We start from the raw sequence: 130,074 nt of genomic DNA, 5'->3' as shown, positions 1-130,074 counted from the left end.
ACTGGAGTGGGTTGCCATTTCCTTCTCCAATGCAGGAAAGTGAAAAGTGAAAGTGAAGTCGCTCAAGTCATGTCCCACCCTCAGCGACCTCATGGACTGCAGCCTACCAGGCTCCTCCATCCATGGGATTTTCCAGGCAGGAGTACTGGAGTGGGGTGCCATTGCCTTCTGTCTGACAAATGAACTAAGTGCTGTAGAAGCACAGAGGAGGGAGCAGTCCATTTCCCAGGGGCCGGGCTAAAGGCTTCACAGTAGAGGTGATATTTGTGCTAAAAAGCGGATGTTACTATGTAGATTAAGGCAGGGAAGGACATTCAAGGCAGAGGAATTGCAGGGGAGGGGGGCGGCGTTCAGCATGGCTAAAATACAGGGTTTTGGTTTTCAAATACCATGTGACACAGAATCACCTGAAGATCTTGCAAAAACTGTAGATTCTTGTGTCCTATCACCTGAGATTCTAAGCTTATGTGGGGAAGAGGTATTTGCTTTTGTCACAGGCATTCGATGGTGGGTGATCCTTAGATTACACTTTGAGAAGCACTTGTAAAGAAATATGGGCTAGAATGAAAGGAAATTATAGTGTGGCCAAAAGGGTCAAATTATGAAGGCTGTCTCTATATATCCCTAAGAAAGAGTTTGGCTTTTATCCTGGAGGAGGCAGGCAAAGGAAGCTGAAAATAGGGGATAATATAACCAGCTTGTGATTTTTAGGATAATAACCCTGGTGTGGAGGGTAGCCTGGAAGGAAGCAACCCAAACCAGGTTAGGATCCACTGAGATCTACTCCCCTTTATGTACAAGGTCCAGAAAAGCTAAGAAAATGTGTCCTAAGGCACATAGCCTGATTGTGGCAGGTTTGAGGCTAGCACATAGTTGTCAGATTCCTTCTCTGTCTCATTCTACCACCCCACAGTGCCTTCTTATTTGTTAAAGTACTGCCTTTTCAAAATAAACTTTAACAGACTATTTTTTAAAAGAAGTTTTAGGTTAATAGCAAAGTCCTGTGGAAGGGGTGGAGATTTCCTGCATACCTCTTACCCCCACAAATGTGCAGCTTCCCCCTAGTCAAAATTCCTCACCAGGGTGATTCATTTGTTAGAGTCAGTGAATCTATATTGGCACATCATTATCACCTCACATCCATCATTTATCTTAGGGTTCACTTGTAAGTGTCATACATCCTGTGGGTTTTGACAAATGTGTAATGAGATGTATCCACCATTATAGTATCATACGGTAGAGAGTCACTGTCCTAAAAATCCTTTGTGCTCTGTCTATTCATTCTTCCTTCTCCCCCAAACCCCCAGAATCCACTGATCTTTTTACTGTCTCTGTGGTTTTGCTTTTTCCAGAGTGTCATATAGTTGGAATCATACTGTATGTAGCCTTCTTAGATTGGCTTCTTTAACTTAGTAATATATACTTAAGGTTCCTCCATGTCTTTTCATGGGCTTACAGCTCATTTTCTCTTTTTTTCTTTCTGCACATACCATAATGTATCTATCCATTCACTTATGGAAGGACTCCTGGTTGCTTCTTCCAAGTTTTGGCAATTACGAGCAATGCTGTTATAAATATTCATGTGCAGGCTTTTATGTGGACACAGGTTTTCAGCTCATTTGGTTAAATATCAAGAAGTGAAATTGCTGGATGGTATGGGAAGAGTCTGTTTAGTTTTGTAAGAAACTGCCAAACTATCTTCCAAAGTGGCCATACCATTTTGCATTCCCACCAGCAATAAATGAGAGTTCCTATTTCTCTACATCCTTGCCAGCTTTTGGTGTTAGTGTTTTGGATTTTGGTCATTCTTATAGGTGTGTAATGATATCTCATTGTTTATTTTTTATTTTTTTAATATAAATTTATTTATTTTAATTGGAGGTTAATTACTTTACAATATTGTATTGGTTTTGCCATACATCAACATGAATCAGCCACAGGTATACACATGTTCCCCATCCTGAACCCCCCTCCCTCCTCCCTTCCGGTACCATCTGGCTGGTGCACCAGCCCCAAGCATCATATATGAAACGAATCACCAGTCCAGGTTAGATGCGTGATATTTTGTATTTTTAATTTGAGTATAATCGCTTTACAACGTTGTGTTAGTTTCTGCCATACAACAGAGTAAATCAGCCATAAGTATACATATATCCCTTCCCTTTTGAACTTCCCTCCCCGGATCCCACCTCTCTAGGTCATCATAGAGCACTGAGTGAGTATTATACAGCAGCTCCCCACTAGCTATCATTGCTTATTTTTAAGACTACTACACCAGTCAGATACTCTACTCCTTTCCAAATAGATGAACGAAAAGGAAGCCACTTTTTTTCACAGTGGTATAATTTCTCGTACAAGAAAGATAATTTCTTGTAGGGTGTGTATATATTGGAAATTGACTTTCAGCTCAGTTTAAATGTTATTCCTTCTGAGAAACCTTCCATTGATTTCCTCTCCACTAATCCAAATCACTTTCATCATTGTAATTCCTTAGATCATGAATTTATAACTATACATTATATATATATGTGATTAATTAATAATATCTATATCTCCCATTAGTCTGTAAACTCCACAGTTTCATTTACTGCTGTGTTCTCAGTGCTGAGTACAGTTATATATACTCAGCAAGTATTTGTTAAATAAATTGATCTGTATCCAAAGACCTGATAAAATGTCTAAAGCATAGCAAAGGTTTGCAAATGCTGTGGGATTTAAATGAAATGAAACTAAATTTGGAATTACTAGATAATGGTGGGTGATAGGTTGTTTAAGAGATAATAGGGGTGCCTGGGGAGATGCATGTCACCTTTTAAACTGATTATCTGTTCATTTATTCATTCAACAAATATCTACGCCTCATGGAGCTTATAGTTTACAAAGGGAGACATCATAAAAAGATAAATGAGTAATATATAGTATATTAGATGGCAGTAAAAGGTTTATAGAAAAATAAATTGGGGGAGAGATATGGGGAATATAGGAGTGGGGTTGCACACTAAGAAAGCCAAATTGGATTGAAGTCTATAGGTTGAGAGAAGAAGCCGATCTAAGGTTAAAGCAAATGTAAGACCCCTCAGGTGAGACTGTGCCTAGAATCTAATGTGATAATTCAAGCAAGAACTAATGGTGGCTTTGATGAGAGTAGTAGCAGTGGAGGCTGTGAAAAGTGGTTGAAATCCCTATATGTTGGAGAAGAGTGAATAATGACTTGCTAAGGGATAGCATTTGGGCTTTAAAAGAGAAAGAGAGCAGAGGTTGGTTTTAACTCCAAGGCCTGGGCCACGAGAAGGGCAGTATTGTCATAGAAGTGGAGAAGACTGGAAGGTACAAGGCTTTTTTAGCAGGGGTGGGGGGCAATAATTTTGTACATGTTAAGTTTGAAGAGCCAGTTAGACTTTTGGAGAGATGTGGTTTAGGCAGTGAGACATTGAAGTGTGTTCAGGGGGTATATGGGCTGGAGATGTATATTTGGAAATCATCAGTATGTGTAGATGGTACTTAAAGCTGTGATAATGAATGAGATCACTAAGGGAGTAAGCGTCAATAGATGAGGTTCAAGAACTGAACCTGGGCAGTCCTTCATAAAACAGTTGTCTAAAAAAGAACAATATTCTGGTGATAGAAAAAGAGTGAAGGAGGCAAGGAGGTAAATTATTTTCAACATAAAATTTGAAGAAACAGAGTTTGAAGCTAATGAGATCTTTAGCCAAATTGCCAAAGCTTTAATGATTGTTGCCTTTAAGTAGCCATATCATGAGCAGATAGTTCAAATTCAAGAATTTGACTTGCTATTTTTATTTTTGGTGTAGTATTCCTATCTTATCATAGTCATGGATAAATACAGTATCCCCCCCAGGTAACCAGTATGATGAATAGAGCATTTTGATTGAACACTTAAGGGCTGCTGCTGCTGCTAAGTCGCTTCAGCCGTGTCCGACTCTGTGTGACCCCATGGACTGCAGCCTACCAGGCTTCTCCGTCCATGGGATTGTCCAGGCAAGAATACTGGAGTGGGTTGCCATTGCCTTCTCCACACTTAAGGGCTAACCCATTTCTATAGTGAAATAGGCTACAGTGAGGGCACCTCAGTGAGTCAGAGTCTGCCTCTGGCCATATCACATTTGAAGGGGATTATTTCACATGCCTGAAGAACTCAATGTTTCACAAAAATATTCACCATAGAATTCTTATAAGTAGCGGCTCCCCATTGTATTTTTGAATTGCAACTTTTGATTGGAAAAAAAACTTACAAGGGTATGTCAGATGTAAACTAGATCCACCCAGGGTCTTTTGAAGGTAGACTGAGAAGGAAATCTTTGGAGTCAATGAGTACAAGGAAACCGTCTTTAAAGAGACTAAGGACCTCAGTTGAAATCTTGTATGTCAAGGAACAAAACAAGACTAAACTCTGTACTGTCTGCTTAATTTATCTATAAACCTAAACTGTTCTAAAAAATAAAGCCTATTAATTTTTAAATGCTGTTAATGAAAGGGCAACACAAAGATGACCAGGCACCACTGGTTCAGAAGAGAAATAATTATTTTCCCAGGTAAAAAGTCCAACATATCAAAAAGAGATGATGACAAGAGTTGGCAAGGATATGAAGAAGTCAGAACTTTTATAAATTGCTAGAGAGGTTGTAAAATGGTGCAGCTCTCTTTGGAAAACACTTGGATGAGTCCTCTATAAAGCTAAACATAGAATTGCCATCAGTTCAATTCAGTTCCACTCAGTTGCTCAGTCTTGTCCGACTCTTTGTGACCCCATGGACTGCAGCACACCAGGCCTCCCTGTCCATCACCAACTCCTGGAGTTTACTCAAACTCATATCCATTGAGTTGGTGATGCCATCCAACCATTTCGTCCTCTGTCATTCCCTTCTCCTCCCAGCATCAGGGTCTTTTCAAACGAGTCAGTTCTTTGCATCAGGTGGCCAAAGAAGGAGTTTCAGCTTCAGCATTAGTCCTTCCAATGACTATTCAGGACTGATTTCCTTTAGGATGGACTGGTTGGATCTGGCAGTGTAGTCCAAGGGACTCTCAAGAGTCTTCTCCAACACCAAACTTCAAAAGCATCAATTCTTTGGTGCTCAGCTTTCTTTATAGTCCAACTCTCACATGCATACTTGACCACTGGAAAAACCATAGCCTTGACTGGACGAACCTTTGTTGGCAAAGTAATGACTCTGCTTTTTAATATGCTGTTTAGGTTGGGCATAACTTTTCTTCCAAGGAGCAAGCATCTTTTAATTTCATGGCTGCAGTCACCATTTGCAGTGATTTTGGGGCCCCCCAAAATAAAGTCAGCCACTGTTTCTACTGTTTCCCCATCTATTTGCCATGAAGTGATGTGACCAGATGCCATGATCTTCATTTTCTGAATGTTGAGTTTTAACCCAACTTTTTCACTCTCCTCTTTCACTTTCATCAAGAGGCTCTTTAGTTCTTCTTCGCTTTCTGTCATAAGGGTGGTGTCATCTCCATATCTACGATTATTGATATTTCCCCCAGCAATCTTGATTCCAGCTTGTGCTTCATCCAGCCCAGCATTCATCATGATGTACTCTGCATATAATTTAAATAAGCAGGGTGACAATATACAGCCTTGATATACTCCTTTTCCTATTTGGAACCAGTCTGTTGTTCCATGTCCAGTTCTAACTGTTTGAGTCTCTGTCTTCAATTCCTCCTACATACATACTAAAAGGAATTGAAGACAGAGATTCAAACAGACACTTGTACACCAGTGTTCTTTGCAGCATTATTCACAATAATTAAAAGATAGAAACAACCCAGGTGTCCATTGACAGATGGATGAATAAACAAATGTGCATCCATACAGTGGAATATTATTCAGCCATAAAGAGTATGAAGTGCTGACACATTACTGCAACATGGATGAACCTCAAAAAGAGACTAAATGCAGGAAGTCAGACTCAAAAGGCCACATTTATATATTTCCAGTTAAATGTTCAGGATAGGCAAATCTATAAAGACAGAAAGTCTTTCTTTATGGAAAGTATTGATAAAGTAATGACTGCCTAGGGGTAGGGGGAAAGAGGGAGGCACTGCTTAATGGGTATAAGGTTTTGTTTGGGGATGAAAATATTCTGAATTAGATTATGGTGATGGTTGTACAATGCTGTAGATGTACTAAGAAACATTGAATTGTATGTTTTAAACAGGTGATATTTATAGTATGTAGATTATATCTCAGTAAAACTCTTAAAAAAATCCAGCTTGTGGTTTATCTTGATTAGGATGACCAGTGAAGGGTTTCAGTGAAGCTGCTTGGTAACAAACTACAGACTGATTTCATGTTAACTCCAGATGACCACACGGATATTTTCTTTTGGAATAAGCAAATCTATGATGTTACCAGTAATGTGAAGCTTCAAACAACTGAAATTTATGATCAGGCAACCTCAAGTTTGAGGGGATAAAATGATGATCAAAATCTGCAGGGTTTAAGATGAACAAATTTTCAACTTCTCCCCCCTGTTTTTTTGAGAAGGTAGAGCGTGAGACAACTCAGATAATAATAGTAATAGCTAACTCTTACAGCTTTTATTATATGCCAGACACTGTTTTAAGTGTATTATGTTTATAAAACTGTTTACAACCTTTCAGTCACCCTATAAGATAGGTACTATTCTTATTTTTCAGGTGAGAAACTCAGGCACAGAAAGGTAAAATAGTTTGATCCTAGAAAATGGCAGAGCTGGGATTCTAACCTTGGCGGTCTGGGTCATGAGCCCATGCTTATGGTACCATGCTAGAGGTGTACTGACTCAGCCTTATCCAGGGTCACTTAAAGTTTATGGCAAGTGAGCAGCAAAGAATACAGATTTCATTCCGTGTCTTTATAGCACCTCTGGAGAGAGAAGTAGTTGTTGTGGTTGGTCACTCTTGGACACTTGACTGTAATACTAGATTTTAAAATCTTTCTAGGCGACCTGGGACTGCAAATATATCATTTTCTTCTTATTATCTGCTTTCTACTTTATTTTTCTTCATCTTTCCTTTGTTGACCTTTCTTCTCCATGACCTGCTTCATCACTAACCCACTCTTCTTCCCCCGTCCAAGTGAGGAATACACACAGGGGTGTGTTGTGGTTTGTATGTTATACTATTGATTGAAGAACTTGGAGTTATTGATACAGATGTATGTCACGAGTTTCAAATTTAACAATTTGGACGTGACTAGACTTCTCGCCCTCTCTTCTCCCATGCAAAGAAGTATGCTGTTAGGCTTGTAAACAAACTTATGGGAGGAGTGATAAAACTTCTAAGAACCTGCTTATCAATACTTCTTCTCTCAGTTCAGTTCATTCAGGCACTCAGTCATGTCCGAATCTTTGCGACCCCATGAATTGCAGCATGCCAGGCCTCCCTGTCCATCACCAGCTCCCAGAGTTCACTCAAACTCATGTCCATCAAGTCGGTGATGCCATGCAGCCATCTCATCCTCTGTCGTCCCCTTCTCCTCCTGCCCCCAATCCCTCCCAGCATCAGTCTTTTCCAATGAGTCAACTCTTCGCATGAGATGGCCAGAGTACTGGCATTCCAGCTTTAGCACCATTCCTTCCAAAGAACACCCAGGACTGATCTCCTTTAGAATAGACTGGTTGGATCTCCTTGCAGTCCAAGGGACTCTCAAGAGTCTTCTCCAACACCACAGTTCAAAAGCATCAATTCTTCGGTGCTCAGCTTTCTTCACAGTCCAACTCTCACATCCATACATGACCACTGGAAAAACCATTTCCTTGACTAGACGGACCTTTGTTGGCAAAGTAATGTCTGTGCTTTTGAATATGCTATCTAGCTTGGTCATAATTTTCCTTCCAAGGAGTAAGCATCTTTTAATTTCTGGCTGCAATCACCATCTGCAGTGATTTTGGAGCCCCCAAAAATAAAGTCTGACACTGCTTCCACTGTTTCCCCATCTATTTACCATGAAGTGATGGGACCAGGTGCCATGATCTTCGTTTTCTGAATGTTGAGCTTTAAGCCAGTTTTTTCACTCTCTACTTTCACTTTCATCAAGAGGCTTTTGAGTTCCTCTTCACTTTCTGCCATAAGGGTGGTGTCATCTCCATATCTGAGGTTATTGATATTTCTCCTGGCAATCTTGATTCCAGCTTGTGCTTCTTCCAGTCCACCGTTTCTCATGATGTACTCTATATATAAGTTAAATAAGTAGGGTGACAATATACAGCCTTGACGTACTCCTTTTCCTATTTGGAACCAGTCTGTTGTTCCATGTCCAGTTCTAACTGTTACTTCCTGACCTGCATATAGGTTTCTCAAGAGGCAGGTCAGGTGGTCTGGTATTCCCATCTCTTGAAGAATTTCCCACAGTTTATTGTGATCCACACAGTCAAAGGCTTTGGCATAGTCAATAAAGCAGAAATAGATGTTTTTTTTCTGGAACTCTATTGCTTTTTCCATGATCCAGCGCATGTTGGCAATTTGATCTCTGGTTCCTCTGCCTTTTCTAAAACCAGCTTGAACATCTGGAAGTTCATGGTTCATGTACTGCTGAAGCCTGGCTTGGAGAATTTTGAGCATTACTTTACTAGCGTGTGAGTGCAATTGTGTGGTAGTTGGAGCATTCTTTGGCATTGCCTTTCTTTGGGATTGGAATGAAAACTGACCTTTTCCAGTCCTGTGGCCACTGCTGAGTTTTCCAAATTTGCTGGCATATTGAGTGCAGCACTTTCACAGCATCATCTTTCAGGATTTGAAATAGCTCCACTGGAATTCCATCACCTCCACTTGGCTTTGTAGTGATGCTTTCTAAGGCCCACTTGACTTCACATTCCAGGATGTCTGGCTCTAGGTGAATGATCACACCATCTTGATTATCTTGGTTGTGAAGATCTTTTTTGTCCAGTTCTTCTGTGTATTCTTGCCACTTCTTGTTAATATCTTCTGCTTCTGTTAGTCTATACCATTTCTGTCCTTTATTGAGCCCATCTTTGCATGAAATGTTCCCTTGATATCTTTAATTTTCTTGAAGAGATCTCTAGTCTTTCCCATTCCATAGTTTTCCTCTATTTCTTTGCATTGATCACTGAAGAAGGCTTTCTTATCTCTCCTTGCTATTCTTTGGAACTCTGCATTCAGCTGCTTATATCTTTCCTTTTTTCCTTTGCTTTTCGCTTCTCTTCTTTTCACAGCTATTTGTAAGGCCTCCCCAGAGAGCCATTTTGCTTTTTTGCATTTCTTTTCCAAGGGGATGGTCTTGATCCCTGTCTCCTGTACAATGTCACGAACCTCTGTCCATAGTTCATCAGGCAGTCTATCTATCAGATCTAGTCCCTTAAATCTATTTCTCACTTCCACTGTATAATCATAAGGGATTTGATTTAGGTCATACCTTTATGATCTAGTGGTTTTCCCCACTTCAATTTCAATCTGAATTTGGCAATCAGTAGTTCATGATCTGAGCCACAGTCAGCTCGCAGTCTTGTTTTTGCTGACTGTATAGAGCTTCCCCATCTTTGGCTGCAAAGAATATAATCAATCTGATTTGGCTATTGACCATCTGGTGATGTCCATGTGTAGAGTCTTCTCTTGCGTTGTTGGAAGAGGGTGTTTGCTATGACCAGTGGGTTCTCTTGGCAAAACTCTATTAGTCTTTGCCCTGCTTCATTCCATATGCCAAGGCCAAATTTGCCTGTTACTCTATCCACTAATATTTTCGTTAGCCTAGCACAATCAAAATATTGCATGTAAGTCAGAGTGATACAGTTGCTTTTTAAAAATACCATCATATCTTCTCAGTGAGAATAGCTACTCTCATTAATCTTAATTCCTGAGGTTTCAGTAAAGGGTATTTCTTCTCTCTATTCAGTGTCTCAGCATCAGAATTCAGTTGCATTTGGGGCTGTGCCTAACTCATTATAAGCACTCTTCATACATCCTTGGCTCTCCCATTTATTTAGTAAATAAAAAAAACAATTTAACACATCATTGCATAAGATTTCTAGGGGACCTGATAATTTTAAGGTGTTAGTTGGAATTTTGGATTATGAGCCCATTTTCCACATTTGAAATAACCTCATAGCCTTCAGCTCTAATTTCTTGGTTCAATTTTCTTAACCATTTAAACCACCTCTGAGATGACATCAGTTTGCTTTTCCATAGGATGTGTTTTAGTATTTGTATAATGGCTCAGTGGGAAAATCTGCAAATTTTTTGAATCATAAAAGCACATTTGTAAGACAGCATGGCATTTTATTGGGCCAGTGACTGTTATCTCAGCATGTTCATCATCTTTTAAAAAATTAATTTTACTGATTTTTTTTTGGCTGCACCACGTAGCATGCAGCATCTTAGCTCCCCAACCGGGGATTGAATCCACCCTCTGCAGTCTAAGTACGGAGTCTTAACCACTGGACCACCAGGGAAGTCCCCATCCTTTTAGTGCTGTAATGTTAACACAATCAAGACAGAACTGGAACCAATATGGATTTATTATAGTAAATGGGAAATATAATTCAATCATGAAACTATTGGGTAACATACACCAGATAAAAGCAAACCTAAAAAAATAGAGACCCCCCCCCCCGCCATCCCCCAGGTTCTTGGTGTGATTTTAGTCCCTCTGGTGCTTTGGAGCAAATGAATCCTGCTCGCCCCATTGTGTGGAAGGCATTAGAAAGAAACAGGCACTGCTTTGTGCATTAAAACAGACTCTGAGACCCTTAGCAGCTGCATCAGTCATTTCTAGGACTCTTCATGAGAGGGCTCTTTGAGCTCAATGGCGGCTTATGGTCCCAACAGCTTGGAAATCCAGTGAACATACAGCTGCCTAGTTGCCTGTGAAGCCCTCCCACAGTTCAGCCTGCCACAGTGGATCTGTTTGGTGGAACACATCTTTCCCGGTCAGCCAGGCTGCGAGACTATGGCTTCGAGGCTTCAGCTCCATCAGGAGCTGACTCCCGGCTGCATGTGATCGTATTTTCTTATTCTCATGCCTACTTAGCATTTCATGGTATTGCATAAAGCAACTCCCTCAGAAGATTTTAAGAGTGAAAACACACTGAAATTAGTATCTATATCACATGGCGCTATATCAAGGATGCCTTTGTCCTGTGAGGGGGGTTGTTAAACTGCTGTGTCTCATTAGTCCAGATTTCTGGATTTGCAGATTAACCCTGTGGCAGAACATACCGACAGGTTTTCTTTTGTAAACACAAAATAACTGATGAGCCCTCTTGGTATGGATTATGCTTTCAGGAAGCCATGCACATTCATTTCTTTGAGATATTCATATCAGTGTGACCTGTTCATTTATGGCTCACTTTTGACTTCTTGTAGCAAATATCCTAGGGAAACATTTTGTTGTTGTAGTTGTTTACTTGCTAAGTCATGTCAGACTCTGTGATGCCATGTACTGTAGCCTACCAGGCTCCTCTGTTTATGTGATTTCCCAGCCAAGAATACTAGAGTGGGTTGCCATTTCCTTTCCCAGGGGATCTTGACCCAGGGATTGAACGCACGTCTCCTGCATTGGCAGGCGGATTCTTTACCACTGAGGCATCTGGTAAGCCCCCAGGGAAACATTACCCTCCAAGAAATGCCAGCAAAAGTGTGAATCAAAATTCTCATAAGTGTTTAATGCTCCTTGACCTAGTAATACTACTTCGGAGAATTTTATCCTGAGGGATTAAACAGACATGTCAAAGATTTATGGCTGTATGCGTGCTCAGTCATTCAGTTGTGTCCAACTCTTTGCAACCACATGGACTGTAGCCACCAGGTTCCTCCGTTTATGGGATTATCCTGGGAAGAATACTGGAGTGGGTAGCCATTATCTCCTCCAGGGGATCTTCACAACCTAGTGACTGAACCCACATCTCCTATGTCTCCTGCATTGGCAGGTGGATTCCTTACCACTGAGCCACCTGGGAAGCCTGACAAGGATTTATACTCAAGGGTGTTTGAAGTGGTATTATAACAGTGAGAAATTGGAAATAACAAGTGTACAACTATAGAAAAATGGTTAAAATATCATATACTCATGTTGAAAAACATGCAACCTTTACAACTCGTGTTTTTGAAGAAAGTTTAATGACATAGGAAAATAGCACAATATAATATTAAGTGAAGAAAACAGATAAAGGAAAGTAACAGTGAATATCTCTGGATGGTATAATTATAGGTACCTTTATAATTTTCTATATTTTTAAAAACTTCTAAAATGAATAAAAATTATAATCAGAAAAGAGTAATGACCATCATGTATGCATGAATATATCTCTAAAAGAAATCCAGGAAATCTGGGGTAGTTTTAGCACCTAGCTCTCAATAAACATTCATGGGGTGTGTAGACAGATGAATGAATAAATGGCAGTTGACACTTATAGGTACCATCACTGAGTTTATATGATTGCAAGAAGTAACAAATGAAGATTTATTAATTAAAAGGAGAAGAATTTCAGACCAGTCAGCACACTGAAGGATGACATAGAAGGTACTGAAGGAATCACAAAATGAGTGGCTGATGGCAGCTAAGGTGTGGGGCCGGTTGCTGTTCTTGTCGCCCAGCTGTCAGCACCATCTTTCTTCTCGTTCTATGCATCCTCGAAGTATCTCTCGAGCCTGCTGTTTTCACTGGTCTCTGTTCACTTTGGCCAGTGACTGAGCAAGTACAGATGAAATCAAAGTCACAAGTTCATTTCCCGTGTGAACCTGCAAACACTTCATCATACAGGGCGACAGTATCCCAAGGCCAAGTCTGGCTAGCCAGCTCTCAGAGATGGCTATTGGTCATGTGGACAAGCAGGGGGGTGGTGATGGATCATGGAAACCTGCCTCTAACTTTTGTGAGACAACTCAAAATGCCCGTGTCCAGAGGGCTGTGTGTTCTGTTCTTAAGGGTTGTCGTCTGAAACAGAGGTGTGCTATGCATAACATTAGCTACCCAAGGAATTAGTATAAAACGTAGCCATGTCACAGTATTTTTTAAAACAGATTCATAGTAAGCTGTTCATGGAAATGATTGATGAGCCCAATTGATCTACATTCTGTCCTACAAGGTATTAATATCTTTTGGCTATTTTGATCAAATTGCTGAACAGGATCTGGCTTCTCTGCAAGTGCATCGGGAGACAACATTGGATGCGTGAATGAAATCTAAATATTTCCACACCAGTGCATTCCCTTATCTGTACAGGAACCTGCATCAAAGAAAGCCATTAGACTAGTACAGAGCTTTCTGTATCTCTGCTCTTGGTGGCTTATCAAACACAGGATTCTTGATTGCGGTTACTCTTAAACCCAAGTATATGGTAACAGTACCCTGTTTATATCTCCTCTGTCTTGATCCTGCTAAGGTATTAAATTTATGTTTGTCTTTTCCAGCCTGAGTCACCTCTCATCACTCATTTTTCAAAACCTTTATTCAGGGATTGAGAAATTCGTGGTTTGGAGCCTGATAGTCCTTGTCCTAGAGGTCACAATGCCAGCAAACATGACTGATTCCCTTGAATCATTAGCTGGATATTTTATTCCTCAGGATTTTTAAGGAAGAGGAAGAGAATATTTTCTGAGCACTAACAGTGTGCTGTGGTTTACTAGGCATTTTCACATACAGTGTCTGAATTAATCCTCACTAATAACCAAATAGGTATAATTACCCCCAATGTTACAAATGAGAAAGCTGTGGCTTTGAGAACTTAAACGACTGAATCATAATTTGATTACTGGTCAGTTGGATTTCAAAACCTGTGATTTTCCCATTGGACACACTGACTCCCAAGAATAGCAGGAATTTTTTAGGCTGAACCTCATAGCACAACAATCAGCTGGGCTCCACTCAGCTCCTGCCTTTCTCCTGTAACTAAACTCCATTCCACTTTGCTTGTATTACCTTGGCAAAATCAGGCCTTTGCAGCAAGGCCATAAAATTAAGCTTTGAACCACTAATAAGGAGACCATTGATTTGAGCCTGCTTTCGATTTTGCTCTCAAACCCAGTTACTCTTTGTGTTTTACCTCATTCCCAGTAACTCATAACCCAGTCCAAGCTGGCGTAACTGGTACTTGCTGGGTGCTCAGCCTTTCAAGGCATATTGGACTCCATCATCCACTTGAGAGCCAGAAAGTTCTTCAGTTGTAGGAACATAAAGGTTACTATGGCAAAGGCAAGCACGGCCCTCCTCTAGGTCAGAGTAGCAAGCAGAACAACTTGCAAAATGATCTACCAGAGGAGTCTTGATGTGACCGCTAACTTCAGAACAACTGAGGAGAGCAAGCTGGGGGTTAATTTAAGACTGAAGGGGAATGAAAACCCAAGTGCGAAGCATCCTTCTGAGAGGCCAATTCCATCCAGGTTCTGAGCATCATAGTTTGAGATTGGAATGAAAATTGTCAGAGGCCTCTTAGAGTTAGGCATTACACATTAGGTTCAGATGTATCCCCAAGTCATCATTTTTAGAGATATCGAGGGGTTAACCTTCCAAGGTTGTTTGGCATCAAGTCCCAGACAAATCAATCTGTACTGTTTTGGTTTCTTCCTTTCCCATTTTTGTTGTCCACTTGGCAGCTTTCTAGAGAAATAATCTAGTTTAGAGCCTTAGGCGGCAAACTTCCGAGGAATGTATTGTGGAGACTAGGAGGTTGGATAAAGGGTTATAGGAAACTCAACATGGCTCAACATGGCTCCTAGATTTCTTCCCCACTATGCTCTTATAGTTTCTGCTGCCAGGGTTGCCCAGAGGGACCCTGAGCATAATTCCCAGTTGCCAACTGTCATTTTCTGTACCCACAAGAGAGCAGGATGAGGCTAGTCTCCTGGGCCATTTTGGAGGCATCCTCTTATGCAACCGAATTTCTTAGGGAAATGCAAATTTGGGAGTAAATGGCAGAAGGTCAAGCTTTGAGGAGCAAAGTGGGCCCAGTGTGGAGAGCTTGGCAGTGCCATGTTTTTGTACCTGCCCCTTTCTTCCCTTTAAGTGTCTTGGAATCTGTGGTTCAGCATCATCACCAGCAAGAAGCTACAAGTGACATAAGAGGCCAACTGAGGGGAAGGGGCACCACAGAGTTAAGAAGGTGGTGGGCTGGGTGGGTAGGGGGTTAACAGCAGAAATAATCACAAGACTGGCTATTTGTCAAAGAAACACTCTTTTGAACACCATGAAGCATGGGAAAAGACCAGCTTTAGTATCTATTTCAGGTTCCTACATTTATACAACCTCACTACATAAAATGTCTGATTATATCAGGGAGGGCAAGACTCCTCATTTTATCAAAGCAATCACTATAGTAAGCAGTTACAAAGAACAGAACCTCATTTTTCTAATACTGTGCTGTCTAATCTGATAGCCACTGTCCATGTGTAGCTCTTCAGCATTTGGAACATGGCTAGTTTGAATTGAGATGTTCTGTAAAGGTAAGATACACAGTAGACTTCAAAGATTTAGCATGAAAAAAAGTATGATATTTTATATTGATTACAGGTTGAAATAATAAGTTTGAGGTATATTGAGGCAAATGAAACATTAATTTTGTCTGTTTCTATTTTTACCTTTTTAACATGACTACAAGAACATTTAAAATTACATAGGTGGCTTGCAATAGATTTCTATTAGACAATGCTGTTTTAGTGCATTCAAAAATAAGATTTGAGTTTAAGCATCTTTCCAGTAGTACACTTGTTGCTTTAAGTAAGTATACCTGTATAGGAGAAACACACTCATTGCAAAAGAAGGGCAGGGAGGAATGGAGATTTGCAAATGGGGAAGCTGATTATAGAGGGTGAGGGGGTGCAGGGGTACAGGGGGTGGTCAGTTGCCAGAAGCAAGTGCTCTCTTTCCCCTATAGCTCTATCTGATCTCCTAGTTGGGGCTCTGCGAAGCCAGGGAGAGGCACTTTGAAACTGGTCTGCCTTTACCATCTTAGCCTTCAAGCTCTGAGTGGGACATGGTGGTGATGTAACGCACACTTTCCCTGCGCCCCTCTGGACCCCCATCCCTGGCCGAGAGAAGAAGAAGGCATGCGGCGAGCCACTTCTTCATAGCCAGGGCCATCTGGGAGAACTGTTGCCGCACCTCCTTCTGCCAATAGGCATAGATGAGTGGGTTGAGCAGGGAGTTGCCCACACCAAGCAGCCACAGGTACTGCTCCAGCACCAGGTAGAGGTGGCACTCCTGGCAGGCCACCTGCACAATGCTCGTGATAAGGAATGGGGACCAGGACAGAGTGAAGCTGCCAATGAGAATGGCCACCGTGCGCACAGCTTTGAAGTCACTGGGGGTCCGTGGGGGCCGGTGAGCCCTGGCCAGGGCTCCCACATGCTCCGTGTTGCGGATCTGCTGGCTGTGCGTGGAGGCAATCTTGAGTATGTCACAGTAGAAAAAGACAAAGAGCAGTAGGGCTGGAAAGAAGCCGACGCAGGAGAGGGTCAGCACGAAGCGCGGGTGAAACACAGCGAAGAAGCTGCAGGACCCCTTGTAGGTGGTCTGCTGGAATCCATGGATCCCGAGGGGAAGGAAGCCAATGAGGTTAGACACCAACCACAGCCCGGCAAGGCAGGCCCCGACCATGAACCCATTCATGATTTGGAAATAGCGGAGGGGCTGCTTGATGGCAAGATACCTGTCAAAGGCAATCAGCATGACCGTGAGGACAGAGGCGGCTGCAGAAGAAGTGACAAATGCCATCCGAAGTCTGCACAGCGTCTTCTCCGTGGGCCGAGCCGGGCTGGAGAGCTGGTCTGTGACTAGGCCAGAGATGGCCAGGCCAAGCAAGGCATCAGCCACAGCCAGATTCAAGGTGAAACAGAGACTGATGCTATCATTCTTGAGGATCAACGACAGTACCGCCATGGCCACGAGGGCATTAGCAACAATAATGAGGGAGGCCAGGACAGCAAGGATCACTCCAAATGAGACAGATGATTCCATGTCTTGAAGTGGCAGGATTTCCACTTACCAGGGGATACTGGCCCTTTAGCTCAAATTCTCACGGGCTGGGTGAGATGGAGCTGTGTGTTCAGAGCTGGCAGTCCAGGCTGGCGGCTGGCTGTCTTTGGGATCCTGCTGGTCATGGAGAATCACTCCCTCTCTGGTTTTCAGTCCTCAGCCTCTTGCCTCTCCAGTGATCTGAAGGCAGCAACCCCAGCGCAGATGTATCCCTCGGCCCTGAGCTAGTCCCTCCTCCAACAACCAAGTTACTAGACAACTCCCAAGTACCTGCCTCCTGTTGTCTCGCCAGGCTTTCTCCCTTCACTAATGTTTCAAGGACTTTGTTTGGAGAGACCAGGGCATTCATCAGGTCTCCTGTCTCCCAGAGGATATAATTGACTCTAATCATACATTTTTTCCTCCATAACTTGATCTTAAATGTCCACTTCTTTTCTTCCTAAAACTCAAATACTAGCTTGACAACTAATCTCAGCTGAATTAAGCATTTTCTGGATAACGAATTCTCAGTTACTATTATGACTGCTTTTAATCAAGCAAGATGACCATAATCCATTGAAGTGGGAAGTGGGGCAGGCAAGCTATTTTAGGGTCCAGCATACTTTCAGGAGAGTTATACACATGTTGGTGGTTTCTTATCTTTCATTTCCTAACACCTCAGATTCTAATTCTTTCAAATAGGGTGTGCTGGTCCCCTATTTCTTGTCCCTCAAAGCTTGATTAGTTGGTGATTCAGAAAGGCCAGAGAAGCAAAAGAGAATTGTTACTAGCTGTCATTCAGTTTAGAAGAGAGCCTGCTCCCTATTGAAAGCTGCTGTCTGTTGGGTATACTCATTGAAAAAATTTCTGCCTTATGTTGGACCCTGTCTCTGGTCAAGAGTTGTGGCTGCCAGCCTTGTACTTTCTTCTTTTTGGCTGCGCCAAGTGGCATGTGGGATCTTAAGTTCCCTGACTAGGGATTGAACCTGTGCCCCCTTCAGTGGAAGTGTGGAGTCCTAACCATGAGACTGCCAGGAAAGTGCCTGCCTTGTACTTTCTTGATCCTGTGACCTTGCCTTTCTTTTTAAAGAATTTTATTTTATTGAAGTATAGCTGATTTACAATGTTGTGTTAATTTCTGCTGTAGAGCAAATTGATTCATTTTACATATATATATACACATTCTTTTTCATGTTCTTTTCCATTATGGTTTATCATAGGATGTTGAATCTAGTTCCCTGTGCTATACAGTAGGACCCTGTTGTTTATCCATCCTACATATAATAGTTTGCACTTACTAATCCCAAACTCCCAATCCCTCCCTCCTCTTCCCCCCTCCCTGTTAGCAACCACAAGTATGTTTTCTGTGTCTGTGAGTCTGTTTCTGTTTCTGGCTCATTTGTGTCATATTTTAGATTCCACATATAAGGGATATCATATGATATTTGTATGTCTCTTTCTGACTTACTTCACTTGGTATGATAATCTTTAGGTCCGTCTATGTTGCTGCAAATGGCACAGTTTCATTCCATTTTATGGCTGAATAATATTCCATTGTCTATATATGCCACATCTTCTTTATCCATTCATCTGCTGATGGGCATTTAGGTTGTTTCCATGTCTTGGCTATTGTAAATAGTGCTGCGATGAACATTGGGGTCCATGTATCTTTTTGAATTATAGTTTTCTCTAGATATATGCCCAGAAGTGGGATTGCAGGATCACATTAGCCTTGTTTTTCTTGATCCTATTGACTTGAGCTATCTCTGGGACAGGAGGCGAGGTGAGCTGTACTCTGGAAAGTGTCTGCGCTAATGTTTGGTTGTGGAATTTTCCATTTTCCAGTGATAGAGTTAGACCAAAGGACAGCAGTGTTGCTGAGGTAGGTGAGATGGGGCCAGGGAGAGTGGCTGTGTAGCTCATTCTTATTTTAGATTGTATATCCATTTACTCAGGTACATTAGAACTAACCTTTTGCATGCTACTCTCATCTTGGATACCAAGAAGAGAGGGGTGGGGAGAAGAGTGATTAGAAGCTTATTTACTCAATTCGGGTCAGAGCACAAATGGGAAAGGTTAGTGTTTTAAGTGAGAGCATGGAAAGCAGGGTGCAGAGTTGGAAGCAAATATTATATTCCAGGATGTTTTGACAGTCTGAGAGGGCCTTTGGCAGATGTCTCTCTTACAAGGATCAGAAAACCTGTGGGGTGGTATTCCGGTTGCCAACCTGAACAGTTCTTATTCTTTGGTACATCCATTGGGAGGCTGGTTTCAGTTGCTTAGCACTTGGTTTAATTTTATACCTGGATCTAAGGCATGCTTTTGTTTCCCCAGCCCCTTGACTCTATGTGTGGAGTCAAGATGGCTGTTTCAAGGCCATGCTAAAATTCAAGAGTGCATCAGAGTCCCCTGGAGGGCTGGTTAACACCCAGATTTTTGAGGCTCACTGCCAGAGTTTCGGATTCATTAGTTCTGAGGCGTTCCCAAGAATCTGCATTTCTAACAAGCTCCCAGGTGATGCTTATGCTCCTCTAATGAAATGCTCCAGGGAAATGGTTCTTAACTTTAACTGTGCAGTAGAAACATTTGTTGATTCCCAAAGTACTGACATTTGGGTCACACACCAAGGGATTCTTATGTCCTTAGTCTGAGATGTGACTTCTGCATCTGGAATTTTAAAAGATCCACAAGTGATTCTAATATGCAGCCAGGGGTGGGGACCACTGTCCAATGGCAAAAGCACAGGCTCTGAATTCAGGACACTTGGGGGCTACCCCTACATCAATTCCTGTGCTTTTGTGTGGACAAATGACTTCACTTCTCTGACTTAGCTTTGGCTTCCTCATGTGTGACATGGGGATAATAATACCTACATCTCAGTGTTGCGGGGATGATGAAAACGAGATTATGATGGATATGAAAAGGCTTTTTAAAAGATTGTATTTATTTATGGCTGCAATGGAGAAGGCAATGGCACCCCACTCCAGTACTCTTGCCTGGAAAATCCCATGGATGGAGGAGCGTGGTAGGCTGCAGTCCATGGGGTCGCTAGAGTCGGACACGACTGAGCGACTTCACTTTCACTTTTCACTTTCATGCACTGGAGAAGGAAATGGCAACCCACTCCAGTGTTCTTGCCTGGAGAATCCTAGGGACGGGAAGCCTGGTGGGCTGCCATCTATGGGATCGCACAGAGTCGGACATGACTGAAGCGACTTAGCAGCAGCAGCAGCATGGCTGCAATGGGTCTTTGTTGCTCCACGAGGGCTTTCTCTAGTAGGGATGAGCAGGGGGCTACTCTTCATTGTGATGTGCAGGCTTCTCATTGCAGTGGCTTCTCTTGTTGTGGAACATAGGCTCTAGGGCATGTGGACTTCAGTAGTTGTGACACATGGCCTTAATTGCCCTGCTGCATGTGGGATCTTCCTGGAGCAAGGATCGAACCTATGACTCCTGCATTAGCAGGAGGATTCTTAACCACTGGACCACCAGGGAAGTCCATGGAAAGGCTTTCGTTGAGTTTACATTCTTATTGAGGAGAAGGAAAATGACATGAATATCCATCCAATGTTGATAAATACAATGAAGGAAAAGGGCTTCCCTGGTGGCTCAGATGGTAAAGAATCTGCCTGCAATGTGGGACACCTGGGTTTGATCACAATGTGGGAGACCTGAGTTCGATCCCTGGGTTGGGAATATCTCCTGGAGGAGGGCATGGCAACCCACTCCAATAGTCTTTCCTGGAGAATCCCCATGGACAGAGGAGCCTAGCGGGCTCCAGTCCATGGGGTAACAAAGAGTCAGACACGACCGAGCAACTAAGCACAGCACATGGAGGAAAAATAAAGCAGCTGCTGCTGCTGGGTGGCTTCAGTCATGTCCGACTCTGTGTGACCCCATAGAGGGCAGCCCACCAGGCTCCTCCGTCCCTGGGATTCTCCAGGCAAGAACACTGGAGTGGGTTGCCATTTCCTTCTCCAATGCATGAAAGGGAGAAGTGAAAGTGAAGTCGCTCAGTCGTGTCCGACTCTTAGGAACCCCATGGACTGCAGCCCACTAGGCTCCTCTGTCCATGGGATTTTCCAGGCAAGAATACTGGAGTGGGGTGCCATTGCCTTCTCCAAAAGCAGCTAATTGTGTCCAACTCTTTGTGACTCCATGGACTGTAGCCTTCCAGCTTCCTCTGTCCATGGCATTCTCCAGGCAAGAACACTGGAGTGGGTTGCCATTTCCTTCAATGCATGAAAGTGAAAAGTGAAAGTGAAGTCATTCAGTCGTGTCCGACTCTTAGCAACCCCATGGACTGCAGCCCACCAGGCTCCTCCGTCCATGGGATTTTCCAGGCAAGAATACTGGAGTGGGGTGCCATTGCCTTCTCCAAAAGCAGCTAATTGTGTCCAACTCTTTGTGACTCCATGGACTGCAGCCCACCAGGCTCCTCTGTCCATGGCATTCTCCAGGCAAGAATACTGGAGTGGGTTGCCATTTCCTACTCAAGAGAATATTCCCCACTCAGGGATCTAACCCGGGTCTCCTGCATTACAGTCAGATTCTTTATTGTTTGAGCCACTAGGGAAGCCTTGTCTTCTAGTCTCTTGTGCATCAAAGGTTGAAACAGATCAGGAACATTGGTATGACCTGACAACTTTGTAAAAATGCAAATCTTTTGCCTTTGGTAGTTCTTCTGCTGGTTCCTCTGCTTGAGATGCTCTTGCCCATTCCCTATCTTCCATCTACAAGGTGACTACCTTCAAGGTCCAGTTCAACTGTTACCTGCCTTTCTGTAGTACACAACAATCTGCTTTCCATCCCCAGCTTCCTCTGACCCCAAGCAGTCAGAATGAATTGATGCCTTATATAGTTCCAATAGCATTTCACTCATGTCTTCACTGCAACACTCATCCTTTTGTATATTTATTCACATATGTATGTGTCTGGCAACACTGTGAGATGGAATCATGTAGTTTTGTTCACTGTAGTATCCCCCGCATCTAGACCAGTACCTTAACACTAACAAACACAGGATATGATTTATGTTGGTGTTAGACGTGTTCTTATTTTTTTTTTTAGTGTAAAAAGATACCAGCATGGAATATCATCTCCTTTGCTATCACCCTGAGGCAAACCACCATCATCTCTTGCCTGAATTATTGTGGAGCTTCCCAACTTGTCTTCCTGCTTCTATCCTAGGCATTTCCATGCATCCTCCCCACCCCTGACTTCCCCACCCTTGGCCACCTCCAGTCTGCGGCCAAGGTGATCCTGCTAAAATGTAAGTCAGACTAATATCCTTTGGTGTCTTCTCACCTCACATTGAGTAAAATCCAAAGTTGCCACCCAATATGTTCATACCTGATCTGCTCCCCTGACCCCCATTTATCCTGTGCATAGAGGCTAAAGATACAGACTTTGGAGCCACACTATCCTGGTTCCCCCATTTATCAGTTATGTGACCTAGGGCAAGTGACTTGACCTCTCTGTGCCTCAGTTTCCTCATCAGCAAAATGGGGACAATAGTATCTCCTTCATAGGGTTGCTGTGAGAAGTAAATGAATTAATATGTATAAAGTACCTATAAAAGTGTCTAGCATGTGGTGGGTACTAAATCAGATTTTGTTAAATAAACAAAAATCTGTCATCCCCTTGCCTGCTCCTCTCCAGCCAGTCTGGCATGCTTGTTTCTAAAACACACTCCTGTCTCAGGACCTTTGCACATACTGTTCCTGCTGCCTACAGCACTCTTCTCCCAGATATCTCCAAGTGTTGCTCCTCATCTTCTTGTAGATCTCTGCCTTCATGTCATTTACTGGGGAAGGGGCTTCTTTGACTGACACCGTTTATAAAATAGCAACACTCTCCTGCTCTCTGTCACCAATGCTGCTTTATTTTTCCTGCATAGTATTTATCAAGATTGGATGTATTTTCATGTAATTTTCCTTCTTCTCAATAAGAGTGTAAACTCCATAAGGACAGGAATTCCACTTCCTTTGATTGCTGTTATATCTCCAGCACTTATACCAGTGTCTAGCATATAATAGTTGCTCAATAAATATTTGTTGAATGGGTGAATAAAAGACAAAAGCCAAGAAAATTAAGTTCATGCTCTTTCTGCCAAGGTAACATGGCAATGAAAATGTGATAAAGAAAAGATACCTGGGTAAAGGTAAGAAAATTATAATGGCGTAGAAAGGGACAAAGGGAAAATAAAAGCCTCTTTCCCTTTACCCTCATGTGTTTCCATAAAGGTAACCATAGCTGTATTTTCAGTTTCATTAACCAATAATTGTATTGTGCACTTGCTATGTGTTTGAAGTTTGAGGTACTGAGAGCTTAAAGATGCAGTCTTTACCTTCTAGGACCTCACAGTCTTTCTAGGGGGAGAACATAAAAGAACTGTGTAGTTCTGTGAAGAACTGCAGAGTTCAGAAGTGGGGGCCATCACTGCAGGCTGGTAAGGTCAGGAAAAGTTTCCTGAATGAGAAATGCCTTGATTGGAGTTTGGAGCTTGGGCAGGTTTCAGTCAGAGAGAGGTGAGTGGCCCAGGGATATATGGATGTCTCAGAAGAGGTATCTAGGTTGGATAATGAAAGGGGCCCTTGAGATAACAGATAGAAGTGGAGCCTGGCTGAAACTGAGGCTTCATGGGGCGGGGGAGCAGTTGGAGAAAAGACTGAAGAATAGGGGCTGGGGCAGCTATAAGAGTACTGAAAGAGCTAGGAGGCATGTGATGATGACTCAGAACATCACTGACAGTAGACAGGATGTGTTTGACCGACACTGAAGTGGCGCAGTTATTAGGAATTGGTGTTTGGATAGATATCTTTGGGTAAATAGGAATAGGGAAATACAAGCATGACATCCCTGTTTTTGAACATGGGCAACAAGGAAAATGGTGATAACATTCCCTGAAACAGAGAAGTCAGGAGGGAAAGTGTATGTGGATGTAGTGTGGTGTTCAGAAGTGGAGAGATGAATTTGACTAGCCATATTGTTGAGCCTTTCCTTGAATGTGGGGACTGCCGTCAATTTCCTTAGCACTACCCACTGAACCTAGAAATGAGCTCTGCATTCAATGGGTGCTAAATGAATGTTACTGGTGAAGAAAGGAGTAGAAGCTGGGAGAGCTGAAAACCTTCCCAGTTTGCCTGGGACATCTCCACGGATATACTTCCAATTGGTAGGAATTGGTAGGTAAGATGATGCCTAGAGATTTCCATAAGTCTGAGTGGAAAGGGGATGAGAATCCAGAGGACCTTCTGAATTTAATGTCTGACAGGAGGACCAGAGTTTGCCATCCCAGGTATCTATTATTTGGTTGATCTTACTCCCCTCTTTTGCTTCAGCTTCCTTTTGAACTCTGATGACCAAGGCCTAGGTATTGCTCCAATTCTCTAATTTCATAGTTGATGGAAGAATTCAGCCAGATAATACTGCAAGCTAGTTTACCACTTTGCAGTGACTACTTCAACCCTACAACTAGGCAACCTAAGGTTTCTAGGAGCAGATAAAACCCCTATGCAATCTGTCACTGTTTAGTTTTCATTGCCAATGTGATTCTACCAAGTTAATGAATAGCTGGGTTGGAGTGGGGGAAGGAAAGAGACACAGAATGAATGAAGAGAAACTGTCATTTATGGGCAGATTCTGTTCTGCTTCTTAGCAAGACATTGGGTACATGGTGAACCATTGAGGGTACAGTTGTCATCATCACCGTCATCATCAAAGTACTTTTACGAAGTGCCTAGTTTCAGGGGTCCTGAGCTAGGGCTACACAGAGAACTACACAGCTCCGGAATTTCACTTTTAGACCATGCATGGTCTCAGACCAGATACTGATGTGAACATGTGCAAGATGGATTAAATCCTCAATATGGTTTATTCGCACACTATTATGTCACCACCTCTTCTATAGGTTCCTGATTATTTCTGGAGTGAAATCTATAAAGCAGATATATCCTGTATGCTCAATGATATTATCAGCTCTTTGAAGGCAAAGAACCCAACCTTACAATTCTGTCTACAGACTTTCTGTACAAAACATATATAGATGCTCAGTATGGATTCATAAATCAACCAGACGGTAGACAGAGTACCTTTCAAACCATTAATATTTAACTCCTTTGAACCTCAGTTTCTTCTATAAAATGGAGAGAGTAATTGTATCACAGACATCACAGGGCTGTTGTGAGGATAGAAAGCCAATGCATATGAATTGATTAGCACACAATTTAGTATTGTCTGCTCAACTGTTAGCTATTAATTTAACAATACGAATTTCTACCTCCCGTAGGAGACTGTGGAAAAGGGGTAGCAGCTTTTCACACAAGTCTGGGTATGCAATTCAGCTTACGGCGGTATACTTGTCAGTTGCCTATGCATTGGGATTTGAGAGAGAGAGAAAAAAAATTCACCCTTTCAGATATCTTCTTTACTTTTCTGCCGTCACTCTTGAACAAGGATGCTTTCTTGGGGGTGCGCGTGTGAGTTACTGACTGGGAGTGAAGGATGGAGGCGGAATTTGGGAGCGAAGGCTACGACTTAAGTCGCCGTATCAGGCACTTTTTCAGTCTTAATTCAGCAAACATTTGTAGCTAAGCTAATCAATGCCAGGTGTCGTCCAGGAGCTAGGAGTCCTGAACAGACCAGGCTCGCACCCTTGCCCAGTTTTTCGGAGGAACGTACAAATGGACCAGAGAAAAACTCTCTGATTAAAGAGCGAGCAGCGCCGAAGGAGGAAAGCCGCTGCTAGCTCTAGTGCTCAGGCGCTACGCCCCCGGCGCGCCAGTGCTCTTCCGGCGTGGCGCAAGCTCCGCGGCAAGCAATGGGCGCGAGGCGCCGGGACCGCGCATGCGTCTTGCGGCTTCTCCGGGAAGTTGCTTCCTAGGTTCTGAGCCTGAACCCGCGGAGATGAAGTAAGGCCTTAACTGTCCTCTAAGGAGGGGTCGGGGGAACTGGGGCCCGGGGCCAACCCACCCGGGCTGAGGTGGTAGAGCATCTGCGGGGCTGACGGGCGGGAGAGGCGGGGAGTCTAGAAAATTAGTCTCTCGGTTTTGTTCTGTTGTACCTCAGGCCAGGGCGCGCTTACATGCCCGCTTTTCCTTCCGGTTTAGCCCTTTAACTAAAGTGAAGCTGATTAATGAGCTGAATGAGCGTGAGGTCGAACTGGGGGTGGCGGAGAAGGTGTCTTGGCACAACGAGTACAAGGACAGCGCTTGGATCTTCCTGGGTGAGGCCCACGTTTTCCTCTCGTAGGGCTCCTCCTTCCCTCCTGCCCTGCTTCCTAACATTTCAGCGTTCCCGCCTTACATTCCTCCCGACATTCACCACCCACATTTATTCCCTTCCGCTCTCTCTGTAAATACGTTTTCCTTGTCTGTTTTCTTCCCATTTCTAATTTGCTCTCTCTGCCAAGTCAGTGCTCATAATAGGTACTGCCGGCCGTTCACTGTGCTGAGAATCGTGCCACTTGGTTTCTCAGATACCGTTACTACCATCCCCCTGTCCCTCCCCATTTATACAACTAAAGAAACAGGTGCAGAGAAGTTAATGACTTCAGGTCACATAGCTTAGGAAGTGGAACAGCCAGAACTATGGCACTCTAGAACTCATGGTCTTAGCCCCTATCTCATATTACTGCCAACTCCCTCCCCTCCTCATTCTCCTTCCCTCAGAGTTTATTTTCCTCATCTAATTATCTCCTGCCTTCTATCCGTGGCCATATCACCATCTCTATATTCACTTTGTGTCATATGCGGTAATTTGACAGTTTATTCAAAGAGGTTATTGCACCAGACATTGTGTTAAGCATTTTATTTCCATTTATTTAACTATTACAACAATTCTGTGAAGTTAGAACTGTAATATCCCCATTCTATTGATGAGGAAGGAAACATTTGCAGGGAAAATTATTTCCTATGAAATGCTTAACAATTGACTTTATAATCCTTAGTCCTTGTGAGATGGGGTTAATATTTGCATATTTAAACTGATTTTGGACCTTAGCTGTGAATTTGCAGATAGAGAGCACATGAGTTCAAGATATGTTTTTGGAAGCCAAGTTTTGTGCTGGAAACTATCTGCTTTGTCCAGAAGATTTTGGGTGTGAGGGGGGTTAGTTTGGTTAGGGATGACCCCAGATTTTCCACTCAAAGTTAATCACTCCTTTTTCTGTATTACTGCTGCATTTTCTGTGTGCTTCTGTCATTGCATTAGACTAGGTTCTTTGAGGGAAGGCCCTGTTGCTTATTCTGATTTGCATCCCAGTGCCTGGCCTAGTGCATGCATGGTACATTGTAGACACTTGGTAAGTGTTTGCTGAACTGAAATGTGTTTCTCTTTTTGAGGGGGACTTCCTTATGAACTGACTGAAGGGGACATCATTTGTGTGTTCTCACAGTAAGTCACCTTTTTTTCCTTCTTTTTAGTAAGTCACTTTTTTATTTCTTACCTTCTGGGTCAGCAGAGTAGTTTGCTTCCGTAATGCATTTTCAGTTCAGTTCAGTCACTCAGTCATGTCCGACTCTTTGCAACCCCATGAATCGCAGCACGCCAGGCCTCCCTGACCATCACCAACTCCCGGAGTTCACTCAGACTCACGTCTATCGAGTCAGTGATGCCATCCAGCCATCTCATCCTCTGTCGTCCCCTTCTCCTCCTGCCCCCAATCCCTCCCAGCATCAAGAGTCTTTTCCAATGAGTCAACTCTTCGCGTGAGGTGGCCAAAGTACTGGAGTTTCAGCTTTAGCATCATTCCTTCCAAAGAAATCCCAGGGCTGATCTCCTTCAGAATGGACTGGTTGGATCTCCTTGCAGTCCAAGGGACTCTCAAGAGTCTTCTCCAACACCACACTTCAAAAGCATCAATTCTTCGGCGCTCAGCCTTCTTCACAGTCCAACTCTCACATCCTTACATGACCACAGGAAAAACCATAGCCTTGACTAGACAGACCTTTGTTGGCAGAGTAATGTCTCTGCTTTTGAATATGCTCTCTAGGTTGGTCATAACTTTCCTTCCAAGGAGTAAGCGTCTTTTAATTTCATGGCTGCAGTCACCATCCGCAGTGATTTTGGAGCCCAAAAAAATAAAGTCTGACACTGTTTCCACTGTTTCCCCATCTGTTTCCCTTGAAGTGATGGGACCGGATGCCATGATCTTCGTTTTCTGAATGTTGAGCTTTAAGCCAACTTTTTCACTCTCCACTTTCACTTTCATCAAGAGGCTTTTGAGTTGCTCTTCACTTTCTGCCGTAAGGGTGGTGTCATCTCCATATCTGAGGTTATTGATATTTCTCCCGGCAATCTTGATTCCAGCTTGTGTTTCTTCCAGTCCAGTGTTTCTCATAATGTACTCTGCATAGAAGTTAAATAAGCAGGATGACGATATACAGCCTTGACGTACTCCTTTTCCTATTTGGAACCAGTCTGTTGTTCCATGTCCAGTTCTAACTGATGCTTCCTGACCTGCATACAGATTTCTGAAGAGGCAGGTCAGGTGGTCTGGTATTCCCATCTCTTTCAGAATTGTCCACAGTTTATTGTGATCCACACAGTCAAAGGCTTTGGCATAGTCAATAAAGCAGAAATAGTTGTTTTTCTGGAACTCTCTTGCTTTTTCCATGATCCAGCGGATGCTGGCAATTTGATCTCTGGTTCCTCTGCCTTTTCTAAAACCAGCTTGAACATCAGGAAGTTGTAATGCATTTTATGGCATCACAAAAGCCCATTTATTTTAACTCTAGACTGACTGGCCTCCCTGCATCGGGGGGCCTGAAGCTTCTGTTCTGGTCTAGATCAGTCCCAGGACATGGTTCTGTAACTCTCCAATGTGCCAAATCCAAGAAGTTGGTTGATATAGGAGCCTGTCTTGGAGATTCTGGTCTATTTTTATTGTCTTTTCACTGAAGCCTACACTGGAACAGACTGGAACTCCTAGGAAGGTACTCTGTTGGCCCATCTCCTTGGGCTCTTATAAACTGTGGGTAACTCATGATGGGGCCATTCTGGGCCCACACCTGTGTGGCACTGTAGGATTAGGGCAAAGCACAGAGGAACTGGGAAAAAAGCAAAAGGTTTAGGCAGTAGTTTTTATCGTTGTTGTTGTTTCTAGTTGAGTGTAAGGTTAGTGAGCAGAGCCCGTCTCTTTAACTGGAGACTGAGAATCACAGGCTGATGAGGGATAAGAATGAATAGGAGAATCTTATATTCTTCATTCTGCTACGGGATGATAGCAGCAGCACTAGGTGGGAGAGAGTCTTGGCAGCTCACATTAGTAGTGGCAGCTGGTAGGAGAGGGGTTGGGTACAACCGCAAAGCTACACAGAGTAGTTAGTCCATAGGTGCCAGAAGGCCTTGGCAGCTCAGAGCAGCAGAGAGCCATGACCCCTGGACTGTGGAGTCCTCAGGCAGAGAACCATGATAAAAGAGGTTGGGTAAGCAGACAGTGGCTGGCACACCCTGGCAGAGGCATTGCCATGGCAGGGAATGGTTGGACCATCCAGTGGGCAGAGGTCCCTGGCTGATTGGTTGGGCCATATATAGGACAGAAGGCCGTGGGAAAGAAATTGGGCAAGAAAAAGGCCATGGTAGAGGGCCCTGGCAGGGCCTGAGGCTGCTTTTTCCAACTCTTGGGTATTGGGAAGTTCACAGTAGGTACAGCCTATAACTTCCATGCCTTTGTGGTAGCTCTGCCTAGTCCAGTCTTCCACCTGGGAGCTGTTTTTGTCTTATTTGCATTGAGTGATGATCACTGGTGTGTGTGTTTAGTCCAGTTCTCTGTTTTGGCTCCACACATTGCTCTCCATGATGATTGCCTGTGTCACTGACAACAGTGGCTTTCAAAAAATATTTTGTTTTCTGATTATCAGAGTAATGTATAGTTGTTGTAGAACACTTGGGAAAAAGAAAAAAGTACGAAGAATAAAATAAGAATGTACTTTAAGAAAAAAATGTTAACATCTTTGTGTATTTATTGTCTTCTTTTCAATGTTGGGCATTATTTCCAATATTTTGCTGTTATGAATTATACTGCAGTGTACATTGTGATATATACATCTTTGTATGCCTCCCTGATGGTTTCCTTCATGAAATTAATTTATAAACATTGTCAAATTACTCTCTGAAAAGGTTGTCAGTTTTCACTCTGACTGGAATGCTCATTTTCCTGAATCCTAATCAGTAATGGTTATTTTAAGAAAATATTGCCATATGACTTTTCATTATTATTTTACTTTGCCTTTATTTCATCATCCGGGAGGTAGAACATCTCTTCGTAGATTTATAGGCCCTTATTCTTTTTCTTTGTAAATTTTCTATTAAGATCATTTGCCTATTTTTTCCCTGTTAGTGTGTTCCTCATTTTCTTACTGATTTTACAAGAGTCCTTCATGTATTAAGGATATTAACTTATTGTTTTTAACACTTTATCATGTATTGTATTGCTGTGGACTTATTTTTTTAATTTGATGTGTTATACTACATTGCCATTATTATTATTTCTTGATGCTCAAACTGTCCCAGTTTGGTCTGTAGTTATCCTGTCAAGCCAGCTCCTGTATTCTTTTTTCTTTTACTTTTTATTTTGAAATACTTGAAATAATTTCTGGGTTAAAACAGGAAAGTTATGAAATAGAATGAAGAATACCTATATCCCCTTTACTCAAGAGTCCCCAGATGTTAGCATTTTATCACATTTGCTTTATTATTTCTCTCCACCTATATGCATATTATTTTTTTTTTCTGAACCATTTGGGGGTCAATTGCAGACATGATGCACATTTACCCCTAAATTCTTCGGTGTGTATTTCCCAAAATACCGGGACATTTAACTTCAGGATAGTGATCAAATTCAGGAAATCAACACTGTTACACTGTTATCTAATCTATAGACTTTATTTGACTTCCAGTTGTCCTGATAATGTCCTTTATAGCAAAAGGAAAAAAAATGGCTTTCTAGCCTTAATCTGTGATGTAAATGGCAGACGTTTTCTCCTAGTTTGTCATTTGACTTTGTTTATTGTGATTTTTTTTCTTTGCAAAATTATTATTTTTAAATTTTTATGTGGTCATTTATTCATATGTTTAAATGATCTTATGGTAACATTGACTTTTTAGGGGATGTACAGTCCTATGAGATTTTTTTTTTTTTGATACTTGAATAGATTTGTGTAATCACCCTTACAATTAGGATGAAGGACAATTCCATCATCCCCCAGACTCCCTCATGCTGCCCCTGTATAGTCTGTCCTCTAATTGCTGGAGAAGGCAATGGCACCCCACTCCAGTACTTTTGCCTGGAAAATCCCATGGACGGAGGAGCCTGGTAGGCTGCAGTCCATGGGGTTGCTGAGAGTCAGACACGACTGAGCGACTTCACTTTCACTTTTCACTTTCATGCATTGGAGAAGGAAATGGCAACCCACTCCAGTGTTCTTGCCTGGAGAATCCCAGGGACGGGGGAGCCTGGTGGGCTGCCGTCTATGGGGTCGCACAGAGTCGGACACGACTGAAGCAACTAAGCAGCAGCAGCAGCAGTGATCAAATTTATCAGTTTTTTAAGCTTCTGGATTTGAGTCATAATTAGAAAGTATTTCTCCCCACCCATCCATGTTCTCTTCTAATACTTGTATAGTTTCAGTTTTATGCATTGAAATCTCTGATCCATTTAGAGTTATTCTGATGTATAGTGTGAGATATGGACCCAATTTCATATTTTTTCAAATGGCTATCTAGTTGTCCCAACAGCATTTATTTAAAACTCTATATTTTCCCCCAGCAAATTGGAGTGTCACCCTTATACAGAAGTATTAACTTGGGAGGTGATTTTGATATCTTTATAATGTTGAGTCATCTTCTGCAAGAAAAAGAGGTGTCTTTATTGAAAACTGTGTTTGTGTCTTTCAGTAGTTTTTAAGAGTTTTCTTTGCATAGACCTTGTACATTGCTTGTTGTTACATTTATTTTTAAGTATTTTATCTTTTTGCTGTTGCTGTTACAAATGGGGCTCCTCTTTCCTTATATTTATTATTATTGTTTGTAAGAGGGTGGTTTATTTTTGTTGTCTTTATATCTTGTTATCCTACAGATTTGTTATATAGTTTGTTTTTATCATTGTTTATCATTGCTTCTCTTGGGTTTTCTATATATATCATCATATATAATCTTCATACAGAGATAGCTTTACTTTTTTAATTAATTTTTAAAATTAGAGTATAGTTGATTTACAGTGTTGTATTTGTTTCTGCTGTGCAGCAAAATGAGTCAGTTATACATACACATATATTTATTCTTTTTTTATATCTGTTTTCTCCTGTCTAATCACATGGGCCAATACCTACAATATTAAGTAGTGTTAAATAGCTGAATACCATAGTTGAATCATTTCTAGTGTTTTCTTTTAAGTAAGATTCTAGATTTTGGGCTGAGGTATATGTATGTGATCATGTTATGACATTTCCATCAGTTACTATTGTATTTTTATGACTGTAGTTTTAAATTTATGAAGCTTTAACTTTTCTGGAATTAATTTTTATATAATGAGTAAGGTAGAATTTTTTCTATTTTCTTTTTCATTAAATTATGTCTTTATTAACTTCCACCTACCTTCCTTAGATTTACTCTCCCCCACTCCCCTGTGGCTTGTGAGATCTTAGTTCCCTGACCAGGGTTTGAACCTGGACCCTGGCAGTGAAAGCACCAAGTCCTGACCACTGTGACTGCCGGGGAATTCCCCTTTCCTTTTTAACAATAAAATTCTTTAATGTTACAGATTTTCCTGAGTGTGTGTGGTTTTAGCCACATCCTGTAAGTTTTGGTGGGCTTCCCTAGTAGCTCAGACGGTAAAGCATCTGCCTGCAATGCAGGAGGCCTGGGTTCGATTCCTGGTTCAGGAAGATCCCCTGGAGAAAGAAATGGCAACCCACTCCAGTATTCTTGCCTGGAGAATTCCATGGACAGAGGGGCCTGGCGGACTATAGTGCATGGGGTCGCAAAGAGTCGGACAAGACTGAGCGACTAACATACACTAAGTTTTGGTATATATTACCATTTTTGTTGTTTTCTAAATACTCTACCGTGATTTCTTTATTTTATTTCACTTTCTCTTTCATCCAGTAGTTAGCCTGGAGAATAGGTTTCAAGTTCTAGTTAGGGCATTTTTTGTTTTGAAATTATTGTTGCCAGCTGTTTCATATTTTGATTGGAGAACATGGTCTGTGCTGTTTTTGGAGATGATTGAGGTTTACTTTGAGATCTAGTCTGTAGTCAGTTTTAATATTTGTTTCATGGATTCTTGAGAAGAAACTCTGTACAATCGAATATATCTGTATATCTATTAGTCTGATGTTAATGTTTTTAACAATGTAATTGTTATATTATTAAGTATATGTTTATTTGTAGTTATATAATTTTATATTAATTCCTCTGACCTATTTTTCTCAATTTTATGTGTTGTGAACTCAAAGTGGTGTGTTAAAATCTCTAATAACTTTCACTCTTAGTTGCTCTTTGTATTTTTAATTAAAATTTTGGATGTGTTAATTTATGTATAAATTTCATGACTTATGTATTAGGACCTTTTTCTGTGTAAAAGAGCCCTCGTAGTCACATTTAAATGTTTTCTTTGGTTGGCCTTGAATTCATCTTTGATCTTACTACTACCACCCATTTTTTAAATTAGGTGTTCTTGATATATCTTTTTCTAACTTTTAATTTTTAACCTTTCTTTGTCATCTTGTTCTCAGTGTGTCTCCTGTACAGATTATATTATTTGAATTTTGTTTTGTCATCCAATCTGAAAGTTTTTACATTTTAAATCAATAGTGTCTTACTCTTTTATAAATTAAATAGATATGGGGAGATTGTTAACATTAATCTGGTACGGGACAAGAAGACTGGGAAATCCAAAGGATTCTGTTTCCTCTGCTATGAAGACCAGAGGAGCACAGTTCTGGCTGTTGACAATTTTAATGGGATCAAGGTGAGTATGCTTACTGAACAGAACTTTTCCATTGTGTAGGGTTTCAGTTTCATTTCCCAGCTGATGACTACAGGCTCAAGGGCAGTACTGGTCATCTGGGTTGCAGAGGTGTGGCGACATACTGACTGGGAAATGACCCCAGGAAATAATTCCGTTGGCTCATGACCCTGTCAACATGTGTTTCTTTTCCCCATCTCTTAGCAAGCTATGTCCTCAGGAGCATAGGTACCATGACCCCCCACTCCCCTTCATCTTGCACCCAACCAGGCGTCTGTTTTTCACCTTTTCTTCCTCACACTCCACTCTCATTTCTGCTGTATTGGAGAGCAAAGAGACTAGCAAACACTGCAGTTTCATGCTGTCCTGTATCAGGGAATTTGGGGTTCTATCATGGTTTCGTGGCTGAGGACCTAGCCATGTATGTCTCTCATATGTCTCCATTGACTTAGCAGTACTGGGCCCTGAAAATTCTCTAGTTAAAATCTCATGACAAAGTCTATGAAAGTAACTCATTCTGAAGTTTTCTGTCCTCTATTCTCTCTCCTCCACCCTTGTGAGACAGGGTGAGTGATGACATGAGAGTGAGACATGAAAAGGGAATGGGGCAACTCAGGGTTATCTATGCTCCACATGCTCCCTGTGCTCATTTAGGAAAAGCACTGCCATTGAATGAGCATTGTCACAGGTTGGAGGGGTGACTCTTGACTTGGAGAATTTGTCACTGATTGCACCAGCAGTGAAAGGAAGTCACCATAAAAGGTTACTTTATTCTACTTTTATGGTGGAATGGGATAGGTGAAAGTACTCAGGCTTAGGGGTAAGAGTAAAAACTTGCTCTTGAATGGAACAGTAAAAGCCAGACATTTCACATTTCTGATGGCATTGCCTATAGAATAAGTCTGTATCTGCCCAAATGTTTTTGTTTTAAGTGAGGGTTTAATTTTTTGTTGTTCACCTGGAGAGTTGTGATTCGCAGTGATAGTATCAGCATGAGCCAGTGGTTCCAGTATGGTGGGGGTGGAGCAAGGAGTGAGGGCTTAAGAGAAAAGAAAGTAGTCCTTTCTAGATTCCTTACCTCCTCCCAGCTGTTGTTCGCTTTGGCCTTATCCATTTGTGTTGAGAAAGCAGCTGTAGCATTGAGCTGAATTTTAGGAATTCCCTTTAGCTTCCAGACTTTTTCACAGTGTGTTTCACCGTAAATTAATGTTACAGATGGAAGGTAATTCATGTTTGTGCATCTAAACTCTTGCAGTTTTCCATGCTGCTTATGCTTTGGGGCAGTACTTCCCAGGCTCTTTTCACTTCATGGCACACTTATAACGTGGAGATACTTATATAGAACTCTGATAAACTGATGAGGCTCCCAGGATCTCCAGCTGCCCCAGGCTCTACCTGACTGCCCCCAGGGTTGAGTGAATGTGTAGGGATGTGTGCTGTGACACATCACTTGAGCAGGTCTGCTTTTGAGATTTTCTGAGAAACAGAATTAGCAAGAGGATAATGGGAATGGTTCAAACCATGGATTTCTGCAGCTGGGTTCAAATAGATAGAAGGCTGTGTTTGGTAGCAAGTAGTTAGCTATCTGCTAAAGCAGTGCCTGTCTGTCCTAGATCAAAGGAAGAACTATCCGAGTGGATCATGTATCTAACTATCGACTTCCTGAGGACTCAGAAGAAATGGATGAGGTGACCAGAGAGCTGCAGGAGAGGGGCTGTGGGACTCATACTCCTCCGCCAAGTTCATCTGAGGGCTCTGAAGATGACAAACCCACCAAAAAACACAAAAAAGGTAAATGGTTAAGGCCTATGAGAAGATTCTGGGTAGGCTTAATGTTTGCTCTTCTTAGCCTTCACTGAGAGTTGGTAGTCAGTTCTCAAGTGTGAAGGGGGCAGGTGTGGGGAACCTTACTTTAACTGGGGAAGAAGAAGTATCAGCAGAAGACTAATGCTGTGGGCTAAATTCTGGCCACCAAAATGCATATACTGAAGTCCTAACCCTCTGGTACCTAACAATGTGACTGTTTGGAGGTAGGGTCTTTAGAGAGAGAATTAAGAGCTGGAGTTGCCTTATACAGCAACCTGACATGTTAAGGGTGACAGACATCCAGCTTGGATTCTTGGAGGCACTTTTCTAGAAGTAGAGACCGTGAGTGGTTCACACTGCTGCCAAGCATGCTATCCTTTTGTATATCCTCCATCTTTTCCATCTTCTTTTTCTTACTTATTGTGCCCCTCTTTTCCTCCAGACAAAAAGGAAAAAAAGAAAAAAAAGAAAGACAAAGAGAAGACCGGCCGGGAGGTACAGGCAGAGCAGCCAGCCTCCTCTTCATTGCCCAGAAGCAAGATGATAAAGGAAAAGGATGACCCTGGCTCTAAAAAGCACAGTGGCAAGCACTCAGAGACGGGAGAGAAGGGTCAGAAGTCAGAGTCCAGGGAGGTGCGGAAGTCCCACCCCAGTTCCCCTGAGGTCAGGATGACCTGCCGTAGTGGAACGGAGGACCAAGAGAGGGAGCCAAGAAAGGAGAAGTCCAAGCATGAACACAAGTCATCAAGCAGGAGGGAAGAGAGAGAAGACAGGCACAGAGAGAGGGACAGGGGTCGAAGCTCAGACATACATTCCAGACGACATGACAGGCGCTCTCAGGGGCGGCATGACAGGGGCTCTGAGTGGCGTAGTCACAGGAGTAGAAGTAGGAGCCGAGATAAATCCCACCGGCACAAAAGGTCCCGGCACTCCCGGGACCGGGAGTCCTCTAATCCCAGGGAGCTCAGGTATCACTGATATCGCAGCCTGTTCAGCTATTCAGCACGGTAGAATTAAAAATGAACTGTATTTTTCAAATACAATGAAATTCAGTTATTCTTTTACTGTATTTACATGTAAAGTCTTTGAGAATGAATTCTTTTGATCCCTTGAGTATACTAATCATCAAGAGAGCTGTAGTTTTTAACAGCTAAATATCCTGGATTTTTGAGCAGAATCCATTGTCCCTGGGAATATACTTGGTACTTTTGGCACATACCAGAGCATTCATGTACCTAGATCTGGGTTCATAAATATGGCCATTGAATTCATGACCCCAATTTATGATGAAATGGCCAGGAAGGGGAAATGCCAGACAGTTCTAGAATTCTAGTCTTTGTGCTACATGTTAAGAACCTTTCCAGTTGGCAGCTATAACCACTGAGCAGAGAAGTGTGGCTTAACTAGGTTCAGACAGGTTGCTATGAATGTGATAAGGATTCTTAACATCAGCCTGCTCCTTCCTTATTTTTGCCTACCTGCCCCCTGTTTTTTGAAATTATAGACATCTTTTTTCAGTTTTGCTGTTTTTGTTTTGGTTGATATGTCTACATTTTTTTCCTTATAACTTATTTATTTTATTGAGAAGAAATTCACATGAAATTAACAATTAAAAATTATTTATTTTTTAATTTAAGGATAATTGCTTTACAGAATTCTGTTTTCTGTCAAACATCAGCATGAATCAGCCATAGGTGTACATATGTCCCCTCTCTCTTGAGCCTCCTATCTCCCTCCCCATCCCAACCCTCTAGGTTGATACAGAATCCCTGTTTGAGTTCCCTGAGACATAACAGTAAATTCCCATTGGCTATCTATTTTACACATGTTATTGAAAGTTTCCATGTTACTCTCCGTACATCTCACCCTCTCCTCCCCTCTCGCTGTGTCCATAAGTCTGTTTTCTATGTTTCTCCATGTCTGCCTTGCAAATTCATCAGTACCATCTTTCTAGATTCCATATAGTGCATTAGTATATGATATTTATCTTGAAATTAACCATTTTAAAGGGAACATTCAGTGCAGTTTGGTACATTGACAGTGTTATAAAACCACCAACCATATCTAGTTCCAAAATATTTTCATCACCCCAAAATGAAACCCTGTATACCCATTAAGCAGCTCCTCCCCATCCCCTCCTCCTCCTTGTCCCTGGCAACTACCAATCTGCTTTCAGTTCCTGTAGATTTACCTATTCTGGACATTTCATGTAAGTGGAATTGTACATGTGGCCTTTTGTGTTTGGGGCCTTTCACTTAGTATAATATTTTTGAGGTGCATCCATATTATATCAGTGAAAATGTTAGTCGTGTCCAACTCTTTGTGATCCCATGGACTGTAGCCTTCCAGGCTCCTCTGTCCATGGAATTCTCCAGGCAAGAATATTGGAGTGGGTAGCCATTCCCTTCTCCAGACACCTCATTCGTTTTTATGGATAATGTCCCATTGTATAGATATTCCATGTTTTGTTTGCCACTCCTGAATGGATAGACATGTGGGTTGTTTCCACCTTTTGGCTAGCCAGGTATACCAACCTGCTTCTGTGCTTAGTCTGCTTTTTAAAAAAAAATTTTTTTACTTTACAATATTGTATTAGTCTGCTTTTCATGTAGCTGCTCTTGGTGAGGTGGGAACACTTTGTCAGCTCCATTGCATATCTGTCTGGTCTGATGGGTAGTTCTTTCTCATTTTGAGATTCTTTTTATTTATTTATTTTATTCTACTTATTTATTTAATCAATCCTTTATGAATTTGATAGGAACAGTCCACAAAACCTTAATACCTCTGCTGAATTATTAAAATGGAATTTCTGACACTGTAAAACATAGGACTAGAGCTTTAATAGTGAATGTGTTAAGTTAAAGTAACTGGTGTGTTTGTATGGGTCCTAGATGAGATGTGCACCTACATTGGTGGTTGGGATGTCCATGAAGGAGAGTGGGGAGGGAGCTGGCGGAGACTGGGAAAGCTGTCAGACTATGACGTATGTCTAACTTCTGGAGAAGAAAGGGAAGGAAAGAAGGAAGTTACATAGGAAAAGTCTTAAGACTGCAGTGGAGTTCTAGGAGTTCTAAGACTATTTCAGCAAGACCAGTGGTGAGCCCTTGAGCAAGAGTCACCTGTCAGAGGAGTCCCAGGAGATGAGCCTTGGTAAACAGGCGTCCTTGCTGCTGGACCTCCGTCAGCCATCGTGACCACTCTGCTCGTGTCCATCATGCCAGTTGTGTAGTAACTAACGAAGGCCCCTGCACCTGGCTGAGTCGTTGTGTCTGCCTGGTGGTTCAGTGCCTCTTCCATAACAGATGTTTTCTGGTGGTGGTTAACATACGATGCAGAAATCTGCACACTTTGCATGCTCCCATGTGTCAGTCCACGGCCTTTGCATCAGATCGCCTTGTCTCTGATCTTCCAGCCCTTTTCCTTCCAGGCTTCCAATTGGATGGTCAAGCCATTGGCCACTTCCAGGAGTCATGTATTCAATAAACGGTCTCACTTTGGGCCACTTTTTCCACACCAAGTCAAGTGCCCTGCTTTGTTGTTCCATCCACTGGAAAAATGTTCCTTCTCCCCCGTGAACGTATCTGCTGTTACATAGATACCACCCATCTTCGTTTTGTACTTAGATATTGAGTGCTGGCCCATCTGTAAATCAGGCTCAAGCTGTTTCCTCCTTTAGCTGGTCATACAGGAATCCCCATATGGCCGTAGGTGCAGTTACCATAGAGCCTACCACTGTCTGCATCATTCAGGTGTTTAACAGCAGTGCTGATCTACTGCATCTCCATGGAATATGTATTTGATTTATGTATCAATTAGGGTTTTTTTCAGAGAAACGGTATACATATATGTATGTGTGTGTGTGTATATATATATCTACATACGCCATATATATCTTGCATCCAGTATTCAAATGTCTGGCCATTCTTGCCCCAGTGTACATACGCCCAAATGAGTGGCTTTAGGTCCCTTCATTAGTGCTGGGAGAAGCATTACATGGCATTGTCCTTCCTTGTAGGGGCCCAGCTACCTCTTCTAGATATGAGGATGGGCTGATGTCTGGAAATTGAGCAAGTAATTTGGACTTTTTACTAGGGAGAACCTCCCTCGGCCCCGTTTCCCCACTTTCGCCTTTTTCAGCTTGTAGATCTTGAGTGATAGCCCTTGGTGGCGCTCTGTATTGCTTCTAGGGACACCATGGTCCATTTGCGCTATTTCCATGAGTCCATGTGGGTGAAGCCCGCTTGGCTGCCCTTCTGACCTTGAGGTTCACTTTAGTATTTGTGTCTTCCTGGCTTCTGGTGGATAAGCACCGCTCAGTTCAGTTCAGTTCAGTTCACTCAGTCAAGTCCAACTCTTTGCAACCCGGTGGACTGAAGCACACCAGGCTTCCCTGTTTATCACCAACTGGAGCTTGCTCAAACTCATGTCCATCGAGTCAGTGATGCCATCCAAACAGCTCATCCTCTGTTGCCCCCTTATCCTCCTGCCGTCAATCTTTCCCAGCGTCAAGGGGCTTTTCTAATGAGTCAGCTCTTTGTATCATGTGGCCACAGTATTGGAGCCTCAGCTTCAGCATCAGTCCTTCCAATACTATTCAGAATTGATTTCCTTTAAGATTGACTGGTTTGATCTCCTTGCAGTCCAGGGGACTCTCAAGAGTCTTCACCACCACAGTTCAAAAGTATCAATTCTTCGGCACTTCCTAGGTTTTTATTACTGTGGGGCCCCAGCTCTGTGATGATCTCTTACTGCCATCCCTGGCCTGCAGAGGAGGCCACCTCTCAACCTAACGACACTGGTGCCCCTCTCACCAGTGTGTGCCTCGGTGAGTGGGATATTCTCTGGACCCTGCTATGGAATACTACCCTCTGGTGAGGTTTCTTACCTCATGTAATCTCTCCTCTCCAGGATACCTACTCCCCTTGGCCTCTTCATTCCTTCTTTGGTCCTTTGCCAGGACAGCTCAGGTGTTTCTACTTTGCCTAGTGGTGGCCAGCACTTTCTCCAGTCCTCTGTGAGCCACCTCAGTGGAAGCTGCTCACCCCCTGCAGTTCTTGCCTGGGGGTTAAATTCTGTACGTATGTGTGTGCGTGTGCTCAGTCGCTACAGTCGTGTCTGAGTCTGCAACCCTATAGTCTAGGCTCCTCTGACAGTGGGCTTCTCCAGGCAAGAATACTGGAGTGGGTTGCTGTGCCCTCCTCCGGGGGATCTTCCCCACCTAGGGATCGAACCTGCATCTCCTATGTCTCCTGCATTGCAGCTGGATTCTTTTACCACTGAGCCACTTGGGAAGCCCTCTAAATCCTATATGCTAAGTTCTAAGTCTGAATACTTGCTTTTCTGATTCTTGATACAGCACCCTTGAAAACCAAACCCAGTGTTCCCATGGCTCCTGTCAGTACCTGCCAGTTAATTCTTGCAGCTTTTTGGTAGGCCCAGCACTTCCCTAGCCAGGTAATGCTGGAATTTAATTCTAGATAGCAGTTTGGTAACCAGGAAAGAGGCTGGACACAGCTCCTGGGTCGGGGGAGGGGGGCACTGCGTGTCTGGTGAGGGGAGCAGCCTCTAGCATCTTCCAGCACAGGGTGTGCAAGCCCTTGTTTGGAAAGAATGGCCCCCTTGGCATATTGAGAGCTGAGTGGGGGTGTCTTCAGAGCCACCGCCTTCAGGAGAGTCTAACCAGATGTTCCTACCCCACGTTTCAGGGTCCCAAGGATTTTCCAACCATATGAAGTCATGTGGCCCTGACTGCAGCAAAGCCGACCTGCCATATGTTAAATATTGAGTATTTAATCTCCCTGGAGTTCTGCAACTCTTACGGCTTCTTTGTTGCTCTGCTGCATCCACTCCTCCACTGCAGGAACTGAGGGGCTCTTGGGAAGCTCGCTGGAGGCCCTCTGGCTCTCACATATTCTCTTTACTTAACAGTCATCCATTTCTCATTGCCCTGCTGCAGGGCATCAGTACACTTAACAGTACCCAGCCATTTCCACTGTCTTTGTAGGCCCTCCTTATTCTTCCATTTTCAAAAGTCTGAATCACCACATCCGGCAGCCTGTTTTCTCAGTTTTCCCACATCATCTCCAGAGAAATCTGTAGCAGTTGGGTCCTCAAGGCCTGGGACTATCCGTGCCCCACATCCCCTCAGGACAGTGTCCATCCTGCCCACCAGGCAGTGACTGAAGCAGTCCCAGGCCCCATCTTACACAGCCTGTTCTCTTGGACCACTGCTGGCACCATCTGTGGTAATTCGGGTTCTCTGAGAAGCAGGGGCCAAGATGGGATTACACACATAAGAGGTTTATCAGGGTAAGGGCCTATGAGGGAGAGTGGGGAGGGAGTCAGGGGAGAGCTGTGGGGCTAGATGCAGGTCTCTAACGCCGGTGGAGAGAGGGAGGGAAGGAAGGGTGGAGAGGAGAATTCTTAACCAGGTGGTGCGATTCTAAGGACATCTTGCGAAGCAAATGCGTCTTTCAGGACAGGCAGTCCACCATGGGCCCTGAGCATCTGCACATTCTTGCTGAGGTTCTTGAAAGCACAGTTTACCTGCTTCTTGATGCTGAACCATTTCTGTAGGGCAAAGTGACCATAGTATGACTACTGTTTAACCACTCGCTTCCCAGGGGAAGGAGCACTGGTTTGTTTGTTCTTTGCTCAGAAGGTCCTGGGCCCTTGACCCTGGGTTCCTCGGCCGTGATGCAACCCGCCGCATAGGTAGCATGTCTCTGAGCCCATTGCATTGCCCTTGGGGGACTGGCAGAACTCCACTGATACCCATGCTGTTTGCTGATATAAGTATTATCTTGTTCTGCCCCATGAAGTCTGTCTACTTTGCATCTGTAATGTGGGATCAGGTCGACCTGCCATCCTTTGTGAGGATGGGCTTCTTCCCTGACAGCATCCCTGCCCAGTCACCTGTGGGGGAAGTCCTGTGTCTTGCAGGAATAACCAATCTTAGCATCTCTGCTACACTCTGCCATTGGCTGAGAGCAGCCCATGAGAAATTTGGCCTTGGTGAAAATGCAGCGATGATGGAAAGTGCAGCAGCACTGCATTTCAGAGCTCAGTAGCTGTGGCAGTCCCCCTGGAGTCAGAGATCTGAGAGGGGCAAATACACCTTGCACTATGCCCAGCTGAGAACAACCAGCTAGTTATTGGTTTTAGTTGATCTTTGGCAACAACGAATGTTTACTGGTTCCTTTCATGGGTTCACTTCACAAAAGAGTTGCAATTCATTGGTGGACAAACTCGCAGTGACCTTAAAGCTGAACAGCCAGTGAATAAAGTGCTCATTAAGAACAATTTTTACTTCTTGGCATATCAGTATTTCTTTCATGTGGCCTAATTAACACCCTAGTCTGTCTCTTTCCTTCCTCTAACCTACTGGAATGTGTACCTCATAAGTATCTATCTTGGCAGTTTATGGGCTCAGTGAATCCTAAATTGGAAGTGATCCTTATCTAGTACAGATGTTCTGTAAACATGTTTTGAAGCTTTTTGAAAGGAATAGTCTGGTCATTGTCTAAATGGTAGTCTAGTGAAGTATAAAGTGCTGTGCACTATGCTGTTGAGACCAAACAATAAAGTCAAACATTTGCTGATATCTTTCATCTGAAAAGGTAAGCTTAGAAGACATGTTTGGGTGCGACTATTTGCACTGAAAGGACTTAACCTAGTATCTTTTCTTTACTAAATAGGTGGCCCGTGATTTCTGCAAGTGTTACTGGGAACTCCACCATAAAATGAATGATAAGAACAGATCATTTTTTCCAGTTGGAAATAATAATTATATCTGTGATAAGCATTTGTTATTCTTTAAGTATGGGCTTCCCTGGTGGCTCAGTGGTACAGAGTCCGCCTGCAATGTACGAGGTGCAAGTTTGGTCCCTGTATCAGGAAGATCCCCTGGATGAGGGCATGGAAACCCACTCCTGTATTCTTGCCTAGAGAATTCCATGGACAGAGGAGCCTAGCAGGCTACAGTCCATTGGGTTGTAAAGAGTTGGACACAAATGAAGCAACTTAGCATGCATGCAAACTAAGTATGACCAATAGCATGTCATCAAAGACACATTGGTCCCTAGATGAATCATTAAGAATACTGAAATTATGTGCTGGGTCCTAAAAAGGGGCAAAACCATATGACACAAGTTACTCTAAAATATATGCTTGTCACCTAGCTATATAGCTATTGTATATTTAATCTAATGCCAATATACTTTCTATACTGAATATCAGTCAAAAATTTGGTTACCTTTTGCCAGCTTAGAATTTAGAAGAACACCTTGGGGTTGATTGAAGATGACCTACTGTCTTTACAGAAGTTGTTCGAAAAAATCTGAACTAATGCTTTGTTTTTCTATGCCTCGTAAGAAACTGAGGCATTTGGTATTATCCACCTTAGGCTAGGTTTAGAATTGGCATAAGAATTGATGTTGGAGATGGTTGTGATGATGTTTCCTCAAGAGAAAGGCATTTGTTAGCAAGCAGCTAACAGCAGCCAAAAAAAAAAAAAAAAAAGTCCTTCATGATTATTTAGATCTCTTAAGTTCTTTGAATTTTTCTTAGTTTATCATAGGGTTGCCAAATCATAAAGTATACAGTGTAATTGTTATCAGTGTGACATCTTTTTTTTTCCTCTAGCCTTCCCTGGTGGTTGTAGGAAACCCTGGGGTCTCCTTGGATCTGTGGCCGCCTTCTGGCCCTTCTGGTTCATGCCCTGCTTGCTTGGCAGGCCCGGTTGGGCCCCTTGGAACACGTCCACAACGTGAGGGGAGGGGAGGGGCACTGACGCCTCCCCTCCCAGCGCCCCTGTGTGGGGAGGCCCAAACAGGGCCTTATTTTGTGCTCAGATTTTATTTGTGTGCTGGTTTTACTTATTTAATATCTGCACTTCTGTGTGTGTAGATTTTCACTATCCTTGTCATTTTTCAGTGCCTGTATAGCATTCTTTCCTGATAATACACCACACCAGTGTCCCACTGCTGCTGCTCCTAAGTCGCTTCAGTCGTGTCCGACTCTGTGCGACCCCATAGAGGGCGGCCCACCAGGCTCCCCTGTCCCTGGGATTCTCCAGGCAAGAACGCTGGAGCGGGTTGCCATTTCCTTCTCCAATGCAGGAAAGTGAAAAGTGAAAGTGAAGTGGCTCAGTCGTGTCCGACTCTTAGCGACCCCATGGACTGCAGCCTACCAGGCTCCTCCGTCCATGGGATTTTCCAGGCAAGAGTACTGGAGTGGGGTGCCATTGCCTTCTCCGAGTGTCCCACTAGGATTGTTTTAATTTTTCTTCATAATTAATAGTAATGCTATGTACATTTTCATATAGTCTTTTACATTTTTTTTCACTTTATATTATTCCCTTGGACCAAATTTACCTAAATGTAGTTACCAGGTCCAAAAGTACAGCTGGAACCATAACTCATCATATTGTTAGACTGCTTTTCAGAAAGATCAAATTTGTAGGATTGTCACCACTGTAGAGTTCAAATGTAATTCCCTACATCTGGGCAACACTGGATTTTTATCATTTTATTCCTGTTTTCTTCTCTAAAAGGTATATTGTGATACATTTGGGTTATTCTAATTTGCATTTTATTTTACTGCATTCTTACTTTTAGTGCTTTCATTTTAAAAAAATATTTAAATGGTTCTATCTCTAAGGACTGTAGTTACCAGCTCATACACTCTTAATGTATTTTGGCCAGCAGACTTTGAAGAGCTCTGGTAGGCACCTTTCCTCCCATTCTGGTGCTCACCTTTTGACATTTAGTTCATTAGACAGAAGAGCATTTTAAAAAATGACTGACTTTGAGACTACGAATGCAGTGATATTAGGACATAGTAGCTGTCAGATAGCGTGCACGAATTCTCTCCTTCCATTCTCACCTCCCTCTTCCTCTCCGTTTTCTGCCTTTTTTGAGGGAGGATATTAGACTTCTTGCTAAAGTCATATGAAAATACACTTGTTATCCAAAGCCTATCTCTGAGAAGGATACTGGTCCCATTGGTAATAGAGATTGCTTTGGGAGAGGTGAACCAGGCCAATAGCTGGGAGAGAAGAGGAAAACTTTTCACTGTAGCTTTTATAGCTTTCGATTTCCAAACGGATTGCTATTACTTTAAAAAAGTTTTATTTTTTGGTATTACTTTTTAATAAAAACAAAGGCTTATGTAAGATCAGTGCTTGTCATTATTGTGGATCTTTAAAAGCTAACTTTAAACTTATGCTGCCGCGTGTGATGAACTTCAGTATGTAAGGGCAGAAATGAGACGAAGGCAGTGCAATTTAGGTATATGTGATATTTGGGCAGAACTGCCTGCCATTCTATTTACTAAGCTTCACTTAACATTTCTGGACTATAGGTACAGCATAAAGGAAATTTACTTTCATAGAAATATTTCCCTTGGGCATTAGTATAAGGCTGAGACCTTCCACTGACCTAAATTCTTGGATAAAGCTGGGGTATGAGAACGACTAGTGAGTGAGCTTCTTGATGTGTTTCTGTCTCCTGGAAGCCGTTTCTAGCCAAAGCAATGCTTGAGGCCAGCTGGCAGATACAGGTTCCAATTTTCTATTTGTGATTCCCTGACTTTGGTGTTCTCCATGGGGCTTATCCTTTCTCCATCAATTGACTTTTGACAAGTGCAGTGGCACAAATATGACTGGAAACCAGGAGCTCCTCTCTGGCCACACTGGTGGTTCATGTCTCTTAAAGGGACCAAGAGGATGCCTGGAGGCTTCAAAGCCCCCCTGAGGAGTTAGATCTCTACACGTCTTTGTTTGACGATAGACTTTGGAAATGAACTTTCAGGGAATCCTTCAACCTAGTTGGAATTGGCTGCTGTCCCTGACGGAGAAAGCAATGGCACCCCACTGCAGTACCCTTGCCTGGAAAATCCCATGGACGGAGGAGCCTGACGGGCTGCAATCCATGGGGTCGCTAAGAGTCGGACACGACTGAGCGACTTCACTTTCACTTTTCACTTTCCTGCATTGGAGAAGGAAATGGCACCCAACTCCAGTGTTCTTGCCTGGAGAATCTCAGGGACGGGGGAGCCTGGTGGGCTGTCGTCTCTGGGGTCGCACAGAGTTGGACACGACTGAAGCGACTTAGCAGCAGCAGCTGTCCCTGAGGCCTTGTACCGATTAGACTAGTGCTGTCTGATAAGGGAACCACTAGCTACATGTGGCTATTTAAACTGAAATAAAATGGAAAGACTGGGTTCCTCAGTCATGCTAGTGACAATAGCCACGTGGGGCTGGCGCCTCCTGTACCAAACTGAGCAGATACAGACCATTTCCATTACCGTAGAATGTCCTATGGGCCAGAGCTAAATTGTTCAGGCATGGCAGCAGTGTATGCAGGTGTGTGACCTGAGGGGATGGCCTTCCTGGTGCCGTCAAGGCCTCCCTAATCCTAATGGTCCTTTGAGGATTGTCTGAATTCCACTTCCTCCAGCAAATGTATCCTGACCACTCCAGCCCACAGCGATGACTCCCTTCTTTGAACACCCAGGCTGCCTGAAAGATGTGATGACACGTTGTTTTGTTGGTATCACACCTTTGCTTTGAAGTTAGTTCTCATCTTCCCAGCAAGGCTGCAGGGCCCTCAAGAGCAGAGCTTCAACCCTGCACTGCCTGCTAGATGGATCTATATGTGACACAGAGCTGCTCTTTGCATCCCAAAATGCTTGTCAGAAGCATTTATCAAAACCCTCCTTTTCTCCAACTGCCTTTTTATGTTTTCTTTGCTCTTATTTTCAATATTTATAAGAATCAGTGTGTAGGACACAATGTCAGCTTTAACAACCATTTATTTTTTGAGGAAGGTCAACATGCTTATTGTTATTGGGTATTACAGTCTCACTTTCTCTCTTGGTGAGGGGGTGAGGGTGAGAAAGGTTTCGGAACACTGGTGTTAGATCTTGAAAACACTTTGGAGAAAGTTGATGATATCTTCTTCCTCATCATTTCAGACCTCTGTCTAGAGGAAGTATGGGGCTTTTCAAAGTCTGTGAACAACCAAGAGAAATGTGATCAGTTACCAGGCTTTCCAATTGCTGTCAGGCCCCGGGGAGTGATCGTTTAGGATTCAGAAATAAGTAGTTGTATAATAGCTTTTGTTTTCAAAAGTGCTTTCACAAAGAGTAGTTTGCTCCTTCTGACAGCCTTGGGAAGAAAGCAGGAGAAACCCTTTGAAGTCAGGTGCCTTGTCTAAGGTCACATGGGTAGCCTGATGAGCTAATTCCACACAAGAAGGTAACTTTCACCTCTCAACAGTACTAGTGTCCATTTCAAAATGTCCAGATAAAAGCAGCTGTGCACTACAAAAGGCTAGCATTTCTCACTCGGTTTGGGAACATTTTCAGTTGTCTGACCCAAGTGATCTGTTTGTTGTGTGAGCTATACAGGACTTGAGTGGCCAATAAAAGGCTCCATTTGGACTCATTGTTCTATACCACTTGTCTTGTGCAAAGGGCTCTTAGAGCATCTAATAGTTTATGTTAACAAAATGATTGTTGTATCTGTAAGGACAGAAATGAGCATTTATCTTTGTTGCTGATGAATTGTGACGATGTCATAAAAAGACACAGGGCAATAAAGAACATACCTTCTTATTTCTAGTAAAAGACATGGTTCTCCTAGACCTCTTGCAAATCCTCAGTTTTTCTCTTTAGCAATATAACCTTAGGAACCTCAAGGATCTACGATTAAAACTAAGGTGAAGAAGTGAAGAAGAAGTGAAGTCGCTCAGTCGTGTCCGACTCTTTGCGACCCCATGGACTGTAGCCCAACAGGCTCCTCAGTCCATGGGATTTTCCAGGCAAGAGTACTGGAGTGGGTTGCCATTTCCTTCTCCAGGGGATCTTCCCGACCCAGGGATCGAACCTGAGTCTCCTGCATTGTAGGTAGACGCTTTACTGTCTGAGCTACCAGGGAAGGTTCTAAGGTAGCAGATAGCAAATTTAACCCCAAATAAAGGGGGGTGGGAATAGTTTAGCTCTTCAGATCAATAATGCAGTACTGGAATGTGCTGATAGTTTAAACAAAATAAGAACAACCAGGAAATTAATAAGGAAAAAGCCAAAATTTGCAAAAGTAAAGGCTTGAATGGAGAGATCTCTTCTGAAAAAGTAAGACAGACTTAGTAACAGAATTCAAGCGTATACTGCAAGGCCACATTCTGAAAATCTTGAGGGGAAAAACAAAGCTTTGTTTTTGCAATTTGCGGGTCTTGTTAAAAATGTAGATGCCTGGTCACCATTTCCAGGTCTCCTTCAAGACACCCTGCTGCTGCTTTGATCTGCTTTGTGGGCAGCACCATGGACTTCACTTGGTTGGTACTGGTCACTCTGAAGAGAGAAATGTACCTGGGTGTTTATGGCCATGACACATGCCAAGGCTAGGGAATGACATGTCGTACCATGAACTGATTTTGATTCCCCCAAAATCCTATTTGTGAAAAATAAGCTGTAATGAGCCTGTGTTGGTCCAGAAGTCCCCTCTTTTTGGGTGGGTTTTCCTAAACAGGTATCATTGTAATTTCAAATTCAATGTAAACTCTCCTCTGTGGGGAGCTTTACTACTTTGAGCACCTTAGCACAGGGTGAGCCATTTCTGCATTTCTTCCTCCAAAAGCCCTTATCAGAGCAAAAATAGGTAATCTGAACTGCTTCTCAGTGAATTCCTCTAATGTGTAGAATGTAGGGGTTGGGAGGAGGTGTCCCCATCAAACTAAAGTCACAGAAGAATGTGATTTTACTCTTTGACTGGACATGCTACTTGGAAACCTAGATGGGATCTTTTCTACTTATCACTGAACTCTGCAGGCAGTTCCTGGTCACCGCTTAGTTCTGAGATGTGACCCCTGTTTGGCAGGAAAAAGAATATGGGATAGAGCCTCAAGACCTGTGATGTTTGAGCCCTGGCTCAGCCACCTGCTGGCTGTGCCACCTCAGGCAGGTCATTTGCCTCCATTTTCTCCTCTCTGAGAGACAACTTCAAGACTTGCAAGGAAGCATGGTATGATAAGCTTTAGTGACTTACCTTGTCGATATAATGGAAATGATGCTTCACAGGGTGGATGTGAGAAAAGCACTTAGCAGAATGCCTGGTACATGGCTGGTCCCTAATAAATGTTACTTCCAGTACCTGTCACCCCTTTGCTGTGAAGTTTAAGTCAGAGAAATGCATAATAACCTGCAAATTGCAATCTACATACATACTAAGGGAGAAGGAAATGGCCACTCACTCCAGTATCCTTGCTTGGAGAATCCCATGGACAAAGGAGCCTGGAGGGCTACAATCCATGGAGTCGCAAAGAGTCAGACACGACAGCGACTCACATACACACACACACACATACATACTAAGTCATATTATTTCATCCTCATATTGGTGGTGGGTGGATGTGCTGCAAGGCAAGAGCCATTCAATGTGATGGGCGAGGGGGGTGAATGATCAAAACTCCTCTATGTTCAAAATGACATAATTGAGAGCTTCATTCTAAAATGATAAATTTGTTGTACCTGAAGTGCCATCATTTGAGGAATATGGGCTGGTCAGGTCACTTCTGCGTTGATAGAGGGTGAGAACCTGCCAAGACAAAGGTGAAATACTAGCTTAAGCCTCTGCCCTTTGATGGACAGCGAACACTAGAAACCCTGAAGGGGGCACAACCATGGTGGCATCATACATAGTAATCTCAGGGCCCCTCAGTCTCAAAGAATTATCTTCTGGGACTTTGGTTATTCCTAGGCATGACTTCTCATAATTCTTGCTAATTAGGACACCCAGGATTGGCGCCAGACTCAGACAAGGGCTGCCCCTGGCGGATAATTTCAAGGGCTCACCTGTCCCAGGTCACAGAACAATGTCAGCCATGCTGCCCCTCCCCTCCTGGAGCTTGGAACAAATAAAACATTTTCGATCCTTCTCTGAGCAAAGCTTATGATAGTGGAGGTCTTAAGGGAAGGAGGAGGCAAGGGGAGGTCCATTTTACTACCCCAATCTTCTTTGAAATAATTCTTAACCATTGTGAGGTCTGGAGCAAGACAGTGGCAGTGTGAGGTTGCAGCAGCCTGGAGGGGGCAGGGCGGAGATGGTGGCTCAGGTGCTGGCTCTGCTCTGTGGACCTTCCTCACCCCCTGGAAGGCAGCAGCAGCAGGGTCCCAGAAGGGCCTGCAACAGGCTGGGGGAGGTGGCTGGGCTAGGTGTGCCATGGTGAGGGCAGTTAAAAAGGATGGGGCAAATCAATGAAGGCAAGATGAGAGAAGCATGAGAGATGAGAGAAGCTCTCCACACCAACACCTATCGTTGGTATGGAGAGCAGAGTATTATGGTGAAATTTTGGATTTGAGGCAGTTTATGGATTAAGATACTGAGGATAGGATATATAAAGGGATAAACTGGGACAGAACAATCTAAGGGACTGGTTCTCAACGTTGGCTGCCCAACACAACCATCTGGAGAAATATTACAAATAGGCATGCTTGGACCCCGCCCCAAACGAACAGGAATCCCTGAGGCTGGGGAAAGCATTGTTCTCTTTTCTAAGTTGCCTGGGTGACTCTAGCATGAAGTCAGGTTGAGAATTCCTTATCTAAAGGAAGGAGGGGAAGGGGCAGATGCTACTAAATGGCCAGACACAAGTCTGTTAACTCAGTGGTTCTCAACACTGCCTGTTCATCAAAATCACCCAGGGCCCAGGCTGCAACCCAGACCAACTGAATCTGAATCTCGGGATGGGACGCTGGGCATCAGTTGTTAAAGTTGATTCCAGGCTGCAGCCAGGGTTGAGAACCTCTGCTCTGTGTAACAGTTCCCACACAGGGCTGTCCATCAGCTTTATGGGGGTAGGAGTTGAGGCACTCCTGACTTAGTTGAAATTTGACTCTGATGGTGCTAAGGCTGTTCTTCTGACAAACATTTATTGAGCATCTACTTTATCTCAGTCCTATGTTAGGTGCTGGGCATACAGTTATGAGTGAAAGAGACAAGCCCTTGCTGTCATGAAGCTTATACTCAAGTGAATCCTCTGCCAGAGGATGAGGGCAGGAATATTTGACAGCTTTGTTTACTTCTGAATCTCTAGCCCTTGGCACACAGTAGGCACTTGATGTTGAATAAATGACTAAATGGTGACCTAAGTGGTGTGAAGAAAATAACGCAGGATAAGGGGGATGGTTTGTGTTTATGTGTGTGTACATGCATGCTGGGGGATGGTTAAAGTGAACCAAGAGTAAAGCAAAAGTAATACAAAACAGAGAGGAGGATCTAGGAGGATCTGTAGTTTCAGTCTCCTCAGAGACTTCCTAAGAGGGCTTTAGGTGGAGGGAATTTCCTGGGATCACACTAAGGAGTGGGCCAGATTTTTGGAAAGCTGCCTAGGAAGGGTACCCTGCAAAGCAGATGGAGCCAGTGTTCATTTCCCTCAGCCAGCGCCCCTTCCTCTTCGAAGCATCTGTTTCCTCGCTGCCCCCACCGGGCCCTCTAGTTCCAGGGCCTCACTCTTTGCGTGCCATTGTTCTCAGGTGCTAAGGGACTTGCTCTATGCACTTACTCGGGGACAATAACTTCAACCAGGGGTTGGCCCCAACTGGGAGTGCTTCCTGAGGCCCCTCAAGGCATGCCACACCCTTACTTTAAGGCACTCCCTCATTTCTGTCAGGGTTCCACTGGCTCACAATGAGGGGAGCCAGTGAAAAATATTTACCTCAAGACTGCTCAAATTCTCCAGACACGGACATTCAAGACTTTCTGTGATCAAAACACAATATTGGAAAACAGTTATTTCTGAGACATGTACACATTTTGGCACAAAAATAACCTCAATAATTTCATCAGAGAATCGCAGAAACTAGGCAAGCAGAAGAAACCGAAAGAGGTGAGATCCTCAAATTCTGGGCACAGGTCGTGGGGAAGATGCCTCTAACATGCCAAACTCATCCCATCTAGGGTCCTTGCACTTACTGAACTCTGTGTGGGACCCTCTGCTTCCAGATCTTCTTGTGGTTACTTCCTTCCCGTTATTAAGATCTGATGTTTCTAGACTTCTTGGACCAAACTAATCTAGTCAGTCATTCTATATCACTTGGGCTCTTCTTTATTATTTTTTTCATATTCATCATCAATTTCACAAATGTGTACTGAGTATCTACTCTGTGCTTCTTTTGTAGACACGTGGGGATACAGTGAACAGAGAAAAATCCCTGCCCTCATGGAACTAACATTCTAGGGAAGGGAGAGAGTCAATAAACAAAATTTTAAAAAAGCTTTCAGATGGTACAAATGCTAGGGATAAAATTAAAGCAGGGAGTGCTGGGGTGGTATTGGGGTTTCAGTTTTAAAGAAAAGTGTTCAGGGAATTTTTGACTTCGAATATAATATTTCAGCAAAGATCTGAAGAAGATAAATGTTCATGTGGCTGGAGTGGAGTGATTAAGAGGGATCATAAAGAGAGGTGGTCAGAGAGGTCACCAGGAGGGGTGAGTGGAATCCAGACCATGTGTGGCCTTGTAAGCCATTGTAAAGACCCTGGCTTTTATCCTGGGTGAAATGGGAAGTACTTATTCCTATCTAGAATTATTGTGTTTATGTGCTGTACTCAGTCGCTCAGTCCTGGCCAACTCTTCACCACCCCAGAGGAAGCCCTATTGTGTTTATATCCCCTTCCCAATTAGAAGGAGGTGAAGACTTTGTCTCTCATTCGCAGCTGTATCTCCACAACTTAGAACAGTGTCCAGCCCGAAGAAAGTGCTCAGTGACTCTGTTGAATGTGAATGAATGCATGAACTGGACAGGTGTGATATTAAATATTACCACAGAATACCTATATCTAAGTGTGATTCACTGCAGTGAAGTTGAAGAAAACAATGACATTGAGTTCAGATTTAGGAGACTTGGGATCTATATTCTGACTGCCAGTATGACCTTGGACAAGTTACTTCCCTATCCTGAACCTTGGTCTGTTCAGCTGTAAAATAAGGTTATACTAGCTACTTTCTGGCTCTGACAGCCTATGATTCCATAATACAGGAAACACGCCAGTGACGTATCATCCTCTGATGATGACCTGTTTATGGGATTCTGGCAACTTACCTCCATTCTATGATTCATCTTTTAATGAATGTTATTTCCACTCTCAAATGGAGAGGATATATTTCTTGAATAACTTCTTGAGTGGGTGCAGGCTTGAAACAACCAAGGGCAACTCCAGGTCTGTAGTTGGAGTTTTCAGGCCATCTTTACAGTAAACATGATACCCCTACCTCAGTGCTGTCCCACTGTTAGAGCCACATTAATCCTTTGAGCTTTAAAAGAATAGAGGACCAAACCCAACTCATAAATAAGGAGTCAGTTTTAACAGAGACAGAATTAAAGTGGGGTGCACCCTAGCCAGGATTTAATGTAAGCAAATAAATGTAGGTTTCATTTTTAGCTTTAAAAGCTTTTAAATATATTTTACTAGGGCTAACCTAGTTATATCAGAGAAGGCAATGGCACCCCACTCCAGTACCCACTCCAGTGTTCTTGCCTGGAGAATCCCAGGGACGGGGAGCCTGGTGGGCTGCCGTCTGTGGGGTTGCACAGAGTCGGACATGACTGAAGCGACTTAGCAGCAGCAGCAACCTAGTTATATAAAGCAAGCATACATTCTTAAAGAGATTATTAAATCCTAGTAACATGGGCTGTAGTCTACATATAGATGTGATAAACCTTTATTTCCTGGATATTTCCCACAGGATCATGGTAACTGTAAACTTATAGTCACACTACATACTTTTCACCACAATTATTAATGGAATCTTACTAGTGTTTCAGAAAAAGCAAACTAGTTCATCACACTAACTGGTTAACTGACACTGATTCCTCCATAGATCAGCCTACTGGAAAACTCAGTATTCATCAATGTGATGAACAAACTCTCTTTTTAAATACAATCTAATTTAAAGTAAGAAAATAAATCAATCCAACCTTCTGTAACCTTTGCACTTGGATCTGTGGAATGTTCGTCATCAAAACTAAAGAAAAGATACAAGACATTTCATTTTCTTTGTATTTTATATGAAGGAATGAATAATGATCAATGAATAATAATGACTGTTAAAGAACCATCTGTGCAAGTCTTTATTTATATAGATGCAAACCTGGCATGGTATGTCAAAATAAAAATGACAGCTACATTGACTTTGGTTTTATATGTTCCCACTTGTCTTATGCAATGATACCAATAGTTGAGATTTGCCTGCAATACTAATTATGTATGTTAAGACAAGCGTGAGTGGAGATAAAGCCAGTGGTGGGCCAGGAGTGGATGTCCTAAAATGGCATTGGGTCAAAAAGAAACCTTAATTTCATGGTGCCAGGTGGAAGAGGATATAGTTGGGACAGGGTGGATTTTCTTCCTTATGCCCTATTTCTCCCATGATACAAAGTGCTACTGTTCTGAGCTTATGGTTACCAGCGGGGAGGGTGGGGTGAAGGGGTGGTTAGGGAGTTTGGGATGGACATGTGCACACTGCTGTATTTAAAGCGGATAACCAACAAGGAAGTACTGTATAGCACAGGGAACTCTGCTCGATGTTATGTGGCAGCCTGGATGGGAAGGGAGTCTGGGGGAGAATGGATACATGTATACATGTATGGCTGAATCCCTTTGATGTCTACCTGAAATTATTACAACATTGTTCATTGGTGATACCCCAATATAAAATAAAAAGTTTTAAAAAACAAAAACAGAGTGCTACCGTTCCCAGTTTGTGAATATTCTTATGAACACAAGAGCAATTTTAGACATGTTTTGGCTATTCTAGAAAAACTATTAAGACTTCAGTGTACTTTGTTCCTCCCTGTCCCTATAGATATCACATGGTCCAGCCTTTCTCTTATAGTCTTTTCCAGCCTGGATGGTCTTATCTAAATCTTATCCATCATTTAAAGCCCAACTCCAACTCTAATGCTTTTAAGAATTCTTCCCTGAGTGCTCTAATTTACATTGCCCCTCTATGTCCTTGGGATTCTTCTGACAGTGCAACCCTGCTAAGCATTTAGGTACATATGTGAACTAAGTGGGGACTGTTGACTCAGAGCCTGTCTCCCAGATTCAAGAACCTAACACATTAAAGACTCAAAGTAACTAAACTAGAAAGCAGATCCCAGGAGAAGAAAGTAGAGACCAGGTAAATAGGAATAGGAGAAAAGATGTGAAGGGAGGGCCCAGGAAGTAAACACAGAGGGGAGTTAGGGGAAGGAGTGAGGGGAGATTGAAGGGCTAAACTGGCTTCCTCACAGATTTACTTGAGGGGCCTATTCTTCCCATCAACATAACGTTCATTTCAGATTTCTATTTCCTTAGCCAACGAGTATTACTTTAACTGACTGTACCTAGAAGACGAAGCCAGATCTTCATTATATGAAGATGTACTCATCATTCTATGGATGAAGTGATGTGTTGGTTCGGTGTTAGGTCTCATTTCTGTTTCCTGGAAAAATACAAGACATAAAAGAGTGTTTATAATAAATAAAACATACCACAACATTTCCTTAGTTATCTATATAGCCAGCATTTCTGACCAGGCACACTTTGTTTGCTCATGAGATTTCACATGGCTTTCCAGTAAATAAACAGATCCCAATACATAGAGTTTGTGCAAGGCTATTGACCTGATGAGCTCCTGAACTGGTCAGAGTCATAGCCCTGTGTTTTGTTTTCTCTGGTTCATTGCTGCTTCTGAGTTAACTGGAAAGAAGTGAAAGTGAAAGTCGCTCAGTCATGTATGACTCTTTGCCAACTCCATAGACTGTAGTCCATGGAATTCTCCAGGCCAGAATACTGGAGTGGGTAGCCTTTCCCTTTTCCAGAGGATCTTCCCAACCCAGGCATTGAACCCAGGTTTCCTGCAAATGGATAATCCATGGGACTGTTTTACTAGGAAATTCTAAATCATGTGTAATCCCCATACATATGAGTAAGGTACAATTTTGGGGGGAGGGCTAACCCAAGAGGTCAGTGAGGCCCAGATCACCACTAGAAGGGTACAGAACCAGGGATAAGAGCTAGAGTTTATGGGCTGTTTACAGGGGGAATATTCAACATATTCAACTAACAAGCTGGATAAGTAATTTTTAAGAAGATAGTTGGTTAAATAACTTTCCCCAAAGTCACATAGCTACTAAGTGACAAAGCCAGAATTCAAACCTAGATAGGCTGGATTTGCCTGAATGTTTTTACTCCCCTTCAAGTCCATCTTCTGGTCCTGCCCGCTGGAATGGAGTTGGTACACACAAAACTTCCAGTGAATATTTACAGGGCAGTGTACCAAAAACCCCCACAACCTATCATTTAAAATAATTAGCTTGTATTTCTCCTAACCAGTTTCTATTTTCTGTTTTTCTTGTCCTTCTAAATAGCCTAGGACTCTTTCCATGATCTGTTTTTCTTCAATTGAGGCTCCCGGCTTCATCTGTTAATCACTTCCCTTTTGTTGTAAATATCATCAGAGCTGGGAGAGACTACTTGGGATCCAGTTGATGCCCTTATCTTCCTACCCAATGTGTATTACTTGGGCTAAGTTTGTGAAACTCCCTACCCTTTCTATAGAAACCTGGTCACTGACAGTTACATTTCTCACTTACGCTCAGTTGTGTCTTTTTCTCCCAAGACGAGTTTGTGACAGTCAAGCATTCTGAGGTAGTTACATCAATGTTAGAATCAGTTCTTATTAGTGTCTGTTCAGATTCCGTCTGTTTTGCTGGTGACACTTCAGTCATTATAGTTACACTGGATTTGGGCTGACATTTTCCTACTGACAAAAATTTTTTCAGACTGTGATTGCTCATCAGTGGCTTAGGGTGAGCCACTGTGCTGGTAGTGAGCTTCATGTCTTCTTTTACTTGATCTTCAAGTGGGCTTTCTGGAAATTCTTCTTCTTTTACAACCTCTTGTAAAACAACTTCATCTTCATCAGAAGCTAAGCTTTCTTCTTTATTTCCTAAATTTTCTTGACTAATATCATGAGTTATTAACCGAATGATAAGATCTTTTTTGCTTTGGACATCTTTTAAAAGCTCCACTTTGGTGATGTCGGGCTTTATTAAACTCTGAAATGAATTTCTACTAGAAGTCTGGAATTAAAGAGACAATGAATGTTAAAAAACAACCAATTCAGTCATTTTTGCTGTGGTTCTACTGTATTGAATAGTAAGGCAACTTTCACATGGTTTCTATTTCAATTTAGTAAAATTACTTATCTTTAAGTGCCTTTTACTTATATATTAGTCATATATTTAAAAGAAAAAATAAATGAAAATCATAAGCAATATTTGCTCTTTTCTATAATTCTTTTTTGCATTCAAGATTAACAGTCCAGTTCAAAGAAGAGATCCTAACTAAGGTTCCTCCTTTTGCTTCAAATTTTACGTTTCACTCGTCAAGAAATGCAAAATGCATACTTTAAGTACACTGTTTTCATCATTTGCTTTGAAAGTCTTATAACAGATTTAGACACGATAACATGTTTTTCTGAACTCCTTACTAGGGAACTAATACAGCAATCTAAATAAAGAAATTTTCATGAAAAAGGCAAAGTGTTGGCTGACCAGGATTTTTAAAACTGATGAATAATGGCAAAATTGTGAAGGACTTTGAATGTTCACTCCTCACCCCTCCAACACCCTAATCCTTGGAACATATTTTCCAAAGGAAGCTTCAAAGAGTAACTTTTCATTCTCACTTCCCTAGTCAAATGTTACTTTCCATTTTGCAATGTTAAAGACAGATTAAGGAAGAGACCATTACAATTAAACAAATAACTTTTCCCATTTCTGTAGCCTTTTGATGATGCCACAGAACTTTCAAGTTAATTTGAGTTATCAATCTTAGATCCCTCTGTAACACTGCAAACCAGATTTTCAGATAAATGCTGCCTTAAAGGAATATCCTTCGTGCAAAACAAAATTAAAGAACTTCTGTAAGAAATGGAAATAATCAATTTTGGTTATCTGTGCTGGTGGAGGGAAAGGGGTCAAAAAATAGATCATTGTATATGGCTTTGGAATGTGAATGTGACACGGTATGAGCTTTAATAGGCATGTGTCTGGTGTATTAGGAAGTTTTGGTACCTCAAAATAGCAAATGAGGCCTGGCTTGTAGATTTCTGACAGAGTTGTCTGGGTTTTCTAAACCGATCTATTCTTTCTGTAACCCTCATTCTCGTGACACTGCTATTCAGATAGCTGGAAGGAATCAAAACAACTGAAGCATGCTGCGCTACCTGTGTCTAATTTCCTTAAGGCAACTTTCACTTCCCTTAAGGTTAGCAGGGGTAGTTGTTTTGGATTAGCTATTCTCTTTCAAGTTCCTCTGGGCTATAAGAGATAGTTAAACTACTGATAAAGGATGTAAGAGAAGAAAGCAGGTAACCAAGACGAAGAACGGATGGGTATGTCTGCAGATGGTTAAGAAGTAATGACATGAGAGTCATGTTCTACAGTTTAGACAGATTTTGTGCCCAAGGAATTACTTACATATAAATGAAGACTACTAAGTAAATACTAGTATAATTTTGAAAGCCCAGAGAGAAAAGGACATTTGAGAGCTAGAAAGGACCTTTATCTAGTCCAAGAAATTAAGGACCAGGGAGATTTCCATCAGTGTATGACAGTCTCAGTATTTGGAACAAAAAAAAGTACCCATCAATGTATTCACTAGCTCTGAGACTTAGTTCAGTGAGTTGGAAAATGGTGTTAAGGAAAACATGCTCCTGGGCCTAGGCTCCAGGCAGGCTAGTTCCATAGAACTTTGCCCTGTTTGTGAGCCACAGGTGTGTGAGTGCATAGTGCAAGAGGCTCATTTACACCTAGGGGCTTTGGTATTTAATCAGAAAATGGGGTTGATCAGTGGAACTCTATCTCCTGGCAACACTGCCCCTAAGATCAGTAAACAGAACTAACTACTTTTTCAAATAGTTGCATTGTACTAAGGACAGCATTTTGGCAATTCAGATCCCCATTACTGAAGTACATTTGGAGCCCAAATATGGGACTGCAGAGAAACTAGTTCATAAAAATAGCAGCACGAAGACAACTGGATCCAGAACAAGGCTAGAATGGGAAAGAAACTTTGTGCTGAGGATGTATATAGAGAACTGGGAAACAAAGGGAACAAAAGTGAAATAAGAAGAAAACTCTAAAGAGCTTTTGGTCTAATGTTTGTTGATAAATGTTACTAAGTGAAAACAATACTTCTGAGGAGCTTTAAGATTGAGGATTTCAATCCAATAGAGACTAGTTTAGCTGATATTCTAACTGGCCCTTTTGGACTCATATAGAACTATGACAATGTATATCCATTAAAAAGAAAATTGTGGTAACTGTCAGAATTGTATTTCCTCTGAGTTGCCAAATGAAAACTATAATTCCAATCAGCTCTGTTTGCTATTAAGGGTGTTTCTCTGCACTCCCATTGTTCAAGAAATGGCAGTTCAGTTTGACTGGCTACTGGAAACTAGCCTGCCACCTTTACATGAGCCACATTGCTGATGGGGTTAGTCCCAGGAAAGCAGAGGATTGTACTGGAGGAATCAGAGTCCCTAATTCGACTGGGCTGGGCAAGAGAAATTGACCATACTTTACAAGTGCATTCCCACAGACCTCCCTGAAAAAGGAAATCACAGAAGGACGACAGACAGGTCTTACTAATTGCTCATTTCTTTTCACCACTGCCTTTTGCACTTACCTCTAAAGGCTTTACGTTCAGTCGTCCCATCTGATCCAAATAAATGCGTTTTTCTTTCTTTCTGTTTCCCGCAGCAGGTATCTCAGTTGAGTAACTCTTCCCATTTATTGATGCTCTTCTCAATGTTTCAATGCTGTGTCCAGTTCTAGCTAAACACTCGGTCTGCAGCTTCTCAAGAGACTGTGTTTTTATAGAAATAACCCCTAAGTGCTCTGCAACAATGTCGGGATCAATATTAATTGGTTCTTTGCCGAGGTGAGGAATTATCCTAACCGAAAGCTCCTCTTGCCTTAAACCTTGATCTAACCCTTTTTGCTCTAGTCCAGGTTCTATTTTGATAGTGTGCTCATGCACCTTTTCAACAATTCGATCAATGTCCAAATCACCAAAGAGATTAGCACATGGATCTCCTGAGCTAATCATTGCTAATGGACAACTGGAAACTTTCCTGATAATTAAAGAAGCCATTTCTTTAGGAAAGATGCAGTTTGTATCTTTCATATCATGATAAAGTTCTTCATGTGTTCCAGATTGTTGTAGTACACAATTATAAACAGAATCAACCATCTGAGAAATAATTTCTATGCTTTCTGGATTTAAAAAGTATTCTTCAGGATTGGTAGCTACAATACTAATGTTTTTCCTGGAAATTTCAGCTGTCACGGATTTTGTCAATTGGGATGCAATTTTATTTAACTCAGGCTTTGATAAGTTTTCAGCATCTTTGCTTGAGGCACTTGGCAACTTGACTAGTTTAGCCAAGAACAAGGCAAGTGTTTCCTCTAAAAACCTGGCATCTAATACAGCCTCTTTTTTGGTTGGAGACTTTTTCTTTGACTTCAGATCATCAATAATCTTAGCCACCTTTTCCATAATTTTGACGGCTTCTAGAACTACCTCTGAACTTGATGTTTCTTCCTGTTCTTGAGGATGAAATTCTGAATTGGAAATTTCCTTCACCATTAAAAATCCTATTATGTCAGAAAGGACATTGCTCTTCCCCATTAAATCTTTGTACACCGAAATATGGGAGCCCGAGTGCTTTAGAACAGTGCTATAAACAGAAGTGACTACTTTTTCAATAGTTGCACTGTCTGTTAAAGACACAGTGGAGGACTCTTTGACCTGTGGCACTACTGTAATATGACTTTGAGAGATATATTGTTGAAATGAACTCAAGATTTTTGAGCTTATTTTTTGCATTTCAGCGTTCAGAAAATTGTTTTGTTCTTTATCTGCTTTTGGAAACATAGATAGAAGCTTTGACAAAAACTTTACAGCAATTTCTTCTATTATGTTAAAAGGCAGTTTGTAAGCCCGGGATGGTTGAGGCTGGGGAACTTCACTGGTTTGGGTAACACCTCTAAGGATATTTTCAATAGTACTATCAATTTCTGTACACTGAAGTGGTGTTAGTTCTCCAGAAAAATAGTTTTGTAACTGATTTCCAGTCACTTCCTGTACAACTAAATTGACTATGGCTTCTGAAAGGATTTTGCAACCACTGCTAATACACTTTCGTATGCTCTCTTGAGATCCAAATTGAGGCAAGAGATTATTATAAACAGTTTGAACCACTAACTGAATAATTTCATCATCATTAGGATGTAAGGATTTTACATACTGTATAATCATATCTTCATCTTTGGAGATCTCTGTTTTAACTGTACTTGCTAACTTCATTTGAAGGAAATCTAACTCTGTGTACAAATTATCCTCAGACATTTCTGTTTTAGCATTGGCTACTGTTGAGAAAATTCTCGATAGGAGAGAAGAAATTATCCTTTCTAAAAATTCATAAGGCAGCATTATGGTATACGGTGATGATGTCTGACATTCTTTGCAGGCTGTCTGGGCCACTTTATGGACCTTTTTCATAACCTTCTTAGATTCTAGAGGCAAACATTCTGGATCTGGACCCTCATCATAAAATAGCAAGTTTAGCTGATACTGAAGAATTTCTTCTATTACTGCATTAGCTAGCCTTTTTGCTAATTTTTCAACATTAAAATTTATGTCCTCACAGATAGAGTCCTGAGATCTATAATCCTGTAAGATATTGCATATAGAGGAGTGAACAATCTTATTGACCAACATTTTATCAATTGATGGTATTTTAGCCGTAAAAGGTGTCTGACCTGAAGAAGGTAATTTAGTTGCAGGTACCATGTTATGTATGGGTGGTATATTATCCATAGTTATCTTTTTCTTGGAAGGTCTTTTAACCACAGACAGTTCTTTTTGCCTGAGAGGTGCTTTATGAACTGCTGAAACGTTATCCTCAGATGGAAGGAACTTAATTCCTTGATCTGGGTTTAATACTTTAATTTGAGCATCTGAAAACTCCTTTAACAGGGAATCAATCAGTTTCATAGCCATACCATAGAGCTCAGCTGGATTTACATCATTGGTTACATTTTGACATGCAGCATATGTATCCAGTGAAGAAGAAAAAATCAATTTGTTAACTATTTCAAAGATAACATCTTCTAAAAAGTTAGCAGGGAAAATCCTGGGTTTATTTTCTAGTAGGTTCTGAGGATTGTCCCATTTATGAGGTTGCCTTTGGATCTCATTCTCTTCCTCTTTTGCAGGAGCATTTTGTTTAGCTGAATTCACTGAGGCATGCTGGGCAAAATCCTTGCCACAAGCTTGAGTTACATATGCTGCGTTTTCACCTAGGAGGCTTGGGTAATTTAAATCATCCACTGGTCCTTGGAGAGATGATGTTTCTAAAACATTTCTGTAAATGCTTACAGGGACATTTTGGGCATGTTTAGAATGTAAGATCTGTTTGTCATTTGTAGCTGGGTAAGCTGGAGAATCCCTCCTCTTTTCTTGGATCTCTGTAGTTCTCACTTTGGATGTCAGAGATGGTAATTCAAGAGGTATATCCCCTTTTCCTAACGAACTTCCTTTTTTCTTGTCACTCTTCTTTTTACAACATATTTCAAAACTCGGTTCCAGGATAACTTTGTTTTTTGTATCATTCATAGCTGGTGAAAGATGTTGATATAGCTCATCACCTCGCCCTTTCTCATCTCTTCTAGACACGCGGTCTTTCTTCTTGATTTCATTCTTTGTAAATGCTGTACCCAAATCTGGCCCCGGAGTATCTTTACTTTTCACACTGGTTGTCGTTGAAGTAAGTTTTGATATGTTCTCATCTTTTCCAATTGAAGTTTCCTTTTTCTTTTCATCCCCTTTCTTTTTCTTTGCCATACCTCCAACTGACTCTAATGCTATGGTAGTTACTTTGCTCTTCATAATACTACTTATATTAATACATATTGGCTGCTGGATGCTGCCTGTTTTCATTGATGTCTTCTTTTTGAAGTTCTCTTTTCCATTAACTGCTCTGCTATCTATTTCCAAAGTGTCCATTTTGTTTTTCAGGTCTGAGCTTAGGGGAATAAGTGTAGGTAACTGTTCTAGTGAAGAAACTGGGTTCTCCTTCAAGCTTCTGTTTATCTTTGTAAAGGTTTTATATGGTAGGTGTTGAATTCTTTGCATGATGCTATCCACATCTAGATATGAAAACAAGGTGGAAGACTGGCCTCCTGAAAAAAGTGGCTGAATCTTGAAAGCAGAGATTGCCTTCTTAGTTAAAGCAGCAACCATCTCTATAACAATGTTACTTCTATCATGTTTCTGAACATTTTTAGATCCATATATTTCTGTCACCTCATCATACACAGAATCACATACTTTATCAACTGTTTCTTTATCTACTGGTGGAAATGCAAACATTTTTTCAGCACTTGTTAGAACTTTAATTTTGCTTTTCCTAAATTCCCCTATCAGAACATTTGCAAATTTAATAGCCAGGCCCATGATACTTCTTTCCGATATCTCTTTGTCCTTAGGATTTTCAGCAGTTTTTGGTAGAGTATAAAATTTGCGAACAAGGTCAAAGACGACATCTTCCAAAAACATAGCAGAGTATACAGAAGTCTGGGGGAAGGACTGTATTTTTTCTTTAATGGGATTCAAGAGTTCAATGACATCATCATTTCTGGGTAAGTCACTGGGAAATGATTTTTCATCACATAGAAATGGTTGCAGATGGTGGTCCACAATTTCCTTCATAATGAAACCAGCTATTCTCCCAAGGAATGAGCCTCCTCTTTTGTATGCATCTTTCTGCACTTCATCTTCAAACTTAATTTTTTTAATAATATTGTTACATACAGAGTCAACAAAGTCATCAATTGCCCCTAATTGCAAATTTTCCACATGTTCCTCTGCCTCAGCAAGTCTAATCTCATGTTCAGAAATTTCTGTCATAATATCATCAGTTAGTTTTGAAGCTGTATTCAGAAACGCATAATCTGGTGGCACCTCTTCCTCGTTTGGTTCTATTTCAGTCTCAGGTGAAGGAAACATAAGTGCCAGAATCTTGTAAATCATATTTTCTAAAAGGGAACGAGGCAATACAGTAATGCATGATGGCAAGTCATGGCTATCATTGTTGATGGTGCTGAGTACATTTCTGATGATATTCTTCTCTTGGAGGGAGGAATAGGAAGAAGTTTCTAATTTTCCTAAAACTGATGACTCCACCTGATAATCATAAATTTCTTCTAACAGAAGATGATATATTTTTTCCCCAAACCCAACAGCATCATTTTGTATAGCTCTATAAATATGAAACAGAGATTGATAATCATCTAATATTTTTTCATAAATAATACTAACAGTTTTTTTAACCATTTCTTTGTATCCTTCTGAAAAATAGAGATTTTCATGCAAGTGATCTGCAACTAAAATTTGTGAAGTGGTGAATTCCAGCACAATTGATTTTACTAATCTTGTAACAATATCTGTAACATTGGCTTTTGCTTTACATGGATTTTCAGTAGCCAAGACATATGAGAATATACAAAGAATTTTGCATAAAAGCTCAGAAATTACTTCCTCCAAAAAGACAGCTGAATTCACAATGAAGGATAATTCTCTTTGTTTAGGATTTATTGCTCTCTGCTGATAAATTTGCTCCATTGTACAAGGAAGAGTTTTATCTCCAGGTAAAAATGACTCAAGATGATGGTTAAATATTTCCCTTATTATATAACTTGCTATTTTTGTTACAGGTATATTACTTATGCCTTTTTTATCTTTTGAAATAGACTGGTATAGCTTTAAATGAGAAATGTCAGTATAAATGGCATCAACCATAGCCTGGATACTGTTTTCTGAAATTACATTTTGTTTTTCACTTCCATCTTTAACGATGCATATTGCATGTTTAGAAATTATTGACATGATTTCATCAATCAGTCTCACAACTATGTTGTTGAAGTCTGACTGCAAAAAGTATGGGTCTTCTGCACTGCAGTTCAATAGACTTATCTGAGATAAAACCTGAGATACTATTTTTTCCAAATGTGTGTGTGACAATATGGTGGTATATGTTGTACAAGTCTGTCTTCGGAGGCTTGATGTATTGATTGCATAATGAACTCTCTTTATCAAAACATCAGCATTGAGTTTTGAATATGATTTGAAAGGTAGCTTTGCTATGAAATATGGAGGAATTTGGAAATCAAAAACTTCAGCCAGGATAATTTTAGTAAGCCTCTCAGCCAGTGTCTTGGTGTCACTGAAAAAGTCCTTATTAGGTTCCAGTTCATATTCCTGTAAAACTTTGCTATATGCTGCATTGATAATTTTTATCACTGTGTCTCTATCTACTGGTGGCAAACACAATTGTTCCTCAGCATTTTCTAGGGTACTAACTTGAACTTTTGAGAATTCTTTCGTTATCAAATATATGAATTTTTCGGCTGTTTCCAACAGTTCTTTTTCTGAATCTCTTAGTGATTTTGTTTGTACAATACCTAATGCTCTGTGGAATATTTTACTTAAAACTCCAGAAATCACATCTTCCAAAAAGGCTGAGGAGTAAACACCGGCAAAAAAAGAATGTCTTCTTTTTGTACTATCAAAGTATCTATACGATGAAGTAAATGACAACTTTCCATACAAAAATGGATGAAGATGTTGTTGGCAAATATTTTTAATGATAAAACTTGCTATTCTATCAATAAAAACATTGTCACTGCTTATGGTATCGTGCTCAGCTGCTTCTTGAGACCCAGAGTTTTGCCCGATATTTCTGAGTGTGGAATCAACGAGACACTGAACATCATCCTCTGAATAAAGAGATTCAGTTTCATCTTCATCTTTTGAAAATCGAATCTCATGTTGAGAAATTTTCATTCTAATATCACTGATTAACTTTGAAGAGATTTCACTGTGATTAATTTCTGATCTATCTTTTGGAGTTTTGCTGTATGGAACCATGTTAGATGCAGAAGGAAAGATTCTAGATAATAGTTTTCTGATTATTTCTTCTAAAAATGTGTATGGCAGCAAAGTGTTATATGGAGATAAATGCTGGCTTGGCTGGGTAGGTTTAGTGATGCCTCTAAAGATGTTCTGATTTATGTTCTCTGCTGTCAAAATAGTATAGGAAGAAGCTGACAAATCTCCAGAAAACAGTGGATGAAAAAGATAATCAGATATAGCTGCTACAATTAAATTGGTGATATTTTCTGCAAAAATACCACTGTCTTTGAGTTCTTTACTATCAACAGCCAGCCCATACTGTTTCAGAACATTCTTATAAACTAAATTGACAAGTTCATCCATGGTGTCTGAATCTACAGTGGGGAATGGCTGCTTTTGGTCATCACGAAGAATGCAGATTTTAGCCTTTTTAAAATGGTTGTTTATTGAGTTTACTATTTTTGAGGTCATTTTATCCAAATCACACTCCATGTTATACTTTGGATTGAAGACCTTTGATAATAGTCTGGCAACAATTTCTTCTACAAATGCATTAGGATAAAAGCTTATACCTAGTGATGATGACTTCTGGGGTCTGTGTGACCCTGTGACTTCACCGAGAACCTCTTTAACCATATTTGATATTTCATCCAATGGAGACATTGAATGAGGTAAGCCCTCTTCACACAAAAAGGGTTGAAGATGATTTTCAATAATCTCTTGAATAATAAGACCGGCCATTCGGTCAACCATAATTGGGCTTTGGCTTTCTATGCTTTTCTGTATTGACGCAAGTGAGTCAGACATCTGCAAAATATTATTATAAATAGACTCCACCATATTTTGAAGGTTTTGTTCTGTATATACACATTGACAATCATATTTAGTGAGCCAAATCTTATGCTTTGAAATGGCTAACAAAACTTTATTTATTATACAGGTGGATACCTCATTAAAATCCGATATCTTTAGGTGTTTAGTTCCTAAGCATAAAGCCTCAATGGGTGGAAGAATGAGCTGAGATAATAGTCTTCTGATGACATCTGCTAAAAATGAGTAGGAGAGCATAGTGATATAGCCTGTTGAATGTTGACTTTGGTAATTAAGTTCACTTAGGTTGTTTTGAAGTTTCAGTAGTATATTTTCAGCTTTGAGAGGGTGATATGAATTAGGCATGAGCTTTCTTATAAAGCACAATGGGAGCTGGTAGTCTATACTCTCTTTCAATATGCCACTAGTTATCTGTTCTGCTATTGACATGGCAGCATATGCCAGATGATCACTACAGGTAACTTGCAATGTGTAGTCCCATGATACATCATTATAAACGGAGTCACCAATCTTACTAATAGTTTCTTTATAGACTGGTGGAAAACACATCTTTTCTTCAATGTCCCGTAAAACAGTGACTTGAGCGGTATTAAACTCATTCACCACGCAGTTGATATCTAATATATTCATCTCATTAAGCTGGGCTTCAGTGATATTCACATTTTTGCCTTGCAATGAGGTGGTGAGATTAAGAAAAATGTCCACAATTATTTCCTCCAGAAATGTGGCAGAGTACACGCCCGTGTTCATGCCTCCTGGATATTGTATGTTAAGAAAAGCTGTTGTCTTTTTATCTGGTCTTTGAAGAGGAGGTAGAGAACGGAATTTTCCTGAAAATTGCTTACTGATTGGGGTTTGCATCTTGGAATGAATCACCCTAAGATTATCTGATGGTCCTGTCAGAGGTTTGCTATCATAACTCATGAATCGCGCAGAGTTTTTACCCTGTTTTGATTCTTTTAACCCTGGCCTTTTTGCTTTGGGGAAACTGGGAAGTCTCTCGCTTGTCCTGTATGTTAAATGTTTGTCTGTAACTGGTGGACTTCTGGGAGGTTGCTGTATACCGCATGACAATTTTTCCATTAAGGATTTTACCAAGCTATGGGAAATAATACTAAGCATAGACTCTTGATCTATTTCTGCCGAATTTTCAAAAAGGTCTGATGTGTCATATTCCTCAAATGGTAAGCCATAGTCCATTGTTAAACTGGAATAATCATCTATACTTTGAAGTGTGTTGAACAGTTGACCTTCTATTGATATTTCGTCAGAAAGAGGACTATTCGTAAGAAAGTTGTTGGTTGTACATTCTTCCAAAAGCATTCTAATAAGTTTCTCACACACAACATTCAGAAGAAAAGCTGATTTAGGGGAGAGCCCTAGGTTATTTCCAGGAATTCTATGACTTTGCGGGTTATTTGAAAATAGGAACATTTTTCTTGCTGTTTTACCAGAATCTGTATCCCAATTTGGGCATTCATCTGGCAAAAACAAATTGAAAACAATATTGAAAATTTTGTTGACTACTTCTTTGGATTCAGGAGATCTTAGGCTGCCAACCAGAGTGTTTAACTTACATGCTAGAGAATTTAGTTTACTTTTCTGTATTAGTTGATTAAGTTGGTGAGTAGGAGCTGATTTCCAACCTTTGGCATGTATCTGTCTTTTCACAGTTTTCGCTTTGTTGCAACTGAGCAAACTATGGCTTTTAGGTGTGGAGAGTGATTTGTTTTTTCCTTTGCTGTCAAGGTGATGATTTATTCCTATTTCTTTGGACAGAACATGGATCACTCCTATTAAGAGATCCTGAAAGAGATCACTGAAGTCAGCCACAGCTGCTTTTGGGCAATAAATATATTTTGCTTTCATAGAAACCACTTTTGTAACATCTTCCTTTAAAATGTCACTATTTAAAAGGATGTGAATAATGACCTCAGAAATGCTTAAAGCAAGTCCTCTGATAGAAACTGACTGATGCTCAAACACTTGGGAATGAATTAAAATAACCTCGCTACAAGTTGTGTCTTCATTTCTTAGTGATTTCTGTTTTGTTTCACCATCTTTGGTACAATCAGAAATGCTAGAAATTATATAGGAAATAACCAGTTCAGTGAGATGTTCACAAAATTGATTAAGTGAAGAATCAGTGTTGATGCTTCTTAGAGGCTGTTTTGATTCATATTTTTTGCTTAGTCGTGTGGAACTAATAGATACTTTTTCATCAACAGGACCTTGAAACAGAAAACATTGGTATTTTTTTAACATGCATTAAGGAACAATGTTGACCATTCAAAATACTGGCAATATTTTATATATGAATTTCACTGATCAGCCCTGGGATTTCTTTGGAAGGAATGATGCTAAAGTTGAAACTCCAGTACTTTCACCACCTCATGCAAAGAGTTGACTCATTGGAAAAGACTCTGATTCTGGGAGGGATTGGGGGCAGGAGGAGAAGGGGACGACAGAGGATGAGATGGCTGGATAGCATCACCGACTCGATGGACATGAGTCTGAGTGAACTCTGGGAGTTGGTGATGGACAGGGAGGCCTGGCGTGCTGCAATTCATGGGGTCGCAAAGAGTCGGACATGACTGAGTGACTGGACTGAACTGAACTGAACTGAATTGAATACCTTACTCAAGAAATAAAAAAACCTAGTCAAGAAATGAACTGAGTTTTCTTCAAATGTCTATTTCCCACCTGTGAAATCTTTACTTCTGCTGGGAAGCCCATTTAAAATTCAAATCTCTTATTGCTGGTTTCTTCTTTGGCTAGCTATGTTGCTTTAAGAAGCTGGAAATTCTGGGGCAGAAAAATGATTTCTAGCTTTTACTGTTACAAGGCCCTAGAGTGATTCCAGTGATATTTAGAGATTTCATAAATTCTTAAAGACATTCTTGGCTATTTAGCCAACTATCCCATTTGGGACTAAACAATAATAAATTGAACAGGATGAAACTGTTGATGTTTGAATGTGTTGACATATTAAAAAAGCTATTTCATATGGTTTCAACCCAATATATGCATAGGAACATTCATAGAAAAGGAGTACAGATATCATACTTGTAAGCATGGGTTTAGAGAATTATACCTAAAAGACTTTAGGTCAGAACACTGGAACATGAACAGAATCAGAAGTTTAGTGCCACTGTCCTTATAAACTATCATCAATAACTTCAAAGACTTTAACTGTATACCTCAAAAAGAAGTTGGATAATTACAGTCAATTAACTATGCAAGAAAGTGAAAGTCAGTCATGTCCGACTCTTTGTGACCCCATGGATGCTATAGTCCATGGAATTCTCCAGGCCAGAATTATGGACTGGGTAGCCATTCCCATCTCCAGGGGATCTTCCCAACCCAGGGATCGAACCCAGGTCTCCCTCATTGCAGGTGGATTCTTTACCAGTTGAGCCACAAGGGAAGCCCAGCTATGCATGAGGTCTGACCATAATGTAAGAAGTTGTTTTTTAAAGAACTTAAAATAAAAACCCTCTTGGAACTTCTGTTTGGGAACTGCCTTTAAAGCAGTTTATGTCTCAAGAAAGACATCATTTCGTAGCCATACCTCATGCCCAACCAAAATATCCCACTTTAAATTACGCCTATTTAATCTCATCTCTAGATAGGGAAAACTGAAAAACACTCCTCCATATAAAAATTATGTAAATGGGTAACATTTTTTCTTTTAGCACATTGCCCAGTTGAAAAATACACAGCTACACAGGTAGATAAACAGCCACCCCAAATCTAAGGTTATTTTCAGAGAAGTGGTAAATGTAGCTTCTTGCATGTGAGGGCTAAAAACAACACTCTTAACGCTGTCGTTGACTTTTTTGCCCCTAAAACCATGCTAGCTCTTTCTAAGTCATCCCTAACTCACCTCTGGTTTCAAAGTTGTTGAAATGTGTGACCACTGATGTAGTAACATATCTTGCTACTAGGTGGACTTCATGTGGTCCCAGTTCCCAATCAGCAAAAGCAATGACTCCAGGCTCTTCAAGAGTTTTCTCTAACTTCGGGTGCTTATTTTTCCACTTTTCCAGTAAAATGGAATCTTCTCCACTTGCCACAGGGCCTTTGTTTTCGTCTTCAGTTCCATAGCTGTTTCTTTTTTCCCATATTTTAAGTAGGCTTTTCTCATTCTTCAGTTGTTCAGATGTTAGGCACTGAAGCATTTCCTTTGATATATAAAATGGCTTCATGGTTTCCATATTTTCAGTGGTGTGTGATGTTTGATTTGAAAGGCCAAAACTTGTCAGCATGGTATTGACAATATCTTCTGCAGCTAAACATATTTTGAGTGAAGAAATGGTAGTCTGTATTTCATCTGGGTTAACAACTGGTTTGAGGGGCTCATAGTGAAGCACTCTTTGATTTTCACCCTCTTCCATTTCTCTGAAAGACATGGGGTGCTCTAGTGCTGCCTGTGCAGAGTCACTGGATTTCTGAGATGAAATTTGTAAGACAGTGCCTTCTGGGAGAGAGTAGTCTCCTTTCACAGCTTGATCAAAATGGCTGAAGACTTGGGCTTCACTTCTAGAAGATGATGGTTTAAACTCTGATTCGAGCCCTTCCATTGGCTCTATGGTTTTAGCTGAATCTCCTCCTATAGAGTATCTGACGTATGAAGGTACATCTAAGGAAGTCTTGTCCTTTATTTTCATATCTTCCTCTGAATAAGACAACAAGCTGGAGATTTGTGGAGGATCATCCCAGCAGCTAATTCCCTTTGACTTTGAAGTGGACATTTCTGGTCCAGTTGTAAATCGGGAGCAATTAACAGTGCAGGCATTTTTAGTTCCTTGGAGCAGATTTTCCTTTGGATGGCTTTTGATCATCAACTCATAGGAATCAGTGCACTGGTCTATCAGTGTGCTGATGATCTGACTTGCTACGATGTTTTCTTTAAACATGCTAGTTGAAGATGGTTCCTTGTGGCATTTTTCTTTGTCTAGTTTGTTCTTAATTATACTAAGCATGCCAGTGACAGTATTAACAGCATAAGTAAGCAATTCTGAATAGAAAAAGTAAAGCTGTTGAAAGGCGTTGTTTATGTTTTCCTGGGAAATCATACTACTTGGTTTAGATTCATCAGGAAACATAGTCAGTGTTTGTAACTTGGGAAATATTGTTTTCATTGGTGGTTTCTGTTGCATAGCAAAAAAGTTTTCAATAGGTGTTCTCACAATTTCAGAAAAAGCATATGTAGAGACATGTTTAAACTGTAGGTCTGCAAATGACTCTAAGGTGTTCAGAACCCCTTCCAATATCTCTTGAGTGATTTGGTGACCAGCGATCCCCAGTGTTTTGTCTTTCAACTTGGTGTTATACGTTGGTACATCGTTGAGATTGTTTGTTCGTGAGGAACCACATTTTCTTCTAGCAGCAGTTTTTTCCTTGCTTTGTAGTGTTTCTTTACTATCCGTTGTGAACATCTGAGTCAAGAAGCACAACTCTAATTTTTCAAATAGTTTTTTAATGATTTCCTGGCCAAATACATTAATTTGTGCTTGAGAATCCCAAACTCTAGAAGCAGCTCTTTTAAAATGATGGTGACTGCTTTCACATGGCTCAAGAAGTGACAAAAGTGAAACAGATTGTTCTAATTCTTTTGCTTTTGTTGAAATTTCATTCAAAACAGCCTCGGCTATCATCAGTAGCTTATATTTTTCGTTATCCATGTTGCTTGATTCTGTTTGCCATTTGTCAAACATTTGTTTAGAAGTAACTTCTTTGGGAAAGAATTTATCTAGTTGTGAAGAAACATTCTCCAAAGAGAAATGGGCCTCTGGATTTGCAGCAGAGGTTGTACTAAAATACCCCCGTGGAAGTTTGAGATCATCTGAATGTGAGCCCTTTATTGGATTGGCCAAATTATTCTTCATAGCGTGTAGTCCTTGCAAAACTGCACTCACTATTCCACTTGCTCTCTCAATTTGATCAGAAAGTAAAGTGTTTACATTTGCCACTGCTCTATTTTGCCTCACCTCTTCAAATTCATTCACAATTGTTTGCAGAATATTACGTAGTATATCCCTGGCATACATTTTTAGCTCTGCAGTGGGGAGTTTTGCTCTCAGTGAGGGACTTTTGGCCTCCCCTATTGACAGTAGGTGTGGGAGCCCAACGGAAGTCTTGGACCAGCTACCTTTTAGGGTCTTCTCTCTAGGACCTAACTTGGTTTTGCTTTGGGCTTTAGCTCCACTAGGTCTGAGCTGTGGTTTTGTTCCAAATTTAGACAAAGAGGTAACTTTTGATTTTGTTTTAAAATTTGTCTTAACACTTGCCCTAGGGCTGCCCTTGGGGCTAGCTTTAGAATTGCATGGCCTCAGAATTTCATCAGATTGACCTTTAGGGGATGAATTCTCTTCTAGATTCAGCAAAGCAAAATCTGTGATTTTTTTGAGAACCTTTTGAACCAAGTGTTCGCCCAGTTGCAATGGAGAAAATTGCAATAAGGTGTTTTCCAATGAACTGACACTTCCAATGCCTGTGTAAGGATAAACTTGTGGTATCACAGGTTTAGGGGGAACACTGCTTTTTTCTGCTTGTTTCAGTTCGCTAAAGCATGATGGATTCATCAGTAATCCATCACTGCCAGAGGCTTCCATTTCCCCTCTGGTCTCACTGTTTTCATATAACGAGGTCAGAATTACTGAGAACATTTTTGTGTAAACACTTTCAACTATGTCATTTGCAACACTGCTTATATGTGACTGTAAGGCTTTTTTCCGTGATGTTTTACTTTTAGAATCAGATGTAAAATGGGGGAGTTCACTGAATGGAGAACAATGTTTTGTGTTTTCCAATACCCTTTGATATGCTTTCTTTAAAATTTCCTTAACTACACTTAACAAAGAATTTGGTTTTTCCTGTCCAGATTCTCCATTTCTAAATATTTCTTCCAATGTCCTTCTCTGGTTTTCCACTTCTGGTGGTTTTTGGTTTTCCCCTGAGTATTTTGAAAAGAGAGACAGTTTGGTGTTGTCTTCCATTTTTCTTTGACCTGGCACTATTTCATTTTGTACAGCTAGTTGGGTAAGAAGATCAGGGTCCTGCTTTGAGTAAGAGCCACTTGCCTTCAAAGATATTTTATTACATAAACTCTTGAAGATGTCGTTGACAGTTTTACTTGCAATGATGTTGTCTTGAAATGAAGTATTGTTCTGATATGTATACATCTTTTGGATTTCTAGGTCTATGTCATTTTTTATAAGCGTCAAAATGGTATTGGCGATTAGGTCAGCATATTCCTTAAGACTAGCTTGTGATATATGAATTGCAGGTCTACGGTTTTCTCTGTAATTAGCTAATGTGTAATTTGTGACTTCTTGATTGAGAATGGTTCCAGCTGTTGATATTTTCGGGACAGTCACATCTAATGGCATTTGGTTTGATTCAAGAAACACACTGTCATTTTGTTTACAATTTGTAAATTCTGAGCCAACATCTGGTTTTTCTCTAGTCTCAGGATCAAGAATAAGTAGCAAATCTATTCTTTCTGTGGCGAAAGATTTTAATCTATTCAAAATAGTTTTAGTAATAAAGTGAGCATTTTCCTTACATGGATCAGGAGTAGATTTCTTGGCATCTTGTTTCTTAAGTACAGGTGTCTGATTATCATCAGAAAGAGCTGATTTCAGCTGAATATCTCTTCCCTTTCTTGCAAAAGGAAATCTCTCCCTTTTCCTTTCATTCACTGAATCTATAACAGGAGGTTGCTTATGCTTTGCCCTTTCATTCACTGAGTCTGTAACAAGAGGTTGTTGATGCTCTGCCCTTCCATTCACTGAGTCTTTAATAGGGGATTGTTGATGCTCTGCTTTGGAAAATGCATCAGAAAATGCTGTAGACAATCTTGGAGAAATGGAATCATTTGCACTGATGCAAACCATGATAGCAGAAATGAGATTTTGAAGAACAATATCCACCATATCATTGGAAATCATAGCGACACACTCCTTAGGAACTAAAAGTGTAAGAATAGCCTTATTTGCATACCTAGGGTCCCTTTCAGAGTTTGTTTCTAAATGTCTCCCACTTACATTACATTTAAGAGTGGATACAGCAAGTGGGAGATTATTCTCATCTATTGTTTCCTCACAGATATCAATTAAGATACCTTCAATGGTATCTAGTATTTGAAATTGAAGCTTTTTACGATAATCACTTTTATTGAATAGCTTTTCAATAATATCTTCTGGCGCAACTGGATCAGTCTCTCTGTCAATTACATTTTTTTCATATTTGCCTTTAGTAGACACAATATCTAACATTGTGCTAACAACCTGACTTGGAATACTTTCAAAAGCCACAACACTCTGAGTTAAGAATGGACTTCTTATGTCTTGATCTAATTTATGTTTGATTCCTTGTAAAATTTGTCTAGCCACTTCTGTTGCATACATATTTAATTTAGAGGCACTCAGTTGACATATTGAGGTGGTCTTTCCTGATTTACTGTGATCCATTGAGCAACAAGAAAATTGGTCTTCAGAATATGAATCTTTGGTGGATAACCATGGTTGGTGTAAAGCAATCTCATCCTGCTGTGAAGGTAAAGCCACAGGAACTGGGAAACTGCTGTGAGGATAAAAGAGCGCCTTTACTTTGGAAGTTGCAAATGCTTCTAAATTTGTTAATACTGACTGTATAATATCTTCAACTACATTTATTTTGGTCCCAATATTGATAGTGGACTGAAGTGTGCATGGATTTCTGTCCAGTATGGTAGAATAAACAGGGGACTTTCCTCCACAGGTATGTTTAGGAAAAGAGATATCTGCTGGAAAGGTGATAGTATTACACCTATTTTCACTTTCATTTCTATCTGTCATGGCAGCAGAATAAAGTTTTTGAAATATGGTTCTAATGACATCATCTGCAACAATGGTTACATCTGCTTCAGATACTAAAGGGCCCACTGTTTTATCCAGGGACTGAACAGATGTTTGAGCAAATGGTTCATCATCAGCATGAGGAATGTCACATAAATGGGACTGGGGAAGAGTAAACACCTTTAACTGACCAATTAAATCATTCTGAAAAATTTCATTCAAAATATTTCTTACAATGGGCACAACTGGGGACTTTTTTGGCTCTTTGAGTTCTACTTCAAAAGTTTTTAGTGTTTTTTCAAGTTCCTGTTGCTTAAGAGAATCTGATTTAGTTTCATCTTCTATTGGTCTTTCCTCCCCAGCACTTTCTTTCTCTGTATCTGCAGGATCTTCTAGATATGAATCTGGGTCAGCTCCTCCAGGAAGAAAATTTCCATAGATTGCCCTATATCTGTAATTTTCAATGCCTCTCTCTTCTGGTTCAGGTTCATTAAACATATCTGGAGAAATTGCATCTAAAATGAAATTGACTAAACTCTTAAGTATTTGTTTCTCTTGTAGTGGCTTACTTATACATGTTTCCAAATCTGGCAAGTTCATGTTTAATTCAGTTTGAAGAGCTTTCAAAATAGTACTTGACACTTTTTTTGCATGCCTGTATAAAGTCGACTGCAATCGTTTTTCATGTGTGTTACCACAGCTGTTGGTATTTTCACTTTCACAGTATGTCTTGTCCTGTTTATTTCCACAGATTATAGCACCAAGATTTTCTAAATTTCTATTGGCAAACCCTTCCAACTTAGCAAAAACCATTTCAAAGATGTCTGAGGCCAAGGTTTTCAGTTTATTCAGATGCTTTTTTTGTGTGGTTCTTATTTTGGAGGCAGTAGTTTTCCCCTTGTTAGTTACCTCTTGGCTACCTGGCCAGGTCACATTGGATGCTATGGTTGAGATTATGTCATAGCATCTGCTCATTTCCTCAAGAAGCAAAGCAAATGACAGGCTGTCAGTGTCAATATGCTCTGAGATGGCTTTAAATTCTGAATTTCTGAAAATGCCATCTGTCTCAACACCACATAGTTTTGAAACAATACCTTCTAGAATTGTATGAGAAATGAGCTTAATACTGGACTGCAGTGTACTGGTTGTTCTCAAATTCTTATTGATCCCCTCTGTATTTTGTTCATCAGATAGGGGAGAATGTGGGTGGTCTCCAGTGAACTTACATAACATATCATACACGGCATCTCCAATTTTATCTAACACTTGAAATCCAGTATATTGGTGAACTTCCTCCTGCATGTGAGGGCGATGAGAAGGCAAAAGTTTTTGTTGATCAATGCCATCAGTCCCATGTGAGATTTTAGACCTTAGCTTATCTGAAGGGAGTAAAATATTACTTTTATCTGTGTTTCCACTTAACACCTCACAAATGCAAGTAGCTAATGAACTTGTCATAATGTCATTATTTAGCTTTGTGACAACAGAGTCTAATTCATTCTCAGCATCAGCAAAAAATCCTGTATCTCTAATGTTCTTGGGAGGGCTATTCTTCTTAACATTTAGATTTTTCTTATTGTGTTGTAGTTCTTTCTGGATAGCATCCAAAACAATTTTTACCACTTTAGTTGTGAGAGTACTAAGGTGAGATCGAAACGAAGATTTCTTGTCAGGAGCAGGCTTTGAATGGGCAGCATGGCTTTCTGGTTTGAAGCAGGTTTGTAATTTTGGACAAATAAATGAGTCCAACTTCTTAAAAACTGTGCTAATGATTTTATCATTAAGGTTATCTACAGATTCTGATGTTGAGCCACTTGTTCCAGATTCTACCCAGGGAAGTTTTGTAGGGTCCGTGCTAAGTGCAGATAAAAATTTCATCTTCCTTTTACTGTCAAACCATATTTGTAATGACTCTTTGTTTGGTATGTCAGCATTATCTAGAGAAGTTTGATGTACTGATGAAGAATGTTCAATAATATGATGAGAAGTTATGTGAAGTATTTTTAATATAGCATCTACAATATCTTGAGATACCGTATGGATTTCTGACACAGAGAACATCTGGTCCATCCATTCTTGATGTGACGGATCTTGTGGTTTTCTTGAGTTAAGAAGTGAAGCCTCTCTACCATCTTCATAATCTGAGTGATCAGACAGCCCAGAAGATAGATCTTTGAGCGTCTTTGCTAAAATACTCCTAATTATATCTTCTGAGGCTTTTTGTATTTGATATGTTTCATCTTGACTGAAAAGCAAAATGTCTTTATTCAAACCTGGCTTGTCCTTTAAAGGGTCCTTATTAAAAGTTGAAAGGTCAGTATTTAATCCCTGATCGTGAAATGCTACTTTGCGTCCATAAGCAGGCTTTGTAGGTAAGTTCATATTTCTTTTGCGTTTAAAATCATTGTTTTCCCCAGTTAACCAGTAGTCAGGAGCCTGTTCTTGTAATTTTGCTTTTTCGTCTTTGATAGGTGAAATCAATACATTTTCTACAATTCTGTCTATTTCTTCATTTTTGTCTTCAGAACAAAGGGCCACACCAGGAACATTAACAGGTGGAAACAGGCTCCCACACCTAGGAGCACTAGCTACTCCGGTCCTGGTGAGTCTGTTCCTTTCTTCAGTGCTGGAGGGACTGCTCAGTCTGGAGTGTCTGCTCTTTCGGACATCTGTTTTCACTGGTTTCTGATGTAGCTGAGCCAAGAGAGCATCAAGTAGCTGTAGGATGATCACTGTTTCTTCAGTTGCAACTAGCCTTTCATTATGAAGTCCAACTTGTATATAACCTAGTATAGTGCTGATTGCTTCCTTTATATAACCAACCAGAGAGGACTTGGAACAAATAGTTGACACTAAATTTTGTATTTCTTCTTTGCCAATCAAACTGGCAGCATCAGTCTTAGCACTGGATTTCCCTTTGCTGGCTCTTTGAAGGAACGTATATGTTGGATCTTCTCTGTGTTGCTGATAAGCTGGGTCAGTAGTGATTTTAAGATGAGCCAATTCACTTTGCTTAGAAGATGCAAGGACCGTCAGTTTTTCTAAAATCACACGAACCATGTCCTCTGCAACATCATTCATGTTCTCCAAAGCATAAGGCAGTGAAACTTCTGAAGTTTTTTCTTTTGGAGAAATAAAATGTTCTCCACTGACTAAATCTGATTTAAAGTGAACTGATATATTTCCTGGTGAAAATTCCTCAGTACATGTTTTCTTAACTGCAGACTGTAACTTCCCAAGCACATTTTCCATAATTTCAGCAGCTGCTGAGGAAATATCAACACTGGAAAGCAAGTCTCCTTTGTCAGTGTCAGTTTGGGCAGGCAAAGTTTCGGTCGTAACAGAGGAAAGGGTGGGGATGGTCTGGGTTAGTTCAGACACCATTTCCTGAAAAATGTTTCTTAAAATCAACTCAGCTTCCTCTTTTAGATGATGTTTAAAGTTAACAAAAACATTATTTAACTCCTGCATCTCATTGATAGCTTTTGCTTTTTCATCTTTAGACAGTTGGCATTCTAGGCTATCTGTTTCGGTGGTAGCATCTTTACATTTCTTAGTGCCTGCTTCAATCTGTACAACAAGGTGACTATCGGATTTACAGGTTTTAAGGTTGGCAGATTCAGATATCTCATTATATTCAGGTTTGGGGGCTTTAGGTTTGTTTTCCAAGTGTTCTTTCCTGTGATATGTTGTTTCTACATCTGTTCTTTCTTTACGGGCAAGAGATGATTTTGATGGTGCCACTGGTTGCTCTATTGACCTGTCAGCTGCCTCTGTACAGGGCTCTGCCTGAACCATCTTACTTGTTTCATACATAAATGTCTCACAGCATGTGCTGCAGCAACTCTCACTATCAGAAGAGAGGGTGGAGTTATCAGGCATTGGGCATGTAATATTTTGCAATCTTTCTTCATATTTTGTGATGGCTGGGTATAATACATTGGTCACTGCAGCCACAACCCAGGTCATTACATTTTGAATTATACTGTTCAGTTCTTCAGAAGTTACCTGGAAAGGAGGTGAGTGGGGATAGAAGGGAAATCATGGATAAATTACTCGTTTTAGGGACAGCAACTAACTTTTAATTCCTTATATCAAACAATGCATAGTTAGAATCCAGCCATGGTGTATAAAGAGAACATAGGAACTCTATTTAGAACACCAGATTAATTTCAAGTTGGTTTATTCTCTATGGCTGTGATCTATTTTTTGAATAAGGATGCTATACTTGTGCTCCTAAATGTATACTTATATCATCCCCTAGATTGTCTAATTGTTGATATTTATTGTGCAGTGTAGCACCCTTAAAGCTGTCTGTCCATTTTATCTTTATTTCAAAAATCTGAACATATGCCTACCATATACTTGAGCTCACTGTTGGTGAAATTTAAATGTTAATAAAATAGTATACCCATTGAAAAATAAAGCAGAAAAAAAAATCCCTTGGAACTATATAATAGTTTATTACTGAAGGCAAATGGCTTCTTGGTTAGAAAAAAAACAGCCAAGCTCATAGAAAACAAATTCTCTAGCAAGAGGTAAGACTATGTTATGATCCAAGCGATACTTAAAAAAACCAGATTGCCTCTAACAAACTATTTCATGAAACAAATTTGCAGTTCAAACATGTATGTGCCTTTGTGGACAGAGTCTCCTTTTGCTTAGGCATCTGTTTAGCTAGGAGATGAGGGTGAAAAATAAAGCCTCACTGTGGAGAGGTCAGCCTGTGGGCTCCCTGGCTGGTCTGTTGCTGCCTTTCTCAGTCAATTGACTGTGTTGATTTGCATATGCAAATCACTACAGCCACTTGTTTAAGTTTATTCAATGGGCAACAATTAGCACTGATGATTTAAGGGAAATGAACAGGCTTAGGTCCAATAAAAGATTATCAGTGCAAACTGTCTTAGATTGGGAGACAGAGGTCAGTATTTGGCAAAACTAATACAATTATGTAAAGTTTAAAATAAAATTAATTAAAAAAAAAAAAAGAAACAAATACATTAATTTCAGAAGGAAAAAAGGCTGAGCCTGAACTTGGCTCAAACAGCCAGAAGGTGGAGCACTTGAGGGAAGTCGGGGCCTCTTTCAGTAAGTGCTGAAGTAGAAACCCAGGGCCTGGACTTGAACAGCCATTTCCTCATGTTTAATTGTGTTTATTGTTACAGCTTAGACAGGGGACCAGGGGCAGATGACAAGTGCACCTGCCAGACTCTATAACTGTTTGTGTTCGTTTACTTATTGCAGATATATTTGGGGGTCATAAAAATCCTTTTGCCTATAATATAATAGCGTTCTTTTTAAAGTTGTTACTATCCTCAAGACAGCCAGACCAAGCATGCGTACCTTCCACAGGAACTGCTTCTCAACGCTATGGCTACAAGCCAGTGGCAGCAAAGGCTGGATGCCTGGCATTTTAGCTGTGCATTGTTTGATATCCTGACATTTGGGCACCGGATTCCCTATCATGTGGTTGTTAATTCACAATTATCTCTGAAGTTAGCCTCAGATTGTTCAAGGTTAGGCCAACATTCAAAGAAAAGTTAACACCTTGCTGAATGTAGCATATTCTCTCCTGACCAGTTAGAGAAGGTTTGAAGGACACCTCCAGGAAAAGTCGTGTTATTAGAATCCTTCCCAAATCTCTTAATGTATGTTTTATTGTGATAAAATGCACATAACATAAAATTGACCATTTTAGCTTATACAGTTGAGCAGCATTAAGCACATTCACAGTGTTATGCAAACATTACTATTATCTAGTTCTTGTAATGCATTTTTTGTCACCTACCGTGCAGACCAGAAAATGGCTACTGAGTTTGAAGAACATATTAATAATTTGAAATGACAGCATATGGTTGAAAAACACTTGTTTTACATAAACATGACCTAAATAAGACACTTCTAAGAATCACATTTAAATATTAATAAATAAGTTACTCACCTTCTTAGTCTAAATTGATCGAAATCTGTTCCAATACATATGAGCTAAGCATTTCAATACATATTATTTTCTTATTACCAGAGATAATGTACAGTAAGTAGATCTACATTATTACTCTTAGGGTAGCTGAGAAGCATGTCCAACTTTGACATATAAAATTGGGACATTTGTCAAGTTTTTAGTGAAGTGAAATGTGGTAAGTAGAATCTAATTTTTAGCTCATTTTCACTATACTAGTAAACCAAGAAATATCTTCCTGGTGCCAGTATGTCTCAGCCTTTGTGTTTGTTGGACGGTCTATGAAACTCTCATGTACGTGTGAAAAAGTATGTGAATGTGCTACTCCCCTGAACCCCTTTCTAGTTCATGTTTCCTCTGTCTAGCCCCAAAGTTGGGGCTTATCAGACTTACCTTATGCTCTTTGCCTGGTCCAAGTTGCAGCTCTCTTGAGACTCCCTTCTTTTGATGGAGTAGCCATCCTAAGATTCTTCTTACTCCCAGGAGAATTACAAGATATATCTAGGCATCTTGGTTCACTTACCTGAGGGCAGGGTGCTCAGCCCTTCAGCCAGATCTGCAAGTCTGCAAAGGCATTTCCTGTAATGCCTTCCCATTATGGAGTGAGTGTGTGGTATTGGATGTTTTCTTTGTGATGATTAAACCTCCCAAAGCTCCCCAAATCTACCCTCCTGAGGACCCGGGGCAAAATGGTGATAATAGTAACTTTGTACCCCCCATAACAATAAGTCTTTGAATTTTGGACCTTGGCAAAATTCAAGATTAACAGAGAGTTAAAGTCAAGGAAGAGAAAAAGGCAAAGAGTAAAACTGACTAAAATCAACAGATGATTTTGCTGGTAGTCTGATTCACACATTTTTCTCTAACAACATATTAGAAAATATCCTTAATTGCTCTATAGTGAATTTTATCATACATACTTTCTCTTGACAGCGATTTGGATGGTAGTCTTGTCTGAAAAAGTAAAAGGAGATTGATTTTATTACTTATGGTTAATCATTTATGTAAGTTTCCTCCAAATTCCTAATCATTGAATCAGATTACCTGTTTTGTGCTTGGGAGTTTTGTTTTCTCCCCAGCAATTCACAAAGAAGAATAAGCTTTATTTTATCTAATCCCCCAATTTATCCTCTTATTTAGATATTGGCCCCTGGGCATAGGACATGCTCTATTACCCAGAAGAATTATTATGCAGAATAATTGCAGCATAAACAGTAGAATAATAGGTGCTGTATAAACTAACACTTGATGTTGCCACTCTTGACCCACCTTAGCCCCGTTTGTTCTGTAGTGAGTTGAGAAGAGCGTGGGGTTGGAAAGACAAGGGATGGGCTAGTTCTTTCCACTTGCCCTGCTTGATCAGAGCTTTCTGATAATTCACTTTCTACTCACCACCTCAAAATTCCTAATCTCCTCTCCTCACCCCACAGTAGAAGATCTATGTATGATTACTGACAATGACATTAAAATAATGGGTTTCAGATGACATGCAAAGCCAAATTAGATGGAGCCCCTTTCTAGGTATCACAATATTCTCTTCTATGTTCTAATCTGGATTATTTATTCTGATCTACTACATGGAACCAAAATTATATTTTATTAAATTGTAGCAAGAGAACAACAAAATCATGTAGATTATAGGATAACAACAAAAAGTTAAAAAAAACCCAAAGCCTAAGTTTGATTTACTTTCATATTTTACTGCCTCCATGGACCCCTTGCCATAACCTCTTGACCCTCTTAAAGGAAACATGGTGCTCTATTTTCATTTTTACTTGGCCTGCCCTTATGTTATCAAGTTTACTTTTTTCTACCAAGGCCTAACAATCCAATATTGAGACATACAGTCAGACTGTGAAATGACAACTTTAACACTAGTAGGAAAAGGTCTCAGCTAGGGTTAGGCAGCAATAGCCCATCCTAGGATTAATATCTTTTTGCAATATGGAACCTAGAACATGAATGCTCACCATCAGTGACATAGTTCCTATCCTTTCGCTTCATTAATTTTTCTGAGACCCAGTTTCTCAGGCCATCTCCAGCACAATTTCCTCTTTGTAGATCCTCTGCAATCTAATGCACCCAGATTCGTTTTTTCCTGCTCTCCCTAACCTCATACCATAGGCAGCAAGTGGAGTCCTATGTATGTTTCTACCTATCTCCAGACTTTCTGTCCCAAAGGCATACTTTAAGATAAAAGGAAACAGCACAAACCTAAGAACAAAACTAACCATATAGATTAAAAAAACCTTATATAAGACCACTAGAAACTAGATGTAATATTGGATACAAATCTGCAGTTTGCCACGAATTATCAGTTTCTCATTGGAGTCAATTGAGCAGAAACATGCAAATAAACTCATTGTTATGTGGGAAAGTTCCACCACAATTCTAGGAGTGCCATGATATTACATCTACTTTTCTCTAGTCTGCAGTGGTTTTCCCTGATAGGTTGATACTACTAAAGTGTCAAAGGTTTAGGTTCGTTTGTACTGCCAACTCTTTAATTCTTAAAGAGGGCAGTGATATTAATGACAATTAGTTTAGAAGCCCCAAAGATACGGCCCAGTTTTTCACAGTTTAATTTTCCATATTATAAAACTATAAACATAACCTTTCTGTTCCTAACCTTTTCCTCCATACAACCTTACTTTAGTCCAGAAAATAACTGGCCAACCACCCCTTGAAGATTAATGTAACAAGACTAAATTTTAGTCCATCTGCCTAATCCTTCTGAATATCTAAGTTTTAATCTAATTGTAATTGGTGATCCTCTATTGGTACCTCAGGCCCCTAGCTTGGGGTGATGCCTGATACCTCCTGATCATACATATGTGTGGTCCATTCTATCACCAAATCTGTTTAATTATTACTACTGTTTACCCCATCACTATCTTATCACATTGGCATCCTCTTGTCCTGATTTTTTTGGTTCCTAATTCTATTTTATTAAGCTCACCTGACTGCCTCTTGAGAAACCTGCACGCGGGTCAGGAAGCAACAGTTAGAACTGGACATGGAACAGCAGACTGGTTCCAAATAGGAAAAGGAATACATCAAGGCTGTATATTGTCACCCTGCTTATTTAACTTATATGCAGGGTACATCATGCAAAATGCCAGGCTGGATGAAGCACAAGCTGGAATCAAGATTGCTGGGAGAAATATCAATAACCTCAGATATGCAGATGACACCACCCTTATGGCAGAAAGTGAAGAAGAACTAAAGAGCCTCTTGATGAAAGTGGAAGAGGAGAGTGAAAAAATTGGCTTAAAGCTGAACATCCAGAAAACTATGATCATGGCATCCAGTCCCATCACTTCATGGCAAATAGATGGGGAAAACAGTGGAAACAATGGCAGACTTTATTATTGGGGGCTCCAAAGTCACTGCAGATGGTGGCTGCAGCCATGAAATTAAGACACTTGCTCCTTGGAGGGAAAGTTATGACCAACCTAGACAGCATATTAAAAAGCAGAGATATTACTTTGCCAACAAAGGTCCGTCTAGTCAGGGCTATGGTTTTTCCAGTAGTCATGTATGGATGTGAGAGTTGGACTATAAAGAAAGCTGAGCGCTGAAGAATTGATGCTTTTGAAGTGTGGTGTTAGAGAAGACTCTTTGAGAGTCCCTTGGACTGCAAGAAGATCCAACCAGTCCATCCTAAAGGAGATCAGTCCTGGGTGTTCATTGGAAGGACTGATGTTGAAGCTGAAACTCCAATACTTTGGCCACCTGATGCGAGGAGCTGACTCATTTGAAAAGACCCTGATGTTGGGAAAGACTGAGGGCAGGAGGAGAAGGGGACAACATCACCGACTAGATGGACATGGGTTGGGTGGACTCGGGGAGTTGGTGGTGGACAGGGAGGCCTGGCGTCCTGCGATTCATGGGGTCGCAAAGAGTCAGACACGACTCAGCGACTGAACTGAACTGAACTGAACTGAAGTTTACTGTGTACGTCTTTATGTTAGCATTAGAAAAAACAGAGAACTAAGGAGGTGGAGGAAGAGAAGAGAGATGAGGTATGTGATGGAATAGACATAATGCACCCACACTTGAGTCTCAGAGAGCAAGGAGCTGCAACAGATCAAGAGGACTAAGCCAGAGGCCTTGAACCTGTGTTCTTTCCTGTAAGGTAAAGAGGTGTGGCATGGGTGCAATGGGCAGAGCCATACCAGATGGTATTCTAGCTGTGTTTTCTTGTGTTCTGGCTTGGAATTGTCCCGCTGCTGCTGCTGCTGCTAAGTCGCTTCAGTCGTGTCCGACTCTGTGCGACCCCATAGACGGCAGCCCACCAGGCTCCCCCGTCCCTGGGATTCTCCAGGCAAGAACACTGGAGTGGGTTGCCATTTCCTTCTCCAATGCATGAAAGTGAAAAGTGAAAGTGAAGTCGCTCAGTCGTGTCCGACTCCTAGCGACCCCATGGACTGCAGCCTACCAGGCGCCTCCGTCCATGGGATTTGCCAGGCAAGAGTACTGGAGTGGGTTGCCATTGCCTTCTCCATTGTATTCTGGCTTGGAATTGTCCTAGGCTCAGCTAAAGGTATCTTAACTTGTGTATTTGTGAGGAATGAGATAGCAGCTCTGGGTCATGTGCATAGTTCTTCATCTTAGCTGATTATTATAATAAAGGGCTATCCAGAACATTTGCTGTTGAAAAGACTCAAGTGATTCTGTAGTTCTGTAGTCTAGGATGATAGTGGGGACAGGAAGAAGAGGCAGGCAGGAATTAACACTCTATAATGCACACATTCTCTCACCTTTATTTCTTGAAACTACCTTGATACTGAGCTAGTCAGTTTCTTTCCTTCAGCATCCTTGTACCCCATGAGCCCTCCGTAAATGAAACTGACTGCAATTACTCCTACCTCAAAATCCTTTTCTAAGAAGCCTGGTCTGAACATCAACATCATTTACCATCATACACTACTTTCCTTTACCAAACCAATTCATCAAAGTTTGGGATTTATAAAAATTATCCTGAACCTAATTTGGTTTGTTGAGGGTTTATAAAAGATGATAGGTATGTACGTTCTACCAGGAGGTATTTTATATGCATGAACTATTATTCAAGTTTGAGGGGAACAGGACATCAGCAGAATGGGTGGCCATCAATGTTTGAGAGCTGAAAGGCCCCAGGCCAAAAGAAAACTTCTCCACTGGCCTTTATTTTAGATCATGAGAGATTGATTTACTTTGGATGAAAATGCAAATATCCTTAGGGGGTAACGGATTACGTCATCAATACTATATGGTAAACTAGTTTATCATCATTTGAAAACCAATAACCTCAAATGGTACAAGTAAAGCATTTTTGAGTGGGGACAGGGGAAAAGAACAGATCCAGATCCTAGAAGGAGTAATGCTACGTGAAAGGGGAGTCAAAGTATTGCCTATGAGGAGAGCCCAGGACTAAAGTGAGATCAGAGGAGGAACTGGAAGAGCATGAATGATTAACTTTGCCTACTTTACAATTTTAGCTTAGTCCTAAGAGGTTGCAAAAGGTGAGACTTTTACTACAGACAAGTAAAACTACAAGAGTAGAGGATTCAAGCAGCACTCTTGTGTAATTAAATATTAATTTAAAATAACACATTCCTTTATTAGCTTTCTTAGATACTTACCTAATGGGTGAGTCGTGAATAAAGGAGACTCCAGGAGCTGCAGATGAATTTTCAGAGAGAAAAAGAAAATTACTATTTGTTGGTATCCTTCACAGGCTACTTATAAAACTGTAATTAAGGCTGTGGTTTTTCCAGTGGTCATGTATGGATGTGAGAGTTGGACTGTGAAGAAAGCTGAGCACCAAAGAATTGATGCTTTTGAACTGTGGTGTTGGAGAAGACTCTTGAGAGTCCCTTGGACTGCAAGGAGATCCAACCAGTCCATTCTGAAGGAGATCAGCCCTGGGATTTCTTTGGAAGGAATGATGCTAAAGCTGAAACTCCAGTACTTTGGCCACCTCATTCGAAGAGTTGACTCATTGGAAAAGACTCTGATGCTGGGAGGGATTGGGGGCAGGAGGAGAAGGGGATGACAGAGGATGAGATGGCTGGATGGCATCACTGACTCGATGGCCGTGAGTCTGAGTGAACTCTGGGAGTTGGTGGTGGACAGGGAGGCCTGGCGTGCTGCGATTCATGGGGTCGCAAAGAGTCGGACACGACTGAGCGACTGAACTGAACTGGTCTTTTTTTTAAAAAAATACTTTTATTTATTTATTTGGCTGTGCTGGGTCTTAGTTGCAGCCTCAGGATCTTCCATCTTCGGTGTGGCATATGGGACTTTTTTGTTACAGCATGTGGGATCTCGTTCCCTGATCAGGGATTGAACCTGGACCTCCTGCATTAGGAGCTCAGAGTCTTACCCACTGGACTTCCAGGGAAGTCCCTTAATAGGTCTTTCATTCCCTGCTGTCAACACTCTTTTTAAATCCTCCAGGGACTACCAGACAGGCATCAAATACCTTAAGATTGGGGGTGACTGCCTACCTCATCAGCCTCATCTATGGTCACCATTCTACATATATTCTCTGCTCCAGAAGTACTGAACAACACACAGTTCCTCTGCCTTCACTATTTCCCTTGTAACTCATGTCCCTTTTTAAAACTTCTCATCCTTTAGGACTCATTCAGCTTGTGTCACCTCCTTCAGAGAGCCTTCCTTTATATCTGCCCAGATAGACAGGCGTTCTCTGTCAAGCTCCTGAAGCGCCCTATACATCCCTCTGTTATAGGACTTACTACGCTGTATTGTACTAGTTTACAGTGCCTGCCATATAGTAAGCACTCAAGAACATTTATTTGTTCAATTAATTCTTTAACATATGTGTTGGCTCACTGTTCTTGTCATTAATCTCTTCCCACTTAAATACTAACATGCTTTGTATGCCATCTAGCAAAGTTCCATAAGTGGATTTTAGTAACTATTTCTGGATAATGATACTAAAGCAAGTCTTCATGTAGAATATGTCCACAGGAATACTGGGATGGTGTATGTCAGTTAATCACGTGTGTGCGTGCTAAGTCGCTTCAGTCATGTCCAACTCTGTGCAACCCTATGGACTGTAGCCCACCAGGCTCCTCTGTCCATGGGATTCTCCAGGCAAGAATACTGGATTGGTTTGCCATGCCCTTCTCCAGGGGATCTTCCCAATTCAAGGATTGAACCTGTGTCCCCTGCATTGCAGGCTGATTCTTTACCTCTGAGCCATTGAGCAAGGCCATCAGTTATGCACATACATGGCTAAACAGTCTTAGACAAGCAGAATACTTTGAATAATAAAAAGTAATGTTACCAATTAAAAGTCAGTTCAAAGTCAGGGTGAATAGCTATTGTTCTCCCAATGAATATAACATGTATTTTGAATAATCAATGAATTCCAATGATCTGCATCAAAGTTAACTTCAATTCTGTGTACTTTCTTAAGTTTCTTTGTGTGTGAGTGTATGTTTGAGTGTGTACAGTTTTGAAAGGAAGGAGCTGGAATTAATAGTGCACATACCTGAAAAAATAAGTGTGAAGATAATACTGTTGTAGTGTTTTTAAAATACGTCTACAAATTCTTTGATAATACTCTCTCCAAGTGGTGGAGGCTAATTCTTTTCCCCCTTGAGTGTGGGTTGTACTTAGAGACTTGCTTCCAATGAATAGAGTGGAAGTGATGAGCGGAAGTGAGAGTGTGCTGAGACTAGGCTATAAAATATAGTGTGGCTTCTGCCCCTCTCTCTTGGACCACCCACTCTGGGAGAAGCCAGATGCCATATCATGAGGATACTCAGAGATGTATGCAGATGCCCACATGGTGAGGAACTGAGACCTCCCGCCAACAGCCATGTGAGTAAGCCACCTTGGAAGTGACTTCTTCAGTCCCAATCAAGACTTTAGATGACTGAAGCAGCCCTGGATGACACCTTGACTGTAACCTCATGAGAGCCCCTGAATCAGAACCATCCAGCTAAGTTGTTTCTGTATTCCTAACCACAGAAACTGTGAGATGATTTTTTTTTAAGCTGCCAGGTTTTAGGGTGATCTGTCATTCAGCAAATAGTAGACCAAAAAATTAGAAAAGACATATAACAGTTGAATAATATAATCAATAAGTAGAATTTAAAATTCATTTAGAGCCTTACAGCCTTTAAATAGAGAATATATATTTTTTGTATGTCTATGGAACACTTTCAAAATATCAATCACATATTTGGCCACAAAGAAAATGTCAACAACTTCAATGTGTTGAATATTTACAGGCTACATTCTCTGAATCTAACTTTAAAAATGTGACTGAAAATATGAATTTCTTGATAATTAAGAAACATACTTAAGGTAATTCTTAAATCAAAGATGGAATAAAGAGGAGAAAGTATAACCTACCTTAAAAAGAACATTTATATCAAACCTATGGGAACGGCTTTTATTATTTCCCATAGGTTTTGACGTAAGGCATTCCTTTAATTTCTTCTCCCATGCATCCCAGACCAATATCTATAACTGCCCCCTTGACTGCTCTACTTAGATGTCCCACTTGGATGCCCTCAGGCATCTCAAACACAATATATTCAAAGCTGAACTAAATATCTGTCTTCCAAACTTGTTCATCTTTCTGTATTGCCTATCTATTGAATGGCACCACAATCCATTAAGTTGCCTGTACTAGAAATATGGGTGTTGTCTTCAATTCATTCTTCTCCCATATTCAATCAGTAGCCAGATCTCATCCATTTGCCTTTCTTAGTCTGAGTCAAATCTGCCCAGCTCTTCATCTTTACTGCCACTGACTTTGTTCAGGACTCATTTCTAGCTTTGACTATTATAATAGCCTCTTAATTGTAATAAGGGGCAGTGTGGTATTGTGGTTAGGATTGGTTGAGTAAGATAGACCTGGCTTTTAAAACCTTGGCTTTGCCACATGTTATGTGAAATCTTGGGCATGATAATTTACAACTCTGAGACTTAGTTTATTCATGTGTAAAATGGTAGGTAAAACAGTTTTGTTGTTCAGAGGGTTAAATGAGAGAATACAGTTTAGCATAGAACCTGGCACATAGTGAGTGTTCAACATGCTATTATTTTTATTGTCTCATTGTCTCAAGTCTCCTCACCTCTAATTCTGCTTTCCTTTTTTTAGAAAAGGCAAATTCTTTCTTTCTTTTTTGGGTCATTTTTTGAAGTTTAATTAATTTACAATGTTGTGTTAGTCTCAGGTGTACAACAAAGTAATTTAGTTATATATATATATTATATATTTTATATATAATATATATATACACATCCCTTTTCAGATTCTTTTCCATTATAGGTTATTACAAGATATTGAATATACTTCCCCCTGCTATGCAGTAGGTCCTTGCTGTATATCTACTTCATATATAGTAGTGTGTACCTGTTAATCCCAAACTCCTAATTTACTTATCCCCCCAACCCACTTTCCCGTTTGGTAACCAGAAGTTCATTTTCTATCTCTGTGGGTATAAAAGGCAAATTCTGACCATATTAGGTTCCTGTCAATATTCTTCGATAGTTATACTTCAATAATAGGATAAAAGGTAGATCTCCTGGCACAGCTTACCAGAATCTTAATGATCAACTGATATCTACCAGTTGGTCTATCAAGCTTCATCTTCTGTAATTCTCTGACTTGAACTTTTAGCTAAAACAATTCTGAAAAAAAATCTGCATTTCCACAAACCCACTAGGCTCTAATGTATATATCTTGGTAAATGTATCCTTTCTCCTGGAAGTTCTCTTTCCATTTGTCTGCTTAGAAAATTCTTTCTCTCTTTTTTTTCTTATAAATTTATTTATTTTGATTGGAGGCTAATTAGTTTACAATATTGTATTGGTTTTGCCATACATCAACATCTCATCCTTCATGTCTGAGCTCAAGCGTGGCATCTTCTATAGAAGCTTCCTTGTCTCCCCTATGCTTCCGGTGGACTTTGTATTTGCCTCCTTTATTGCACTTATATTTGTGTTGTGATTACTGGCATGACTGTTTTATACTATACTGTAAAATCCAGGGTAGGAACCATGGCTTCTCTACTTTGTTCAATAATTAGTATAGTGCATGGCATGTAGCAAAAACTTAGTAAATGTTAGTTGAATGTATTAATGCATTGCAGGATTTCCTTAATAGCTGTTGATAATATTTACCTGGCTCATAGTTTAAGCTTGATTTCTTGGCCTTTTCCCCATTCAAATCAGCACGTGTCACCTATACATGCCACAAGAAAAATGAAAACAAAAAAAAATCCTTAAAGGAGTTTTCAAAGAATTTGAACATCACCTATGTCTCACAGAAATTTAATAAAGTGATTTTAGAAGTCTATTTATCATAAATATACATGTTTTATTTGGTTTCCATTACTTACATAATTCAAAGGCTTACAGAGTTCCTAGTATGCTAAAATTAATTAACTGAAGAGTACGCTGACCAGCATGGAAGGCAATCAGTTGAATAGCTAAAAAGAATATGTGTGGGTTTTAAAGAATGTTAAGCACAGGGGGAATGCTGTGAGGGAGCTGGAAGGCAGAGAGCAGGTTTTCTGCATACGTGGGATGTAGCTCTCTCAGTTGGCCAAGAGCTCTACCTGCTTAGGTAATCATACAGGAAGAGAAATCCAACAGAGTAGACTTTGATTTTTCCTAGGCCTGAGAACTGAACACAAGCCACCAGAAGTCCATTTCTTGACACTGATGGGATGGGTGAAATAAGCTGGAAAATAGTATTGGATTTTGTTGTGATAAAAGTGGTCATACTATTTCTCAAACTGAATTAGGTATTTGTGACAATTTGACTGGAATCAAGATTGCCAGGAGAAATATCAATAACCTCAGATATGCAGATGACACCACCCTTATGGCAGAAAGTGAAGAGGAACTAAAAAGCCTCTTGGTGAAAGTGAAAGTGGAGAGTGAAAAAGTTGGCTTAAGGCTCAACATTCAGAAAACGAAGATCATGGCATCCGGTCCCATCACTTCATGGGAAATAGATGGGGAAATAGCGGAAACAGTGTCAGACTTTATTTTTTTGGGCTCCAAAATCACTACAGATGGTGACTGCAGCTATGAAATTAAAAGACGCTTACTCCTTGGAAGGAAAGTTATGACCAACCTAGATAGCATATTCAAAAGCAGAGACATTACTTTGCCAACAAAGGTCCATCTAGTTAAGGCTATGGTTTTTCCTGTGGTCATGTATGGATGTGAGAGTTGGACTGTGAAGAGGGCTGAACCCTGAAGAATTGATGCTTTTGAACTGTGGTGTTGGAGAAGATTCTTGAGAGTCCCTTGGACTGCAAGGAGATCCAACCAGTCCATTCTGAAGGAGATCAGCCCTGGGATTTCTTTGGAAGGAATGATGCTAAAGCTGAAACTACAGTACTTTGGCCACCTCATGCGAAGAGTTGACTCATTGGAAAAGACTCTGATGCTGGGAGGGATTGGGGGCAAGAGGAGAAGGGGACGACAGAGGATGAGATGGCTGGATGGCATCACTGACTCAATGGATGTGAATCTGAGTGAACTCCGGGAGTTGGTGGTGGACAGGGAGGCCTGGCGTGCTGCGATTCATGGGGTTGCAAAGGGTCGGACACGACTGAGTGACTGAACTGAACTGAACTGAACTGACTTACTCATATTGTCCAATGTATTTTATTTTAAGGCCTTAAAAAACAGATGGTCTAAATTTGTTTATTGCTTATTTTGGGGGTAACATATGTACTGATAGTATTAAGTTTGCCATCCATACTACACTCAGAAAAAACTTTTTTTTCTGACTCTATAGTGAGGCATGGAGAAGGAAATGGCAACCCACTCCAGTATTCTTGCCTAGAGAATCCTGTATACAGAGGAGCCTGGTGGGCTGCTGTCCATAGGGTCGCATAGAGTCAGACATGACTGAAGCGACTTAGCATACATGCATAGTGAGGCAAGTGAAAAAAGTTATTAACTCCTGATGTGCAACTAATGTACTGTCAAGGTAGTTAAGATTCTTTCTTCAGATACTGAGAATATAGTTAAGATTCTTTCTTCAGATACTGAGAATACAGATTATGGATGTTAATACAGTAGCACAGCACCCTGGACATAACAGGTGTTTCATAAATATTTGTTTATATAGAAAAGCATATTGTGGCTAACATGTTACATTTGAAGAGTTACATATAACTGAGTCTGTCACTTACTATGCATTTAACATAGGAAATAGGAAAATGTGTTAACTTTTTAGAACAGGTGAGTCACTTAATACAGTGCTAACGGAGCCAAGGATGTGGGTTTGAGTCTGTAAGTGAATGACCAATTGGTGACCCACAGAGATGACAGATGCTGTGACCAGAGGCTGTACCCTAAATGTTTGTTGTCAATTTCCCACCATCGGCTGAGTGATCACTGACCACAAAGGGGAGAGGGTGAGGCCGTATGGCTGCTTCTGTACAACCCATCAGCATGAGAAGAGAAATGATTCACGAAAGTCCAATAGGTTGCTTCCTGTGTGAATGGACTTGAAGCTCATCTTTTAAGAAGCCTACATACTTAAGAGCTAAGTGAGAACACTCACATTGTTTCTGGTAATTTCTATTAAGAATTGAGACAAGTATTCAAATTTTGGATCTATTTAACACATTTAAAATCTCAGGCTCACCGTTTTTCTTTTGTTAGCTTACTAGTTGTTATTGATACTCCCTACACTTAGAGTATGGCAACACTAACACAACAGATAGCCATAAGCATTGGAAGTCTGAAGTGACAGGATTATTACTGTGGATTCGCATTTCGATTTTCTTTTAAATAAAATCTTTATATAGGATGGTTAATTTCAGGGAATAAGACTGTTCTGAATTGTCATTTAATGAATGAAATTGTGTTATGTCAATCTTGATCCTCATTCTATACTTCATTGTTTCTGTGTGTATCTGGGACAAAAGAAAAGTTACTTGCCTGTTGTTTTGAAGTATCCTGTAGAGAGTATCTACAGATACTTGGTGTTTTCGCAGAAACAACTGGACTCTGAAGTGTAGTAATTTCTAGGGAAAAGAAGAGGTAACTTTAAATATGAAAAAATCATATAGTTCTCCTTGCTGGGCTGCCATAAAGTCTAAAATTACCATAATCAAGAATGTATTTATTTATGGACGTTAAGGCAGTATCTCTGAGTATAAGATCCCTTTTTGTGAAATCCCCTGCTTACCAGCTTCAAGGGGCCCACTGTTGCCATTAGGGACAAGCCTGAACTCCCTGGCTCTAAGTTACTTTGCCAGCTAAACTTCTCACCACTCCCCTGCTCTAGAACAAACTGTTCTGCACTTCATTCAGTAAGCAAAGGGGAACCACAGAGGACTTTTGGGTAGAAGAATTATATGTCTAAAGCTGTATTTCAGGAAGGTTACATTCACAGCAAAATGTAGGACAGATCAACAAGAAAAAGAGATTGGAGACTAATTATTACGGTGCTTAATGGCACAGGAAGCATGAATGGAAAGGAAGGGAAAGTTATGAGAGAATTTAAGGAGGCAGACTGGACTGGAGCAAACAGCAAAGAGTCAAAAATGACTCAGGTTTTGTGCCTGAATAAAGTTAGGAGGAACAGAGCGCTGGTTTGGGGATGAATCTGGTTTTGCACATGTTGAATCTGAGGTACTCATGGGCCGCCCAGGTGAAGATGTCCCAGCGCTGTTAGTAAGTGTGGAGGTTATGCGTGGGAATCTTTTACGGAGATGAACAGAGACTTAGCTAATCTCTAGTTCAGCCCTGGGAGATGGGAAACAGGATGGATTTTTATGTCTGGGGAGAAAAGATGGTAAAAGAGACCTTCCTGGGGAGAATTCTCTTCACTGGGACTCTCTAATGGCTGCATTGTCAGGAACTTACAGAGGCAGTCACAGCAGAGACTCTAACTTCTCACACCTTGTCGATTCCAGAAGGCCTATTCTCCCAGCAATCACTTAAAAATGTGATGCTTATATTTACAACCATGAATAATTCTTCTATCTTCCTTTATCAAATTAATCATGGATTTTATAATCAGTGAAAAAAGCATAACTTGGAAGACTATATGATAAAATGAATTATTTAACCAAAAGATATCAGAGCAATTATAAATACTGTTCATTTTCTTACCTCCATCATTTGAAGGATATGACATCCTAATTGTTTCTCTATCTTTCTGTATGGTTTAACATTCAAGAAAAAAAATTAATTAGTAATTATTCTTCTAAAAGACACTTCTGCTGATTCTAAAGCAATCAGAATAATACAGTATCTTATCTCCCCTTCCCCTCATCTCTACCTCTCTACTAGGTGCTGGTCTCAATGCTAATACATATTATTAACCTCTCACTGGATATCTTTTACAGGTACCTCACTTTAACTAGTTTAAAATGAAGCTTATATTATACCCATGTATGCTATCTTTTCCTATCTTTTCAAACTTGCTACTTGTCTGTCTTCCACATTTTGGTTATAGGTATAATAGTCCTATAACCAATAATAATAATCCAGTGCTCCATTCCAGAAAGCATAGAATTTTTCTGTTTATTTCAGATAAAGCTAGTTTAATCCAGTCTAATGTTTATTGAGTACACTGCCTGGAACTAAGATACATAATTCCTGACCTCAAGAAGTTTATCACCCAGTAGAAAAGACAGACAAATATGATGGAGGATAATGAGTTCTGAGATAGAAGTAGCCCTCAGCATTATGAGAGCATACAAAACCTGCACACAAAAATTAAATCATCACCATTGTTGTCATCTCCTTTTCTCTGGGTCCACACATCTGTTGAGTCACCAAATCCTGACATACTCTGACTCTGAAATATCTTAAATCTGTGGCCTCTGGTCACCCTCATTGTCACAGCCTTAGTTCAGGCCTTTATCATTTTTATCTGGACTATCCCAGTAGACTCAAAACGATCTTGCCTCTAATCTCCTCTATGTAGCTATCTCACACTGCAACTAGAGTATCTTTTAAAACCCAAATCATTTTTATCTCACATCCTACTAAAACACCGGCAACGGTTTTCTACTACTGAGAAAATAAATTCATACTTCAGCAAGGGATACAAAGTTCTGGCTTCAACCTACCACTTCAGTCTCTTCTGTTCCACTGCTCTGGTTTTGCTGGCTTGAGCTTTCATGCTTTCACTTAACACTGTAAGCCTGTCTGCAATACTGCCTCCCTACATCCTTACATCTACTCATCTGAAAACTTCCCACTCATGTTTGAAGACCTAATTCAATGAAAGTGAAGTCGCTCAGTCGTGTCTGACTCTTTGCAATCCCATGAACTGTAGCCTACCAGGCTTCTCTGTCCATGGGATTTTCCAGGCAAGAGTACTGGAGTGGGGTGCCATTGCCTTCTCCAGGGGATCTTCCTGACCCAGGGATTGAACCCAGGTCTCCTGCATTGCAGGCAGACATCTGCTTTACCCTCTGAGCCACCAGGGAATACTACAATTCAATGAAGCCCTCCTTTTATAAAGCTTTTTTAGATTTCTCTAGGCAGGGCTATTTCTCCACACTTTCTGTGCTTCATATTTTATACAAAGCAAAAGTCTCCTCTCATTTGACTATAAGGACTTTCGTTTGTGTGTCTGATCCCTGGACAGTGCATCCCCAAGAGCAGGGATGTCTTTTCTATCTTTGTATCCTATGTCACCTACTTTCCCCCTTTCCCCTTCCTTCTACCTTTCCCTACTTTCTACTAGGACCCGGCCCACAGCAGGTTGTCAATAAACATTAGCTAGCGTCATCATCATCATTATCATCATCAAATATTTGTTAGTTTCTGCTCAACTACATGGTACATTTAGCATGAAGCTGACTCAGAACCTTCTCTACCAGGAAGACGGTTCAGATCTGTGTAGAACTCCATTATTTCTAACCAATCAGTACCATGCCCAGTGAATGGGGATATTCCCTAGAAAGAAAAATTAACCAGATAAATGAGTGGCCAATACAAAGCACCTGAGACATAAAGCTTTCTACCTTTTGTTCTGCTGTGTTACTCTGTACATCATGTGGAGAATGCAACAAGGTTGATCTTCTTTCAGGAGTCTTTACAGAACTATACAAATGCTGGGATGGTCCTATAGGCAAATGAAAGAGAAATCATTTAATTTTTAAATTTGATTGAACTGTAACTGAAGTACAATAAACTGAACATATTTAAAATGTACCATTTGGCTTTGGCATATATATATGTATATATATAAACCCTTGAAACCATCACCGCAATCAAGGTAAACATTTACATCATCCCCAAAAGTTTCCTTGTGCCCCCTTATAGTTCATCCCTCTCTCCTCTCCTATCTCCCAGGCAATCACTGATCTGCTTTACTATAAATTAGTTTGCATTCTCTACAGTTTGCTATAAATGCAATCAAACAGGGGTTGTACCACCCTTTTTTTTTGTTGGGGGAGGGTGGTGATCTGGCTTCCTTCATTCAGCATATTTTTATATTCATCAATATTGTTGCCTGTATTAATACTTTATTCCTTTTTATTTCTGAGAAGTATCCCATGGTACGGATACCAAGTTTATCCATTTGCCTGCTGAAGAGCATTTAGGTTGTTTCCAATTTGACTATAATGCTGCTATGGACATTGATGTACAAGTCTTTATCTGAACATATATTTTCATATCTTGTGGGCACCTACCTAGGAGTGAAATGACTGAATTACATGGCAGATGTAGTTTAACTTGAGCTGCCAAAATTTTTTCCACAGTGGTTGTACCATTTTACATTCCCACCTGCAATGTCAGACAGTTCTAGTTGCTTCTGCTGCTGCTGCTGCTAAGTCGCTTCAGTCGTGTCCGACTCTGTGCGACCCCATAGACGGCAGCCCACCAGGCTCCTCCGTCCATGGGATTCTCCAAGCAAGAACACTGGAGTGGGTTGCCATTTCCTCCTCCAATGCATGACAGTGAAAAGTCAAAGTGAAGTCGCTCAGTGGTGTCCGACTCTTAGCGACCCCACGGACTGCAGCCTATCAGGCTCCTCTGTCCATGGGATTTTCCAGGCAAGAGTACTGGATGCCATTGCCTTCTCCACTAGTTGCTTCAAGTCCTTGCAAATACTTGGTATGGTCAGTTACTTCAGTTATACTAGACATTCTACTGGGTGTGTAGTGGTATCTCATTGTGGTTTGATTTCTATTTCCCTAAGGAATAAAGATATTAAACAGTGTTTTGTGTGCTTATTTGCCATCTGTGTATTTTCAGTAAAATGTTTGTTCATGCCTTTTGCCCAAGTTTATTATGTTGTCACATTACATATATTACGTTTTTCTATATTTTACACTTTTTTTATGGTGATCATGCCTTCTAGATGTAGGTCTGGAGACTACCTTTTGTTGTACTCACTTTTGGGGCTTGAAAAATGAGAAACAGCCATTATGCAACAGGGCTATTTTTTAAATTTTATATTACTTTTTCGTTTTTTGACTAAGTACAAGATCTGTACCCTCATCTTTCATAGGCTTTCACTTACCTGGGGGTAGAGCTAGGGAAGGAAGGAGAAGTTAGAATTTTTAACAGGACAAATGTCATGATGAACACCCAGGTAATAATATTCAATATCTGTCATCCCCCAAAATGATGACACAACCAAGACATTATGCCTTGCAAGCCATGCAGTTGTCTCAAGAATTTCCTTAAATTTTATCTTCCTTTTTGTGTAGAAACATCCTAGAATACTTAGTTGAGAAAATTCTTCATAGGGTCCTGGAGATACCCTTAGCTTACCAAATAAGGGTTATCTGGGCTCAGGAAGAAAAAGGATATGACTTTAGGAAAGTTAGGGGGAAAATGTCCACTCCTTTAGCAGCTCAGAGATGGTGGGAAAATGGGAAGGTGGTGAGAGTGACTGGAGACCAAAGAAATCAGACAGGGCTTCACATTTTGCTTACGCTGGGCCTTGTGCTTCAGATAACTGAGGTTAATGGAGAGAAAAGAACTATTGCTCAGCTCTCTGTTTAAGACTCTAGAAAGAGATTTCCTTGGCTATCCCTACTCTGACTCTTCCTCCTCACTGGGGTCATGGACCCCAAACTTTGTAATATAGTGTGGTCAGGCAGAGCAAGGCTCTCGCTGAAGTTTTGCTTTCTTTTTCTTTCAGTTTTAAAACATTTCAGCTTTACTGACTTATATAATGGACACATAAAATTGTAAGATAGCTAAAGTGTACATTGTGGTGATTTGATACATATGTATACTGTGAAAGGATTTCTCCCCCCTCACCCATTTAGTTAATTAACATATCCATCACCGCACATATTTATCATGTTGTTCTTAGCAAATTTCAATTATACAATACAGTGTTTTCAACTATAGTCACCATGTTATACATCAGATCCTCAGACCTTATTCATTTTACAGCTGAAAATGTGTACCGTTTGACCAACCTCTCCCTATTTCCCCTTGAGGTTTTGCTTTCTTAAGCCACTCTTGGTTCCCATGTGGTATACACATGGCCCAGGAAGGGCTGAGGGTCTAGCTGGGAAGCTCGTCAAGGGGAGTCACTGGGCTGGGGGTAAGAGGGCTCCTCCCAGAGTGTTATGGAGCAGGCAGTCAGGACTCAGGTGGAGTGGGAAATCCAGAGGGTTCTACTAAGCCCAGCGAGACCAGACCATGAGTCATTGCAGTGATGGCCAACTGTGAATGATGACAGGCCAAGCACTATCTCAGTGGAGATAAGGGCATGTCTCTGAAGACCACAGGAGGCAGAGGACAAATAGTCATCCAAGCACCCTTACTTTATTCTGCCTCCATGGAGCTATGGAAGCCAGTGTTCCCCAAAAGTCAATGTGCATGTCACACATTGGGGTCTTGTGAAAATGCAGGTTCTGATTCAGTAGTGGGGCAGTGCCTGAGACTGCGCTTTTATAATAAGTGCCTCAGTGGCCCATACTGCTGACACTTAGAGGAGTAAGAACATAAGCCACACCTCTTGCCCCAGACAACACCTTTGGGAAAGAAGCACAAATGACTATTTTAGTATTTCTAATTATTTCAATTACTTTTTTGTCCTTGGTGTGACTTCTGGTGACCAGCAGTGACACTCATTTTCTTGATCCTTGGATAAGAAGCTTAAAATTAAAAAAAAAAATTAATAGTGGTGATGACAAAGTTATTCAAGATAGATTCTATTTATACTTTTATGCCCACTAGGGGGAGAATCATATCCTAATCTGTATATGGGGAGAAACTGGAGAGGGGACGTAGTAGGTCTCAGTGGGTGGCAAATTTGTACCCCAGAGGACAATGGAATTGGGACATGTCTGGAGACATTTTTGGTTGTTACAAATCAGGGAGAGGGATTTCTCCTGGCATCTAGTGGATAGGGGCCACGTATGATGCTATACATACTACAATGCACGGGATGGTCCCCATAATAAGCAATTATCCAGTGCAACATGCCAAGTGGCAAGGTTAAGAAACCTTAGGATAGATGTGATGGGGAGGCAGGACAGTCACTTTTATAATATTATCTTGTATAGTTAAAGCTCTACTGGGCGGGGGGCAGAACTGTCTTCTGGCAAAAGGGAAAAAACTCCATCCCTCTGTCCTGCTCAAGAAGAACATGGCTTTTTCTTTGTGTGGGGATGCGGACCAGCATAATACCTGTGCTAGAGACCCTGGAGGCCATGTGCTGGAGACCCCACAGTGGCCATGACAATTCTTGGTTGTGCCTCAAAAATCTGGCTGAGGCAACCATACATATATACACCTGATTTGTGAAAAAGCTGACTGCCGTTCCTGTTTCTAATCATTTAGAAATAGACAAAAGGATTCTAAACTATATGTGTGCTAATTGGGTTTTCATTAGAGTTATGTGTATTCCTTGGTGTTGACGTGGTAGAACATGATGTCTTTGTTACAGTGATAAGTCAATTTCATATGTGAAATAGACATCTTCATTCTCCTGTCACCTCTGTAATACTGTGAACATCAAGTTCTTTTATGTTTTCTTTTTCAAAAAGCATTTGAGGTGGGTACTGTTTAAGATGCCTACCTGAAACTTTCCTCCTACTGGAAGGGGAAGTTAACAGTTGAAGATGGAGGGAGAAAGCTGGCTGCTAAAGTGATGTACTGTCTCAGAGGCAGAAGGTTACACTCTCATCTCACTGAACTGAACTGTGAGCTTTTGTTACTCACTCTTCCTTCACAAACTTTTCGTTCCTTCCTCCCTCTCACATTGTGTTTATTGACTGGTCCTTTTTAAAAGTTCTCTTGAACCCATTCTCTTGCTCATTTCTTTAAAAGTGAAGTCTTTTCTGCTTTCCTTTAAAACTTCTTTTTATCTGGTTCTTTTCCCTTCTTTCTCTTTTGTCCCCCCTCAAACATCTTGTCTCCTGTCCTCTCTTTTCTTCCTTTTTACTATTTAGCGATCCACTTTTAAAAAGTTTTTCATTCCTTCTCTTTCCAACTCTCTACCTTTCGTGTATTGACTTTTCACTGGTTTCTCCTTTTCCACATCAGTTCTATGTGTGTATGTATGTATGCAGGGATGTATGTATGTATGTTTCTACCTATCATCCATCTACCTATCTGCAGTACCTACCTATCCCTCTACCTACCTAGCCATCTATCCATCTATATTGTCTTCTTTTTTAAAAAACTGACTTCTACTTTTTAAACCCATCTCCCTCCATCACACACAATTGTACTTGGCTTTATTGGTTCTCCCCCTCATTCTCACATTGTCTTTTTCTGCTTTTTCTCACTTTCCCCTACTGACTCATCACTTATAAACCTCTTTTCTTTCTTCATTATTTCTTACTTCTGTTCCAGCATCCTTTCTTCCTATCTTTCTTCCTTCCTTCTTTATCTTTGCCCTTCCCACCCTCCTGTCTTCCTTCCTCCCATCCTCCTTTTACTCTCTTTCTGCTGGCTCCCCTTTTATTTTTTCCTATCTGCTCTAACTCTCTCATTCTCTTTTTCATGCATTCCTTCTTACTGGCTTCCACGTTTAAAATTATATACCTACCTACCTACTTACCTATCATCTGTACAACTGCCTACCTACCTATTCAGCTCTCAACCATTTATCTTTGTCTTTATTTTTGTCTTTGCTTTCCTGACTCCTACTTTTACAATCTGTCCCCCACCACACAACTGTTTTAGGTTTTTTGTAGGAAAATGGTTCCTATATTTTCACTCTTACATTCTCTTCCCTTCTTTAGCTGTCTTCCCTACTGACTCATCCTTTATTTTTAAATCTTTATTTATTTTTGGTTGCGCTGGGTCTTTGTTTCTGCTTGCAGGCTTTCTCTAGCTGCAGCAAACAGGGCCTACTCTCTAGTTGCGGTGGGCAGGCTTCTCATTGCAGAGCCAGACTCTAGGGCATGAGAGCTTCAATAATTGCAGCTCACAGGCTCTAGAGTGTGGGCTCAGTAGTTGTGGCACATGAGCTTGGTTGCTCCACGGCATGTGGGATCTTCCTGGACCAGGGATCGAACCTGTGTCCCCTGCACTGGCAGGTGGATTCTTATCCACTGAGCCACCACGCAAGTTCCACCCTTTGTAAACTTATTGCCTGCCTGCCTTCCTCCTTCCCTCCCTATCTCCCCTACTTCCTGTCTTCCTGACCTCCTCCTTCCTTTCCTTCCTTCTCCTTTACTTCCTTCCCCCTCTCTTCCTCTTATATGCATTTTTTGGGGTTTCCTCTTTTAAACCTGTTTCTCTTCATATTGACTTTTAAAAACTAGATCTTCCACATAAAAATCCTGTCTACTTACCCATCTGTCCATCAACCTACCAAACTACCTAGCTGTTCTCCATTCATCTTTATTTGTTTTTAACTGAGTTCCTCTTTTTTAGAGCTTTCTCTCCTCACTCCCTACAGCCTCCCTTTCTTCTTCCCTCCCTCCTGCCTCCTGTCACTTTCTCCTCTTTCTGTATTCTCCTCACTCCATTCCTTCCGTGGCCTCTGTCTCTCTTCTTTCCCCGCCTGCATGCATGTCTTCCCCCTCCCCTCCCTCGCTTCCTCCCTTCCGCCATCCCTTCCTCCCCTCTTACTGTGCACTGCCCCTTCGCCCTTCCCTCATGTCTTTCTTCCTTGCCCCTGCCTCCTCCTTTCCTTTCTCCATCCATCCATCCACCCACGCTCGCTCTCTCATCCTCTTTCATTTGCTTCTCTCTCCTTCTGTCCATTCCTGTCTCCTTCCTCTTCCCCCCCTTTCTCTCTCATTTCCTTCTTTCTTCCCTTCCTCCTTCCTTCCATTCCTATTTTGCTTTGTTTATATTACTCCTTTTGCAAAACATTTTCTTTGTTTCCTTCTCCCTTTCTTTATACATTTTGCTATTATCTTTACTACTGCTTTCTCCTTTAAAAATCTGTTCTTTCTACCTATCTACCTATCTAGCTGGCTGGCTCTATATCCAGCTGTCAATCACTCTTAAATTGACTCCTACTTTTAAAACTTTTTGGCCCGTGAGACATTCTTCCTTTCTTTCTGTCTCTGACTCTCGTTTTTTCTTTCCTTTCTGTCTCCCATTCTCGTATTTTTCTCTATTTTACATTTTCTTATAATTTTATTCCATTTGAAACCTCTCCTCTTTTTGCTTTCATATGTCTTCCTTTCTTCCTTCGTTCTTTCCTTCTGTTATTCAATTTCTGTTCATCATTTTTTGTTCCCTTTCTGTATTTCTTTCTTCTCTGTTAGCCTCCCTGCCTTCCTGTTTCCCTTTCCTACTTTACCCTACCCTATCCTGTCCTGTCCATCTTCCCTTTTTCTTTTATTCTCTGTGTACTGGCCCCTTTGAAAAATATTTTTTACCTTCTTTCCCTTTCTCTTTTTCTATCTTTTATGTACTGACTTTTATTTATTTATTTTTTAATATAAATTTATTTAGTTTAATTGGAGGCTAATTACTTAACAATATTGTATTGGTTTTGCCATACATCAACATGAATCTGCCACGGGTGTACACGTGTTCCCCATCCTGAACCCCCCTCCCACCTCCCTCCCAGTACCATCCCTCTGGGTCATCCCAGTGCACCAGCCCCAAGCATCCTGTATCATGCATCAAACCTGGACTGGCAATTCATCTCACATACGATATTATACATGTTTCAGTGCCATTCTCCCAAATCATCCCACCCTCGCCCTCTCCCACAGAGTCCAAAAGACTGTTCTATACATCTGTGTCTCTTTTGCTGTCTCGCATACAGGGTTATTGTTACCATCTTTCTGAATTCCATATATATGCATTAGTATACTATATTGGTGTTTTTCTTTCTGGCTTACTTTACTCTGTATAATAGGCTCCAGTTTCATCCACCTCATTAGAATTGATTCAAATGTATTCTTTTTAATGGCTGAGTAATACGCCATTGTGTATATGTATGTATTGACTTCTTACTGACTTTTAGAAACTCGGTTCTCTTTTTAAAAATAAGACCTACCTATCCATCCAACCATCAATCATCTATCACTCACCTATCTATGGTTCTATCTATTTATATTTTATATACTTTCCTACTTATCAACCTACTCTCCTGTCAATTCATCCATGAATCTTATATCACTGAAATATTTTAACTGGCTTCTTTTTAGCTTTCTTTCCCCACTGTCCACAACTGTGCTTAATTTTCTTATTAATGCATCCTTTTCAAGCCCTTCACACTCTGTTTCATTTCTTTTATATTTTACACTTTCTACAGGCTCATCATTTTAAACTTCTCTTTCCTCCCACTTCCTCCTTTCGACCTTGCCTCTTCTTTTTGTCCTTCTTTAAAAGCTTCTTTCTGTCCCTTCTAGCTCTGCGTCATTCACTGTCCTTTTCTCTTGCTCTTTCCTCCTCTACTTTTCTCTCTCCCTTCTGTCATCCCTTTTCTCTCCTCTTTCCTTCTTCCATTCCTTCCCTACTTCCCTCTTTCCACTCTTCTTCCATTCTTTTCGCACTGTCTCCTATTTTTAGGAGATTTTAATCTTATTTTTAAAGATTTTTCTTTTCATCACTATTTCTTTTTAGTGTGAAATCAATTTTATTATCATTATTAAAATATTTGTGTATTTGGTTGGGTCTTAGTTATGGTATGTGGAATCTAGTTCCCTGACCAGGAATCAAACCCAGGCCCCCTGCGTTGGCAGTGCAGTGTCTTGGCCATTGGACCACCAAGGAATCCCTCTTCTTCCTTCTTAAGCTTTTATACTGGCTTCTTTTTAAACTTCTCTTTCTCCCCGCCCCCCGCCCCCCATTCCTCTCGCCTTTCTTTACACTGTCTTAACTGGATTGTCCTTTTAAAGTTCTACCTACCTAGAGGGATGGAACCCAGGCGCCCTGCATTGGGAGCTCAGAGTCTTAGCCACTGGACCACTAGGGAAGCCCCTCCTCTCTCTTTCCTTCCTGTCCCTCCTCCCTTTCCCCGTGTCTTCTTCCTTCCTCCTACCTCCTTTCATCATCCACCCTACCACCCTTCTCCCCTCTTGTCTTCCTTCATTTGTATTCCCTCCTTCTCCTTTCCTTCCCCCCCCCCACTCCCTTCTTCTATTACTACTCCTAAAACTTTTTTCTTTCCTTCCCTCTCTCTTTCTTTATACAGTCTTCTCCTTACAACTGCCTTCTCCTGTAAAAACTTTTTTCTACCTAAATTTCCTACCTATCTAGCTGGCTATCCACATAGGTATCAATCATTTAGCTTTATGTTACGTTTATTGTCTTCTACTTTTAACTATTTGCACATCACACAGTTGTACTGGGTTTTCCTACTTATCCTCCATCACACTCTCACATTCCTTCTCCTTCTGTATGCCATTCTCTTCCTTGACTCATCCTTTATAAAATTCGATTCTTCCTTTCTTCTTTTACTGTCTTCTTTGAAAAAAACTTTTTCTTCTCTCATTTTCTGTATTCTTTGTCCTGTCTTACTACTACTGGTTTCTCCTTTATGAATATCTATTATCAACCTGTCATCTGATTGTCATCAACCAATGTATCATTATTTTATCATTTTAAACTGATTTCTTTCAGATCTCTCTCTCTCCATGCCTTCAATTATACTTAATTTTATCAACATCTCGTTTTAATCTCCTCAGAGTCTCTCACTCACATTTTGTTTTTTATTTTATATTTTTTCCTAGCCTCATCCCTTTTAAAAAATTTTTATGTATTGGAGTAGGGTTGATTTACAATGTGTTAGTGTTAAGCGTACAGCAAAGTGAATCAGTTATATATACATATATCCATTCTTTTTTTGTGTGTGATATTTGAACAAAGCCTATATTTAATAACTGTATCACATGTTAATTTTCTGGGGTTTTTTTCTTTAACAACATAATATTTCTTTACATTCTCAGAATTGAACTAGAAGTTTCAAGCCTCATTCAAACTTTTAAAAAGTCACTAAGGTTATAAACTTTCTAGACTTTTAGCAGGAATAACAGACGCAAAATACATGGAACTATATCAGACTTCTGAGTGAATGTATAAATTAGAAATCTAGCATTCTATTCATACTGAGTCAAACAAGTGGAATGCCATAAATGTGATAAATTTTTTAGCTAGGCAAAAATTCATAAGCTTTCTAAAATATATATATATATTATCCATACTATTTCTCTATCTATCTATATATATATGTATACAAAAGTTTTTCTACTACACTTGATAAAGGCTTGAGAAAGAACGTCAAAAAATAAAAAAGAGAAATTGGAAAACATAAACTAAATGACATGGGAGCACTAAACATGAAATAGAAAAAGTGAAACAAATTAGATAAAAGTAAAAAATCATCATATAGTCCAGTTGCTTTTAAATATAGCTGCTCATTAGAAACACATCTGGAGCTCTGGAGAAAAAAAGCAATACCTGGGCATTTGTATTTTTCAAAAAATTCCAAGGTAATTCTGATATGCATCTGGATTTTAAAAAGTGATTACAGGTTTTTCTATTAAATAGTAGTTTTAGTGATGTAGAACTTTATTATTTTCCATTGACCAATCATGATACAATGGTATTAAGTGAATAAGTTAGGTAACCAAGAAGCACAAGCTAGAATCAAGATTGCCGGGAGAATATCAATAACCTCTGATATGCTGATGACACCACCCTTATGGCAGAAAGTGAAGAGGAACTAAAAAGCCTCTTGATGAAAGTGAAAGAGGAGAGTGAAAAAGTTGGCTTAAAGCTCAACATTCAGAAAATGAAGATCATGGAATCTTGTCCCATCACTTCATGGGAAATAGATGGGGAAACAGTGGAAACAGTGTCAGACTTTATTTTTGGGGGCTCCAAAATCACTGCAGATGGTTATTGTACCCACGAAATTAAAAGATGCTTACTCCTTGGAAGGAAAGTTATGACCAACCTAGATAGCATATTCAAAAGCAGAGATATTACTTTGCCAACAGAAGTCCGTCTAGTCAAGGCTATGGTTTTTCCAGTGGTCATGTATGGATGTGAGAGTTGGACTGTGGAGAAAGCTGAGCGCCAAAGAATTGATGCTTTTGAACTGTGGTGTTGGAGAAGACTCTTCAGAGTCCCTTGGACTACAAGGAGATCCAACCAGTCCATCCTAAAGGAGATCAGTCCTGGGTGTTCACTGGAAGGACTGATGCTGAGGCTGAAACTCCAATACTTTGGCCACCTCATGTGAAGAGTTGACTCATTGGAAAATACCCTGATTCTGGGAGGGATTGGGGGCAGGAGGAGAAGGGGACGACAGAGGATGAGATGGCTGGATGGCATCACCGATTCGATGCACACGAGTTTGGTTGAACTCTGGGAGTTGGTGATGGACAGGGAGGCCTGGCGTGCTGTGATTCATGGGGTTGCAAAGAGTTGGACATGACTCAGCGACTGAACTGAACTGAACTAAACCACAATAATAAAAGATGTTCATCAGTTTTCACAATCAATAGTCAGACAAAAAATAAAAGATAATTACGATTGCAAGCCATAATGGAAACATGATTATCCTAACAATATAAGACAATTACATACAATTTGGGGGGGTTAAGTAGAGTGATATGGTAAGTGGAAGTGCATATATGCACATGTTCTCATCCACCCGGCCAGTCTATGTCTTTTGTTTGGTGTACTTAATCAATTTACATTTAAGGTAATTATCAGTATACATGATACTATTGCCATTTCCTCAATTGTTTGGGGTTTATTTCGTGTAGGTCTTTTCCTTCTTGTGTGTTTTCCTGCCTAGAGAAGTTCCTTTAGCATTTGTTGTAAAGCTGATTTTGTGGTGCTGAATTCTCATAACTTCGCTTGTCTGGATAGCTTTTGATTTCTCCATCAAATCTGAAGGAGAGTCTTGCTGGGTAGAGTTTTGGTTGTAGGTTCTTCCCTTTCATCACTTTAGTATCATGCTGTTCCCTTCTAGCTTGTAGAGTTTCTGTTCAGAAATCAGCTGATAACGTTATGGGAGCTCCCTTGTATGTTATTTGTCGTTTTTACCTTGTTGCTTTTAATATTTTATCTGTCTTTAATTTTTGTCAGTTTCATTATTATATGTCTTGGTGTGTTCCTCCTTGGGTTTATCCTGCCTGGGACTCTGTGTGCTTCCTGGACTTGGTTGACTATTTCCTTTCCCACGTTTGAGGAGCTTTCAGCTATTATCTCTTCAAATATTTTCTCAGGTCCTTTCAGTCTGTCTTCTGGGACCCCTATAATGTGAATGTTGGTGTGTTTAATGTTGTTCCAGAGGTCTCTTAGGCTGTCTTCGTTTTTGTTTTTGGTTTTTTTCATTCTTTTTTCTATATTCTGTTTTGCGGCAGTGATTTCCACCATTCTGTCTTCCAGGTTACTTATCCATTCTGCCTCAATTATTCTGTTACTGATTGCTTCTAGTGTATTGTTCATCTGGTTTTTTGTTCTTTAGTTCTTCTATGTCTTCAGTAAACATTTCTTGCATCTTCTCCACTCTTTTTCTGAGATCCTGGATCGTCTTCACTATCATTAGTCTGAATCCTTTATGTGGGAGGTTGCCTATCTCCACTTCAGGTTTTCTCTTGTCCCTTCATCTGGGACATAACTCTCTGCATTTTCATTTTGATTAACTTTCTATGATGTGGTTTTCATTCTGGCAGCTGCAGGATTGTTCCCTTCTTGCTGCTTCTGTCTTCTGGTGGATGAGGCTAGGGGAGTTGTGTAAGTTTCCTGATGGGAGGGACTGGCAGTGGGGAAAACTGGGTCTTGCTCTGGTGGGCAGGGCCATGTTCAGTAAAGTTTTAATCCAATTATCTGCTGATGGATGGAGTTGCACTCCCTCCCTTCCTAGGGCTTCCCAGGTGGCCCTAGTGGTAAAGAACCTGCCTGCCAACCCGGAAGACATAAGAGATAGAGGTTCAGTCCCTGGGTCAGGAAGAGCCCCTAGAGGAGAGCATGGCAACCCACTTCAGTATTCTTGCCTAGAGAATCCCATGGACAGAGGAGTCTGGTGGGCTACAATCCATAGGGTCTCAAAGAGTTGGACACGACTGAAGTGACTTAGCATGCAAGACCCAGGCCTGGGGTCTACAGGCTCTATGGTAGGGTTAATGGCGACTTATAAAGAAGACTTACGCCAAGGGGCACCTTCCAGGACTGCTGCTGCTAGTACAGCAGTGAATCACTGCGACCCATGCCTCCACAGGAGACTCTCAATACTAGCAGGTAGGTCTGGTTCAGTCTCCTGGGGGATCACTGTTCCTTTCTCTTGGGTCTTGGCGTGTGCAAGATTTTGTTCATGTCCTCCTAGAGTGCAGTCTCTGTTTCCCCCAGTCCTGTGGAAGTACTGTAATCAAATCCCACTGGCCTTCAAGGTTAGATTCCCTGGGGAGTCTCAGTCCCTTTGCGGGATCCCCAGGCTAGGAAGCCTGATGTGGGGCTCAGAACCTTCTCAACAGTGGGAGAACTTCTTTGGTATTATTGTTCTCCAGTTTGTGGGCTGCCCACTTGGCGGGTATGGGATTTGATTTTATCGTGATTGCGCCCCTACCATGTCATTGCAGTTTCTTCTTGTCTTTGGAAGTAGGGTATCTTTTTTTGATAGGTTCCAGCATCCTCCTGTCAATGTCTGTTCAACAGCTAGTTGTGATTTTGGTGCTCTTGCAGGAGGAGATGAGCACATGTCCTCTACTCTGCCATCTTGAACTGGAAGCTCCCTCATCCTTTCAAAAGTCTTAATTTTCTTTTCTCCCTCTTTCCCTCCACTCTCTTTACTTCCATTATATTTTATTCTGTCGTTCTTGTTCTATGCATTCTTTATTGGTTCCTCCTTTTAGAACTTATTTTTTTTCTCTCTCTCAAATTTTTTGTAATGATATTTCTTATTTTCTTTTTTAAACAACTTCTTTCTCTCTCTTCCCCTTTCTTTTCTTCTCTCTCTTCAAAAAAACGTACGTATTTATTTTGGCTGTGCTGGGTCGTCACTGCTGTGTGGGCCTTTCTCTAGTTGTGGCAGGTGAAGGCTACTCTCGAGTTGTGGTGTGCAGGCTTCTCACTGTGGTGGCTTCTCTTATTGTGGAGCATGAGCTCTTGGGCACGCGGGCTTCAGCAGCTGCAGCTCGTGGGCTCTAGATCACAGGCTCAGTATTTGTGGCAAATAGGCTTAGTTGCTCCACAGCATGTGGGATCCTCCCAGATCAGGGGTTGAACCCATGTATCACTCTCATCTCACACTCACATTTTTTCGCTTTTGATTTTACTCTTTTTCCTAGGGACTCCATAACCTCTGTTTCTTTCCTGCCTCGGTCTTCTTTTTATCTGTCCCCTTCCCTTCTTTGATTCTTTCTTTCCTCCCCACTCTCTTGCCCCCTTCATATTTCCTTTCTTCTCTCATTTCTTTCTTATTCAATAATGTTCTTTTCCCATCCTCTCCCTCAGTGCTTCACCCTCTACCTTTCTTAATTCCTTCTTTCCTCTTTCCTCCTTCTTTCCTTTCCTCCTCTGTCTCTAACTTTTCCCCTTCCATTCTCCTTTTATTCTCTTTTAGTGTCCTCTTTTTAAATCATTCTTTCCATCCATTTCTAAGTTTTTCTTTCTTTTTTATTGGCTTCTGCCTATGAATGTCTTTTCTATATGTGTGCATGTTTGGATGAATCTATCTCTGTCTTTTCTTTCTATCAATCATATATTTGTCTTCCTTTGTACATACCTACATGCCTAGCTGTCCATCTAGCTATCAATCATCTATGTATGTTTACTGTCTCTTTACTGACTTGTACTTTTAAAATCTCTCCCATACCACACACAATTGTACTTGATATTCTTACTCACACAGTCTCTTTTTTAAGACTTTGCATATATTATGACAGTCATTAGTGACACAAGTTGTAAAATATTTTTCCATACTTTTGAGCTTTGCATGTGATGATTCTTCATCAGTCACTGCAGATAAATTATGTGAGTTTTGTTTTTGTGGGTTTTTTTTTTAACATGCATTCAACTAGGTATGATTCAGAATAGATTAAGATTCCCTTTGTTTAATTACAGATAGCTAAAAAATTGCCTGACAGCCCACCAAACAGGATTTGCTTTAAGACCAACCCACAGAGTCAATTGGAGACTGAGTGTGCTGGGACCTGCTGGGTCAGCCGTAGTAGCGTTTAGCTAATTGTCTAGAGCATTAACCCCTGGAGAAGCGAATGGCAACCCACTCCAGTATTCTTACTTGGAGAATCCCATGGACAGAGGAGCCTGGTCGGCTACAGTCCATGGGGCTGCAAAGAGTCGGACACGACTGAGTGACTAAGCATACATACTAGCGCACAAAGAAGAAAGTCCTGGTTGGAGACACGAGGCCTGCAGCACCGGCTGTGGAACCTCCATGATGTGACTACACAGCTGCATCTGCAAATGTCTGTGGGTGACCAGGGAGGGGGCGCATAGCTGTAGGCAGGCATTCTTGGGGCTGCATACACTGGCACACTGGTGGGGTGGGTGGGGGGTGACAGGAGCTGGGGAGTGGGCAGTTAGCAGGGTACCTGTTTGGAAGGTAGGATGTGCTCCAGGATATATGTTGAGGGAAAAGGCTGGAGCTGCTGCTGTATAGCCCATGGGGAAACCAGCTAGATAACCATTCCTTTGGAATTTGCATGGGGAACCCCAGAAGAACCCAGGCTATAAACAGGATTGGTGACTTCAGGCCCCTGGGCTGGCGGTTGCGCTTGGCAAGGGCCTGCCACGGAGGCCTGCTCCCATGAGAGGCTGAGTCACAAGGTCTGTGCCCTGCCTTGCCTGGGCTCCCCGCGCACTCTCTCTTTCTTTTTCTTGCAGTCTCATCTCTAAACCTTTGCTTTTATCCCTCCTCTCCCTCCCTCCCCACTTATACTTTTAAATCCTTATTTATTTATGCTTTATTGCATATAGTTGTTAACAATGTTGTGTTCGTTTTAGGTGTAAAGTGATTCAGTTTCTATGAATCACACTTTTCAGATTCTTTTCTTATATGTTATCACAATGTTGAGTATAGTTCTCTGTGCTATACAGTAGGTCCTTGTTGGTTATCTATTTTAATTTCTTATACTTTTTAAGTGACTCCCCTTAAAATTTTTTCTTCTGTCTTCTGCACTTCTTTTATACTGCCATTCTTATTGGCTTCTATTTTTAAAATCTGTTTCTTACCTAGCTATCCAATCTTCCTATCTATTTTAATGTATTGTTAGATCTCTCTGTCCATGACTGTATTTTCTCACTAGTTTCTCCTTTTCAGCATTCTCTTGCTGCCTCTCATGATCACACTCTTTATGTTAGCCTTTTTCCCAGAGATTCTTCCCTTATAAACTTTCTTTCCTGCCCCTTTCTTCCTTTTATTCACCCCTCCCTCCTTCCATTCCTACCTCTCTCCCTTTCTTCTCTTTTCATATCCATACACCTACATACATACATACATACCTACTTACCTAGCTATCTATCCAGCTATTAATGATCTATGTTCATTGCACTCTTTCTGTATTGACTTCTACCTTTTAGAACTCTCTCCCACCCTGCACAGTTGTACTTAATTTTCTTCCTGTATCTTCCTCTCTCATTCTCTCTACTTATTCATGTAATTGTCTTCTGAAACATCCTCTCTAAACTGATTTTCTTCCTCCCTCCCTGCTTCCCTTCCCTGCCTTCCTTATTTCCTTCCCTCCCTCTCTCCCTTCTTCCATTTTTTAAAATAATGTTTTGACTTATTTATTTGGCTGCACTGGATCTTACTTGTGGCATGTGGGATCTAGTTCCTTGACCAGGGATCAAACCCAGGAGTGCAGAGTCTTAGCCACTGGACCACCAGCAAAGTCCCTCTTCTTCCTTCTTAAGTTTTTACTGGCTCCTTTTTAAACTTCTCTTTCTCCCCGCCCGCCCCCTTCTCTCCTTCCTTTGTACTGTCTTTACTGGATTGTCCTTTTAAAGTTCCACCTACCTAAACCTGTGCACTTATCTTCCTTGCTATGTACCTATCAATCATCTTCATTTTACTGTATTTTTATTGACTTAAAAAACCTGGCATTCTCCCCTTTCCCAACTGTACCTGAGTCTCTTCCTTTTAAACCTCTTCTTTCCTAATTCCTAATTCCTTTCTTTCCACTATTCCTGGCTGTGTCTCTCTAGCTCTCCCTTTCACTGTGTCTCTGTTCTTTGTCTGCTGGCTGCCTGCATCCCTCCTTTCCTTTGTCTCCCTCCCTGACCATATATCCCTCCCTTACCCCTTCTTCTCGCCTTCCTCCCTCCCTCTCTCCTTCCTTCTGCTTTTCCTGTTGAGTTTTCTGACTTGCTTTTTTAATTTTAAAAATGTCTATTAATAATCTCTGTATATACATTTTTTTTAAATTTTCTTTTGTGACTGACTTCTTTTTAAATTCCCCTGCCCCACCTAGTGTGCTAATTTTCTCACTGGGTCCTCTTTTTCAATCTCCTCTCCCCATTTCAATCATTCTTTTGTTCTCTTTGTCTCCTTTATTCTTCTAACTTACTCCTAGCATCTTAACTTCTTTATTTTCTTTTGTCCCCTCCTTTCTTTTTTTTTTTTATTTCCCATGTCTCTTTCTCATTCCCTTTCTTTCCCACTCTGTATTTGTTTCCTTTGCCTCCATGTATGGATGCTTTCTTTTCTTTTCTTTTTGCTTGATTTTACTGTTTTTTTTACAGGGACCTGGTTTTACACTTTTTTGTTTTCTTCTCATCTTTCTCTTTTCAACACTATCTTTCTCTATTATCTTTTTTACTTGGCTTCTTTTAAAATTATACTCTATTTTCTATCTGTTTATATCTTTTACTGTCTTTTTCAATAACTTCTCTTTAAATCTCCCATCGCCACAGTCCTACGTGAGCTTCTTACTGACTCCATCTTTTCAAGCTTCTCTCACTTTCAAACTCTTTCTCCTTTTACTTTCTCCTACCAATTCATTCTATTTCAAGTTGCCTGCCTGCTCTCCTTCCCTCCATCCCATCTTCCCACTTTCTTTTACTGTTTTTCTTCCTGCCTGCTGTGTTTCATTTTTTGCTCAATTTTTCTTATGCTTTTTTTAATACCTCTTTTTTTTTTGTTTTACTGGTACTTCCTATTTATAGTCTGTTCTGTCCATCTGACTGCCTGCTACCAAACTATAAATCACCTATTTTTTAATCTATATATTAGGGTCTTTAAAAAATTATTCCTTCTCATCTTTGAATCTCTTTCACTTGTACAGACCATTGTACTTGATTTTTTTCTTACTGGCTACTCCTTTTCAAACACTTTCATGCTCATCTTTAATCTCTTACCTTTTCCTTTTTGAGTGACTTGTCCTTTTCTTATTTTCCTCTCATTCATCCTCTTTTCCTTCCATTTTCCATCCTTTCCTCCCCCTCCCTTTCCTTCCTTCCTTTCCTCCTCTCTCCCTCCATTCCTTCTTTCCTTTCTGTGTATCTATTGCTCCCTTTTTTCACTGTGTCTTTCTTCTCTTTTCCTGTCTTCCTTCCCTCCCTCCCCCTTCTCTATATATCTTTATGGCTTTCTCTCACTCTCTCTGGCTTTTCTGTCTTCTTTGCCTGCTGCCTGCAAGCCCTTTTCCCCCCTCCTTCCCTCTCCTTCCTCTTTGCTTTTCCCCACTGCTTCTCTCCTCCTCTTTCTTCCTATATTCCCCTCACTTTCCCTCCACCCTCTTTTCCTTTGGTCTTCATTACTTTTCTCCTTATCTTTCTCCCTCTAACAGCCTGTTCCCTCTGTCATAGCAGCCTCTCTACTCCTTCCCTTCCTTCCTCTTCTCTCAGTTCTCCAGTGTTTAAACACTCTTCTTTACTTCTTCTTGCTTTTCTTTTCTGTATTGTCTTTTTTTATTGGCTTCTTTTTACAGTCCTACCTATACCTATGTGTTTATCTAGGTATCAAATCATCTATCTTCATTTTACTGTATTTTTTATTGGTTTTTACACTTTAGCTGTACTTCAGCAACACACCACATAGAATTTTACTTGATTTTCTTACTGGCTTCATTTAAAAAACTGTTCTTTCTTCTCTTTTCCCCCCAAACGTTCCTTCTATTCTTTTTGCACTGTGGCTCAGATCATGAACTCCTTACTGCCAAATTCAGACTTAAATTGAAGATACTGGAGAAAACCACTAGACCATTCAGGTATAACCTAAATCAAATCACTTACGATTATACGGTGGCAGTGAGAAATAGATTTAAGGGACTAGATCTGATAGATAGAGTGCCTGATGAACTATGGACAGAGGTTCATGACATTGTACAGGAGGCAGTGATCAAGACCATCCCCAAGAAAAAGAATGCCAAAAAGCAAAATGGCTGTCTGAGGAGGCCTTACAAATAGCTATGAAAAGAAGAGAAGCCAAAAGAAAAGGAGGAAAGGAAACACATACCCATTTGAATGCAGAGTTCCAAAGAATAGCAAGAAGAGATAAGCAAGCCTTCTTTAGTGATCAGTGCTAAGAAATGGAGGAAAACAATAGAATGGGGAAGACTAGAGATCTCTTCAAGAAAATAAGAGATACCAAGGGAACATTTCATGCAAAGATGGGCTCAATAAAGGACAGAAATGGTATGGACCTAACAGAAGCAGAAGATATTAAGAAGAGGTGGCAAGACACAGAACTGTACAAAAAAGATCTTCATGACCCAGATAACGATGATAGTGTGATTGCTCACCTAGAGCCAGACATCCTGGAGTGCAAAGTCAAGTGGGCCTTAGGATGCATTACTACGAACAAAGCTAGTGGAGGTGATGGAATTCCAGCTGAGCTATTTCAAGTCCTAAAAGATGATGCTGTGAAAGTGCTGCACTCAATATGCCAGCAAATTTGGAAAACTCAGCAGTGGCCACAGGACTGGAAAAGGTCAGTTTTCATGCCAATCCCAAAGAAAGGCAATGCCAAAGAATGCCCAAACTGCTGCACAATTGCACTCATCTCACACACTAGCAAAGTCATGCTTAAAATTCTCCAAGCCAGGCTTCTACAGTACATGAACCGTGAACTTCCAGATGTTCAAGCTGGTTTTAGAAAAGGCAGAGGAACCAGAGATCAAATTGCCAACATCTGCTGGATCATCAAAAAAGCGAGAGAGTTCCAGAAAAACATCTATTTCTGCTTTATTGTCTATGCCAAAGCCTTTGACTGTGTGGATCACAATAAACTGTGGAAAATTCTGAAAGAGATGGGAATACCAGACCACCTGACCTGCCTCTTGAGAAATCTGTATGCAGGTCAGGACGCAACAGTTAGAACTGGACATGGAACAACAGACTGGTTCCAAATAGGAAAAGGAGTTCGTCAAGGCTGTATATTGTCATCCTGCTTACTTAACTTATATGCAGAGTACATCATGAGAAACGCTGGGCTGGATGAAGCACAAGCTGGAATCAAGATTGCTGGGAGAAATATCAGTAACCTCAGATATGCAGATGACACCACCCTTAGGGCAGAAAGTGAAGAAGAACTAAAGAGCCTCTTGATGAAAGTGAAAGAGGAGTGTGAACAGTTGGCTTAAAGCTCAACATTCAGAAAACTAAGATCACGGCAATCTGGTCCCATCACTTCATGGGAAATAGATGGGGAAACAGTGGGAACAGTGTCAGACTTTATTTTTCTGGGCTCCAAAATCACTGTAGATGGTGATGACAGCCATGAAATTAAAAGACTCTTACTCCTTGGAAGGAAAGTTATGACCAACCCAGACAGCATATTAAAAAGCAGAGACATGACTTTGCCAACAAAGGTCCGTCTAGTCAAGGCTATGGTTTTTCCAGTGGTCATGTATGGATGTGAGAGTTGGATTATAAAGAAAGCTGAGAACCCAAGAGTTGATGCTTTTGAACTGTGGTGTTGGAGAAGACTCTTGAGAGTCCCTTGGACTGCAAGGAGATCCAACCTGTCCATCCTAAAGGAAATCAGTCCTGGGTGTTCATTGGAGGGACTGATGTTGAAGCTGAAACTCCAATACTATGGCCACCTGATGCGAAGAGCTGACTCATTTCAAAAGATCCTGATGCTGGGAAAGATTGAAGGCAGGAGCAGAAGGGGACAACAGAGGATGAGATGGTTGGATGGCATCACTGACTCAATGGAGATGAGTTTGAATAGACTCGGGGAGTTGGTGATGGACAGGGAGGCCTGGTGTGCTGCAGTCCGTGGGGTCACAAAGAGCTGGACACAACTGAGCAACGGAACTGAACTGAACTAAAGCCACCAGGGAAGCCCCCTCGGAAGTCTCCTTTTTAAACAGCCCTCTTCCCCAAATTGTACTTGAATTTTTTACTTACTCTTTCTTTTCAAGCCTCTTATACAATCACATTCCCTCTTTTTATTTTACTTTTTCCTACTGTCCCATCCTTTAAACACTTACCTTCTTTTTCTTTGTTTTCTGACTTAATTCTCTTTGTCTTTTACTTGCTGCCTTTGATCCTTTTGCTTTACATTTTTTGTCTTCCCTTCTCCCTCCTTCACCCTCCCCCGGCACTTTCCCCATCCCTCTCGCTCCTTTTAAACTCACTTTTGAGGGCTCCTCTTCTGAAACGTTTCTTTCTTTCTCTCATCTGCTGTCTTGTTTTGTACTTTCATTTATTTCTGGGTTACTCTTTTAAAAAGTGTTTATTTATTTGCCGTAGCAGGTCTTAGTTGTAGCCTGTGGTGTCTTTGGGCTTTGTTGGGCGTGTGAGGTCTTTAGCTGTGGTGTGCAAACCCTTAGTTGGGGCATGTGCCTCTACTTCCCTGACCAGGGACTGAACTGGGCCCCCTGTATTTGAAGCACAGAGTCCTAACCACTGGACCACCAGGAAAGCCCTCTGGCTTATTCTTTTAAAAGTTGGTTCTACCTATCTATTATCTATCATGTTTATTTTACAGGTTTTTTTTTAAATTCCTCTGACTCCTTTTGAAGTCTCTCTCTCGCACAGTCACATTCTCTTTTCATTTTATTTTTTCCTATAACTTATTCATTAAAATTTTTTTCTTTCCTTCCTTCCTTTTCTCCTTTATTCCCATTTTTAATAGCTCCTTTTCATGCCTTTTCTTTTGCTTTCTCTTTTCTTTGCCTGCCTGCATGCCTGCCTTCTTCCCTTTCTTTCTTCTTATTTTATTCTCTTTTTACAGGCTTCTCTTTTCAAACTGTCTGCTTTCCTTCTCCCTTTCTCTCTTCCTTCCTTCTATTTTTTTTTTGTCCTGCCTTTTTTACCAGCTCCTATTTTATAAACTCATCCTATTTACCTCTTTTCTATATTTCTTTTCTCTTTCTCTGTCCCTTCTCTCTTTCTTCCATGGTTTCTCTCTCTATGTTCCTGTATTGCTTTTCTTACTGGCTACTGGCTCTTCCTTTTTGAAGTATGTTCATATTTTCTGCCTTCCATCTATCCATCTTCCCTCCCTTCTACCTTCCCCTCCCCCCTTATTTAATGCTAGTCTTCTGTAACTTTTGAAATCCTTCTCTTTCCTTATTGTACTATACTTTTTCTCTCCCTTTTGCTCTGTGTCTCTGTTTCTCCTCTTTTCATTTCCTTCTTTGCCTTTTTTATTTTTTCATTTTTTGTTTTATTTTCTTTTACTGACTTTTTAACTTCCTCCTTTTTAATGTTAATATTTTCCTTTTCTCCTATTCTCCCTCTCCTACTGGATCCTTTTATTCCATTCAGTCTATCTTCAATGTACTGCTTTTTCATATTGGCATCTCCTTTTTAAGTCTCTCTCTTTTTCTTCTACTAACTTCTCATGTTTTCCCCTATTACTCCCTGCCCAAATTGTATTAGATTTTCCTACTGGCTTCTTTTCAAATTTTTTTCTCACTCTCACATTCTTTTTTTTTTTTTTCTTACTTTTTTCTGTTCACATATCCTTTTTAAACTTTATTCTCTCTCTTCCTCCTACTCCTTTGTTTCTCTAGTTTTGTCTGTGTGTCTTTTTCTTGCTCCCTTTCTTTCACTCTTTGTCTTCTTTGTTTGCTTTTCTTCCTCATACTCCTTGTCTTTTTTTCTTGTTTCTTTGCCTTTGTCTCCTTCCACTCCCTCATGGTGTGTGTGTGTGTGTGCACACGCGCGCATGTGCATGTATATTTTCTTACTAGCTTCTTCTGCTTAATATTCTTCTTTTTCATTCATTCACTTTCCTCCTCTTTATATCTCCATTTCATTCTTTTTGTATCATATTTTCTCCTTCTCAACCTTTTTGTTCTTTCTATTTCTATTTCTTGTTTAGGATATTTTAAATGTCTCTTCCTTTTTTCTACTTAATTTTTTTTCTCTTTCTCTTTCTAGCTTACTGTTTTGTATAATCTTTTCTTAGTGGACCTCAGTTAAAATTTTCCTTCTATTTTTCATTCATTGTCTCCCTCTTTGTTTCAGTCTGTTTTGGGGGTAATGTTTTGTCTTACTGGCTCATTTTCTCTATCTATATATAACTGTCTCTTTCCCTTTTTGTTGTTGTTCTGTCTCCTCTACTGGCTCCTTTTTAAACTCCTAGTAAAGGCAGTCTTGTCTGCTGAGGCACTTTACAGAAGTGTGTAATTTGTTATAATGTCTGTAACATAACAATATTGTGTGAATGTGTGTGGCTGTCTGTACATTCTCTACAACTTGACCTGTAAGTGGGAAGTGCCTGTAAGTGTGAGCTTCTAGAATTTCTCTTTGCAAGGGCTTTGTCACCTCACTATATTAGCACATAGAGGGGTTTTTTACAAAGCCACTGATAATAAATATTTATGCATATTCTACTTACCTTTGTCTTTTATTGTTTCTCTCTCATCTTCTGTTTCATCTTGACTTCTGTTTTCAAATACATTTTCTTCTGATCCTTCTCTCTGAAGGTAATTCCTTTGCATTTTTGGTAAATAATAAGGGATTTTTTTCTCGAGTTGTGCTTTTTTCTAAATATTAAAAAATATATATTCAGTGTTTAAAATTTAATATCAACTTGCCACTGGAAATGTATAACAGATACTTCAAATATGATGGTACATTTGAAGGAAGCCCTCTTTCTTGAGATTTCTAAAATCAGAGTACAGAGCTAGGAAGGTAATAAAGGTAAGTTTCCTTTTGCTGTCCAGCTTGAAGAATGTATTTTAATAACAAGGTCCAACTGAACTCATTGCCTACTTTCTGGAGACTGGTCCCATTGTAGACCAGCACTTAAAGTTCAGGTTCAGACCAGACTGGCTCTTTCCATCAATAGCTATCCTTGTGAATTTAAGTCACTTCTGAAAATCCACACTTTAAAATATCAAAATTAGCAAAACCCTTTCCTCAAAACAGCCCAAGTTATTGTTCAAAGGTCACTCTACCTTATGGTGAGCATCTTTGACTTTTTTACGTTGTTCTTCATATCTTGCTTCTCTGTTTACTTCTTCTCCAATCTTTGACAGCAGTAACATTTCTTGTGTTTTCCATTCCTAAAGAGCACAATGTCATGGTAGTCAGCAGGGCTTCTCTTTTATAATCTTTTTCTTTCTTTCTTTCTTTTTTTTTTTTTTTTGATCAATAAGCAAATTAGGTCAAATTAAGACCCTTATAGGAACTTGGACAACCATAATGAAAATCTTACACTGGCTTTAGAATGGGCTTATGCTTCAAAGGTAGATCTCAAAAGATGCTGGAAAGGTGATTTTCTCTTATAGATTTGAGGAATTATTATATGTAATATGTTGCCCTTAAATGTATTCTGACAGAGAGCCTGAACAAATAGCCTTGTCTGAGCATTGAGGAGTGAGAATACAGACATGATTATTTTTCACTAGTTAAATTCTAAAACTTTAAGAGCAGATGAAGTGTGTCTATACTATGATGGTATGTAATTTGTGGTATCAGTCTCACTATGTTAAGTAAAAGCTTGTCTGTTATAATGGTGATACAAGATTAATAGCAGTTTATTATTTTAAAATAATTATGATTTTTTAAAGCAGTGGTTTATTTCTTAGACCTGAAATAACTTCAGGTAATATGGTGGGACTGCTAAAAATGTTTATAAATAAAATAATCACACATAATTTCCCCATCAATATTTATAATTTGGTGTTTCTCACTTCTTCAGTTTGTCTCCAGAGACTAAGTTTTCTTCTAACGTGGTCCCGATGTCGTCTTTCTTCTTCCTTTATCCGGAGTACGTTCTGCTTTTCTGCCGTGTGTTCAAGCTTGTTTAATTCCAAGCTAATCATATCTAAATATCTAAGTAAAAGTGAAAATTTAAGGGAAGATAAACTGGGTGTTTCCCTTATGATGGTATTATCTACTCTGATATTCCCAAACCACCTTCTGGGTTGTTTTTTATTTCTTAAACTACAGGAATGTAGAGTTCTTTAAGCTAACATGGTCCACCAACTCACCATGATGTACTCATCAGACTGTTACTGTGGTCAGGACAATGGCAAAATGTAGAACAGACTGATTTAAAGCATTTTATACAGAGATTAGTCCTAATTCAGGAGCTCTGTAACATGAGTTTCCAAAGACGGCTGAAGTCAACTTAAGGACTGACTTCAAAAAACAAGTATATTTGAATTTTCTTTGAAAAATAAGTGGCTATTGGCCTCTCTGTCATTGTCAAGTCCTTGAACAATCTCTCATGTGTAGACAGGCCTGAAGACTGCCAGTCTGCCACTTTGGTGAATCAGTATATATTCTGGCTTGACATGAATCCATGGAATATAAGAGGTAGGTGATGGGGAACTGGCCCTCACCCCTGATAAAGGAAAAAGAGAAGGAACTATAACTCATCCATTTGCCTCCTGGGGCATGGGCTCAGCCGCTGAATAATAAGATTGAATGTGTGTGAGTAATAGCTAAATGAACATACATGGTTGGTTGGGGAGGTAACACCTGTTTATATTAACATCAGATGAAGTTATAGCAACTCTCTCTGTTTTATCCAGCAGTAATTTCCTTAAACTTAAGTTTGAAATGTGCTAATGACACCTTTCCCTCTACTACTATGAACTTGGGTTTCCCAAGCTCAGGGAGCTGTACTTCGGAATTGTTCTTCAAATATCAGTTTGTCTTACCTCTTGGGTTCCTCATGACTCCATTTTCTCAGGTAGAAACTCTTTCCTAGCTATGGTATCAAAGTTTCCAATCCCTGCTATCTCTTAATCTCCTTTCTTTTCAGTCCACATTGAAGACTATAGGAAGTTAAATTGTGTCTAATACTTTTTAAATTATTCTGCTTTCAATTATTTCTAGTACTTTTACAGTTTTCTGGAGTCCACAATACGTCCACAAAAAATATGCATTAACTTTGGTCATACCTTTGCTTTATCAACAGCTCTTGGTCTGGAGTTGTTAGTTTATTTTCTTGTAACAGCCAACCTTGGAACTGTGTACTGCCATGACGGTCACAGGCTCTCTTGGTTTCATACAATTTATTTACTTGTTTTTCAATCATTTCCTGGGAGGGAAAAAAAAGAAGTACAGTGTTTATATTGGCCAGAAATAACCTTGTCCTTTGATATGACTTCTCATGTTTTGGGCTTGGTAAACATCCTGTAGTTTCCAAATGGTTCATTAACCTGCATTTAAGTCTTTCTTCCACAACCTACATAAAAACTTTCTTACGGGCCTCAAATAAAACAAATTCAAGCACTTAACTTACTTGTTCTCTTACATAGTTTCTTTCGGAGTCTAATTTCAAACGGGTGAGATACTGCCTGTACTTATTCAATTCCTTCAAGGTGCATACAACCTATAAAAACAAATATATAAATATTTGTTGTAACAATATGTTACAAAAAAGTTGTAACAATCATGAAACTTTCCAGAGAAAAGAGTCATAAGAACATTCATTTTAGTAACAATTTTGGGATCAAGGCTAGTGATAGCACATTTTGGTAACAGTTTAGAAGGCAATATCTCTCTACGGTGGCTGTATCACCAGGAAATGTCTACCTAAATAATATTACTTCAATAATATGGTTCACACAAAATAATGTTATTAAAATATCAGTATAATAATGATGTTTAACTTTCAGAAGAATTTATTCTATCAAGCTGTATTCTGTTAGGTTTCCATTTTGTCTCTAGTCTTCTCAAAGGGTATTGAAAATATCCCTTGATGGGTATACAGTGCTATTAATACTTTTAGAGCCAAAGGAAAGGCACTAATAATACAGCTGAGAGAAAATGCATAAATAAATGTGTATGCATATGTCTTTACATATTCAAATCATTTGGCATTTATCTTTTGCTTTTATCAAAGAAAAATGATCAAGTGGGAACAATTTTATTTAGAAACAGCCATCTGATTTCTCTTTACTCAAATATTGAGTAATTCACTTAGTTTTCTGTCAGGTATTCTTTATTGCTCAATTAAAAGTTGACACAGGTTCCCAGTGAAGTACAGAAGCAAGCTTATATCAAGACCATGGGTTTATGCTGGTTAACTGGAAGCAAACTTCAACCCACCTTATTATTGCTGGTGATATAGCCACCTTTCTTTAATCTCCTCAAGATATCTTTTCGCCTATAGTATGATTTTAAATGTGGATCGTGCAGGCTTTTATAGTCAGTTTGTAAAAGCCGACAATAAGGATCAAACAGGTTAAAGTCAGAAGTAGGCTGATAAAGCTGCAAACACATAGATTGAAAAGTGTTACATATGTAAAATGAATGAAATCACACTTTTAAACCTCAATTTGTTAAGGTGATTAGGCTGTTCATTGAAAATAAAACATGCAAGAAGAATCTGAAGTGAGAGAATACTGACAATGGGCTGATCTGAAAAAAAGACAGTAGAATACTGTAATTTTCTTCCACTTGCATTTAAATCAATATGAAAGACCTTTAAATTCCGTTTCCATGGTACTCTGCTAAAGTGATTGTAGTTCACAAAGCAGCAAGGTCAGGTGAAGAAGCATGGCCTAAGAAATTGGGAGACTGTGGTTCTAGTCTAAACTCTGCTACCATCTACCTGTCATAGCTTCACCTTACAAGGTGGTCAAGGGTGCTGCTGCTGCTGCTAAGTCGCTTCAGTCATGTCCAATTCTGTGCGACCCCATAGACGGCAGCCCACCAGGCTCCCCCGTCCCTGGGATTCTCCAGGCAAGAACACTGGAGTGGGTTGCCATTTCCTTCTCCAATGCAGGGAAGTGAAAAGTGAAAGTGAAGTCGCTCAGTCGTGTCCGACTCTTAGTGACCCCATGGACTGCAGCCTTCTAGGCTCCTCCGTCCATGGGATTTTCCAAGCAAGAGTACTGGAGTGGGGTGCCATTGCCTTCTCCAGGTCAAGGGTAGAGTTAAAAAAAAAACAAACAAACAACTAAATGTGCAAAATATAGTGTTACTTCCTTGAGGAGATATTGCTAAAAGATAAAGAAGGATCCCACTAAGTTAGTGGTTAGGGTAGTTGAATATAGTACCTGGTCATAATTAAATACATGTGTTTGAGGGGAATCAATATAATAAATTGTAGAGCGAATCAGTATAAGTATGGGGGAAAAATCAGGAAATAAGTAGCTAACAAGTGAATAAAAGAGTAACACAATGTAAATATGGGAAATAGAAGATAGTGGAGCAAGAAACCAATGAAGAGGGCTACATTTACAAACTGAAAAGGAGTGTTATCACTTTTTAGTCAAATAGGCTTTGAGTGTGTTTTAGGAATGTTAATTTGTGGGAAGGGGTAGAATGTATTGGTTTTGAACAGAGAAATTATATTGCTTTCCAGCAATAAAACTTAAAAAAATCATATATATTTGACAAGTATCAGAAATACCAGGGAGCCCCCTATGCATCCTTGATGACACCCTAGAGAGGAGAATGGTAAGGAAATAAGTAAAATCAGGAAATAAGTAGAAATAACGTGATGAAAGCACACACTCAGAGAGTTCCGAACCTCCTTCAGGCTTAGCCTACAGCTAAGGACAGGGTGGGGAGTGTTAGGCAGAGGACTTAAACAGTGCGTGCAGCACTCTGAACCAGAAAAACAGTACTTTGGTGCTGAGTGAGAGAATGCAGATCAAGGGCAATGTAAATTCTAAGGAAAGATGAAACCGTTGGGGTTTGGGACACTGGGGAAAGGCTTCATATAGTAGCTCTTGAAAGATGGCTCAAATTGAAGATCAGGAAGCAGAGGAGAGCATGCCAGGTGTCAGGACCCAGATGGACAAAGGCACAGAAGTAGAAATTATCATACCATGTGTGGACAGGGAGAAAAGACCCGGACCTTTCGGAGCTGAGGTCTGGGTCGGAGATAAGGCTGAATTGGGTGGCGGAGGCCTATCACGAAGCCTTCTATCATTAAGTTCTGACACTGAATACCTCAACTCATTTTAACTTCACTTGGTGTGTGAAACTGAAGTTGACTCAAAGCAAAATAATAGCAGTGTTTCGAGTTTAATAGCAAGCAGAAAACAGTCAAGAAAATCACTTAAGCACCATTAAAAGTTAGTTTACCTTTTCACTTAAATTTGTAGTATAGAAAACATTATTACTTCCTGGAATGACTGGAAGCTTGACCCCAAGAGGAAGATCTAACAGATCAGTGGCTCCGACCTCTGTGATGGGGTCTTTTTGTGAGGCCTGTCAGATATAAGTAGAAACCTTATTTTTGTTTCTAGTACTATTATTTTAGTTTAGACCAATCTACTTAAACTAATACCTCCAAATAAACCAAAGACACACACTCAGGGTTGAAAGAAACCGCCCTGTTGATAACCTGAAGGCCTCCCTGTTTACCCCTGTTACCAACCCAACCTCTGAGCTCCATTCAAAGCTAATCTCGACCAGAGGGAGCTCTAGTCACTGCAGAGGGTCTGGGAGCTGGAAACCCAGCTTCAAGGGCCCACACCCCTCTGCTGAGTCCTCCCCCATAGTCTTTTGTCTGCCCGCCCTCCTTCCCTCCCAAGACCCAGCCCTGGAGCCAGAAAGAGGAGGAAGATCACCGACTGGCCCCCACTCACGGAGCCACACTGCTTCCTGTTGGCAGTTAGGCTGCTGGCGGCTGCCTTAGAGGCGGCGGCCTGAGCAGCCTTGTAGCAGTTATTGAGGTACCGGTCCATGGCCACCCATCAGCCCCCAGGGGGCCGGGGGCTGGGGTGCCACAAGCCGTCTCGGTTTCTTCTCTTCGCGCACACCTTTCCCTCTCTACGCCCGCAGCTAGTCTGGGCAACCCAGCCAGTGGTCACGAGGATAACGGCTCCTCCAGGCCACGCCCCTCACAATGCTGGGTTCCAGGCTGCCGTGCTGACGTCCTAAAAGGGCGCCTCCCCAAAGGGCGTCGCCCTCAAGTGAGGGGATGGGGCGTTGTGACCACACTAGCTGCCACCTGGGGCCTCTGGCGCATGCGCAGAGCCCAAGCCTCAAGGGCCAAGCGAGATGGGGAAATGGTCCAAAAGACTTGGTGTAGGACCACCATAGTTGACATTACCTTTCAACCTGAAACCAATAGCCCCCCACTCCAGTACTCTTGCCTGCAAAATCCCATGGACGGAGGAGCCTGGTGGGCTGCAGTCCATGGGGTCGCTAAGAGTCGGACACGACTGAGCGACTTCACCTTCACTTTTCACTTTCATGCATTGGAGAAGGAAATGGCAGCCCACTCCAGTATTCTTGCCTGGAGAATCCCAGGGACAGGGGAGCCTGGTGGGCTGCCGTCTATGGGGTCGCACAGAGTCGGACACGACTGAAGCGACTTAGCAGCAGCAGCAGAAATATATCAGTTTTTGTCAATGTATTGTTCTTGTTTATTCGTTAAATCGTGTCCGACTCTTTTGACCGTAGCCCACCAGGCTCCTCTGTCTGTGGGATTTCCCAGGCAGGAATACTGGCGTGGGTTGCCATTTCCTTCTCCAGGGGATCTTCCCGACTCAGGGATCGAACTCACATCTCCTGCATTGGCAGGCAGATTCTTTACCACTGAGCCATTAGGAAAGCCCTTGTCTCTGGATAGCTGCCTGTAATTCTAATTCTTCTGACCCTCAAAGAGCTATGATTCTGTTCAACGCATGCCTCTGAGTAATTGTGTAGTTTGCACTAAGACCAGAGGACTGGCTTAGAAACCCAGGTTCAAGGACCCACCCGCCTCTGCTGAGTCCTCCCCCGTAGTCTTTCATCTGCCCGCCCTCCTTCCCTCCCAAGACCCAGCCCTGGAGCAAGAAACAGAAGGAGGATGACCGACTGGCCCCCACTCACAGAGTCACACAGCTCCCTGTTGGCAGTTAGGCTGCTGGCTGCCGCCTTAGAGGCGGCGGCCTGGGCAGCCTTGTAGCAGTTATTGAGGTACCGGTCCATGGCCACCCATCAGCCCCCAGGGGGCCGGGGGCTGGGGTGCCACAAGCCGTCTCGGTTTCTTCTCTTCGCGCACACCTTTCCCTCTCTACGCCCGCAGCTAGTCTGGGCAACCCAGCCAGTGGTCACGAGGATAACGGCTCCTCCAGGCCACGCCCCTCACAATGCTGGGTTCCAGGCTGCCGTGCTGACGTCCTAAAAGGGCGCCTCCCCAAAGGGCGTCGCCCTCAAGTGAGGGGATGGGGCGTTGTGACCACACTAGCTGCCACCTGGGGCCTCTGGCGCATGCGCAGAGCCCAAGCCTCAAGGGCCAAGCGAGATGGGGAAATGGTCCAAAAGACTTGGTGTAGGACCACCATAGTTGACATTACCTTTCAACCTGAAACCAATAGCCCCCCACTCCAGTACTCTTGCCTGCAAAATCCCATGGACGGAGGAGCCTGGTGGGCTGCAGTCCATGGGGTCGCTAAGAGTCGGACACGACTGAGCGACTTCACCTTCACTTTTCACTTTCATGCATTGGAGAAGGAAATGGCAGCCCACTCCAGTATTCTTGCCTGGAGAATCCCAGGGACAGGGGAGCCTGGTGGGCTGCCGTCTATGGGGTCGCACAGAGTCGGACACGACTGAAGCGACTTAGCAGCAGCAGCAGAAATATATCAGTTTTTGTCAATGTATTGTTCTTGTTTATTCGTTAAATCGTGTCCGACTCTTTTGACCGTAGCCCACCAGGCTCCTCTGTCTGTGGGATTTCCCAGGCAGGAATACTGGCGTGGGTTGCCATTTCCTTCTCCAGGGGATCTTCCCGACTCAGGGATCGAACTCACATCTCCTGCATTGGCAGGCAGATTCTTTACCACTGAGCCATTAGGAAAGCCCTTGTCTCTGGATAGCTGCCTGTAATTCTAATTCTTCTGACCCTCAAAGAGCTATGATTCTGTTCAACGCATGCCTCTGAGTAATTGTGTAGTTTGCACTAAGACCAGAGGACTGGCTTAGAAACCCAGGTTCAAGGACCCACCCGCCTCTGCTGAGTCCTCGCCCGTAGTCTTTCATCTGCCCGCCCTCCTTCCCTCCCAAGACCCAGCCCTGGAGCAAGA

At 40.9% G+C, this 130,074-nt stretch overlaps 3 protein-coding genes across 11 annotated transcripts; 1 reads left to right on the top strand and 2 right to left on the bottom strand.

Moving 5' to 3' along the window:
- Positions 1 to 12,072: 12,072 nt before the first annotated feature.
- Positions 12,073 to 17,251, bottom strand: GPR119 (G protein-coupled receptor 119). The gene has a single exon (XM_086389273.1). It carries the CDS (start codon positions 16,916 to 16,918, stop codon positions 15,911 to 15,913), a length of 1,008 nt encoding a protein of 335 aa, XP_086245399.1. The 5' UTR covers positions 16,919 to 17,251; the 3' UTR covers positions 12,073 to 15,910.
- An 8,417-nt stretch (positions 17,252 to 25,668) lies between these two features.
- Positions 25,669 to 39,207, top strand: RBMX2 (RNA binding motif protein X-linked 2). The gene is made up of 6 exons (XM_086389311.1): positions 25,669 to 25,827; positions 26,026 to 26,141; positions 27,259 to 27,310; positions 33,758 to 33,887; positions 35,498 to 35,675; positions 36,133 to 39,207. Exons 1-6 carry the CDS (start codon positions 25,763 to 25,765, stop codon positions 36,666 to 36,668), a joined length of 1,077 nt encoding a protein of 358 aa, XP_086245437.1. The 5' UTR covers positions 25,669 to 25,762; the 3' UTR covers positions 36,669 to 39,207.
- Positions 39,208 to 47,486: 8,279 nt separating this feature from the next.
- Positions 47,487 to 129,226, bottom strand: LOC147341427 (fibrous sheath-interacting protein 2-like). Of its 9 annotated transcripts, XM_086389310.1 has the most exons (23): positions 128,879 to 129,226; positions 127,142 to 127,267; positions 125,153 to 125,314; positions 124,344 to 124,433; positions 124,000 to 124,139; positions 122,782 to 122,923; positions 122,044 to 122,151; positions 121,482 to 121,629; positions 101,374 to 101,442; positions 98,341 to 98,441; positions 96,473 to 96,518; positions 95,294 to 95,379; positions 92,507 to 92,567; positions 87,979 to 88,006; positions 83,272 to 83,305; positions 71,436 to 80,400; positions 60,428 to 69,780; positions 57,328 to 57,816; positions 56,077 to 56,174; positions 54,667 to 54,713; positions 52,406 to 52,449; positions 50,220 to 50,286; positions 47,487 to 47,702 (listed from the first exon to the last, which is right to left on the bottom strand). In XM_086389310.1, exons 1-23 carry the CDS (start codon positions 128,975 to 128,977, stop codon positions 47,554 to 47,556), a joined length of 20,652 nt encoding a protein of 6,883 aa, XP_086245436.1. In that variant the 5' UTR covers positions 128,978 to 129,226; the 3' UTR covers positions 47,487 to 47,553. The 9 variants fall into 9 exon arrangements, 7 of the variants coding, with proteins under 7 accessions (XP_086245436.1, XP_086245429.1, XP_086245430.1 ...); XM_086389303.1 differs by lacking the exons at positions 47,487 to 47,702; positions 50,220 to 50,286; positions 52,406 to 52,449; ... (7 more) ...; positions 92,507 to 92,567; positions 128,879 to 129,226 and adding an exon at positions 127,648 to 128,010 and having other exon boundaries at positions 95,216 to 95,379; XM_086389304.1 differs by lacking the exons at positions 47,487 to 47,702; positions 50,220 to 50,286; positions 52,406 to 52,449; ... (7 more) ...; positions 92,507 to 92,567; positions 101,374 to 101,442 and having other exon boundaries at positions 95,216 to 95,379.
- Positions 129,227 to 130,074: the final 848 nt, after the last annotated feature.

The sequence above is a fragment of the Bos grunniens genome, chromosome X, assembly GCF_055505025.1.
Source record: "Bos grunniens cultivar Pamir isolate PY7600 chromosome X, Bosgru_T2T1.0, whole genome shotgun sequence".
Taxonomy (NCBI): Eukaryota; Metazoa; Chordata; class Mammalia; order Artiodactyla; family Bovidae; genus Bos; species Bos grunniens.
This window is presented reverse-complemented; position numbering and strand designations above follow the sequence as displayed.

Excerpts from the sequence above, each read along its gene's own strand:
- GPR119 (XM_086389273.1), bottom strand. The coding sequence starts at position 16,918 with ATGGAATCATCTGTCTCATTTGGAGTGATCCTTGCTGTCCTGGCCTCC.
- RBMX2 (XM_086389311.1), top strand. The coding sequence starts at position 25,763 with ATGCGTCTTGCGGCTTCTCCGGGAAGTTGCTTCCTAGGTTCTGAGCCT. Across the intron at positions 25,828-26,025 it reads CCTGAACCCGCGGAGATGAA|CCCTTTAACTAAAGTGAAGC; the intron begins GTAAGGCCTTAA and ends CTTCCGGTTTAG. Across the intron at positions 35,676-36,132 it reads CACCAAAAAACACAAAAAAG|ACAAAAAGGAAAAAAAGAAA; the intron begins GTAAATGGTTAA and ends CTTTTCCTCCAG.
- LOC147341427 (XM_086389310.1), bottom strand. The coding sequence starts at position 128,977 with ATGGACCGGTACCTCAATAACTGCTACAAGGCTGCCCAGGCCGCCGCC. Across the intron at positions 54,714-56,076 it reads GATCTGGCTTCGTCTTCTAG|TTTTGATGACGAACATTCCA; the intron begins GTACAGTCAGTT and ends TCTTTTCTTTAG. Across the intron at positions 50,287-52,405 it reads AGAATTTGAGCAGTCTTGAG|GTTCTCACCCTCTATCAACG; the intron begins GTAAATATTTTT and ends TTGTCTTGGCAG.